This window comes from Rhinolophus sinicus, linkage group LG06 (assembly GCF_036562045.2).
Source record: "Rhinolophus sinicus isolate RSC01 linkage group LG06, ASM3656204v1, whole genome shotgun sequence".
Classification (NCBI taxonomy): Eukaryota; Metazoa; Chordata; class Mammalia; order Chiroptera; family Rhinolophidae; genus Rhinolophus; species Rhinolophus sinicus.
The window spans coordinates 15,058,019-15,179,914 of record NC_133756.1 but is presented as its reverse complement, the minus strand read 5'-3'; the positions used below and the strand labels follow the sequence as shown (position 1 = coordinate 15,179,914).

General features: G+C 44.8%; 5 protein-coding genes and 1 pseudogene across 10 annotated transcripts; 3 read left to right on the top strand and 3 right to left on the bottom strand.

Annotated features, from left to right (window-relative positions):
* Positions 1–2,610: 2,610 nt before the first annotated feature.
* TMEM125 (transmembrane protein 125) lies at positions 2,611–6,809 on the bottom strand. Of its 3 annotated transcripts, none has more exons than XM_019751103.2 (4): positions 6,670–6,809; positions 5,754–5,960; positions 4,284–4,442; positions 2,611–4,034 (listed from the first exon to the last, which is right to left on the bottom strand). In XM_019751103.2, exon 4 carries the CDS (start codon positions 3,888–3,890, stop codon positions 3,240–3,242), a length of 651 nt encoding a protein of 216 aa, XP_019606662.2. In that variant the 5' UTR covers positions 3,891–4,034; positions 4,284–4,442; positions 5,754–5,960; positions 6,670–6,809; the 3' UTR covers positions 2,611–3,239. The 3 variants fall into 3 exon arrangements, with proteins under 3 accessions (XP_019606662.2, XP_019606661.2, XP_074190658.1); XM_019751102.2 differs by lacking the exon at positions 6,670–6,809 and adding an exon at positions 6,537–6,663; XM_074334557.1 differs by lacking the exon at positions 6,670–6,809 and having other exon boundaries at positions 5,754–6,439.
* A 5,389-nt stretch (positions 6,810–12,198) lies between these two features.
* CFAP57 (cilia and flagella associated protein 57) lies at positions 12,199–71,514 on the bottom strand. 3 transcript variants are annotated; one of them, XM_074334551.1, is made up of 23 exons: positions 71,411–71,510; positions 71,018–71,193; positions 69,820–70,136; positions 68,111–68,397; positions 66,140–66,347; positions 62,616–62,768; positions 59,476–59,615; positions 58,542–58,707; positions 56,483–56,596; positions 54,004–54,216; positions 52,365–52,538; positions 48,434–48,595; positions 44,359–44,514; positions 42,918–43,011; positions 42,092–42,282; positions 38,700–38,873; positions 37,556–37,714; positions 35,099–35,242; positions 30,932–31,048; positions 29,493–29,627; positions 29,268–29,411; positions 21,536–21,668; positions 12,199–12,569 (listed from the first exon to the last, which is right to left on the bottom strand). In XM_074334551.1, exons 2-23 carry the CDS (start codon positions 71,172–71,174, stop codon positions 12,388–12,390), a joined length of 3,720 nt encoding a protein of 1,239 aa, XP_074190652.1. In that variant the 5' UTR covers positions 71,175–71,193; positions 71,411–71,510; the 3' UTR covers positions 12,199–12,387. The 3 variants fall into 3 exon arrangements, with proteins under 3 accessions (XP_074190652.1, XP_074190653.1, XP_074190654.1); XM_074334552.1 differs by lacking the exon at positions 69,820–70,136 and having other exon boundaries at positions 71,411–71,514; XM_074334553.1 differs by lacking the exons at positions 12,199–12,569; positions 21,536–21,668; positions 29,268–29,411; ... (6 more) ...; positions 42,918–43,011; positions 44,359–44,514 and adding an exon at positions 46,856–47,199.
* Positions 57,276–58,069, top strand: LOC109457890 (protein yippee-like 5). Its single transcript, XM_019751104.2, is given in 1 exon segment — positions 57,276–58,069. A coding segment is annotated over 1 exon segment (366 nt). The 5' UTR covers positions 57,276–57,348; the 3' UTR covers positions 57,715–58,069.
* Positions 71,509–79,785, top strand: EBNA1BP2 (EBNA1 binding protein 2). Its single transcript, XM_019751100.2, has 9 exons — positions 71,509–71,810; positions 71,894–71,977; positions 72,298–72,467; positions 72,998–73,121; positions 74,289–74,378; positions 76,025–76,100; positions 76,329–76,422; positions 78,033–78,195; positions 78,340–79,785. The coding sequence occupies exons 1-9, from the start codon at positions 71,745–71,747 to the stop codon at positions 78,388–78,390; spliced, it is 918 nt and encodes a 305-aa protein (XP_019606659.1). The 5' UTR covers positions 71,509–71,744; the 3' UTR covers positions 78,391–79,785.
* Positions 79,786–81,288: 1,503 nt separating this feature from the next.
* CFAP144 (cilia and flagella associated protein 144) lies at positions 81,289–89,045 on the bottom strand. Of its 2 annotated transcripts, XM_019751039.2 has the most exons (4): positions 88,766–89,042; positions 87,739–87,798; positions 85,700–85,803; positions 81,289–82,844 (listed from the first exon to the last, which is right to left on the bottom strand). In XM_019751039.2, exons 1-4 carry the CDS (start codon positions 88,893–88,895, stop codon positions 82,734–82,736), a joined length of 405 nt encoding a protein of 134 aa, XP_019606598.2. In that variant the 5' UTR covers positions 88,896–89,042; the 3' UTR covers positions 81,289–82,733. The 2 variants fall into 2 exon arrangements, with proteins under 2 accessions (XP_019606598.2, XP_074190659.1); XM_074334558.1 differs by lacking the exon at positions 87,739–87,798 and having other exon boundaries at positions 88,766–89,045.
* A 170-nt stretch (positions 89,046–89,215) lies between these two features.
* On the top strand, positions 89,216–91,114 carry LOC109457845 (spermine synthase; annotated as a pseudogene).
* The last annotated feature ends 30,782 nt before the right edge of the window (positions 91,115–121,896 follow it).

The window sequence follows — 121,896 nt, the reverse complement described above, 5'->3', positions numbered from 1 at the left end:
AGGCAGATGGGTGGATTCGTCCATGGGGGGGGGGGGTTGCTGGAAGAGTGGGACCAAGGGGGCAGGTGGCTAAGGAGTTGAGTACTCTGTCAAAGAGTGGGTGACATGATGGGTCACAGAATCTTAATCAGAAGGGAGATGAAAACAGGAAGAGGAAGTAAGAGAGGAGGGAGTAGCTTTAGAGAGATACGTGTTTCCCCGAAAATAAGACCTAACCAGAAAATAAGCCCTAGTACCATTTTTCAGGATGACACCCCCTGAACATAAGCCCTAATGCGTCTTTTGGAGCAAAACTTAATATAAGACCCGGTCTTATTTTTGGGGAAACACGGTAGCAGAGGGGCTGGTTGACAGCTGGCTGCAATGTGGACCAAAATGGGGTTTAGTGATATGTTTTAAGCAAATAAGCTGGAGGTGGGAGGTTGTGGGTGGGATTTAGTGATTGAGGAAGCAGTAACATTTTGGTTCTGCCCGTGCCTTGGCTCAGCTCTTACCTTTCCAACACATGTTTCAGTTGGGTGTGTAGATGCCAACTTTCCACTGCTCTTTGGAATAGGCCCTCTGGGGGCGTGAACTCTATGCTTCATCTGGCTTCCTTCCCAGGAGAGCCTGGCATGCGCCTTGCCTGCAGTAGCTGCTCACCCAGACGTTTGTGCCATGTAACCCTTTCCCTCCCCATTTCCTAGGCCTCTGTGTTTCTGTTTTCCTTTAGTTTCTTAAAATAAATATTGTGGAAGACTCTAACCCCGTCTCAGCTGAAAAGAAACAGGATTTCTCAGCATATTACAAGATGGAGAAGTGTTCTACGGTCCCCTAATGGCCCAGGAGTTGGTGATAATGATAGCTCCCTCTTGGGAACCCAGGAAGAGTGGCAATTTCTGGGCAGACAGTGTGGGGACTCAGGAGATTCAGGGCCAACAGTGGACAGTGGTCTAACTTCCTTACCCTTCCCAATTAGAGGTGGGCCGCTCCTTGATCCTAGCACACATATTGCCATCCAACCAAGCCAGAGACCTACATCCATCCCAAAAATCACCTACTGTGTGTCGGGCCCATGTTAGGAACTAAGGACATATAGGTGAGAAGACCCAAACCCTGCTAGGAGGAGCTCAACACCTGATTAAAGAGACACACAGAGAAAGAATTTGTAGGCTGGTATCTACAATTGAGAGTTTGGGGCTAGAAAAGGGGGCGACTTGGTAGTTTAGGGGGAAGAGGGCCAGGGAAGACTCCCAGAGAAGGTGGCTCCCTAGAGAACGGAGTCTTAAAGGATATGAAGGCAAGGAGAGAACACATGGAGGCTGGGAGAAGTGAGGATAAAGTGAAGTCATGACACTAGTTCAGTGTGTCTGGCTCACTGGGTGCTTTGAGGGGAGAGCGAGGCCAAATCATGTTAGAAAGTCTGCCCATTAGCCTGCAAGAGGTGGCAGGCCATGGAAGGATCTTAAGGTAAGTTTGCATTTTTCATTTGAGGACTGTCACTGGGGCTCAAGTGTATGTGCTGGGGGTGGGGGAGGTGGATGGAAGAGGAGAAAAGAGCGAAGGAGGGAGAACAGCAGAGAGGTTGCTAGTGAGTGTAGAGGTACGATTACCTCACGAATGTCTATAGAGGAAGTCCTCAGGCGTTGATGTGTGTGTCGGACGCTGGGTGAGGAGAGAGTGAGGGCGCCGTCTGGGACCAGGCTGAGGCTTCTAACCTGGATGTTGGGTGAAAGGTGAGATGGAGGGGCTAGTTCAAGATAGAGATGAAAGTGGTTCTGTTTGGAATATGTGGAGTCTGAGGTGCCCCTTGGAATACCTGGTACTCCTGGACACGCTCTATTCTTTCTGCTCATGTGGCTCCCTCCCTGGGTGGGCAATACCCTTCCTCTCAGCCGTCAGATCAGTGTTTTCTCTAGACTGCCTTGATCTTGGCAGCTGAAAGCAATTGTTCTCTTGGTGGAACCTCTGTAGCTCTACGTTTAACACCTCATAGGAGACGGGTCTGGGTGCTTCCCTGCCTCTCTATCCTCCGAGGGGCTTCACGGAATCTGTGAAGCAGGGAGTGATGAAATGGTAACCAACGCTCGGGTGCTCTTCCAGTGGAACTTTATTCCTGCCACCCAGGAAGTGTTCCTGCACCAAAGAAGGGAAGAGCCCTTCCAGGGTGGACCCCAAAGAAGAAATGACTCTTACCACCCAAGAGGGTTTCAAACTCCCTTCCCATACCCAGGAACCCAGAGGCAGGCCAGCCAGTGCTGTGACTACACAGCCAGGATGTTCTGGTTTCAGAGGTGGGGTAGGGAGTTGCAGCCTCCAGAGAAATTAGATGATAAACTCCAATACTTAAGCCTTCATCTTGAACCAGCACATGAGCAAATGCCAAGGACTCAACCTCCCAGCTTCCTTCCCTGGGACCAGAAACTCACCACCTTCCCGAAGCTGAGCGCCATCCCTCCCCCCGCCCCACAAGATTCACAATACTTAAGAGGAGAAACCACAGGCCTGACTGAGGACACCTTCACGGCACCTTTTGTCAGCCTTAGACAGGCACAGCATTCACTTTGGAAAGGGTAGGTGTGAGGAGGGGAAGCGTCTCTAGGTGAGATGGGGATATAAAGACAATAACAATAACAGCAGCAGCCAAGTTTAATGCTCATCTTTCATGTGACCAGTCCTTCTATACATGATGTCATTTACTCCTCACAATCAATGTCCATGACCATGACTCTCAAGGAACTGAGGCTCAAAGAGGTTAAGTCACTTGCCCAAGTTCCCCAGCTGGTAAGCGGTAGAGAGAGGAGTCCAATCCAGGCCTGTATATTCTGGAGCCTGTGTTCTCTCCACTGCGCCACCAGTGAGTCTTCTCAATGAAGCCTTGCCGATGCAGTTTCTGAGCTGGACCGCAGCCACTCCTGGGGAAATCCTTGACAGACGTTAGAGGACAGGTTGGCTTTGAGGGGTGCTGAGAATAGGGGCCACGCCTCTCCAGGGATCTCAGACACCTCTCTGCCGAGAGACTCCAGCTATAGACAGGCAGATTCTGACATTTCCATGGACACAACACTCACCTCCCCATGGTGTGGCTGTGTGGGTACCCTAGGCTCTCAGCACACAATCCCACAGAAGGGCTGGACAGTCCTGGGGACACATACACACTCACTGTCCCCTTTGCACGTGCACACACTCACACACACACACTCAGCCCCAGCACAGTTCTGTGGAGGCTGAGACAGGCCGTGGGAAGGGCTCTGGCTGGCTCAGATGAGGCTGGCGATACTGGATGTGGTTTCATGACGCCGGCCAGCAGACAACCGGCCTGAAATGCTGAAGATGCTGCCAGTGTCACTGTGGGTGGAGGGCGCGGCTGCGCGGATAAGGGGGCAGTGTCCACTCACGCCAACCTGATACAGCAGCAAGGCCAGCAGCAAGAGTGAGCCGGAGGCAGCCAAGGCGATGCCCACGGACAGCATGACAGCCAGTGGCCGGGCAGGCGCAGGGGCGGCGGCCAAGCCAGCCAGCGTCAGGCCGGTGACCAGCAGCACCAGGCCACTGAGCAGCACCACCAGGGCGTCGGCACCGCCGCCGCTGCGCAGCAGGGCCACGTGGTGGGGCTGGCGTACACAGTTCATGTCCTGCACAGCTGAGCTCATCAGCTGCTTAATCAGAACCAGCAGGGCCAGCAGGCATAGCGCGGTGCCCACTGCCAGCCGCCACTCTCCCGAGCGGCTGCTGGTGGAGGCGAGCAGTGCCACACCACCTGCCCCACAGCCCGCCACGAGGCCCACGGCCACGGCAAAGCAGAGTGCCGAGCGCCGAGGCTGCTGGGACCACCACAACTCCACCTGTTCTGCAAGCGCATCCGGAGGCAGCCCCTGGCCAGGCGGGGCTCGAGCCTGTCCTTCAGACATGGCTGGGTCGGGCACGAGTCAGGACAGAGGGCAGCACCAGGAGTTAGAGGGTGCAGGTCATGGCCTACAGCCCCCACCCCCTGCTTGGCAGCTAGAGGCCCAGAGTCCTATTCCTCTCACAATCCAGGGTAAGGTCACCACCATCTGCAGGGGAGAATCACCGTTGTTACCTGCCCTGCCCACCTGCCCCACCATGGTCTCTCCTGAGGGCTGTGGGGATGATCCCTTGGAATCCTCCCATGTCCCCTGGAATATCCTCCCGCTCCCCCGCACTCATGAAAGCCCCCTCCCCAGCAACGCCCCTTGGGAATGCCTCTCCAATGATCCCAGTAGAGTTTGCCAACATAAAGCACCCCCACCCCTCCAGGAAACCCCCCTTGCCCAGCCCCTGACCTTTCTGGCTCCCTCAGTTGCCTGTCCCATCCCAGCTGGCTGATGGAGCTGGTGCCACGGTGGACAGTGGATGATGATGACGAAGAGCCAGAGATAAAGCCTCATTCACGATCCAACTCACATGCTTCAGCTGTCACTGCTGGCTCCTAGGGGGGAGGGCTATGGGCAGGGAGGGGGCTATGACTTAACCCTTCTGGAACCAGCAGCCTGACCCTGAATCTTCTTCTCTCTTAGGGCTGTGGCTCCTTCTCTATGGTTTAGAGTCTGACCCCAACACCCTCCCTCCCCTACCATCCCATCAAATCTCACAGCCGCAGCTGCTGGTTCCCAAATACCTCTCTCTCTCAAACCCAGATCTCCCTCCCAAGCTCCAGACCCATAAGACGATTGTCACCATGATGTCCCTTAGTCATCTCTGATGCAACAGGTCCAACCCCAGCCCATCACCTTACCCAAACCTGCTCTTCCTCATGTTCCTCATTTATGCACGTCCTGGGGAGGACACCTCTAAACATTTCTCCATCCTGTTCCCTGCCCTCATACCCACTGATTCCAACTCTTCACCTCCCGCCCCCACCTCCTCACAGATCTTCCGTCCCCTAACTCTTCTCCCTTTCACCACCCCCCCCACAATCTTCCTCCAAGATTTTTCAAAAGTGGTGCAAAGGGAAAGGAGGGCTCTGGATTTGAACCCCAGCCACAGGCCTTACCACCCATGGGGACCTGGGTGAGGGAGCTCACAGTGTTTACTCATTTAACATGTCCTTCCGAGCCTGTCAGCAGGACTCACACTGCGTAAAATGAAGCGGCCCAGATCCTTGCCCTCAAGGAGCCCTTTATAGCAGGCCCATCGGTGTGAATAATACTGGGTGTGGGTTAGTCAGAAGAGGGGTTTTGGGGAGGGTCAGGAAAGCCCCCATAAGTTCACCTCTCAGAGCCCTAGGCTCCTTATTTGAAAATTGAAGACAATAACCTTTCTCTTGGGGGCGGGGGCGAGTCATTTGATATCTCCGTTTCAGAATTCCAATGGGAATTTTGGGGCCTGAACAGATAGATGCCCAAAGCACGCTTTTTGAATAAAAGAACACAATGTTCTCCCCTCCAATTCAGGATAGGACTCCTGTTTTATACATAGGAAGCAGGTCCTGGATCATTCCAGGAATGTGACTACGTGGCTGTACATAGGTGACACCGCTGATGAGGTACCTGTCCTCCACAACCCCTCAGCAGGGGCTGCCCGCAACCAGGTGGGAGGGGCCCATGCAGATGCCCCCAAGGGAGGGGCTGTAGGAGGGGCCCTGAAGTCAGTCCCACATTCCCCAGGGCGATGACTTCACCGGGCTGAAAGTGCTTGCACAGGTGTTCTGGGACAGCGGGGCCAGGTTGGGGGTGAGGTGGAGGTTCTCCGGGGACGAGCCAGTGGGAGAACGAACGTGGGGGCGGTGAGGATGGGGGCTACGGGGCACTCACAAGAAGCCTGGAAATGCTGGATCCGATCTGAGCCGGGCAGGTGGGGCGCTCCAGCTTCGTTTCCGGGGAGGTGCTTCACCTGCCTAACCTGCACCCAGGTGAGCCTTGGAGCAGGGAGTGGGGGAAGGGGATCAACAGGTGTTTCCTAGGCAGGGCTTGAGCCGATTGGCTGACGTGGCACTGCTCCTTGTGCAGTCCAAGGCATTCCTGGGAAGGGAGGGGCTTCTGTCAGCTGCTGTTAGGGCTCAAACACAATTCTCAGACCTGGGCAGCAGGAGACGTGTCTGTCTGCCCCACCACCTGGCCTCTAACCCATCTCCTCAGCTCCAACACCATCTCAGCTTAGCTCCAGACCCAAATCTAACGTCCACCCAGCTGTAGTTTCAAACACCAACTAGAACTCCTAGCTCCAATCCCAGCCCCTACCCCGGTCTCAGCCCCAACCCTGAGTCTTGAATACCAATCTCAACCCCCAGCCTTATTTCTGAATCCAATTCCAATCTCAGCTCCAAGTTTCAAACCCAAATCTGGCTTGAAACCTCAGGTCAAATTCCTCACACTAACCCCAGCTCCAAATTCTGGAGTTAGGTCCTAGACCTTACCCTCACCCTCAGGGCCAACCTTACCTCCTGTCCCTGAATCCAGCCCTCATATCCCAAATCCAAGCTCAAGCCCAGCCTCAGCCCCCAAATCCAACACCAGCTGACCCCCAAACCCAGCCCCAGTCCCCTCATCCCTTGGCGCTTTCCCCTGAGCTGGAGCCCCCACAAGCCTCTTGCTCACTCTCCTTTACAGCCTCCAGTGCCTGACTGGCAGGCCTGCCCCACACAGCTGGCTCCTGCGGGGAGCAGCAGGATTTGAGTGCACAGGGAGGAGAGGCAAAGGCTCTTCGTGTGGGAAACTGGAGTTCCCTTACGTAAAATACTTGCAGAATAAACACTTCCGGATAAATGCCACTCCTTCACAGGACTCACAAGCTCCTGCGGTCCAAACCAGGCCAGCCAATTGCCACTGGCCCCTGCCCTCCAGGCAGAATGTGTGTACTTCAGTTCTGCATGCTCTGCTCTCTGCTCTGCCCTTCCGGTTGGTTGTTGAACTCAGAGTTCGCTCTGCCTGGGATATTTACCACCCTCAGCCTCAGTCTGGCCAATTTGAATTCTTCAACTGAGATGTTACTTCCTCCAGGCCACCCTCACTGACCTCCAGGCTGGGTTAGGTGCCTCTCTGGTGCACGCATGGCCCCTGTGCTTCCCCCACAACTTCTCTCATACTACATGTGCTGTAATTGTTCTTATTTACTTCCCAGGGGGTACAGGTTTAGTACCTGTACCATCATGCCCTCAGCAGCTAGCACTGTGCTTGGCACATGAGCAGTAATCAATAAATATGTTGAAAGAATGAATGTGTGAACTGACGAGTGTGTGGGTTTTGAGCAGGGAGATGAAGCTGGAAACACAAGTTTGGCTCAGGTTGCATAGGGCGTTGAATGCCATGGGAGGCATTGGGTCTCATTTGAGGTGCCTGTGGAGGGTCCCAGAGAATAACTGGGATATGGTCAGGGCTCTGCTTCTAACAGGTAAACCTGGCACCAGGCCCCACATGTACTCTGGATGAGCTAAGGGTTGCTGGTTGGAGGTTGTTGGAGGCTGTCACCCATCTCTTGGATTGAGCCCCTTCTAAGGCTTTTTGCTCTCTCTCCTTCTGATGTGTCTGAAAAAAACAAGGAAAGCAAAATAAAAGTTATCTTTCTAGCAGCTCACAAAGTAATTATGCTTGACCTGTCTTTGCTTCTCTTTGCTTTGTACTGTGGAGTTAACTGGGGGACCAGTCATAACTCTAGAGCAGTGCTGTCCAGTACAAATATAACTGAGCCACCTATGTAATTTAAAGTCTTCTAGTAGCTACAATAAAAAAGTGAAAAGAAACAGGTGACATCAATACATTTTTATCTAACCCCCAATAATTTTCATTTTAATATACCAATTATTAATGAGCTATTTCAGTCTTTCATTTTGTATGCAGTCTTGAAAATTCGCTGTGTAGCTTATACCTGCAGTGCATCTCAGTTCAGACTAGCCACATTTCAAATTGTCAATCGCCACGTGAGGCTGGCGGCTCCCTTACTGGACAGCGTAGCTCCAGGTAGTTCTTTCCCTCAAGGAACAGTTAGGGTAGGCTGTGGGTTTGCCACTGTGCAAAGCACTGTAAAGGTGTCCCCTTCCTTGGGAAGAGCAGGGGAACAGGCGACCTGGCAAGGCTTGCTGGCTGTGTAGTTCTCTTGCACATATCTGACATTTATTCTCCAGGTCCCAAGGAGGGGCCAGTCTCAGGCAGACCCATGGTCCAGCTGTCCCAGATAGAGCTGGAGCAGGGGAACTCATGAGATTTTCCTTCCCTTTTCCCTGGGGGGTTTGAAAGGAACTTTTTGTGTGGGGGGGATAAAGCCTAAAAGTTTCCACGGTTTAAACATTGATTGAGTGAGCCTTTGTTCTCGTTCTGGGTCTTATTAAATAACTTGGAGTTAAAGTGGACAGGCAGGGTTCTCACCAGGCTGTCAAGTTCTGTTCCCAAAGCAGGGGCTGTTGGGCAGCTCAGATGGGCCATAATAAAGACCAGGAGGAGAAGGTAGCAGCGGGCACAGAGCACAAGGTGTGGATTCTAACTGACCCATGAGGCAGCCATAGACTGGGAGTGTTGACCGAGAACAAGAAGCCCTGGGGCCTAGTCTCCCTGCTTCGGCCACATTCCCAACTCAGACTATTCTCAACCCACTAGCTGGACTGATCCCGTTATAAGGTAGGTCAGGTCATGTCACTGCTCTGCTTGAGTTCCTCCAGTGGCCCATCTTACCCAGAGAAACAGCCAAAGTCCTCCCAGGACCTCTAAGGCCGCCTTCATCCCTCCTTCGTTTGCTCTTGCTCAGAGCCTTTGCACTGCTGTTCCCTCTGCCTGGAATGCTTTTCTCTCACATGACTTCCTCACCTTCCTTCAGGAATGTGCTCAAACGTCACCTTCTCAGTGAGACCTTCCTGGCCATCCTGTTTAAAATTACCACCTTCTCCAATACTTCCCATCCCCCTGCCCTTATTTCTTTTATTCTCTTATGTTTCTCCTTAGCAATTATCACTGTTTAAAGCGCTATGTATTTTTCTTATCTGTCTGGAATATTGTCTGTCTATCCCCCTAAAATGTAAGCTTCATGAAGGGAGGGATTTGTGTCACGGTGTATCCCTAGCTCCTAGACTAGGACTGGCACATAATGGGTGCTTGATGAAAGCTTGTTGAATGAATGAATGAATGAATGAATGGTAGAAAGAACACTGGTTTGGGAGTCACATCTCTAGCTGTGTAACTTTAGGTAAACGGCTTAAACTCTATGTGTCTCAGTCCCTTCATTTGTAAAGTGGGGACAATAGTATTCAGTCTAAATGGTTGTGGGGGGGATTAAATAATGTAATTACCTCATCCAGCAAACATTTGCTGTTTTCCTTCTCTGGACCAGCTATTGTGCCAGGTGCTGGAGACACCCTGAAGGGCAGTCTGGGGAAAAACAGGCAGAAAGCACAGGTGCAACAGCAGAATCTCACAGTCCCAATTTAATACATTTACTACATTAGTGCACACAGTAGGTGCTTAGTAAGTACTGGTCTACACTCGCTGTCCCTGCCAAATCCCACCAGGTGACACATACTAGATCAGCTATAAATTTGTATCAAATTCTTATGCATGACTGGTCATCACAGGTAATCAGGACCGCTCGCCCTCTCTGCTGGCTGGTACACAGCAGAGTTACTTCCTTATAAATCTGCTCCCCAGCCCAGCTCAGCTCAGGGGAGTCTGACAGCCTCTCAGACACACTCAAAGCACAAGCAGGACCCCAAACTTCTGTGAAGGAGGAGGTGGCACCAGTGAGGTGAGAACCTCCCCATGGGATCAGATAGGCAAAGCAGAGGGAGGTCTCAGATGCAGTGGCCACCCAATCAGTGCCACCCAACAGGATGACGTAGGGACATGGAACGCAGAACATGGACAGGTGAACAAGATTGTACCTCTGGTCCCAGATTTGCTACCAAGAAGCTGTGACCACCCTTGTGCAGCTGAGCAAGCCCTGTTGGCCTGCTGGCTGTGGTGCCAGGCCCTGCTGGGGTGGGGCTCTCTTTGGTCTGGCCTTTCTCCTCCCCACCCTTATCAGCTGGACCGCAGCCAACTGCTGGCTTAGGTGAGCTTAGCTGGGAGGTGTCAACTGCTTTTATTTCCGGTTTAGACTTTCCAGGCGTCACACTCCTAAAACTGTCACCACTTGGACCAGTGTTCTGTTTGGGTGTCTCTCTGGTGCAGACCTCAGAGCGTGGGATGTGGAGGCCACTGGGCAGCTGGCCTGTAATCCTGGCCCCGCCAGTGTGACCCCGTGCCAGCGACTTCACTCCTCCTTGGCTTGGGTTCCCTCAACTGTAACCTAAGACCCATCTTGTAGGGGAAATGTGATATCTTGATTCTAAGGTATCTTTAAGTTGAAAAGTCTGTCAACTGAGTGTTGCTACATCCTAGCCACAGTGAATTAATTTCCCTCTGGCCCTGAGACAAAGAGCCCTTATTTCCTTGGCATGTTTCTTCTTCCCAGGTCCTTCTCCCTTCCTCTTTGCTTGGCTAACTTCTTCCAGTCCTAAAGTCAGAAGAATTCACCCCTCTGCATCTCCATGGCCACCATGTTGGTTCTAGCAGTTGTCTTCTCACGTGTGGTCAGCCAGGGTCCTCCTCCCTGGTCCCGCTGCCTCCACTATTGGGTCCCCTCAGTCAATCCTCCACCCAGATACCTCAGTGAACTTTAAAAACAGACACAGCCCTTGCCTCCATGGAACTGAGAGCCTTGTAGGAGAGGCAGCATCAGACCACTGACCGGATGTGTCACAGTGAGGGTTATGAAAGAAAACAATATGGCGAGTGTAATTTCGATGGGGTGGGGGAGGGATCAGGGACTGTGTTTCTGAGGAAGTGACACTTCAGCTACGATCTGAAGGATAAGTAGAAGTTCACTGAGTGAGGTGTTGGGGCAAGAGCATTTTAGGCACACAAACCAGTAGGTGGAAAGGCCTGGAGGCGGGCAAGAACTTGGCCTTCTACAGGAACTGAAAGAAGCTCAGTGTGTCCAGAGCTTGGGAAGTGGTAGGGAGTGGGTCTCAGTGGCTCAGCATTGCCTCTGTCCTGTGCCTCCAAGACCCTGCACCATCTGGCCCTGCTGACCTCCCCATTCGGACCTCAACCTCATCCAGAGTCAGTTTCTTCTGCAAAGGTAAAGCCAAGATGCTAGTTTGGAATGGAGAAGTCTGAGTGCCGGCAGAGCCCACCTACTCAGCGTGATAGTCTAGTGGGCTGTTGTCTTAGGGAATGAATCTCTCAGCGGGGGCCTGCATGTTTTCCTGCTCCCTGGGCCTGGTCTCTCAGTGGACAGAGGACATGCTGGGGTACACACTGGTCTGGAGGGGATAAGCTGGCCACTGTGACAGGGTGTGGGCTGGGGGTGGGGGTGGGGAATAGCTAAGGAGGGGCAGGCCCATGTATACTTTCCTTTGTGGCCTTGGCCCTGTGCCTTCCTTCTGCTAAGCCCAGCCCTCAGGAGAGCCTTGCCAACTGTGACAGCTATGTCTCACCTCTCATTGGGGAAACTAACCCAAGAGCAGTGGTCAGAGTTGGGGTATAGCAGACTGGGGGAGTTGGGGAGATGCCTTGGAGATGCCAGCTTTCCGACAGCCAGCAGGGACCAGCAGGGACTGGGGGCTTAAATATTTGTTATTTGGCTATTAGAAGAAGGGTGCTTGGCATCTGCAGGTGGGAGAATACAGGAACATCTGAGTATATTGCTTTGCTTTTTAGTGCATAAAACTATCTTTTCTGGTATGTGTAGCTGGGTCACCCAGTATGGGGCCCAGAGGAACAGGTGTCCCCTAGAAATGGAGGAGGGGGCAGGGCCCCATGGAACAAAGACGACAAGTGTAGAGCTAAGAGAAATAAAGGCAGAGCTCTGCTTATATCGTTCTAACAACAGGGTCAGCAGATGAGGGAGACTTGGGGGAACTCCAGTAACTTTGCCATGTTCAATTATTTTACGCTCATCTTCACACAGATATAAAAATCCTCAGAACACCTCGTGAGGTTTCATAAAGGAGAAGAAAACGTAGGAGGCTTTGTCTGGCCCTGATTTGGCTGGCAGAGAAGAAAGTCAGGTCAGAAGTGCAGGCAGTGATACTTAAAGTGGGAGCAGGCAGCCCATCCTTGAGTCCCAGAGAGGAAAGCGTGCAGTAGGAAGCCAGCTCCAAGTTGGGTGTGATTTCTGCAGGAATAAGCAGCGGTGGCTTTGCGTGAGCTGGAGCCCCTCCAGCCTTCAGCGTCCCCTCTTTCCCTCCCCCCCCTTCCTCAGCTCCCTGGCTAAGCAGAGAGTTGGACACAATTGTGGGCAAACATTTTTATTCTGATCACGTGCCAAATTCCCCAGGCCTGGAGAAAGGCTGGTGCGGTCAGTGCCGCGGGAACTGCAGCCCAGCGTCGGCCTCAGGACAGATGCACAGTGCTTCTTCTAGTGTGGCTGGAGACAGCTCACCAGAGGGGCTCACTTGGTCTGCATCTCAGAGTCCACTTTTTACTCGAGAGATGGAAGATTAATGCCGGCAATGGGGTGGAACCCTGGGACCTGCTCTTGTTCTTGGATCTGGTCTCTGAGACGCTGGATTTCTAGGCGTTGCATTTCAATGATTCTCCCAGTTTCTTCTTGCTCATTTAGTCTTCTGGTGGGAGCGATGCTGAGACTGTCCTTCCTGGGTGCTGTAAGGGACAGAGCAGGACTAATGTGGGCCTGTCACTGGGCTGCTGCAATGCTTTTTTGAAACCAGGTTATCCTCCCTTTTTCCCTCCCTGCCCCCCCAAATTTTTATTGACCACCTACTATGGAGTCGACAATCCCAGATGCTAGGGAAACAGAGATAAGCCATTGCACTCTCTAGCAGAGATGGAGAAATGAAGAGACACGCTTCAGAGTGACAAAGTCTGAGCATGACCTCAGCCCATGCCCTCTCCTGAGCCCCCCAGTCTGCCTGCCTTGAGGGCCCCCTCCAGTGCAGGCTGCTCATTCTCCCATTCCCCACACCTCAAGCAGGTGGCACTGTTCTGTTGACCTAGGTTGGCTTCCAAACTGCCAGTCTTTCTCCTAAGGTAAAACCCTTGCTCCTGTACAGACTGCCCCCTACCCCTCCTGGTGTGGCCACTCATTCACATTCCTTGAGGACATTCCTTGTGACTCTCAGTCATCCTGAGCGGCTGCCATCCTGAGCAATGCTAGTGTCCCCGAGGGTCCAGGGCTCATCCCATCACCTCGCCTCACAAAGCTGGGCTCTCAGCATCAGTGTCCTCGGGCTCCACGCCATGTCGACACCCACTCCTGTGGCTTCCCCTCCCTCATCCCAATCAGGACACTGCATCTTTGAAATCTTTCACTCTTGTACTCCATTCTCCCATCACAACCTAACTGCCTTGTGCTCAAGACACTTGTTCTCTGACAGAATTTAGACCTCTTCCCAAACAACTCCATTTTTAACCTACCAAATGGATTCCTTTTAGATTCACTCCCTTTTCGGTCTGGTTAGACCCAGTTAGAAACAATGAGTTTCTCGCACCATTTTCTTGCAGCACCCTCGGAGTTCTAGATGCCCTATCCGTCTACCCCCACATGCCCTGCACAGCCCAAACCTGAGATTATCCAACCATCTGGGGATTCCACTTTTATATCTGACCTGATGCAGGCTACTGAAAAGGTAACATGTGAGATTGAAATTCTTGGTTTCCAATTCCAGGTGGTGTTTATGTCTATACTGTATTTCCCTGAAAATAATACCTAGCTAGACCATCAGCAATAATGCATCTTTTGGAGCAAAAATTAATATAAGACCCGGTCTTACATAAGACCGGATATAATATAACATAACATAACATAACATAACATAACATAACATAACATAACATAACATAACATAACATAACATAACGTAATATAATCGCAGGTCTTATATTCATTTTTGCTCCAAAAGACGCATTAGAGCTGATGGTCCAGCTAAGTCTTATTTTCGGGGAAACACAGTAGTCAGCAAACTCACTCATTCTCCACAGCAGCACTTCCCAACTTCAATCCCTACCTCCTCTCCCTGACTCAATTGTGGTAAAATATGTACAACATAAAATTTACTATCTTAGCCATCTTAATTGTACAGTTTAGCGGTGTTATAGTACATTCACATTGTTGTGCAACCAATCTCCAGAACTCTTCTTATTTTGGAAAACTGAAACTCTATTCATTAAACAACAACTGCCCCTTTCCCTCTTCCTCAGCCCCTGACAACCAACATTCTACTTTCTGTCTCTATGTATTTCACTACTCTAGGTACCTCAGGTAAGTGGAATCATACAGTACTTGTCTTTCTGTTACCGGCTTATTTCACTTAGCATGATGTCCTCAAGGTTCAACTGTGTTGTATCATACGTCAAAATTTCCTTTTTAAGGCTGAATAATATTCTACTGTATGTATACACCACATTTTGTTTATCCATTCATCTGTTGATGGACATTTGGGTGCTTACACCTTTGGCTACTGTGAATAATGCTGCTCTGAACATGGGTGTACAACTAATCTCTCTGGGACCCTAATTTCAATTCTTTTGGGTATACACACAGAAGTAGAATTTCTGATTTATATGGTAATTCTATTTTTAATATTTTTAGGAATTGCCATAGAGTTTTTCATAGTGGCTATGCCATTTTACATTCCCACCAATAGTACATTAGGTTTCCAATTTCTCCAGATCCTTGCCACCACTTGCCATTTTTTAATTTTTTAATTTTTTGGTTTTGTTTTTGTTTAGTTTATTTTGATAGCCATGCTTATTAATGGGTATGAGGTGATATCTCGTTGTGGTTTTGATTTGCATTTCCCTAATGGTTAGTAACGTTGAGCATCTTTTCATGTGCTTGTTGGTCATTTGTATATCTTCTTTGGAGAAAGGTTTATTCAAGTCCTTTGTCCATTTTTTAATCTCTTTTTTTTGGTTGAGTTGTAGAAGTTATTTATATATTCTAGATATCAATCCTTTATCAGATATACGGTTTGTAAATATTTTTCTTCGATTTTGTGGGTTGTCTTTTCACTCTTGTTGATAGTGTTCTTTGATGCACAAAAGTTTTAAATTTTGATATTTTTTCTTTTTGTTGCCTGTGCTTTTGATGTTATATCTAAGAAATCATTGCGAAATCCCATGTCATAAGCTTTCCCCCTATATTTTCTTCTACAAGTTTTATAATTGCAGCTCTTACATTTAGGTCTTTGGTCCATTTCGAGTTAATATTTGTATATGATATAAGGTAAGGGTCCAACTTTATTCTTTTGCATTATTGAGATCTTATTTTCCCAGCACCATTTGTTGAAAAGATTGTCTTTTCCCCATTGAACAGTCTTGGCATCTATGTCGAAAATCATATGACCATATATGTGAGGGTTTATTTTTAGGCTCTCTATTCTATTCCATTGATCTATCATGTTGGTACAAAAGTAATTGCTGTTTAAAGGGTTAAAAATAAATGCAAAAACCACAATTACTTTTGCACCAATCTAATACCGTGTTTCCCTGAAAATAAGAGCTAGCCGGACAATCAGCTCTAATGCGTCTTTTGGAGCAAAAATTAATATAAGACCCAGTACTATATATTATATTATATTATATTATATTATATTATATTATATTATATTATATTATATTATATTATATTATATTATATTATATTATATTATATTATATTAATATTATAGACTCGGTCTTATATTAATTTTTGCTCCAAAAGACAATTTTGAGCTGATTGTCCGGCTAGGTCTTATTTTCAGGGAAACGTGGTATATGTCTGTTTTTATGCCAGTATCACACTATTTTGATTACTGTAGCTTTGCAGTAAGTTTTGAAATCAGTGTGAGTGTGAGATGTCCAACTTTGTTCCTTTTCAAGATTGTTTTGGCTATTTGAGGTAACTTGAGATTTGATATGAATTTCAGGATGGATTTTCTATTTCTGCTGAAAAACATCTTTGAGCTTTTGAAAGGTATTACACTGAACTGGTAGATTGCTTTAGGGAGTACTGACATCTTAACAATATTAAGTCTTCCAATTCATGAACATGAAATGTTTTTCCATTTATTGGTGTCTTCTTTAATTTCGTTCAGCATTGTTTTATACTTTTCAGTGTAAATGTCTTTTGCCTCCTTGGTTAAGTTTATTCCTAAGTATTTCATTCTTTTTGATGCTATTGTAAATGAAATTGTTTTATTTTTTCCAGTGGTACGAACAAATTAGTTTCATTTTTTATATTTCCTTCCACATTTAAGTCCATGACCCACTTTGTGTTCATTTTTAAAAATATTTTATTAAAATATAGCTAATATACAATATTATATTAGTTTCAGGTGTACATCCTAGTTATTCATCCATTCAGGGACATCCAGGTTGACTTCGTAACTTGGCTTATGTAAATAAAGCTGCGATAAACATATGGATAAGCATGTCCCCTTGAAGTAACATGTTGGATTTGTTCGGATAAATACTCAGAAGTGGAATTACTAGGTCCTTCTTTGTCTTTTGTTATAGTCTTTTTTCAAAAGTCTATTTCGTCTGGTACAAATATTGCTACCCCAGATTTTTGTTTGTTTCCATTTTCATGAAATATCTTTTTCCATCCTTTTACTTTCAGTCTGTGCGTGTCTTTTGATCTGAAGTGTGTCTCTTGTAGGCATCATGTATAAGGGTCTTGTTTTCTCATCCATTCAGCCCCCTATCTTTTGACTGGAGCATTTAATCCATTTCCATTGAAAGTAATTGATGATAAGTAGTTATTGCCATTTTATTATTCATATTTTTAATTTTTATTTATTTCCCCCCTTCTTCTGCCTCCCCCCCACTCTGGTTCAAGCTGTTGTTTCTCAGTCTAGTTGCATAGGACACAGCTCCCTGGCCAATGCTGGTATTATGAGCCTTGCGTTCCCCCAGTTGAGGCAGTCGGTTGCCAGTTGTTGGTCGGACGCTCACAGCAGCTCACGGCAGCTCTCGCTGGCTGCCAGCCACTCATGATGGCTACCAGCCGCGCATGGCAGCCCACAGCAGCACACAGCATTCCACGACAGCTCACACCAACCTCCGGCTGCTCATGGCAACCCAGCTCCAAGGAGAGCTGTTGTTCACAATCTTAGCTATAGAAGGCGCAGCTCACTGGCCCATGTGGGAATCGAACTGGCGACCTTGGTGTTAGGAGCACGGCGCTCCAACCACCTGAGCCACCCAGCCAACCCTATTTTCATTTTTCATCTTAAAGAAGTCCTGCTAAGATTCCTTGTAATACTGGTTTGTTGGTGATGAGCTCCTTTAGCTTTTTCTTGTATGGGAAGCTCTTTATCTGTCCTTCGATTCTAAATGCTTTGCTGGGTAGAGTAATCTTGGTGTAGGTCCTTGCATCGCTTTGAATATTTCCTGCCAATCCCTTCTGGCCTGCAAAGTTTCTGTTGAGAAGTCAGCTGACAATCCCATGGGGGCTCCCTTGTAACTAACTGCTTTTCTCTTGCTGCTTTTAAGATTCTGTCTGTCTTTAACCTTTGGAATTTTAATTATGTGTCTTGGTGTGGGCATCTTTGGGTTCATCTTGTTTGGGACTCTGTGCTGACTGGGCTTGTATATCTATTTCCTTTGCCAGGTTAGGGAAGTTTTCTGTCATTATTTCTTCAACTAGATTTTCAATTCCTTGCTCTCTCTCTTCTTCTGGTACCCCCATAATGTGAATGTTGGTACATTTGATGTTGTCCCAGAGGCCCCTTAAACTCTTCTCAATTTTTTGAATTTTTTTTTTCATTTTGCTATTCTTATTGGGTGTTTGCTGCTTGTCTGGGTTCTGTGAAACTTTGAGAGACCCTATGAAAGTCTGTAGCATGAGCTAAGAAAGGTGGTTTGTACAAAAAAACCAGTGGAAGTGGCTTGGGTGTGTCCAAAAGTTGGGTGGGGCGGGGCCTCGAATCACCAGGGCGTGGCCAACACACAGCAGAGGCTCAGATATGGCAGCCACCTGTGTCTGCATGCTGGGAAGACAGAGAGCCCAACAAAGAAACGATGGCCTCCGCCAGTTCTTCCGTCCAGGAGGAAGCTGCCCCTCCAGCCCCTGTCTCAAGCCAGACAACTCAGTTCCCCACCATATGTCCCTGCTGCCCCAGTGCTGGAGCTCAGAGTAAGTCCTTGCACGGTCCTTTTAATAGAAGCGCTGGGACTCCAGCTGCTCTCTGTCTTACTCAGTCACAATCTCCGCTGGTTTTTACAAGCAGAAATTATGGGGACTTCTCTCCCTGGCACTGGAACCCTGGGCTGGGGTGGGGCTGGGACCTCTAGCTCTTGGGGGTGGGGGCAACCTCCACAGCCGAGATATCCCTCCTCATTTTTAATGGCCACATGCAGGTGCGGGACCAGTACATTTAATGCCTCTGCCCCTCCTAGCAGCCTCGAGGTGGCTTTTGCTGCATGTCCTTCGTTGTGGGGCTTTGGCGATTCAGCAAGATTTTAGGTGATTTTCGGTTGTTTTGTAGTTTAGTTGTAATTTTGATGTGGTCATGACAGAAGGTAAGCACAGCATTTACTTATTTCGCCATCTTGACCGGAACTCCCCTGGAATTGTTTTCTTAATTTCCTTTTTGCATTGTCCTTGTTAGTGCATTAAAAATGCAGCTGATTTTTGTGTGTTGTCTTTGTATTTTGTAATTGGAATTTTTGATCATTTGCATGAAACCTACTCCAATCCTCTTTGGAAGTTTGGAGGACTTTTTTTTTCTTTGTACTCTGGTGTTCTGAAATTTCATGATGATGGTCCTGGTGAAGGTCTATTTTTAACCATTGTATTGGATATTAGGTAGATCTTCTTAAAGATTTTTCCCTTTTGTTTTGAGCCCCACCTTTACCCCCACTTCCAGAGATGTTGGCTTTTGCTAATTCCTGAGCCTTTTGAGGGTTCTGTGATGTGCATTAGGTTTCCTCTAGTATTCCCACTTCTGGTTTAGGAGTCAGGTTTTTTGGGCCTATGAAGTCAGTTACCACTCATGTTTCCATTTTCCAGCTTTCAAAATTTTGTCTCTTGTTTCTTTCTTTGATCTTGTGGTTTCTTTATGTTATTGTAGTAGGTTTTCAATTAGCTAGAAGTTCTAATGATAGGCTTTTTAAAAAAAAATTTTATTGGGGAATACTAGAGAACAGTGTGTTTCTCCAGGGCCCATCAACTCCAAGTCATTGTCCTTCGATCTAGTTGTGGAGGGCGCAGCTCAGTTCCAAGTCCAGTCGCCGTTTTCAATCTTAGTTGTGGGGGGGTGCAGCCTACCATCCCATGTGGGAATTGAACTGGCAACCTTGATGTTGAGAGCTCGTGCTCTAACCAATGGAGCCATGCGGCCATCCCTCCGGCAGCTCAGCGGAAGCTCATTGCCTTCAATCTAGTTGTGGAGGGTGCAGCTCACCGGCCCCTGTGGGAATCGAACTGGTGACCTTGGTGTTGGGAGCACAACGCTCCAACTACCTGAGCAATCCGGCCGTTCTGATATGGTTTTAATAATTGAAAACAAGCAGGTGTGTCTATTAGACCTGTTAGTTAATTATGTGAATGAAAACTGAATAATAAATGTTACTAAAACAAGTGATGGTTTGAGAATCGCAACCTGTCCTGTTTGGATAAAGAGTTCTTAAAAACCAACTGAACTGGTCAATTCATTAAACAACTTGAGGATGTATATTTTGAGCTAACTTGCCTTGGCAGGCCCATGTTCAAAATCAGAGGTCAGATTTAAGTTCTTCATGATCAAGGCAGACAATTGGTAGGACCCATCCTTAACTGTTATGAACAAAATCTTCCAGAAGAAAAACTATATGATATGATGTTTGGTTTGTTTCAAAATAATCCATGATGGGTGTAGGAGGAAATAACTGGGGGTGGGGATACAGATGAAACAAGAATGACAGAAATAGATACTTGTTGAAGTTGGGGAATGGATTCATTAGACTTTTCTAGTTTTGTGTTTGTCTAAAAATTTCCATGATACCGTGTTTCCCCAAAAATAAGACCTAGCCATACCATCAGCTCTAATGCATCTTTTGGAGCAAAAATTTATATAAGACCCAGTCTTATAAGATACCAGGTCTTATGTTAATTTTTGTTCCAAAAGACACATTAGAGCTAATGGTCCAGCTAGGTCTTATTTTCGGGGAAACATGGTAGTAATAAGAAGAACCTGGATATATCTCAACTGATTATTTGGTAGGATGCTTGGGCATCTTTGAAATATTTTTTAAAGAGAAGTTTTGCAAATGTTCATAGACACATCTATGCTTCACCTTCAACCGAAGATGTTTTCACCTCCAAGAAGTCAAGTATCTTGGTCTTTATAATACAGGCTGTGCTCTTATGTCGGGTCTTTAGACCTTCCGGTACTACTCAGAGGGTTTACTGTTGTCTCAAGTTCTGTTTAACTCCAATGAAAAGGGCACATGAGAAAACAAAATTATTTATATACATACATAATTTTGTAATAGTTTAAGCCTTACAAGAAGTTATGAAAATAGTAGAGTTCCTGTGTATCCTACAGCCACTTTCTCCTCAATGATAATATCTTATATAACCATAGTACATGAGGAAACTGATATTTGAAAAACTCAGTCCACAGTCACGAGATGTTTCATTCATCAAGTGTCTAACCTTTATTCCTGAATGTAAACCACCAGAAAACAATATACTTGAACCACTTTGGCTTAATTTTCCATAGAAATGCATTTTACTCTTGGTATTTATTGACTGTCCAGATAAAAAATGGACACCTGAAGAATCTTTTTTTTATTGTCTGAAAACCTACAGTTATAGACTGTTAATTATGTTATTCAGTATCCTTTTCATAAGCATCCACATGATAAATTTTTCATGGAATTTAGTGCCAGGGAAAGGTTTTTTTTCTCCAGGAAAAACAAACAAACAAACAAACAAACAAACAAACACCTTCCTTTTTCCATAAATGAGAACTATACACATGATCATATTTCTTTGTTTCCCTTTTGCCTTGGCGGTCAGTAAGTCAGTGATAATTGGAATAACTAACTAACTTACTATTTCTAATGTTATTCTTTCCCCTCTCCCTTTAAATAGCTTTTGATCTTTTTTTTTCTGCCTTTAATTGTACAGGTTTACAATCCTTTATCCATAATTCTAAAAGGCAAAAAGCTCTAAAAATGAAAAACATTTGTAAATGATGAGTTTAGGGTGAATACTCATATGTTTCATGACAGAAATATTCATGTGTTTGATTTCAGGGCACTGCCCCAGACCCCTCTAGGGCTGTCATGTATTAGGTTGGTGCAAAAGTAATTGCGGGTTTTGCAATTTTTAACCTTTTAAACTGCAATTACTTTTGCACCAACATAATAATATACAGTATACAGTATTCTTTAAGATCTGAAAGATTCTGAATTCTGACACTGGAGCTAACTGCAAGGATTTTGTTTGAATGTGGCAGGCTCCTCACAGGAGAGCAGGAGTGTGGCATGGAGAGGCTCCCAGAAGGCCATGGGGTATATGTGATCTGATACAGGAGGACACTTAGGAGAGGCCTTGGAAGCCAAAGGGAGACCTGCCTGTGGCTGCCATTGGTCCCTTTGTTCCAATGCCCATCCCCCTTGGCCCTTGGTGACATTACCTGTCTCTGGGGCCTCTGGTGGTCGGACTTTCTTCATCAGTTTCAGAGCTGCTTCAAGATCATAGACTTGGGAACGGGTGAGTTTCAGTTCTCTGCGGAGCTCATTAATCTCCTTGATAAGGGAGACATTTTCCTGCAGTAAAAAAGGGAAGCGAGTGAGTACGGATGGATGAGTGATTAGTGGGCGTGGTACTTCCCCTGGCCAGGGGCTGAGGGTGTGGGGAATAAATGGGGGTGTTCCTGGACCAAGATGAATTCTCTGATTCTTCTATTGGAACATGAATCTTCATCCTAGCTCATGGAGCAGCCTCTCACGGTACCAGCGAGCTTACCTTCAGGTGGACTCTGGCAACATAAGATACACACTGTGCTCACTCTTCCCATCTATCCAGGCTCTTCCCAACATCAACAGCAACAACACTTTTCTAAGGATTTGATATGAATTTAATGCATTGAAATAGCATAATAACCCTATCATTAGATCTATTACAATCACAATCTTACAGAAGAGGAAACTGATGCACAGAGAGGTCATGTAACTTGCCCAGATTACATAGATAGCAAGTGACAGAGCCAGGATTCTGACTCTGACAGTCTGGTTCTGGAGCTCTGAGCTCTTAAATACTGTTCTGTGCTTTATTCATTTTCTTCCATTCATTGTTGAACCTACATTTATAGGGTATCTGCCATGTCCCCGAGATGCACACAGAAATAAGACATGGTTTCTGCCCCCAACAGCACTCTGTTTGGTGAGGAACACAGAGAAGTAAATGGATAATTAACATTTGCTACATCCATTGGAAGTTCACTTCTCTTGTTTGTGTTTGACAATATCATCCATCCATCCGTCCACCTCCCATCCAATATTAATTGAGTACTAATTATGTGCTGCCCTGAGGTATATAGACAGTGAGACCTGGCCTCTGCTTTTCAGTAGTTTAGGGTGCAATGGGGGATCTGGGCACAGTTTAGCATGGTGGCCACCTTGCTGTGATGCGGGAGTAGGGCACAGAGGAAAGGCACTTAGCTCTTCCTGAATGACCAGGGTTGTTTCTTGGAATTGACCCTTAGGCTGAGGCTTGAAGGAGTTGCCAAAGAGAAGGTCAGGGGATCCCAGATGACTGGAGCAGCAGGACGAAAGCACAGAAGTATGACATGGCTGGTGTGAGGGGGGCACTTGCAGTAGTTCTGTATCACTGGAATGCTAAGTGAGAGAGGGCAGTAGAGAGGATTGAGGGTGAAGAGCCTGCTGGAGGCCAGGTGGTGGGGACCCTGCACCCTGGGACTAAACACTCTCTCCTCTCTTCCCTCCCACACCTCAAATCACTGCTCTCATTTTCACACTCAGCATGAGGGCACCAAGGGTGGCTCCATGGAGGTGTCCCCATCACTGTGGGTTGAGAGAGACACTGGCCATTTTGCTCTTAGCAGCCTCAGGACTTGGCTTGTCTACAGCAGCGCCTCTCATACTCCTATGACTGTGCAAACAAATCACCTGAGGGTCTTATTAAATGTGGCATCGGACCTGGTAGGTCTGGAGCCGGTCCCAAGATTGTGCATCTCTAACCACCTCCCAAAAGATGCTACTGCTGGTCTGTGAGCCAGGCCATCTGTGGGTAGCTAGGCCTTGAGGGTCTGCGTACCGAATGAGGCGAATGCAAGCCAAATCTATGTAAAACGGACCTGTGCCAGGAACAAACTGTGCTTTCACTAGGGACATTCTCTCCAGAATGGTGAGTGTGAAGTCAGAGCCCAGAGAACAGGATGATCCCAAGCACTGTTCTGAGTCCTGAAAAGCACGTCTTGGTTATGGGGACAGGCCTATGGAGCCCAAGAGGGAGAGGGGCTGAGTAGGAGACATCCATCATATCCTTTCCCTTCAGAGCCTCTTTATCTAAGCATGTCATATATACCTTCAGATTTTCAGTGTGTCACTTAATTTTAGTATTCGTCATTCTTCTCTCTTGGATAAAATGCCCAGTCGTTGCCAATCCCTCATTCTCAGGCTAAGCTCTGTGCTGTTTCTGTATAAAGTCAGCAGGTTTTCTGCATCTGATCTTTTACCCTTTTAACCCATCCAGGTGTGGGTGACGAATCTCCCACATTTCCTTTCCAGATGCTCTCCTATAAAACTCTGCCAGTTTCCTCTCCTGGAACTTCTCCATGCAGACTTTATATCATGACACAATCAATTAAATTCGTATTTATTGGGTTCTACGACCTTGGACTCGGCCTTGCCTGGAAGAGATGCTCCATAAATATTTGCGGAATGAATAGCAAATGAGTAACTAGTGCAGTGGATACCACGTTAAATAAGGCGAGATTCTTACTAATGAGGAAATTACAAACCAGGGGGTAAAGCTCAGGCAGGGGAGACCAGCCAGAAAGGAAGCTCCGGGGAGCCGTAGGGACCTCATGGGGACCTGTGCTGAGAGTCTCTCTCCAGTCCTCTTAGTTGGCGTCACTCAGCTTTACTGTCCTGCCTCATTCAATGCAGTAACAGTAATCAGAATAAAAATTACAGGCTGAAAGGACCATTTCCCCAGTCCTCTTCATAAACATCTTGAGTTACTACTTCTTCTTGGTCATCTCCATCCATTTTGTCACTGAATTCTGTCAATTTTGTGTCTGAACTGAATCTCATACCCACCCTTCCTGTGATTCGTAACCAGCTCTCAGCATCTCTCTCCTCTGCTACCGTAAGGGCCCCAAGGGGAGCCCCCATCCTAGTTTCTCCCTGCCCCTCCATTCTTGACAACCCTGTCACCCTAACTGGGACTTCTGGCTCCTGGTACCTTTTGGTGTGAATGCCTGTTTCTGAGCCCACTGTCAGCTTTGGACATCTCCATGATGCTGGCCACCTGAATGGACCTCCAGGTCATGGCTCAGTCCGTATCAGAGTGTGATTGAAACTTATGACTCAATGCAGCCCGATTCCCCTGTCCTGTTCATTCATTCTATTCATTCATTCATTCATTCATTCATTCATTCATAAAAATCACATAAGAACCAGTTGCTGAAAGCTGGTTACACACTGGTCATTGTGCCAGACAGAGGAGCACAGTCCAGTCAAGCTCGGATCCAATGCCAAAAGATGCCATGAGAGTCTGAAGAAGGGAGCTCACCCTGTGTGAGGAGGGCTCCCTGGGGAGGCAGGGGACGGGGAAGGGTGTTTCAGGCCCAGAGCCAGAGGGAACAAGCAGGAGTTGAGGCATTAAATGCTTGATGATGATGATGACGATGATGATAAGAAATCATAACTCCAAGGGCTGAGTGGGTCCCTGCACCGTATCAAACATTTTGCATGTATTTACCTCATTTCGTCCCCAGCACCCCCTTATGAGGAAGGTATTATTAGAATCATTTTCATATGAGGGAACTGAGGCAGTGCATAAATGGAAGAGCTGGGATTCGAATCTGGTTGTGTCTGCATCCAAGTGCCTGGTTCCTCTGTGACTGCAGCCTCCCAGAACCAACTTTCCCAACTCCATTCCATCACCTCCCATAGTCTGATGGCCATGGAAGCCCCCAAAAGTACAAGCTGGGCTCCCTGAAGTGTACTTTGCAGGGTGGTCCATGTTCTGAGGAGTCTAGAGATCACAATGGGCTCAACTGTACAGGCCCCCCTCAGGGAGATATTGTGGTTTGGTTCCACACCACAACAAAGCGAGTATCACAATAAAGCAAGTCACATTTTTTTGGTTTCCCAGTGCAAATAAAAATATGTTTATACTATACTGTAGTCTAAATGTACAATAGCAGTATGTCTAAAAAGGTAATGTACACACCTTAACTAAAAATTACTTTATTGCTAAAAAATGCTAACCATGATCTGAACTGTTGGAAAAATGGCGCTGACTGACTTGCTTGATGCAAGGTTGCCAAAAACCCTCAATTTGTAAAAAACACAGTATCTGCGAAGTGCAATAAAGCGAGGCGCAATAAAACAAGGTATGCTTGTATGTGCTTTGGGTAGCTTTGTGAATTTAAAAGGGGAATGCAACAGGTTTGCTGAGCTTTCTGTTCCTGATACCTCCTTGGTCAGGATGGTCTACAAAAGCCCCTCCCCCTCCAGAGCCCCACTCAGCTTCTCTGCAGCCAGGAAAATCTGACCTGGGGTCCCATCAAGTGTCAAGTCGTGGGGTATGTAGGAGAGAGACTGGCTGAGGAGGCTAAGGTCCATTTTATACAGAAAGTAGTCTACATAAAGGGGCTATGCTGAGCTGTCCAGGATTGCCTTTGGTTGAGATCAATGCCAGAGAGCCACAGATGGGAACTGACTGGCAGATCTTTCAGACCCAACCCCTACCTTGGGCCCAGAAGAGAAGCAATGCCTATAGCACCCCCTACTGGCCTTCTCTGAGTTGACATCTTTAAGAATATGGCTGCTTTTAAGAATATGGCAGTGTGGAAAGAGTCTGCACCTGATTTATTCCGTGAACTTCGAAGTACTGCATTGGTGGCATCTTTCTGGAACCCACAGTTGGTGGGCTCACCATCTGCCTAATTGCACAAGTGAGCCATTTCTCCGCTTCTTTTTCAACCCTCTTCTCATGTCTAACCTGACATTTCTATTAATGATTTCTCTTCTGAAATGTCTTTTGACATCACCAGTTTCCCCCTGCCAAGCCCCTTCGCATCTCCCTTTAACCTGGCAGTCATCTTCTAATGGGTTTTCCTGCCACCTGCCTTCCACCTGCCAACTGAGTTAACCTTTTCAGAACAGATAACACCCCTACCTACTTAAGAAACCTTGGATGGCACCTGCTTGTAAGATAAGCTTTATGCTTTTTGGTGTGGCATGGAAAGCCCTTTCAAATGTGACCCTAAGCTACCCTTTATTCCTGCCCCCATGCTGTGCAATAAAGTTAAGGGCTCTGGACTCCTGGGTCCCCAAACACCTGAAGGCCTCATTCTTCTCTGCCTGTTCACAGGTTGTACCTCCTTCCCAGAAGGCTCTTCCCCCATTTGTTCCCAGTGTACACTCTACTCACCCTTCAAGGACCAGCTCAAGTGCCACTTGCCCTCACTGAAGCCCGCCCCTACTACGAGCTCACAACACTGGATACTGTGGGTGGCGCCGTGCTTATTTGTACCTCACTCAGGGTCCCTTTGATGAGTTCTCTGAGGGTAGGTATGCTGTCACACTCATCTTGGAATCCTCCGTGGCTGGCACAGAGCTTTCCCTCAAAAATGTATACTGAATGAGCAAAGTACGTGTCCTAGATAATTTGTATTCCACTGCAACTCTTGTTTTCGTATCTGCAAGTGGCTGGAGAATAAGTGGGGGGGGGCCCACCTTCCTGTCTGAGCATCCAGATGAGACAGTGATCTCATTCTCTGTATTTTCTAATGAGTTTCTCTCAGTTGCCTTGTCTGCCCTGGCCTTCCCTGGCCTGTTTGGACTGAAGTGCCAGGGCCTTGGAACCTGTAGACACAGCTCCTTCCCAATGCATACCAAGGCACCGGGCGCCCCGGGCCACAGCTGGGGGGCCCTGGTGTCAGTGTGGTCCCCTGTCCCATGCCCCCAGCCCACAGGCACCCCTCCCTGGTCTGTGCTGTGGTGGCCTTCCAGGCTCTCCCACTGGATTTCCACCTTGGTTCTTGAACAGGTCTTTTGCTTGGTGGCGGGGAAGGGAAATAACATTTTTTGAGCACCTGTGTTATACCTGGCCAGTGCCTAATGCTTTATGTTAGTTGTCTTAGTTGTGTTCAAACCTTGCATTAACTCGTTATAGCTGGTGTTTTCTTCCCCATTTTATAGATAAGGAAGGTGACTCCTAAAGGTAAGGAATTTACTCAAGGTCTCCCCACAAGCGTGGCTGAGGCAGGATAAACTGGGTCTGCACAGCGACAGTGCCAGCTCACTTTGTGCTTGCCCTGACACCTTCCTTGCCTGTCCCTGGCCCGGCCCTCTCCTTCAACTTAAGATCAAAGAAAGAAACAATTTGTATGATCCAAAACAGTGGTTTTAAAAGTTTTTCTTTTTCTTTTAATCATCCAAACAAAACATTACACAGAGCCCACTGTAATAAGCAAGGAGTCTCCCTGGTTGAGGGGTGGGGACCCAGAGCCCTGCCTCCTGGGTCCCCTCTTGCTCCCTGCAGTTGTCTGGGGCATTTTATGGGTCCATTGGGCTTCATAACACGTGGGTTTACAATGCTGCTCGAGAAAACCCTCTTCCAGGGATTTCCCTTCTGTAGGGCTGCCTGGGTCTCCTCTGCTCCCTCCATCCTGACTTGTACCCTGGCCCAGCAGGAGTGGGCACACAGCTTCCGGGGCGTCATGCCTGCCCAGAGCAGCCTCATGCGATGCTTGCACCCTCTGGCTAGCCTGTGGTCTTCACTTTCTTTCTTCTTCCTTCTTCTCCTAGGCCTGACATTTGACTTGGGTGTCTGCTTGGCATGGACAGAGGCCCCCTGCCCCTGGAGGGTGTCTCCGGCCTGTGCTCTCATGGCCAGGCACACATAAGAGCTCAGCAATGTCACCAGCCGACAACCGCTCCAGCAGCCACACTGGTCCCACTGCCCAGCACACTGCACCCCAGAGCCTGGGGAGCAGGCCATGCTTGGGGGTACTTGTGACCCTTACAATAGCTGTTTCTCAGCTGTTTGTGCCTAAGGGTTCCCAGTGCCAATGGATCCACTCTCTTTCTGGGCCTCTGAAACTGCTTTCATGGCCCCGGAGGAGGGCGGTGGTTTGATGGTTGGGCTGCTTTTAAGCAGAAGCTGGTTATAAGATGGCATGGCCCTGGCCTGAACTGCAGTGGGCTCTGCCCAGCTGTGGATGGGCTGGCCAAGCTGTGAACTGGTTTGTTTCAATCCAACTGCTGCTCATCTCCACTCCAGTATTTTAATTATGACATTAAAGAAACATTAAGTGTAAAAAGGTGCGTGCCTTGTAAATGAGGTTCTGATGTTCTCTTTTGAGATTAATTGCTTCAGACAATACTGACACCCAAACAGAAATCTGGCAGAAGATGCCCGACTGGCAGTCTTGATAATACGCTTAAGTGGAGGTAGCAGTAATGGGGTCAGGCTCTCTGAACAGCCCTACAGAGGATCCTGGGAGGGGGCTGTGGAGAGCTCATTAAATTAGAGTGAGGCCAACTCTTAGGGTGGGTATAGTGAGCTCTGTCCCCAAGAGATAAGGGTTGGGACCTGAGGCACCAGAGAAGTCAGATGAGGTGGGTGGAGGCCGGGGTGGTCAGAGGAGAGGACTTGGCCAGCAAGTACCACGTGGTACCAGCATCAGAATAAAAAGCAGCAGAACGAAGTAGGGTGAAATAAGAGTTGGAAACAGAGGAAAGGAGGAGAGAGTGACTCAGGAAAGCTAAAGTCTTGTGGATGAAGGTTCAGAGGGGGCAAAGGTCAATAGGAATGCGGAAGGGCACCGAAGTGCTTTGGGTAAAGAAGGGGCAAAACAAACAAACAAACAAAAGAAACAGGTGCCTGGTCAAGCATTTGGGGGGAGAAATGAATGGGCATTGGTGGGGCAGGGGTGGGCATGGAAATGCCTAGAAAACCTTCTTGGCAGGGTTCTGGGCCATGGTCACTGCCAGGATGAGCTCGGGGAGGTCAGAGGAGAGAAGTCAAAGAGAATGTTTTAGGGAAAGCTAGTGGGTAACCCTGGACACTTGGGGAGCCCTGAGTATGGGTGGTCTCCAAGAGGCCATGAACAGGCTCTCTCCTCTGTGATGGCTCAGTCCCCAAGGGAGCTGACAGGGACCTACTTGCATGACGCGGACGTAATCGGTGCGGTGCAGCTCACTCTCCTTGACGACCTTCTTCTTCAGAGTGGCCAGGTTCCTCTCCAGGTGCTCCCGCTGACGGGTGTACTCCTGCTGCAGGTCTGTGTTCAGCCCTGTGATCTCCACCTGATGGGGCAGAGGGGGTTCTCAGTGAGCAAGGGGAGACCCCGAGAGAAAGGGAGGGCTGGCGAGGGAGGTAGAGCTCACCATGTCTGCCCGCTGCACGTACTTCTCAAAGAGACCTCGGACCTTGTCCTTCAGCGGCTGGGGTTCCTGGATATATGCCACGCAGTTGTGAAGGTCTGTCTTAAACCGTTTGACCAGTGCCTCCAAGGCCCGCTCCTGCAAGCAGAGGTGCTTACTTTTGGCACTGAAGGGATACTCCAGGGGTGGGGGCTGCAGGCTAATGACTGAAGAAAGGGACAAGAGACACCTCATTGGAGACTTACAGTTGCCCGCCAGGGGCCCCACTGGGCACAGAGACCTAGATGGGCACACAGCCTAGAGGTGAGGGCACTGAAACTCTTGTGCACCTGGCCCAAACAGTGTCATCTTTCAGAGGTCACACAGACTGATTCCTTTATTGGCTCTGGGTTCCTTTCAGGATCACAAGCCTTAAAAGGTGAAAGGAAGCACAGTGGTCACCATTCCTTTCTGCGCCAAGATGGAGAGTATCAATTCTCTCCTGCAGGGCTTCCATGCTCCCTTATTAGCTCACTCAGGGGTTATCCTTCCTTGGGGGCTGCTGTGAGTGGGTAGGAGAAAAAAAAATGACAAAATTGTGCAGATTGGTTCATCTACAAACTTGGGTTAGATCCTCCCTTTTCCATCAGACTTTCTCTGATACCCATCTTCCCCTCCCCTAGACCAAGCAAGTCTTGCCTTTCTCTTGGATCCATAGCCCTTTATTTATATTCCGTAATTTTCCACCGTGCATTATACATTGTTATGCACACGCCACAAATCACTATCGACCTCTTCAGTCTGTGAAGGGCAGGATCTGTCAGTTCACGTTTGTAGTTCTGCAGCTTCTAGTATTACCTAGTAGAGCCAATGCTTAATGTGGGGGATGGAAAAATTCAATGTGATCCAACCACCACAACAGGGTGCCCTGTGCCAGCGGGTGAGGGTGCAGCCAAGTCCTGGCCCAGGACCAGAAGACCTGGTTCCCAGTACTGGCTCTGTATGTGTTAACTAGCCACGGGTGCTGGGTGAAGTTTCTTCACCTCCTAATCATTCTGGCCCTGCTTTCCTTCCTTCTTACACAGAGAGACCAGAAGAGGCGATTTCTGAGGGGCTCCTAGCCTCAGAATTGATTTGCTAGTCAAGGTTTTTAACCACTGATTCCAAACGACCTCGCTGAGTCGGCTCTTTCCCAGGACAAACAAGCCAATGCTGCGAGCATTCCCATGAGACTGGCTTCCCACCCCTTGGTCACTTTACCCAAAGTCATTTTATAGTCTCAGAGGGCTCCAGTCATGTACATTTGCATGGGCCTGAAATCTGGCAGGCAGTGAGCACGTAAAGGATGTGAGTCAAAATGGGACTATGTCTTAGCAGTGGGCTGACTGTCTCCGAGAAGCCAGCTGCCAGTGGCAGACAGGTGTCAGGTCCTGAATCCAAGAACTGCCAGGTGCTGAAAATACCTTCTGTATCTCTTTGCGCATCTCCTGATCGGTGGATCTTAATTTCTGCCACAATTCTGTGATGTTTAGTTCCAGCTGCGTGTTCTGCTTATGGAAACGCTCCAGTTCAGCTTCCATCTGTAGAAAGTAAGGGACAGAGTCAAGACTGAAAGAGCCAGAGAATGAAAATTAGGTTTGAGGACTGAAGTCTTTCAGTGGGAAGGCCTCCCCGCCACCCCCCCCGCCACCCCGATATCAGGCATTTTGTTTCTGGTTCCCACCTGTCCTCTGGAACAAAACCTTTCTTCTTACTCCTTGCCATCCCCAAAGCCTCCACTCTTGTGGCTGATATGTTGACCGGGATCAGGTGTTTCTATAGCCAGGCTATGACTTTTTCCCTCTCAGGTGCCCTGTTCCTGCAGCCACGCTGATCACGTTGTTTTTAAAAACTCCTTATAAATAGGTAACTGTCATGTGCTGGCGTCTCCACCCTAACTGGAGGCAGGGTCCTGCAGTAGAAGTACCTTCCTTGCCTACTTTGTGAAGTTGTGTGAATTGTGACCCGCTGGGGCCACAAGTCATCAGAGTTGATTCCAAAGCAGCAACGTTTGAGGGCCTGGCATGTAGGCATCCCCCGTCAAAGGCATCAAACAGGAAAGAGGAAGCGGAGAAGGAACCTTGACCTCATCATTCTATTGCAAAAGTCTTAAAAAGAACAACTGAGGGGAGAGTATCCCATCTTCAAAAGAAAAAGAAGAAACCATGAGTAATTTTAGAAAGATTTTTTTATGCATTGTCGCATTTGTATTAACCAAAGATGTGACTCACAGCTGGGACTTCTGATTAGGAGGAGGCCAGTTGTGGGTGAGCTCTCAGTTGATCTAATACCTCCCAAAAGAAAGGAATGATGTTTGATTTTCACACTAAATCTGGTGGATACTAGTATTTCTGTTAATAGAGAGGTTCACTGCTTTTCTGGGGGTGAGACAGTTCACTGGTTTATTTTTTCATGGCTGGATGGAGTAGTCCCTCTAGTCGATTCCTGGCCCTTTGCTCAGATTTCAGGCTCCTGGCCACCTTCTGGGGTGGCAGGAGGTCCTATTGAGCCACGTTCATGTTCGGACATGAAGGGGCAGCTCTTAGAAGAATGTTATCATTATTGAAAGCACCCTGTATAGACATAAAGGCAGACTCAGTAAGTATTCACATGAATGAATGCACGGCAAGCGTACAAGGCAAGGGGAACAACAGTGAAGGAAGGGGGAGGGTATGAAACAACCTGCCTTCTGGAAGAAGGATGATAAGGTAAATATACAATGTTGGCAGAGCCACCTTGCAGAGGACACACAGGTAAAGCAAGTGTGGGCATCTGCACAGGTAAAGCTAGAATACGCCCATTACAATGGGCATAAGGATACAGAACTCATTAAGAGGGAGTTTCTATCTTCAAGAAGCCTCAGGTCTAGAGGGATAGGAGGGAAGGAAAACAGAAGTTAAGGTGGAACAGGATAAACACTGTCTGCGGTCAAGGTAGAAAGGAACCTGTTTCTCTCCTTTACATACACAGAAATCAGAAGAATTGCCAGGTCTTCTATAATTGCAAGTCACCTGGAATAGATACCATTTCTGAACTAGAAGCTATACGATTGCATAAAAAAAAAAAAAAGTGAAATATGTCAAATTTGAGTAGCTGGCTGAGCAGCCAGGCGACAAGCTTAGTATTTGGGGACAAGCGCCCTTTTCCTGAAGTGGAAATCCCATCCACTTTTCTCTGTTACTCATCCTACTCAGTGACTCAAAGGGGGTGAGGAGGAGCGCAGGGGACAGGCATTTTGCCTTCCAGGGGACATCTGGCAACAACTGGAGACATTTTTGGTTGTCACATCTTGAGAGGAGGTTTTACTACTGGCATCTAGTGGGTAGAGGCCAGGGATGCCGCTAAATATCCTACTACAATGCACGGGACAGCGGCCCCATAACAAAGAATTATCCACCTCAGAAACCCTGCACTGGGTGAATTAAAGAATGTAAAGTAAAATGATAGGGTTCTGGGAACTCCTCCTCTAGGAAGGAGACAATCATGCCTCATCAAAGAGAAGCTGGAAAAGTGCATGTGAGGGGAGGTACCTGAATCAGGAAAGCATTACGTTTTCCTTCATAGGGGTCTCTACCAATGAGCCCAAATGTGTCTCTGACCTCCCCCTCCCAGAGGAAAGCCCCAAGGTCAGAGGCCCCTTGGGAAGGAGTCAGGCTGAGCTATCAGCCCTGGCAGCAGCTGGCACCAGGGTGGGGGTAGGAGGGGCCCTGTTGGAATCACTCCCAAGGTGTGGGCATATCTCCTGCTGAGAATCAATGCCATGGTTGGCCCAGTTACTGATGGGGAATGAATACGCTCTTAGGTATGTGGGGGTGGAAAGTAACCGACTCAATCTGAAATCCACTTGACAAATATGTGAAATGAGGAGGGAGAAATGGGGCAGTGATTTCCAGGGGCCTGCAGCGTGTTGATTTCCAGGCAGGTGGGCCCTCTGCTCGCTCTCTCATATTCTCAGGCTGCCATTTCTGGGCCCTGAAGTCACTCAAGAATGGCAGGAGGTCCATTAAGGTAGACAGGAGCTCCACAGGAGGCAGCTCTGTGGTCAGCTGGGGGCAGCCTTCCTTAGCTCAGAGGCCAGGGAGAGTCATTGCCACAAGGACATGCTCTCTCTGGACCCCTCCTAGCCCTGGATTGATTCCCACCACCTGACTTCTTTCCTGGGCCTCCTAGAGAAAAGAAAAGGCTTTGCTTTTCTCCACTATAGCTTTTGTGTATTCAATTCTAGTTGGGCCATCAATGCTCTTTGACACCCTTTTACCTGTTATCCTTGCTCAGCACAATTACAGAGAATGGAGAGGGAGCAGGAGGCTATTTTGGAAAGGGTGGTCAGGGAAGCCCTCCTTGAAGAGGTGACCTATGAGCTGAGACCTTGAAAGATGCAAAGAAGCCAGTCATGTGAAGATCTGGGCAAAGGAAGCAGCATTGCGAAGGTCTGGAGATGGGAAAAGCTTGGCTTATCCGTGGAACTGTCAGGAAGCCTGTGGGCCGGAGCAGGGAAGGGAGCCTTGAGAGGCAGGGAGAGGCTGGATTATGCAGGGCCTCTTAGGCCAGGGTAGAGATTTTGGATTTTCTTCTAAGTGGGACGGGACACCACGGGGGCTTCACTGTGGCCTCTCTGTGGAGAGCAGCCTGGTGGCTGGAGTCAAGTCCAGGCCAAAGACGACAGACGCTTGGACCGGGATGAAGGCAGTAGAGGAAAAGAGCGTTGGATTTGAGATATCTTTTGGAAATTGATCAGATAGGTATTGGTGATGATGTGGATATAGGAGTTAAGTGAAGGGAAGAATCAAAAAGACTTCTACATTTCTACCTTAAGCACATGGGTGGATCGTGGTACCATTTACTGAGAAACGGGAAGCTGGAGGAGAGGGAAATCAGGAATTCAAGTTTAGATCAATCACAGACCCCACTGTCCACTGCTGTCTGCCCAGTGAGGAGAGGCTGACAGGTAAACACTTGGCATAAGGAAATGCAATGTGTATGGGGCAGAGGGGCCAAGGAGGACACTTGTACCTCACTGGACTCTCAGAAGCCCTTATCCCATTGCTGTTGCTTCTAATCTTTCTCCTCTTTACCTTCATCCTGTTTGCTTCCCAGAACACACACTTAATTATGCCACTCTTCTGCTCAAGGGCCTTTGATGACTTCCCACTCTTTATCATATGAAGTACAAACACCACGGCTTGCATATGGCCCCAACCAACATTTCCAGTTTGAGAAAAAACATTGAATAGGAGGGGTGTCCTTTCTGGTGCGACAGGCTGGTGGCTGAGTAGACATCGCCCCCTGGCGGCCAAAGGCGCAAAAGCCGTGGTTTCCTTCCCTTTGAGGTCCAGAGCACGCACGCTGAGGTGCTTGTCCGGCTGGAGCCCACCCCAAAGATACGGCAAGCCAGATGCCAAAGCCTTTTGCTTTTGCACAACTGAACCCCCGGTTGGGCCTTCTCTGTGGCATCCTCTGCGGAGTGGAGGCTGCACACACCTTGGGCGCAGAGGGGCTGTGAGGAGGTTTCATTACCCCCAGGCCAGCCAGGAATAACCCAGGAGGAAGCAGCTGGTCGGAGAGGGCAGGGTGTGGCAGTGACTTCTCACCTCCTGAATCTGTTCCTTCATCACCTTGATCTCATTCTCTCGAGGTTCTATTTGTTTCTTCAGCTCCTTTATTTTGTAGTCGAGCACAAACTTGAATTTCTCTAGTTCTTGGTTTTTCTTTTTCAGGTCATAAATTCTCTTCTCCTGCAGTTGAGGAGAGAAGTGAGAGCTGTCAGGAAGCCCAGATATATGGGATCCCTCGTAGGAGGCCACAGCCGGCTCTCCTCGCTGGGGACACACTAGGAGGTGGCACTGACTCCTCGGCTTCTGTGCCAGGACTACATGCATTCACTCACTCATTCATACACAGGTTGTGGCTGTTTTCCAAAGCTGGCCTCGACATCATTTCTCATCCCTCGTGGTTTTGTACAATGCGACCTTATGCTTCTCCATCAGGAGGTAGGATCTGACTCCCTCCCCTTGCATCTGGCCGGGCTCATGGTTTGAATGTAATGCAAAGAATGCAGCTCACATGATGTGTGGCTTCCCAGGCTAGCTCAGAAAAGGCCAAGCAGCTGCCACCTGGTCCTCTGGGGGAGGCTATGTAAGTAGTCCCACTACACGGAGACCTCCAGGCTGGAGAACACGTTAGGTCCTCTGGTGGGCAGCCCTAGCTGATGCCAGCCTCCCAGCCATCCCTGCCAAGGGGCTGGGCATGTGAATGAAGGAGTCCCCTGGATGCTGACCTTCCAGCCCCCCGCTGTGTGAGTCACCCCTGACTGTGGCCCTGCTGGGCCCATCAGGGACAAAGACAAGCCCTCCTCTCATACCGTCCAAATTCCAGACCCATAGAATCTGTGAGCATAATAAGACAGTTGTTTTTTCACCACTAAGTTTTGGGGTAATCTGTTGCCAGGCAACAGTAATTAGAATATAGGTCTAGCCATCCATCAAACATATACCGAATAAAGACCTTTCACCAAGGCCTGAGATCCCAAATATAAATATGACACAGTCCCTGCCCTTAAGGAGAAAACACTAGCTAGGAAAGCAGATGTGTCAACAAATGTACCCTACACTGTGAGAGGTGTCGTAGAAGAGGCAGGCATGGAAGCTGTAGTGTGTACTGAGGGTGCTGAGGACAACTTGCAGGAGGAAGTGAGAAATGAGGCTGGAGGGGAGGAAGGGAGGAAGGCAAGGGTCTTGAATGTTGGGTTAAAGGTTCAGAATTTATCCAGGAGACCAGGAGTTGGCAAACTACAGTCCTCAGGTCAAATCTGACCTGTTGCCTGTTTTCGTAAAATTTTATTGGAACATAGCCAAGCCCATTCATTTGTGTATTATCTATGGCTGATTTTACACTGCAACGGCAGAGTTGAATAATTCTCACAAAGATCATTCTGCCTGTAAAGATTAAAATATGTACTACCCAGCTCCTTACAGAAGAAAGTTTGCTGACCCCATAGGCAATGGGGAGCTACAAAGGGATTCTAAGTAGAGAATGACACAATTAAAGGGTATGGTGGCAGCGAGCAGGGGTGGAGGTAGAGAGAAAGGTCTTTAGACTGCTCAGGAGGCTGTTGCAATTTTCTAGGTCAGGAGGTCTTAACTTCCTTCTTGTCAAAACACAGCCCTTCGAGAATCTGAAGACAGCTTTGGGCCCTCCCTTAAAAAAGTGCCCAGCTACATACATAAATTCTTACATGCAGAAATTACTTGCGGGTACTATCTCATCTCATCCTTATCAGATCCCCTGAAGCCCCATTTCACAGGTGAGAAAACAAAGGCTTAGAGAAGTTGCCCAAGGTCCTGAGGCCAGGAAAAGGAAGAGCCTGTGCTAGAACCTAGTTAACTACATAGCACTGAAGCCCACCTTCTCAACCGCTGGAGAAATCTGCCCAATTAAGGCAGTAATGGTACAGGGAATGGAGAAGAGGGCACGAAGCCTGGATTTGCTCAGGAGGATGGCATGAAATTTTGGCTACTGAGGTGGTATGCCTCACAAAATGTGATCTAGCTGTCTTCTAAGTGTTTTGTGAGAGAGGCAGCCTAAAAAGTGATAACCAGCCTCTCGGTGGCCAGCAGTTATGGGGCCAACACGGGGGAGTTCCTCTGTGACCAGGGGGCACCACGTGGGCAATGGGGACCGTCACCCTAGGATACCTGGAGCAGTCAAGAGCAGAGACCTTGTAGTCAGCTGATGAAGGTTCTTACCCCAAGTCTGTCCCCTATAAACGGTATGACTTTCAGCAAGCTACTTAACCACCTGGAACTCAGTTTCCTGTGCTATACATACAACTGGGCTGCTCATGGCCCCTGGGGTTGCTGGGAGAATTGAATGTGATGTGATTACAGCAATTAGCCAAGCACACAGTAGACACTTCACTGGCTCTTCATTCCCCATCAAGTTAAAGAAATGTGTTCCAAGAAGCCAAGGCCCCTCTCTCTCGGGCTTTGTCCTCATTGCCTGGGTCCATCTAGGCTGCAGTTGAGGGAGGACAGAAGATGGGCCTTCACCTTATCTTGAATCGTCTCATCTCTTTCCTGGATCTCCCGCTTGAGGCCTAGGATGTCCTTCTCCAGGGACTTAATGACTCCTTGCAGCTTCAGCTGCTCTCCCTTCAGGACTTCAATGTCATTGGCTCGCTCTTCAATCTCCTTCTGCAGACTGCTGAACTAAAGATATAAATGGCAACGACAAAGATCACACACGGTCTTTGAACTCGTCTCCATTCCTCCCAACTGTCTATAAATTTAAAGAGCTCCCCGTCCGATTTTGGGACAGTCAGGAATTTCCCAGGCCAAGTGGATGATGTAGTATTCTGTCTGGTAAGGTCCGGTCTCAACCCCTTATGTGAGGACGGACTGTCTGCATCAAGAGGCTCTGGAGACCAGTTCCCCGACTGGATCCAGTTTTTTCCATGGAAACACTGACCTTGAAAGGTTGGAATCCATGCCCATCAAGGTCAAAGAGATTGAACCCTAACTGATGAGCCGTCTTAGCCAGGTCCAAGAAAGGAAGACATGACTGTCCCCTGGACTGACTAGTAGTGTGATTTCTAATAGGAAGGAATGTGAGTTTACTTTGAACTTGGCTTCTCTATTGCTAAACTGTGTGGGAAAAACTGTAGAAATTCTACAAGGATCTACAAATGGAATCCCTTCTCATCCCAACCATCAGTGACTAAGAACATTGTAAATTAAGCATCCTACACCCCCCACGGATTCTGAACAGGAGCCACGCAGGACTCCCTCGACCAAGAGCCTGAGGGCACCACGAGGGGAGGACTATATCACCTGCAGAAGACCTCATTGCCATTTATATCGGGGTTGAGCTCTGAAATCTTTGACTAAATCCTACTTGCCAATGAATGAAAGTTCAGAGAGTGTCCGTCACTGTCACAGCGAGCCTCACTATCCCTGGAAAGAGGAGGGAAGCTCCGACGGTTACGCCTTCATAGGATGCAGTAAGGCTCTGTCTGCCTGACGGTGCAGAAAGAACCCTCACACCAGTCAGTGCTCCTTTCCTAACCTGCTTGCTGGAGACGAGGACCTTCGGGCACGACTCTGCCAGGTCAGCCGCCTGTCCACCCGCCCCACGCTTTCTCTGCAATGCTGCCCTGGCCTGCCCCAGCCTCTCCGGGAAGGGCCCGACCCGTACCTTCTTCCTCATGATGCCGGTTTCTCCTTTGAGCCGCAGGTTTGACTCCTTTTCATCCCGAAGCTTTTTCTCATACTTGGTTTTGATATCTTGGATTTCTCGGTCTTCGTCTTCTTCAATCTGTTTCTTGGTTTCTTCAAACTCGCGCAGCTGCTGCCTGACGTCTTCCTGTGCCTGGCGCAGAGAGAGGGAGGGAATGTGTGCTGGGGGAGAAGGGGCACATGACGCGTTTGTGCTACGAGGGCCTGGGACAAGATGAGCATATGGGAACTGTCATGGGGAATGAGGGACTGAGTGTATTACAGAAATGGAAACCAAGGCCATGGGTCCCTTGACTTTCCCACTTTCTTCCTGTCTGTCCTTCTACCTTCCCTTCTTTTCCTACCAGGTTACGCCTCAGGCTCCATCACTTCAACCACTATCTTATCTTGTTCCACCTCTGGTCTTCACATGTGACACCCAGGTTTCCTCTACTTTTCCTTCACTGAATGTGTGACACTTGTAATTTTATATTTATTTGTGAAATTAGTTGATTGTCTTTCCCATAAGATGTAAGTTCCTCGAGGGCAGAAGCCCTAATTAATTATCAGGCCCACCATTGAGTTCCCAGTGTACAACACACCAGCCTGGGTATGGGAACTCCTGCCTGGACTGCAGTCTCAGTCTCCTAACCAATCTCCTGTCTCCAGTCATGCATCCGTCCAGTCTGTTCCCACTCTCTAGTCAAGGGGGATCCTCTAAATCACACACCTGATCATGCCACCCCCAGCTTGAAAGCATTCCATGGCTCACCCTATCCTCAGGATAGAGTCCAGACTCTTGAGCTGGGTCTACAAGGCTCTGTGTGAGTCAGCACCAGCCTAGCTCTCTAGCCTCAGCCATTATTCCCACCCCACTCTCTTGCCAGAGCAAACTAACTTCAGTTCTCCAAATGTGCATGTTCCTCAACGGCTGGGCTGGGCACATGCCGTCCCTCTGTTTTCAGCCCTCTTCCTGCTGCTCTCTCCTTCAGCTCTTGGCTCAGCTACCATTTCCTGTGAGAAGCCTGCCATTCCCCAGCACTTTGTTATAATTGCCTGACAGATTCCTCCACTGGAATGGAAGCTCCTCCGTGGCAGGACCACATCTCTCTGCTGACCACGAGGAACACCCACCACAGACAGTATCTGGTACATAATTGGTGCTGGATGAGTAAAAGCCTAGAGAGCCCCGATGCTGGAAAAACTGCCTGGCGGAGATTGCAAGCGACTAGGACATGACTCCTCTTTGCTACTGCCACCAAGTGGTGGAAAGTTTAGATTCTATCAGAATCAATTGCTTTCCTCCACATGTACCAGCCCCGGACTGTGTGTTTTGGGGATTAAGAGAGACAAGATGATTTTAAGCCAGGGCTCAATGGCCTCCTGAGAAAGGCTTCTCTCTTCACCCATCACATGTCACCAGACCCCTGCTAGACACAAGCCTGGCAGGGTTGGCTCTGTCTGCAGCCTGGAGTCACACACAGCCCCCTGCTCTTGATTTGGTAGATGTTGCTAAAAAATAGAATTAGTAAGATGGCATGCCAGGTGGCAGCTCCCTAGGAAAGTTCTGAGTTGAAATTTTATTGACTCAGAAGAAGAAATGCACTGTGATCACTGTGGGAGGTCCTGCGAGGGAGGCCTCTTGCCCTTTTGGGAGGATTCAATGTCCCTAAAGGCGGAGCTCAGTGAACACAGGGTATCACCTTGTAAGCCATGTGTGAGCAAGGGGCCTGGGGCCCTGAGAACACACAAAAGAGGGCTGCTTAGCTCTGTGTACGGGGAGAGGGCTTAGGGAAAAATTCCTCGAGGAGCTGGCTCTTGTCCTGTCTGTAGGGTGAGCACAAGTGGCCAGGAGAAGGGAAAGGGGCCCTGGGAAGAGAAATCACCCTGAGCAGAGGCCAGAGGCTGTGTGGGAAACTCCCAGATGCTCCATATTGTTGGATGGGAGGGAGCTGGACAGGGACAGCAGGAAATGGGGTTGGGGAGGTGGGCAGATCCAAGCCCTAGCAGCTTGTGCAGGCTGTGTTACGGAACAGTCACAGGACTGAACCAGGTGGTGCTCAGGTGTGGGTGGAATTCCCTCAGTGTCGGCTTCCAGCTGTGTCAGCGCTCAGCCCGGTCTGAGGCGCCTGCCTCAGGAAGCCTCCACCCCTACTTCTCACCACGTCGATCTCCCACTGCCCGGCCACATTCTCAGTTCACCCAAGATTTCCGGATGCTGACTCAGTCTTCCTTGCTATAACTGAGGGTGGTTATAGAGGTTCCTGTGATGTCTCCTTTACTGACTCCTCTCTGGCCTGGACCCAGTGGTTGGTCATTGGCCGACCTTTATTTTCTGTGGCATCACTCAATAAACCCCATCTACAAATGAGGGCCGCCGTGCCTTCCTCGCTCACGCACCTGCTCACTGTGCCACGCTATGGAAAAGCACACAGCCGGGTGGATTAATGCCGCCAGAACTCATGCCTCACACCTGAGCTGGGCTCTCAGCCACACACCTGCCCGTGCTCTGCTTGCTCACTGTCTTTTTCATTCCCTTCAAAAATTACTCCACACCTCCACGCCTTTCCTGCACCCTCACTACCAGCACACCATCTGCCCAACTGTCAGGCTGAACAGGAGGCCGTCTGGCCTCTCAATTCTCTCTTCGTCTTGGGAAACGAGGTATTTCGGAAACAAATTGCTTGAACATTCTATCGCATTGCCCTGCCTGGGTGCCCTTCCCTCCTGGATTTCCCGTCTCCTGTTCATTCTGACTTGTATTCCTCCTGGATCGACCACCCAGGCCAGGGCAGCACCTTTGTCTGCATCCCCCGTTATCCTGTGCACACCTTTATGTACTGACCTATGTGACTGCCTCTCTCCCCGGACTGAGAACCAAGTCCTGTGTTTTAGTTCTCTCGGTCACCCAGCACTCAGGCTGGCAAACCTGACGTAAGACACGATCTGTGTTGATGAAATCAGTGAAGGAATGACTTCACCTTGTAAGACAGAAGAAGTTACTAAGGGGTTTCAGGCAACCACCTTCCCTATTGTTCAGGGCCCTTGTTCCTCTCCAGCTTCTACAGGCTTCTTTTAGAAAGGTCTCCCCAGTTCTTAAGGCTTGAAGATAAAGACAGAACAGGTGTGAACTGAACTTAGTCTATCCAAGGAATTTCAGTCTCAAATCTGAGCACCTTCTACCTCAGTGAGTCCTCAGTGGTCTACAGGAAAACAAATGTATAAATTCAGGACCGGATGACACACATACTGAAAGGAAGTTGGGGAAGGAAAAGAAAGTCAAGTGAGGCTTCCCACAGCTCTTCGGGCTGTTCCCAGGTCAGGCCTGCAGGACGGCCCCATGGAAGGGGGTACAGTCAGCTTCATGTGTACCTCTTCCAGAAGGGTGGTTTTCTCCTGCAGTTTGGCCTCATAAAACTCGGTCAGCTCCTCCAGGGCCTGGCTCTTGGTCTCATCATTATCCCGAAGCTGTTTTTCATACTCCTCCTGCATCCTCTGGGACTTGAGCTGCAATTCCTGGTACTTCTCATATTCTAGAAGCAACTTTTGGTTGTTGCAACATTCTGGAGAGAAGCAAGGAAGGTATTTAAGGTGGGACAGTAGCACCAACCTCAGGGACACCTAAGATCCCTGGGTGTTTTCCCACCCCCTTCCAGCACTAGCTAGAACATCTGCCTCCAAAGCCAAGATCCAAATGCTGGTCCATCTTCCTCACCTGCCTCTAACTCCATCATCTCATCAGGCAGCCAAACTCCTTCCCCTTTGCTGTCTAGGTAGAAAGGTTTCCATGAAAGTGCAGATGGAGTGTTTGGGGGTTCAGGGCCAAGAAGAATGTCCTGAGTGTGCAAATTAGGCGGTAGTACCCTCGTTTTACAGAAGAGTAAACTGAGGCCTGGGGAGGTTAGGTGACTTCCTAGGGCTCCCAGCAGGTATGTGGTGAGTCTGGGACCCAAGGCAGTCTCTCAGGCGAGAGCTCAACTTGCACTTTTCTGGATCTCCTATTGCTTGTGTTTAATCTATGTTTAATGAATGAGTAAATACATAAGAGTAAAAACCACGGTGAGTTCCAGGGGACACGTGTAGCCTGTTTATAGACAAAGCTGCATCACCAGGGACTTCTGCTGGGTCTGGGGGACTCTCAGACTTCTGCCCTTAACCAACCAGCCTCTGCCCACGTGGCCTGTACTTGTGGACTCACCCAGGTCCTGCAGTTCACGGGTTTGCTTGTCTAGGAGATCATCCATGCATTCACGATGAAATATATCCTGCTTTTCTTTTTCTGTTTTTAAAATCTAAAACACAAGGTCAAATGTTCTCATTTCTACACCTCTGCTGAAGGCACTACTGGGGCAAGAACACATTTTACAAGTGACATCTGCCTTTACTCACAAACATTTTGTACCAAGCACTGTTCTGTGAACAACAACCAAGCTATCACTTTATTTACATTAATGTTCTGCTCTGAAAGTGCTATACTTCCTTCTATTAAGTGGGTCTTGTCAATGATGAATTCAGTTTTGGACATGTAGCAAATGCATTTTCGGTGGAAAAAGTAAGGATTCGGTGGAATCCTCTGTTGTCAGCACATTGCTGTCACCTAATCCTTGGGTATGTTAATGTGTCAGCTTCTCTGAAAGTGTTTTCTTTAACGGAGTGGGAAAGCTCCTTGCAGTCAGGGGAGGTGCCATTTCTGGGACCTAACTTTGTGCTTAGCTTACGGAATGCACCAAATCAAAGTTTGTTGACTAAATGAATGAAATAATAAAATTAACAGTCATGGTTTTGTTTTGTTTTGTTTTTTCCAGCCAAACTATGACCCATGGAGATAACATAAAAGAGCACATATCCCTTGAGCAATAAATAGGGGGTTTGAATGATGGGCCAGACAGATTTGTGAGGAATAAAGAAATTATTCTGGGAGAGTGCTGGACCACATCTAACTACGGGAAGACCATTTAGATTAATTTTATTTAACCTACTGACAATCCAGAGATCAATATTCTAGCTCTTTTCTTTCTATACTTAGTTTTTCTTGCGAACTTTTCATTTTATTTTTAAGTAAGTTTCTGTTGACCATAAAGGTAATATATTCTCATTGTAGAGAATTTGGAAATTACAGAAAAGTATAAAGAACAAAATTTAAATTATCCTCAAATTTAAATTATCCAGAGATAATCACAGTTAGCTACCATGTTTCCCTGAAAATAAGACCTAGCTGGACAATCAGCTCTAATGCGTCTTTTGGAGCAAAAATTAATATAAGACCCAGTATTATATTAAATTATGTTATATTATATTATACCCAGTCTTATAGTAAAATAAGACTGGGTCTTACATTAATTTTTGCTCTAAAAATCACATTAGAGCTGATTGTCCGGCTAGGTCTTATTTTCAGGGAAACATGGTATTTTCTTAAAAACCGTTCTATGCGTATTCATTTAACTAATTATAATAATACTATTCACAGTTTTGTATTCTGTTTTTTTTCATTTAGCACTTGTTTTAATTTCTGATGTTATCAACTATGCTTTAAAATCATACATTATCACATATCTTACTATATGAGCATATCCCAGTCACATCTTGAGTAAATAGGAAATCTTTTATTATTTGGTGTTGGTTTAGTCTCTCAAACAGACCTGGTTTTTCGTCTTCAAGGACTCCATTTCCTGGATGAACTTGTCTGTCAGCTCCTTCATCTTCTCAGAATAGTTCATATCCTTTAACCGCAGTTGATACTCGTTCTCCATTTTTAACTCTTCCACACGAGTCTTCAGCTCCAACATGACCTGAGCCTTTGAGAGGACACAGAATCAAGGACATTCACAGTGTGATGAATTCGACCATTTACACCTGTGGCCTCGAGCTCTCGAGACCTGCAGCTCTGTTTAGCCTCCAACTCATATGTCTCAACTAGAACTTACCGTCTTTCCCCCACAAAACCCAAACTAAAAACTAGAAGACATGAGCTTCTTCCTCTACCCCTACAAATATATTCAGTAAGCCCTACTGTGTGCTGGGCATTATGTTAATAATGCTCCCATTTCCTTCAAACATGCGTGAATGTCACCTGCTCAGTGAGGTCTGCCTGGGTCACACTATTTAATCCTGTTACCCTCTCCTTCCCGTTCCCAGCACTCAGGACCCCTCCTCCCCAACTCCCTACTCTTCCCTACTTTTTATTACTTCCTTGGGTCTTGGCACTTTCTAACATATACTTTATTATTTTGTTTTCTGTCTTTTGTTTTCTTTTCCTACTAGAATTGAAGCACCAAGAAGGCTGAGATCTTTGTTGGGTTTGTATGCTGATATATCCCAAGTACCTAGAACAGTGCCCAACACAGCACACACTTGAAAAATATTTGTTGAACCATGATTCCCGCCCCCATGGAATTTACAGATTGAGGCAGCCAAACAAACATAGCACTACGAATTGATACACGCCCACAGCTGGGCGGTTCCCAGGACTGTCTGTTTGTCCCTCCGGCCCATCTGTCCACTGTTAATTAGTTTAGGTCCTAACTCTTCCCACCTTGCTCGTTCCTAGGTCTAGTGTCTTCTTCCTCCAATCCATTGTATTCATCATTGCCACAGTTCTAAAAATACTGCAAGACACACACCCCTCATTTTTTTGATGACACACCCCTCATGTTGATGACAGAGCAGGTGAGAACACAGGTGTTTTCTTCTTGCTCACCTATGAATACACTGTGCATCCTCATTTGTCTTTTCTGGTCTGTCTCCCCTATAGCCCATGGACGACTAGAAAATAATGAAGGTGTTATGTTTGTTTCTGCATTCCTGGCCAGCAGGCTAGCATGAACCTGGCACACAGGAAATAGCGAAATGAGAGATGAACACAAATTGCATATGCAAAGGCAAGAAGGTAAGAGCGAGGATACCAGGTCTGGCCACTGCGTGTGCTTTGTTGCAGGTGGGAAGCAGAGGGTGAGGGAAGAGACTGAGACTAGGTCAGGCCATCAGAGTCCCTGTTGGCCATGCTAAGGAGTTTGCATTTTACCCTAGAGGGCCTCCGAAGGTCCTCAGTTAACCCGATTAAGCTGACTTTGGCTTTAGAAAAACCTCTCTGATGGTAGCATGGAGCTAGATTAGAAGAGGACTGAGGGCAGGGGTGCTACAGTCCAGGTGTGGGATGGGAAGGGCTTGACCGGACGTGGGGTAGAGGGAGCAGAGAGGAATGGACAGACTCAAGACAGATTATACAGAACATGGTACCTGACTGGGCGTGGGGTGAAGGTGAGAGAAATGGGGTGAAGACTGTTTCTCCCGCTAGATGGTTCCCTGTGGGTGCACTTGGCTTGCCCTGCTCCCCTGCTTTATCCCAGGAGACTGGCACAGGCACAGCAGCAACGTCAGCACTAAATACAAATTTATCAAGTGAAACTATGACCCCAACTAATGGAATACATTTATGGGTGGGATGAGCTTGTGTTTGACCTGTTATGTTTGAAGTACTTGTTCATCGTCCTTCCTCAGTCCCTTCTCCACACTGTCGCAGAGAAGTCTCTCTAAGACGTGAATCTATCGAGTCATTCCCTAAGTTAAGTCTCTCAGTGGGTTCTTAGGAACAATCTCCAAAGTCTAAAACATGGTTTAAAAGGCCCTGCACAATCTCTCTCCAGCTTCATCTCCAACTCCTCTCTCCACACAACCTCTCTTTCCAGCCTCACCTAGCCAGGAGCATGCCTCTCTTAGTCCTCAGTGTGGAACATCCTTTCCCATTTGTTTTGGAAGGTTCCATCCAAGGCTCACTTCCTCTGGCACCACCTGGCCTGGGTCAGAGTCCTTTCCCCTGTGCCCCCACAGCATCGTTCCTTCATAACACCCATCACACGCTTAATTCCCGTTTTCATTTCACCTATACTTCCTCCCAAGCTATCAGCTACAGGCCTTCTATGTCTTTCATTTCTGTGATCCCAGACCTTAGTACAGTGTCTGGTACATAGCAGACCCCTCTGTAAATAATAGTTAGACGAATGAATAAATGAATGACCAAATGAATGGGTAAATCACGGCCTGAGAGACAGTTACATAGAACATCATAGACTATAAAGAAAAAAAGAGAGCTGGGAATTCTGGGGAAGGTGACTTTTTTTATTTTTATTTTTTTTATTTATTGGGGTGACAACTGTTAGTAAAATTACATAGTTTTCAGGTGTACAATTCTATATTACATCATCTATAAATCCCATTGTGTGTTCACTGAACGTGACTTTTAAAAGACAGGTGGAGGAAGAGCCAGGCCCGAACAGTCAGAGAGGCTCACAGGGAATAAATAAGAAGAGTGAGGTAGTGGGACACCCAGAAAGACAGGAGTTTTAGGAGTGAGCAGTACACACACTAGTCATTTCCACCTTGGCAGCAGTTCTGTCAGGCCTGGCTGGGGGCTGGGGTCAGGCCAGATCCCTCAGGCCTTTGGTGCAGCCTGGTGTCTCCTATCTGGTCTTTTCCTCTACCCTCTGGGAGGAAGAGAGAAGGAAAAAGAGAAGGAAGAGGAGACATTCGCCTGTATGCAGTAGGTCAGACCCCAACTCTCAAAGGCTCTCCCTCCCCATTTCCTTCTACGTTGCCTTTCCTTCAGGAAGTTCCAGGGAGCTGCAGGAGGGATCTTGGGAAATGCCAGGGACCGGTCACCCTGCTTTGGGGCCATTCTGGCACTGATGTTCCGAGGGTTTTACTTGTCTCTACCCTCACTTGACTGTGAGTTTCCTTGATCACAGGAGCCATGACTGTCTTTTCACACAGGCATCCCTAGTGCCTAGCAAAAAGCAGGTATTCAATAAATGCACTTTGGATCCTGGATGAACAGCAATGAGTGCATAGCTGTGTCGTCCTCTGTAAGCCTCGTGAGTTTACCATCCATTCGTCTTCTCCCTTCAGGAGTGGAGCACACAGCTATGCACTCAGAGCTCTCTCAAAACACATCTGCATGGAATGTTTCCTGCATAAATAGGAGGGAAGGCCCTTTGGGATGGTGGTTAAGAGAGTGGGCTCTGGATTAAATCTAGATCAGAACTCTGGTCCTGCTACTTACTAGCTCAGTGACTTTGAACATGTCACTCAATTTCTCTAAAACCATGTCTTAAAACACGGGGAGAATAATAGTAACTTCTTCATAGAGATGTTGTGAGATTTAAATGAGAAAGTACTTACAATCAGCACAGTGCCTGGTTTGTGGCAAACCTAAAAATTGTTGGTTATTACTACTTTTATTGTTTTATTATTGAGGAATGGGTTTCAGAAATGCTCTATAAATACCTCTTCTTTGTTTAAAGAAGGCTCCATATACTAGCAGTTGTTAAGTTTTACAGCTACAACTGGGATATTTAGTTTGTCAGTTAATGAGTTAATTTTGTAAATATTTATCGATTGTCTTCCATGTGCCATAAATTGTTGGTCATACAAGAGAATTGCATGTCATGGTTCCCGCCTTCAAAGAGTAGGAAGAAGAAAGCTAGTTCCTGGGCTAAAAGTAGAGCACAGCTTAAGATGACCACGTGGCAGGCAGGGTGCAGTGGAAACAGAGCAAGTGGCAAGGAAGAGGGGGCATGGCGGTGTGGGCAGAGAAGGTGCAGGAGACAGCTGGGCGCTGGGGGCAGCCAGGCTGCAGCGCACCTCGAATGCTGGCCCAGGAGCGTGGATGCAGTCTAGTAAGAAATTTCTATGTCCCTCTTCATTAGATCTGATTCTTACCTTCTCTTCCAAGTCTATTTTCGTAACAAGCACCTCTTCGGCAAAGCCCACTTCTCTCTCTCGCTTAATTCCCCGACCTTCCCTATCATAGACCTTCCAGGTGTACAGGCAGCCATCCTGGGCGACTGTCAGCAAGTGCTGGTCATCAAAGGTGAGCAACATCTGAGGAGAAAAAGATCATGGACAGGAGGCTTTCTGAGGCCCTGGGTGACCAGGATTGAGCTCACTATTGTACAAGCCTCCTGGGGAGGAAGACTTGGTCATGGGTAAGAATGAGACAGGAGCCCTCACAGGCCTTAGGTAATGAATAAAAATAGCGAGACTATGGTATCTCAAGAGTCAATTATCACCTAAACTATACAAAGGACTCTCAGAACTCCATTCCCAACTCGGATGCCTTTTATTTCTTTCTCTTGCCTGATTGCTCTGGCGAGGACTTCCAACACTGTGTTGAAAAGCAGTGGTGATAGGGGACAGCCCTGTCGTGTTCCTGAACATAGAGCCAAGGTCTTAGTTTTTCACCATTAACAATGATATTAGCTGAGGGTTTGTCATATATGGCCTTTATTATGTTAAGGCATTTTCCTTCTCTATCCATTTTATTAAGTGTTTTAACCATACATGGATGTTGTATCTTGTCAAGCGCTTTTTCTAGGACTCTCACAACTCAAGAGTAAAAAACTCAAACAGTTCAACTGGAAGGTAGGCAAAATATATGAAGATATTTCACAGAAGACAAGATACAGATGGCAAATAGAGACATGAAAAGATGTTCAACATTATTAGCTGTTAGGGAACTGCAAATCAAGACCATGCATTCATCTTCCAGCTGCTGAGTGTTGGTTGATCACAGCTCTCCATCCTCCACAGGCATTCCCTGGACTGAAAGGAGTCCACAAGCTAGCCCCTGCCCCTCCCCAAGGGTACAAAAGGTCTTCCCTGGGTGTAATAAGATGAGCACACATTTGTAAACTGTCCTCACTACACATCTATTAGAACAGCTAAAATAAAAAAAGTGACAATACCAAACATTGGCAGTGATGTGGAGAAACTGGCTTGCTCATGCAGTGCTGGTGGGAATGGAAAATAGCTTGGCAGTTTTTAAAAAAATGAAACAAACACACACTCACCATATGATCCAGCAATTGTCCTCCTGGGCATTTATCCCAGAGAAATGCAAACTTAGGTCCACAAAAGCCTGCACTTGATTGTTCATAGCAGCTTTACACTTGTAATAGCCAACAACTGGGAGAAAATAAAAATATCCTAAACAAACTATGGTATATCCTTACCATAGAACGTGACTCGGCAGTTCAAAGGAATAAACTATTGATACACAAAATAATTTGGCTGGATCTCAAGGGCATTATGCTGAGTGAAAAAATCCACTCTCAAAAGGTCACATACTGCATGATTCCATTTATATAAAACTCCCAAGATGATAAGATTATAGAAATGGAAAACAAATGAGGGGCTGCCAAGGACGGGATGGGGGAGGGTATGACTATAAAAGGGCAGCGTGAGGGAGTTCTTTGTCATAACGGCATAGTTCTGTATCTTGATTGCTGTGGTGGTTACACAAATCTATGCATGTGATGAAGTAACATACATAGAACCACACACACACATTGTACCAATGTCAATTTTCTGGTTTGATATCGTACTATAGTTACAGTAGATGTAATTATTGGGGGAGGGTACATAGGACCTCAATGCTATCTTTAAAATTTCTTGTGTATCTGTGATTATTTCAAAATAAAAGGTGAAAACAAAAGAAACAACTATGAAAAATGTCTTTTTACTATCAGCAGTATTTGTCAAGAGTCTTAAAAACAGCAATGCTCTTTCCCTCAGGAATTGTATCTCCATCTAGGAATTTAGCCTTAGGAAGTAATCAGAGATTCCCATGGAAATCTGTAGACTAGGACATGTATTAGAGTTCATAAGATAATTTAAATGACCAGTTATATGAGAAGAGTTAAACACGTTACAGTCCATCACAGGATAGAATATTTGTGTAGCTACTAAAATCATGCTTTTGAGGAGCATTTAATTACATGGCAAAATGTTTACAATAGCATTAAGTAAAAACAAACAAACCAGGCTACAAAAGAGTGTACATACAGCATAATCTCAAACACACACACCATATATATATATGTATGTATATACAGAGAGAGCCAAAAAAATGTTTACACATGTTAAGATAATATCTCTTAAAATGTGTATATATTTTTTTGGCACCCCGGTATATGTATATACATACATACAAATGTATGTATATGTGTGTGTGCATGCGTGTGTATATATATATATATACATATATATATGAAAATGCACCAAAATATTATTATTATGAGGACTTTTATTTCTAAAATAAACATGCATTGCTTTTATGATCAGAAAAATAAACACCTTATCCACAAAACTTAGTAGATCTGAAGGGAAGGGTGGGGGATATGTTGTAGTAATTTACTTTGGACCCAAGACCCAGGCTCAGTACAGGCATGTTCCAGTTTATAATGAAAAACCCTTTCTCAATAAAGATAGCGTCTACAGGTAAGCCAATATAGAGTGTGGGACATAATTAAAAACCTCAAGAGTTGGTATTGTTCAATCCGGAATATGAGAAGGGAGGAAGCGAGAAGAGATACACATTTTTCCACTGTTTGTTGTCACACAATAGCCTAGCCGATTGCCCTCCCCCCGTGTCTTTCCTTGTGGAAAGTCTGTGAGACTGTGCATCTCTAGGACTGTATATTTCTCTCTATTTAGTCTCCAAAAGAGGGTTTGCAGCCAATGACGAGTAAAATTCCCCACGGGGAGGGGGGAACGACTCACGGCAGGTGGAACCCCTTGGAGACCCCCATGAGCTGCATTAGAAAGATTTGGGAAGGGGCCTTGTCTCCCCTTCCCCCTGCCTGGGAAAAGCCGCTGCTGACTCTGGCTTTCCCCTCTCACCTAATTGTGAGAAGAGTCTTCAGAGCGATAAGATTAAACTCTCTGCTCATCTCTGTGAAACAATTTCTATATGTGATATATGTCCCTCAAGGGAGTCACATATCTCACCTCAAGGACTTTCTGCTTTGGCTTTTTAAAGATCAAAATAATTGGTTTGGGTTATTTCTAAAACGTGATAAATGAGTCTCACAGACCGTGCCAAAAAAACACTGCTACTCTCTTGTATACTTATCAGTAAAATCCTCCAGTTGGCTCAAATCTGGGCTCCAGTCTTTCATGACTGTGAGACCCCTGGCCTTCTGAGATTTAAACTGCATTAAGTCTCTGTTTGTTTCTTTCTTAAAACTTAACCCAAAGCCGCCCCTTCTCGCACCCTCACTGCCCGTGTTGCACTGGATGAGACATCTGTTCTTCAGGATTCCATGTAAACATATAGACAGTACGTTTTCAGAAGGGAGAATGAAGGGACAATTTACAAAGGTGTGCTCATCTTATTACCCCGGGAAGACCTTTTGTGCCCTCGGGAAGGGGCAGGGGCTCATCTCTTGGACTATGACTCCTTTCAGTCCAGGGCACTTCTGTAGGAGACGGAGAGCTGTGAGCAGCCAACACTCAGCAGCTGGCAGACAAATGAATGCATTGGCCGGGGAGAGAAGATCTGGGTGAGGAGCCTATAGCATTTCTCAAATGGCCCGTTATTACCCATAATATTATGGTGAACAACCTTGTACATAAATATTTAGGTGTATCTCTGACTATTTCTTCGGATAAATTCCTGGGAAGAGTTTAAGCAAAGAATATTAATAGCCCATAAATGTTTACTGAATGGATGGCTGTATGAACAAATAAGAAGAGAGAAAAGACGTTGAGAAGTTGATGGGATGAAGAAGGTATGTGGAGGGCAGGATCAAACGGATCTATCGAGAGCTAGTTCAGGGACGGAGCCGCTGACGAGAGGGACCCCTCTCACCTTGGTGATAGGACCAGCATGAGCCTGGTACTCATTGAATTCTTTCTGCAAAGGCAGAGGGTACTTCATCGCACGAATGGTTCCCAACGAGGTGCCCACAAACATCATACGCCCAGAGTGTGAGATGACGACAGCTGTGTAGACAGCGTCAAATGCTGACGTCTCTCGAAGGACCTGGAACACAAGACAGCTCCGTTCAGTTGGAGGGGCTGAGCTGTGTTCTCAGTGTCCCTAAGTCATTCTCTTCCTCTCCTCAAACAGCAATATTAGAGCAAGTTCTGTATTTTAAAAAATGTGTTTCCTGTTGCTTATAGCCTTTGGCATAGTTCCTACATAGCACAGAAAAGGCAAAAGCTAAATACTTCTTGGCGGCTTGATGGATGAATAAACAGTTGTTCATCTATAGGAATTAATAACACTAATAAAAGGAAACCTTCAAAAAGCTCCTACTAGGTGCAAAGCACCATTCTATGGCTTTCACGTGTTGTATCTCATTTAATTCTCACAGAAACCTTTTGAGGGAGCTACTTTTATCCTTATTTTAAAGATGATGAAACAGTCACAGAGATGGTAGGTAACTTGCCTCAACCCAGCCACCTTGTAAGTGGGAGTCAGGCTCTAGAGGATTTGCTCTTGGCTGTTACAGAAACATGCATCTCAAACTCAGGATGGAATGTGGACCATAAACATATTCAGCAAACATTAATTACTACCCATTATAGAAACAAAACTATCCTTTCAGGGTACTCATTCATTCCTTCATGCATTAATTCTCTCGTCCACTCATCCACCCACCCATGCATCTGCCTGCCCACCAAACATCAACTGAATGTTTGCAGTGGGCCCTGCAGTGTGTGTCAGCCAGAAGGGACATCAAGAGGAGAGCACCGTGGCCTTGCCCTAAAGGAGTTTGGTTCTGGTGCAGCACTGTGCAAACCACCACAAAATTAGGACGACGCTACTCGGGGTCACAATGGAGAGGCCCCCTACTCTAAGCTGTGTTCCAGTCAGGGGGACACATGCCTCAGGTCCGTTTGCTGCTGTGGTATCGCTGCACTTCCCCAGGGACCAGCACCAGGAGAGTGACAAGCACCAAAGCAAAGCGAGAGACGCCAATGGTCAGCTGCTGCTGAGCTGCCGGAGAAGGACACAGCCGCGTGTGTAAGAAGTGTCCTTACTGAGCTCTTCTGTCTTCCCACAACTATTTGGAGCCAAATGTTGTAATGCTGCAATTTCAGAGTTTGGGGATTTCAAATGAATATGGTGGCAAGCCTAGGTGATAGCAGTAACTATAGTTCTGGTTTTTAGGCCAGGAAAGTAAGTGGAAATCAAGGGTAAGAGTGCCGTTTAGAGATGCTGCTGACCTCCATGCCTGGAGGGTGGAGAGAAATTGTAGACAGCAAGCAAAATGGAAATGGAAAAGGGCTCTACAATTAAACCCAGTCAGGCAAGGTGCTGGGCAGGAAATTCCAGAAGCAATAATAACCGAGCTGACCGGAAAGGAATGGGGAGCCAGGTGTTATCCCATGAAGAAGGGACACTGTTGTCACAGGCCCTCTGCCCACCACACTTTCTACTGTAAACATGGGGGCTGTCTCCTGCAGATCCAGGGGCAGGGCAGGGGCAGGGGCAGACTCACCGAAGAATCTGCAATCTCCTTGAGGGTACAGTCGGATCCAACAGCAAAGATAATTTTGGAATCAGGGGAGATGGTAACACAGTTGTAGCTGCAGGACTTGAGCACACATTCCGTCTCTCTCTTTCCTGAGGACAGATTCCATTCATATACAGCACCATCTGTGCCACAGGAAATCAGTTTGCTGTCATCTGCATTCCACGCAAGGGAACGAATCTATAGGGGAGAAGACAATCCCAGTGAAGAGCACGCATATGTATGTATGTATACACATACACACACACACACATCGTCACATGGCAAAGGAGAATGAACTCCTCACGTGTTTCACTAGACTCTTTTCCTGGTACGTAGCTTTTAGTAAGCACAAAATATAGCTTCTTGAGGATGTGGGTCCAAAAGATGGGTCTCCCTCTCGCCGCCAGCTCTCAGTCTTTGGCTATGGTTTCATCCTGGGAAGGGCAGACTGCTAGTGTTTTTTATCCCTACTCAGCTCTATTCCAGGCAGGCACGGGCAAGAGGACCTGGTCTCCTTTCCCCCAGCCAGTTCCCGCTCGTTGGTGGCAGCTCTACTCCAAGTGCAGGAGTCCAAGAACATGGTGCCCTGACTGTCCCTGCCCCAGCTTCTCTTAGAGTGGAGGTTCCTTGCCATGAGGGGACAGCTGAGAAGACCAGGGGCTTCTACCCCTCCTCCATCTGCAAGTGCCACTCATAGAGTGGGGGTGTTACTCCTGGAAAAGGAGGTCCCTCCTCCAGCTCTAGTGCAGAGGAGCACGGGTTCTGCCCAGGGGAAAGTCAGGCCATAAAGCAAGAGCTCTACACTGGGCTTGACGGGACTGACTTATTTGGAACAGGGCTTGAGGTGCTTTCATCTGTGTTTCCACAGTCACCTGAAGACCAAGCCCGCTGCGGAAGCTGAGGAAACTCAGCATCACTCAACGATGCTTGTGTTTACATAACACTTCCTCTCAGGCCCTGTTCTTTGTGAAAGTCAATGGTCATTTCTCGTCTTTACAGGACCTCTCTCTGATATTAATGCCACTGACCACTTTATCCTTTTGGAAACTAGTTCCCTGGCCTCTCTGATTCATGTCCCTCATTCTTTTTGTATCTTCATTTGCAGTCTTTCTTGTCCTTTACTATTCCTTTAAATGTTGGTCCCCTGAGATACTTCTCCGATTAGGCCCCTGGTGATCTAATCTATGTCTCTGACTTCCTCTACCACCTAATCCCTTGGATCTTAATTTTCAGCCTTGACTTCTTTCCCAATCTCCACACTCACATATCACACTTCCCGGACACATCAAACATAACATGTCCAAACGGAACTTAGTGTCTTCCTTCTCTCCGTCCCTGCTACAAAAGCCATGACGTAGTCCCTAACTCAGCTTTCATCCTCACTTCCTAGGTCTCCATCACTCCAACTTCCATTTCCTTTAAGTCATTGTCAATACTTTTCGGAGAATTACCTTTCTGATCCCATTACTTCCTTTCTTAACTCCTCAATTGTTTCTGCTCACCTACAGACTAACGTCCACTTCCTTGGCCTGGCATACACATTCTGTGGCTCAGCCAACCTCTCCAGCTTTTTCTCCTACCACTCTTCAAATGTGCCCAATGTTCCAGTTATATCATCCACAATCTACCATCCTATTTTATACTCCCTTCCAGTCATCTGTAACGTGTCCTTCTACCCAGAATGCCTTTCTTTTTCAATTGTTTTTTTCTCTCCAAATTCACCTGCTGACTTGTTCTTCCTTTCAATCTTTGGCCCCTCCCTTTTCTTCATGCCCCATATCCACTCTACCATTAGGAACTATTGGTTTTACTTCCTAAGTATCTTTTGAATCCATCCACTTCTTCCTATCCATACCACCTCCATCCTGGTCCAAAATATTGTCTTCTATCATGTAGATATCCACAATAGTCTTACCATTTCTATCTACCCTCATCCCTTTCAATACAGTCTTCATTCTGCAGCCAAAATAATCTTTTTTAAATGCAAATCTGGTCATACCATTCCCTGCCCTGAAAGTCTTCAATGATTTTGAGGAACAAAAAGGATAAAGTACAAAATCCTTTAAAGTCCTACAACGTTCCATGCACTTGAACCCCTGCTAACCCCTTCAATCTCAGCTCACCCCACGTTTCATCCTGATACCTATGTTCCAGCCCCACAGACACTTCAGTTCCTCTGACACCCCATACAATCTCCCACCTCAGGGTCTTTGCATCCCTGTCGGCAATGATTTTCCCCAAGAGCTCTGTCTGGCTAATTCCTACCCATTCCTTTAGGACCAAGCCTTTGTGACCACCCCAATCTCCTGCATTATGCCAATTCCTTCATTATTTCCTCTCATAACATCTCATGTTTTTCTTTCATTGAATTTATTGCGATTAGGAATTACATTTGTGCATTTGTTTTATTGTTTCTTTCCCCAAGTAGACAGTGACCTCCCCTGGACACTGTTCACTCACTTACCTTCCCTGTGTGTCCTTTCAGGTTTGAGATGTTCTCTAGGCTTGTGGTGGTAAAAATGTGAATCACATTTCCATTGACTGCAGCAAACAGGTGACCTCCATTGCTAAAAGCACACTACAAAGAAATACAGCCAGGGAGTAAGAATGAAAGAAAGGTCTCATTGAAGGCTCTAGTTAAGAGCCCCTTTTTTTCACAGAGTTCAGGCTGACACTATGTGTGGAAGTGGGAATCAGGGGAAGGTACCAATAGAATGAGAATTGGCTGACATTTTCAGGCGAAGGTACAAACAGAATGAGATTTGGCTGACATTTTCAGACTCTTTCACTATTCCTGTAGCTCACACTGGCCAGGTTGATAGCATTGCCATGTGTGCTTAAGCTTGAAGCTGCTTGGATTATAGAGTAGAACACTCATTTGTCTGTAGAAGAAGTTTCCGAGTGGGGAAGCGATTCCTGGAATCATTGTCTTGTTTCTGCAAGTCCTCTTGGGGAAAGCTGATGGGCTGCTTTATTGCCTCTCCCTGTTGCTTATTTTCCCTGGCTCCTCCCAGTCGCCCACCTTGCCTTCCCAACTGTGACTCTGATTCTAAGGTAACTTTTCAATACTTTTGTATCACTCCACAATCACACAGAGGACTTATCACAGGTGGGGCCTCACAAGGCTTTCAGCTCAGTGAAATATTTTGGTGAGAATAAAAAGGTGATAGAACCATATACTCAATAAGTTTGGTGGAAGAATTGATTTTTTTTCCTTTTTCTTTTCTTAAAAAACAACAACACTGGCTTCATCCCAGCTGAGGATCCAAGAACCACAGGCTGCCATGGACCTCACAGCCGCTAGGGGTTTTTAGAACTTCAACTACAAAAATGGGCAGAATTTTCCTTGATCATATTGGTGGTAGCCATCTGTTTTCTTGTGCAAACTGTGATACGATTTTGACCAACCACTCAGAACTCATCTCTACTCGGTTCACAGGAGCCACTGGCAGAGCATTTCTTTTTAACAAGGTAGTTAACCTGCAGTACAGTGAAGTTCAAGACCGGGTCATGCTCACTGGCCGCCACATGGTTTGAGACGTGAGCTGCAAAAACTGCAACAGCAAACTGGGATGGATCTATGAGTTTGCCACTGAAGACAGCCAGCGTTATAAAGAAGGCCGTGTGATCCTGGGACGCGCTCTGGTCCGGGAGAGTGAGGGGTTTGAGGAGCATGTGCCATCTGATAACTCTTGAAGAATAAGAGATAATGCCATCTTTTCCCAGGTCTCCTTCACTGAAAACAAAAATCTACTTACATACACTCTCACCTTAGCATCAGAGTCGGATTCATGAACTGCGGAACAAGAGGTTGTGAGCATCTAAGATGGAAACTTTCTTTCTTTTTTAAAATTTTCTATTTTCCATCCAACAGCAGTGTGTAGAGAGAATATTATGCAGATGCCGTTAATTTTTTCCCCCTATGTTTACATCGTGAGGCAGAATAGTATATCTGCAGCTACATGGTGGCTATGTGAGGAAAAAAATCTGGGCTATTAGAGTGAAAAAGTGTGTTTTATGTATATTTTGAAGGGAAAATGTGTCAAGAGCATGGTTTTTGAACTTACTTGGGCTTCATTTTAAAACTTTTTTTTTAAGCCCAGTTATTTCATTTGATTTGTTGGCCTCAGAGAAGAGATCCGAATTTGTGACCAGAGCTAAAGGTTCAGTGTCAGTATGGCTTGTGCTGGCCATTGTGCCATGTTCTTGTTGGAGATGAACTGTAGCACCAGAGCTCATTCTTCCTTGTCAGCCTTGACCCAGAGATGTCACCATTCCTAGTTATGTCACCACATAATTGGTGTTGATTGGAAACATCCTGAAATGGGGCAGAACTGCTTGGTTGTCTTTTCCATGTAACTTAAGCATAGTAATATAAATAAAGTAATAGTTGGGAAAAAAAATAAAACAACACTAAAGTTCTCTGAGACACATTTTGGTCCGACCTCCCCATAGTGTGTTAGTTCTTGATATTTCAACCCTGGCTTTCCAAGACACTGGACTTTATCTGCAGCAGTTCTTACCTCTCTGCATCCTCTGACAGAGTATTCTTTGAAAGGACGTATGTCATCAATGAGTAGATTCATAAGGCGCAGTTTGTCAGCAAACCCAACCACAATGAAGTGTCCAGATGGGTGGAGGCCAATTGCATACGCCTCTTCTTGGTATTCCTTGTATAGTTCCAGAGCGCTGTGAAAAAGATCAATTATTGAATTATAAGTCTAGCCTGCTAAACCCCTCAAGCCCTCCACCATATGTGTTACATATTTTTATCATAGCATTTGAGATACTTTATTGCTTGCAATGATTGCTTCCTCTCTTTTCTAGATTTTGCTTATTTGAGGATAGTGTCCAGCAATGAGTATAGCAAGTAGGGAGAATGATCTGGGGTTGTCTCTTGATGTTGAATGCACAGCTCCACTTAGCTCCCCAAATCAGAAGGACTGCACTTTTTTTTTTTCCAGCAGCCCCAGCAGAACAAAGAAAATACAGGGTGGGGCCAATCTAGGTTGGAGATTTTCAGGGTCACTATGCCAGGAAGATAAACTCACTAGGGAATTGAGGGGAGTTGGGGCAGTGATGAGGAGAAAGAGGTGGAATAAATGGTCTGGCGAGCTCCATGAGGCCAAAAACAGATCGAGTGTGAGTGAACGGAGAGGAAAGCTGGAAGGACGTCGGAGGTCATGGAAGAAGGGGAGATTCTGGAGTGTTAGTCTATGTCCCTAGAGTCTAGGACAGTGTCTGGCACATAGTAAGCATTTAATAAAGCACAAAGTAATTTTTAGCCCATGCAAAAGTGAAAAGAGGAGGTAGGATGACTGACTTGATTAAAAAAAATTTTTTCCAACTAAAAGCTTCTAAGTAATTAAAATTTAAAACTCTCTTAAAATAATTCACATCAAAAATTTAACAACCAAACTCCTGCCTATTACAGTATCAAAGGCTTTCATTCCTTACTTTGATTCGTAATTCCAAATGCGAATGGATCGATCCAGAGAACAGGTGGCAATGAAGGGTTTGCGGATGCAAGTAGCTAGACCAGTGATGGATGCTGAGTGTAATGGATACATCAGGTATTCAAAGTGGGCAGGCTCCCCCTGGAGAAATCATACAGAATGAGATCCGGCAAAGTAAGCAAAGGCTGGCTATGCAGTTCAGCTCTCATCACCCATGCACATTAATTAGCCTGGGTGCACAAAATCAGGCTGTGAACAAATTGTTTTAATGTTATGCATATTGTTCTACGCCACTATTATTTAAAAACATTATTTCAATGGCAATAAAGTATTTTATTCCACAAATATACCAGTGTCATGCAGGGAGTCACGCGGGGTCTCTTCTGGGGTCTCTAGTCCCGCTCCCCATGTAAGAACACAGGATGTGGTGAGGCCAAAAAGGAACACCCACAGAGCCATAGATGGGGGAGCCATACCACTATATTCTCACTGACGTCTGGGTTGGAGACACAGGAAGCAAGAGCCACATGCTCTGCAACCTGCCGTCCACTTCTCTCTGCCAACCAACCTCACTTGCTAGCTGCAATCCGCTGTGCTAACTACAATCCGCGCTTGCTAGCTCAGCTCCCATCTTCTTGCTAGCCCCCATTTTCTGCTAGCTTAGCCACAGCAGTTATATTAGTGGCCAATGGCTCACTGGTTACAGCTGACGGCCAACTAGCCACAGCTGATGGCCATCCAATCACAGTTGATGGCCATTTACTACCTGAACCAGCACCCTTTAGCGTGAGGCCGAGAGCCTGGAAACTGCACTCCTGGCTCTGTCCCCACAACCAGAATTTAAGTTAGCCATTCCTCTACTGTGGGAACATTTAAGTGGTCTCCAATTTTTGTTACTTAGGAACAACTAAATAACTAGACTAAAATCCTTGCAGGTGAGTCCGTGTGCCTCTCTGATTATTTCCTTAGATACTGTAGTTAGGTGCAGACATTAAGCTTCCTGATTGCAGTGTAGGTGGCTGACATTCAGCTATTGATTGTCGAGGTATCCATTTCAAGACACTCATCTTGAATGAACATATTGCAGTTGTATGGCACAGCTACCAGCAAAACAACCAGATAAGGAATTAGGACCTGCGAAGGTCCCTCTTCCCCAAACACTGGATAACCTAGATAACCGCTGGCTCGAGTGAGCCTGCTTCTCCTGTGCCCTAATTCCCGCTCTTATGCTGTAAATTAGCCAACAAAGAGTGAACCCATGAAACCCTAGACACCTCACCCTTGGGCCCTAATAAAGGCAAAGCCCTAGGTCTATGTTCTCTCTACCTGTGACCTCACTGTGTGACCCCTGGGCATGCATACCAGGTACCCTCCAGGACCTGTGAATAATAAATCTTGTTCCTCAATGTTCCCTGATGGTTTTTGCTAAAGTGCATCTGCAATTATATTAAAAAGCACAAAGGCCAGTCCAGCCACAACCCTGGCCTTTGTGGGGGAAATGTACAGTGACTTAGGCTTTCCTAGCTGATAGCATCACTGTCCATTGGCTGGGACTGATACGTACAACAGATATATTTCTAGAAGTGGAATACAGGGGAAAATGGAATGAATGATTTTAAGGATCTTGATAAGTACTGCCAAATTTCTCCCCAGGGAGACTATATTACTCTACCACCAGCAGCAACGACTTGGGTGAAGATTTTAAATTAAAATGTATCCTATTACACTGGTTGTGTAGGTTCCAGATATCTGTCACCAGAGCCATTATACCTGGGACACATGAATGAGGAGTGGTGATTGAGAAATTGTATGTGCTGCACATATTCTGGGTCGGCACACTAAGTCAAAACAAAGGCTGAGATGGGAATTCTCCCAAATTGTGGCCCTCCCCACTTAGAAACTGATCTGCATCACTCTATGCTCCTCTACTATCTCAGAAAAAGAGGTGCTGTACTGGGGTGGGGGGCAGGCACAGATTATTTCTGTGATTCTCCATCCATTACCCCTTCTTTTTCCAATATCTTCGACCTCCCTGCCTCTGTTAGCATATTCCTATTAGCGGCTTTTTTTTTTTTCTTTCCTGAAGGATGAGCAAGAAGCAATGTGGGGAAGAGGGGAAGGAAGAATGTCTCAGGCAGAGGGGCCACGGTGTGCAGTGGCCTTTTGATGAAAGGAAACATGCAGACTCGTGGTGGTTGGAAAGGCCAGTCCTATTAGACGGACTGATGGGCTGAGGCTGGGCAGGGAGCCAGGGCCAGACCATGCTCAGCCCTGGGCAGCTGATCTGGCTCTTCTCAGAGCACGGGGAGGCCACTGAAGGATAGCTGCTGTGATGGCGGTGGTGGCGGAGGATGTTTATCTCGCAATGACCAGGTCTGGAATATATCTCAGGGGCAGGAGGGCAGAGTGTACATGGAGACAGGCAGGAGACAGTTACAGCCGAGGAGAGAGAGTGGAAATGCTCCCCTCCACAGAAGATCCAAATCCTCTGGTCAAGTTCTCTCCTCCTCTTGCAGCCTTCCTTCTCAGAGGCCCTGCACACCTGGATGGAGAGAGGCTCTGTGCAATGAGCTCACCCTCTAGACAGAGAAAGCAAACTGAAGATCCAGCCATCACATTAGTCCTTTTTGAGTCCATGTGAATCAGTTCTCCCCAGGTGAAAGGATAAAAATATAGTTTCTAAATCTGCACGTTAAAAACAGCCCTGGATTCACGGTGACTCCAAGTACAGGCCTGAAAGGCCCCACCTGAGAACATCAGCAGGCAGCATAATCTCCTTTACTCAACCCTTAACTCCAGTTAAGAGGCCACTTCTTATGGAAACAACCTGTGTCCATGGATGGATGAATGAATAAATAAGATGTGAGACACACACACACACACACACACACACACACACACACACACACACACACACACACACACACACTGGCCTATAACCTTTTAAGATAAAAACCTCTTTTATCTTAATTGAAAACAAGCAATTCTCTCTTCTGCTTTGTCTCTGCACCTCATTCTATGAGGCCAGGATTACCCTGATACCAAAAGCAGACAAAAGCATCAGGAAAAGAACTACAGACCAATTCTGTTATGAATATAGAAGGAAAAAGCCTGGAAGGAAGTATCGCTGGGGAGACCCACCTTGCTGATCTCCGTCAGGGACATGGTGATGCTGTAGAGCTGGTTCTTACTGGTGGTGGCGATCAGGGTTTCCTCGGAGGGGCTGAAGCACATGCAGACGATGTCCTGTCTGTCAGACTGACTCGGGTCATTGCTCTGTGGGTCCATGGGAATCTGCCCAAGATGCAAGATCGCTATCAGTGATGTCCCCACATTGGCAGTGGGTCCTTGGGCTTTCAGAGTTCTCTCGGATACTTTGAGCTTACAGACTCCCAGACTAGCATGTTTCCAGCATCTGCCGCAGAGGTGGAAAAGGGAGGGCTTGAGTTGCCCATGTTTCTGTGGGCTTTGTATTCACCTTTAAGCAAGTAGTGACTGAATAATAAGGCAGTGGCATTTGTGAAAATGATCAATCTATGGACCTCAATTTGAGATCTCCTCTGAAAACAATCGTTAATCTAAATCCCACTGTCGCCCACCTGTCAGAAGCCCAGTGTGGACACCCGCCTGCACCAAGTACACCAGTGTGCACTTCAGGGCAGGAGAGGGGAAGGTGACAGCCCTTCTTCTACGTGGGGTGGATGACAGGGCAGAGAGAATAGAAGGGTCACACAGCTCTTGCCAGCAGTCTCTGAGAGGGCCTGGAGTTCCCAAGTAGACATTATAAAATTAGATTTCCTTTTCCCTGTTACTGTTTTTCTTCTATTAACAACCAAACTTTCTGAAAGGTTCTCCTGCACATACCATCTCTACTTCCTTATCACCCACTCAGTTATTCATTCCCTATAATTTGATAAATAAATTTTCCTTCCGCTGAATCATTTACTGTAACTGTCCTCATGCACATTAGACATCTCCTTATGACCAAAGTCAGGTGGCTCTGCTCAGCCCTCAGCTTCTTGACTTTTCTAGAGCCTAAGCAGTGATGGTGGCACCCACCTCCCTGGGATCCAGGACACTGAGCTCTCGTGTTTCCCGTCCTCTCCCCGGAATTCTATCTTCTTACATACCCCTTCACCCTTCTTCACGTAGTCACCTTCCCCTGCTCCACCAGGACAGCGAGGGCTCTGGGAAGCCGTCCCTGACCTGCCCTGGGCTGGGTGGGCCCTGAGAGTCCCTCGGTGCGCCCACAGCACCCCATAGTTCCTTCTGCTGTCATATGTGTCACGCTGCATAAAGTAGACTGGGAGCCCATGTGCTTGGAACAGTGCCTGCATGTAGCAGATGCTCAGTGAACAAATGGGTGTTGCCTTGCTGCCCTCGTCCAGAGACGGTGGGGTCCTTGAGGGAAGCAGCCCGGTCCGATGCATCTCAGGCACTGAGCATGGGGCTGGCCCACGGTAGGTGCGTAACAAGCACTTGTTGAATGAGTGACTGAATGACCACTACTTCTCAGAGTCTGTCCTCTGCTGGGTTCTCGTCCTGTCTCAGTCTCTAAATTTGGAAATGCTAAGTTTTGTCTTCTGTACTTTTTTTCTCTTTATTTTATCTCTCAGTGATTTTACCTATCATGGGGGTTTCAATGAAAACAAGAGTAGTGAAAGTAATTACAATGACAAATACCTAAAATAGTAAAAATAAAGCATCCACTATGTGCCAGACAGAAGCTAAGCACAGTGTGTGTGTGTGTACATATCGATCTCACTCCCAAACTCTAAACCACATTTCCAACTGCTTCACTTCATACCGGTGGTCAAGTCCACTTCCTCAGAGGGGCCTCTTGCTTCCTGCCCTTTTCCTGGCTCTATATTCCTCGCAGCATTGATCCCTATCCGACAATCTGTTCATATAAGTCTGTTTGCTTGTTGGCTGAGCTCTAAGTACAGACAGGCTCTTAGTGTGTTTGCTTCCCTACTGTGTCCCCCCAGCCCCTAGCACAGAGCCTGGTACATAGTAAACACTCAAGAAGTATTTGTTAAATGAATAAACAAATAAGAGAATGAATTGCTTTATAGGTAAACTCATAATGCTTCTCCATGGTCCCCACCCACCTTGCTCTTACCCCTAATTTTCCTTCTCTGGCATCTTTTTCAGGCATCCAGTCTCAAAGCCAAGGCAACCCTTCTGGCAATTCCTTCTCTCTGACCTCCCAAGTCTACTCCTACAGACTTGACCTTCGCAAAGCCTCTTTCCCTTCCCACTTTCCCTGCTACTCACTGCCATGACCCTAGACCTCATTACGTGGCTTCAGTAACAAAAACAGCCTCTTAACTGATTCCTAACCACAGCCATGTAACTACTATCATTTATTGAGCACCAAGTACTGTGTGCAGTGATTTACACAGATATTGTCTCATCCTTTTGATAACCACAAGGGATGGGCTGTTTTCTCAATAAAGACACACAGGTTTTGCTAGATTCAGTCACTCAATCTTAAGTCACGCAGCCAATAAGCAGCAGAGTCCAGTCTCACTCATCCAATGTGTTTTGAACCACTTCATATCCAATGAATTATCCCATTATCAAAGGCAGAGTATTGTTCTTAAGCATACACTTCCCCACTCAGAAACACGTTGCCTGCTGTAGGGACCTGGCCGATAGGCAGAGAAGCAAGCAGGCAGTCAAGGTCTCCTGGCTCCATGGGAACACTGCTTATCAGAGAGCCAGTTCTGTAAGCTGGACAGCAGTCAAGGTCTCCCAGTTTCTTGGGATGCTGTGTGCAAGGCCTGCCAGATGATTTCTCCCATGGAATGCTCTTTGTTTTCTGTATCTACATAACCTTGCTTCTTCTCTGCCTGGGTGTGGATCACTACCTCACCGGCAGGCTGCCATGGGAGACTCTCCCCGATCAGTGAGTCTCAATAAACCTATGTCTCGCACTCAGCCACCTGGTGTGTTCTTTGGGCTTGCAACTTCCGACACAAATCTTGGAACAACTTTGACTCAGTCCTAAGACCTGCTGAATTACAAACACACTCCTCAGGTTGGCATTTGATATGTTTCACCAGCCTTAGCGCCCATCTTTTTCCTTCAAGTGACTAGTCCCTTTCCACTGAAGAACAGAACGTCACCCAAATACAATACCTGCTCCTGGTGCCTTTACTTAATTTGTGCCTTCCATCCGGAATTCCTAATTTGTTTCTTCCTGTCAAATGTCATCATCCTCTAAGGCGTTTCCTCAAAGATTACCATTGAACACCCAGAAGCCTTCCTGGTTCTTCCCCAACCAGATATGGTCTCTCTCCATAACAGTGTGTATTAGTATTTTCCATTTACTGAATGCTTGCTATGGGCTGGGCAGAATGCTAGACATTAAATATCAATTTGTATCATAACAATACAATTTGCATGGGAACACTAAGCTTCAAAGAGAAAAACAGAATTTGCCAAAGTTCTCTCGCAGGATTCAAATCCAGATCCCCTTAATTCTAAGTTGAGATCTCCCAATTCTGTTCAACCCATCCTGAAACTTGCCCCAGGACAAATGGCTCAAGTTTCCATGTCTGCTCAGTCCTCTCTTCCTCATCAAACTCCTTGTCAGTGCTCTGTAGCTGGAGGACAAATGCCAGTAGGACCCCAGTTTTTCTTCCTCCTCCCCTCCTTACCCGGATTTCCTTGCTCTCATGGTAAAAATCCTTGTCTTCCATCTTCTCAAACAGGAGAACTCTCCCTGGCCCAGCAGAACAAGCAAATCCCTTTGAATAGGCTGCCACGGCAAACACCTGGGGCAAGGTCAGCTGGCTGTGGCTGCTGGTCATCATGATCTGTTCATAGGAAGGGATCGGGGAAGTCATTGTTGGAAACTCGATCAAGCTAGAAAAAGAAAATAGCATAGAAGGTTTAGAGACAACCCTAAGGGGATGAAATCTGCTAAGGATGAGGAAGATCGGCTGTCCTTTCTCCCCTAGTGTGAGCCCCTTTCCCATAACCAAAATGCTACCCCTTGTCTGGGATGCTACACAAACTCCAAAGAAAAACTGGAAAGAAAGACACATTTACTTGGTAGTCTCACCACCCGGTGTGGTCACTATTATTATTATTATCATCGTCATTTTGTTGTTTACAAAAAAGTGGTTCAGAGAGATTGAGTTTTCTAAGATTACACAATCAGTAAGTGGAAGAGCTAAGATTTGAATCCAGATGCCCATTCCCTTCCTCTTTCCCTCCTTCCTCCCTTCATTCATTCATTTATTCAATCAATCCTTCATTCATATAACAATATTTATTGGCATTATACTGTGTTAACAACTCTGTGAAACAACGGTAAATAAGATGGCCATAGTTCCTGCCCTCAGAAGCTTATAGTCTCGGGGGAATGCGATAAGGATTGCTAGGGGGCAGCTGAGTAGGATGGGAGCAGTCAGTCGGCAGGTAGCCAGGGTGTTCTGAGGACAGTTATAGAAGAGGTGCCCCTATGTGAGATGAGCAGAGGCTGAGAGCTCCCAGCTGAGACCTGAAGGACGAGCAGTAACATGTCAGGTGTGTCTGGGGAGTGGGATAGGGGTTGGGCGGCAGGGCAATTACACACGACCGAGCCCAGAAGCAAGAGCACGCATGAGGCAAGTGTAGTCGACAGAGGCCAGAGCTCATGCTCCAGACGTATAAGAAGGGTCAGAGCAGCAGGGACATGTGGAGTCTGGCCTTTATTGTTGGAGCCCTGGGTCCACTGAAGGATTGTGAACACAGAAAACTGGAGTGCATGGAAACTTCTTAAGAAGCACTTAACCAAATCATGACAGAAAAGGAGATGTCATTGGCATGCGGGATGGTGAGAATGGGTGGAACGAAAGTTACTGAGAAAGGAGGATGTACAGTCTGCCACTGTGGCTGAGGGCTTAGGCTCTCAAGTCAGACAGATCTAGGTAGGAATCCTGACTCTGCCTCTTAACAGTGCTGTGATCTTGGGGAGCTAGTTAACCTCTTTAAGCCTTAGTTTCCGTGTCTATAAAATGGGCACAATAATAATATGTGCTATATAAGGTAAGACTCAAGTGAGAATATATATAAAGTGCTCGAGGCAGTGCCTAGTACATACAATGGTACATTCCAATATGTGTGAGGTAGATTATTGGTTGTAGTAGAGGCAAAATTCACAGCTCCCTCCTGAGCCCTTTAGTCCACATGCTTCTGTCAGATTTACTGACATTTCTTTGCATGTCTTTGTTGGTTTATTGCCTCCTACCAAATTGTAAGGTCCTGATCGATCTGTGTGCCCAGCACCTAGCAAGATGCCTTGCACACTGCAAAGGCTCAGTGGACATTTATTTAGTTGACTCAGTAAATTAGGCAGCCTTTAGAAAACACAGTTTTGAAAATTTGCAGTTTTGAAGACCAGTCATACTAAAATGCTTATAAAATGAAAGTAGGTATAAAATAAAAGAAAAACTGTATCTAGGCTATGGTCATACTGTCAAATGTGTGCTTGAATACAGAAGAACAGTAGAAAGGCAGAGAAAACAATGAAGAGTTGATTTTTAAGGTAGAGAGGTTATGAGTGATTTTTAGAGCGTTGTTTTTGGTGTAATGCTGTTAGTACAATGAGCATATTTTTGTAAGAGCCCAGAGGGCGCCATTACCTCTCTGATTCCTGGACCTTCTCCAGGTTCCTCATCTCGCTGGCATGCTCCCTGAGCATTATACTTGTCTCCCAGCGTTGATCTCCAGATTCAAAGAGGAAGAGCTTGCCTGTGTCAGTGCCAACGACAACCCTGTCATCAGACACCCAGGTATGGGCTAGGTAGTTTTGGGGTTCTCCCCTCTGAAAGTTGGTTTGCTTCAGGGTTCCCTCAGTAAAACGGAGCAGTTTAAACATCCCATTTCCAGTGACACAAACCTGTGTATTATCCTGGGGACTAAAGCTCACCTGTAGAATGTGAAAGAATAAAAGACGAAGACTTATAAAACTAATCTTGATGGAATTATTTCCCATTTTGCTCATTAATATTTATTTCAGGTAGCTCAGAGTATCCTTTAAACATCACTAAATCATATCATTTTGATACCATATTTGATAAGAGTACAGATCTATATCCATTATGTTTTTGGGGACAAGAGTCTTATATTAGGAAACCTACAAAAGTCATTTTACAAGGGCCAAAGAGCAAAATGAGCAGGTCTTGACAATGGCCAAACTAAGTACCCCCCGCCCAAAAAACAACAACAAAGGAATGAAGGTTCAGCAGGAAACACAGAAACAAGTGAGTCTGGCAGGTTTATGTGCCCCATCCAGGGGTAGTGAGCCAATGTCAGGGACTGCCACGTGGTCTCTGACCAACTGAGCTTCCTTTACCTGCATCACAACATAAAGGACAGTCAACCTGTCACCCCACTAGACAGTGAGCCACTTGAGGGGCTGTGGCCTTTTCTTTTCTGTGTCCCAGTGCTGCGTTCACAGAGGACATCCAATAAATGTGAACTGAACCTACTGGAGTGGAGGTGCTCTCTACTCTGAATGGGGATGCCGCACAGGCCTCACGGTGGCCTGGGGGAAACTATCTTCTGGTTTTACCTGCCTTTAGCTGATTCTGTGAGCACCGAGCAGCCTTCTGATTACTAATTTCACCTCTTAAGTTCTCTACTACCAGGGAGGAAATACACTGGATAAACTATGTGAGTGCTCTGGTCCTGATGTACTGGTTTACACACCGGTCTCTTGTGAGAATAACTGAGTCCATGCCGACACACTGACTAGTTAGTATCTCTGAACGTGAACTCCAGGGAGTTCCTGAAAACTTGTAAAACTGAGTATTTGGTCCGAGACTGTGTTGACTGCACCAAGGTAAAACCTCCTTGGGACTCGCGGCCGAGGCAGGCAACCAGCTTCCTAAGAGGTGCTCTTCATTTTGCCTTCATACCACGATAGAAAACTCTGCTCCCCACATAACTGCAATTTTAGTAACAGCTTCCTAAAGATGTACTGCTTCACATCACATCCCTGAAATCTTCCCACTGCCCAGCAATGCTGCTGAAAAGAGGTCAGGACCAGGAAGAGAGAGCGAGTTTGATCAGTCCACCTCTGGGCCTGACTTGTGACCAGAAAGCAGTTCTGGGCCAGAGTAAAGGAGACAGGCACTGCTACTCACTACTCTGTGATTTGAACCTCTTGGAGCTTCATCTGTAAAATAGGTATAATAATTATGCATACCATATATGGTTGTTGTGAGACTAAATTTAAAAATGCATGTTCAGAAATCAGCACTGCTCCTGGTACATAGAAAATATTCAATAAAAGACAGCGCTTACTATTGTTTCTAATTTGCACCACACTTGTTATGCGGGGAGGTACCTGATAGACACCATTGTTCTGAGAGTCGATTCTAACAATGGCCATTACTTTCTGTTTTTCCCACAGCCAATAGACAAGGTTCGACTCTGGAGGTGATGTCTGAGTCAACAGGTATTTGGAGTCTGGAGAAAAGGCCATGCAAGTAAATCTCTGAACTGGGAAGTCAAAATTATTAAGGATTTTGCGCTTCCGGACAGGGATGGATGACAGTTCATAAATGGTGATGACAGGTTTTTCTTGCACCATCTCTGAGACAGCGAGGTATCGCCTATTGGGACTGATGCACAAGGCCAACATGCCTTGACTCTTCTCTGAGCCTGAAAACAGAGGTAAAGGGGAGAATAAGGGTAGATGAAGCTTTCACCAAGATTCAACGTGAAGCAGCCACAGTGGTAGGCACGGCTGACGCAATAGGAGAAAAGTGCAGAAACAGGTCATTGTCAGTCCACCAGCCCCTTGGTACAACTATATCTGGGGTATTATGAAAATGACTAGGATGGGTACCTCCCTGAGGTGAAGCTTGGAGGAGAAGTCAGGGAATGATTCCTGGAGGCAGACAATGTGGGATAGGGAGGGGAGTGGGGCAGGTGGCAGGAAGAGAGAAGGTATGAATGTGAGAAAGTAGGATATTACCAGAGCATCACATGTGAGCCAGGAATGACCAAAAATGGGTCTAGAGGGATGGAATAGGATCAGATCATAGAGGCCTTTATGCCCTGAGCAGGCAGCACTCAATACTCTCTGTCTACTTTCAAGGCTGAAATGCTAACCACTGGATTCCTCAGCCTCCCTTGCAAATAGGTGATCTATGTGACATTCTGGCCATGAGATAGATGTAGAAGTTTGCTGACTGGCTTTATGGTAAAGCTTGTGCTTTCTTGAAAACCAGGGATGGATGCACTCTATCCCCCTTTTCCTGGAATACAGAGGTGACATGTGGAAATCCAGCAGTCATCGTGCAACCTTGAAGTAACAAGCATGAGAATGAAAGCCATGGTCCTCTAGACAGCAGTGCCTGAGGCAAAGATTAAAGTGCAAATACTTTATTTGTGAAATGCAATCAGGGCCACATTATGACTTTTGTGGGCCTTAGGTACTTTAGCTTTCAGGGACACCTTCCTCTATTAAAAATGTTAAAAATTATATTTGCCACATAGGGTTAATGTACGAGTATGTGTCAGGATGGAAAGGGATTTACCTGGAATGAATTTTTGCCACTTCTGATCCATATTGTACCTCACACACTGATTTCCTGCAGGAAATATAATGATCTGCTCATCGAAGAAGAAGATATTGTTGACCACGTGGGATTGAAGACCAAAAACATGGTGCGACTGAGCTACCACGGTAGACATGGTCCCTGGCCAAAGAGATCTGTAAAGACCAAGCGCGCAGTTGAGCATGGAGAAGCGCATCGCCGCCCCGCCCCGCCCAGGACACGCCCCTCACCACGCCCCCAACCCTCCTCCACCGCCCACTCCAGCGCCCCTCACCCACTACCCCGCCGAGGCTCCGGATTCTCCCTTCCTTTGCACCCTCGCGCCTTCCTGCTCCTCCAGACATCCCCCCAACTCCCGGTACTCCCTCTCACCTTTCGCTTTTCCTCCCCGAGTTACCAGACCACACGTATATCCCGGGGTAGTACTACGGCTCTCAGGCAACCTCGCACTATGAGACGCCGGAGCGGTTCCTATAGCAACGGAAAACCGGAAGTGTGTCTGGGCCCGGAAGCGGAAGTCCAGATCAAGAAGTCCCGCAGCAGTAGTGAGCTGTTGGCTGTGGAGCAGCTCGGTTCCACGTGGAGCCGCGGCGTGAAGGTAGAGGACTGAAGGCCGGCGGCTGCGGCGAGAGGTGCCCGTTTCCAACCGCGCGGGCCTCGGCCTACTCCGCTTCCCCAGGTACGTGTTGGACGTGCGCGCTGCCAGATGGACACTCCTCCGCTCTCAGGTTCGGACTCAGATTCTGAGGATTCTCTTGTCACAGACAAAGAGGTAGGTGTCAGCCGAGCTCGCGTGGCTGGGCGCGGGGAGAGGTCCTTACTCCCCTGGTACCTATCGCCGATTCTGTCCTGCAGTTGCAGGATGCCTTTTCCCGAGGTCTCCTGAAGCCAGGCCTCAATGTCGTGCTAGAGGGGCCGAAGAAGGCAGTGAACGACGTGGTGAGCTCGGGCGCTTGGTGGAGGGGGTACTCGGACGTGAGATGAGCACAACGAAATGTGCTTGGGTGACTGAGTTCTTGTCCCAGAAAGGACACCGCTTGCGTGTTGTCAGGAGGGTCAATTACCTGTCGGGGTATTGGGGGATAGCACTTTGTCGGTTCGCCTAGCACCCTGGGCTTGAGAGAGACATATTCAGGGTTCCCTTCTTAGGAGCTCAGTGTCTGAATTTCTTAGAATGGCCTGCAGCAGTGTTTGGCTGAATTCAAACGGGATCAGGAATGGGTTGAAAAGCTTGATGTCACCCTCTCTGAATTTCTTAGAATGGCCTGAAACAGTGTTTGGCTGAATTCAAACGGGATCTGGAATGGGTTGAAAGGCTTGATGTCACCCTCAGTCCAGTGCCAGAAATCAATGGACCTCAGTCACCACCTCAGGACAAGGATCAGAAAGCTGTTGATCCAGAAAATGACTTCCAGCGGGAGATGAGCTTGTATGTTTGTTTTCAAATGTGGGAGAAGCTGTGGGTCCCTATGCTAGAGAGGGAGGAGAGAAGGAAAGTGGGGAGCCCGGACTCCTCAGAAGTTATCACAAGGCTGGGGTCAGGGTGGGAGGCCTCTTTGGACTAAAAAGAACTAAAGTTTTTTGTACATTCAATTATTAGAACAAAATTTGCTTATGGAAGTTTCTTATATAGATATTTTTAGCGACTGCCTAATAAGTCATAATTGGCATTAGTTTTGTAAGTTAGTGGGTACTTTTAGAGTGGTTATTCTTTTAAACTATTAATTTACTTTCAGCAGTACTTCCCACCACCCTACCTTTTTAAAAGAGTGTACAGTTCAATTTTTCCTAGATACCAAGTTAATGAGGTTTTTATTTGTGTGTTTTTGTTTGTGTGTTTGTTCTTGCTGGTGGAGGTCAGATGTTGAGAATCTTTCTGACCTTGGATAACTCATGAGAAGCAGTGAGAAGGAATGTAAGGCCTCTTAGCTTATTTCACACTTTGTCCTACATCCTCAGCTACCGTCAGGCCCAGGCCGCAGTGCTTGCAGTATTACCCCGCCTCCATCAGCTCAAAGTCCCTACCAAGCGGCCCACTGATTATTTTGCAGAGATGGCCAAGTCTGATCAGCAGATGCAGAAGGTAAGAAACAGGGAAGGTTTTTTTCTGGAAAGCCGAGGTGGTGTTGTACTTAAGTATATTCAGCTGGCTTACCTCCTGTACTGTTTAAAAAACTAAGCCTAATAATAGGGAACTAGTTGTCAGAGGACAATTATCACCTCTGTTGTCTACTTCACACTCATGCCAATCACCACCAATTAGATAAATGTAAGGATGACTTTTTCCTAATTTAAACAATTAAGGGGGGGAGGCTGAAATAATATGTGGTGGACCTTCTTTAATAAATTTTTTTTTTAAAAGCGAAAAACGAAACAATTGAGAGGAAAAGAACTGGAAGTGTGGTCTCCAAGGTAAACATGGCCTTTTGCATTTCCTAGCTGCCATGATCATGGCATGTTGTATAGAAAAAACACAGTTCTTGTCCTGCCATTGCCAGTGGGCAGTGCTATAACTTGTAGACAATTCATTTTCTCTGGGCTTCAGTTTTCTCTTTGGTGAAATGAGGGAATAATGTATGGCTGAGATGTAGTATAATTTAAAGTTAGGTACAGCTTGGTCCTCGTTTAACTTTGGGAGGAAGAGAATTGCCAAAATCTAATCCAAGATGTATTGACATAGTTCCCTTGGGTCATAAGCTGGATTTTAGGGAGCTCTTGTCTTGGCGGTACTTAGGGAAGCTAATCTAGAGATGGGCCCAGACACATCTCTGTACATTCACACTGACAACTGTTCATCCTTTAACTGAAATGTGTATGTTTGATGGAAAAGGCTAGGTGCCTGATATCTGTTGGAGTTTTTAATGTGTACGTGGTATATTGGAGACGGGGACTGGGGCTGCATGCTTGTTTAACCTCAGTCTGCAGACAGTAGGGATGGGGAGAAGTTAGTTTCTCCTGGCAAAATTGCAAGCAGTTTTGTATAATGGAACAAAGAGCACAGTGGGAATGGGAAGTTTGCTTGCAGGTTCTAGCTCCACCGCTGATACATTTGGGATCTTGGACAAAGTGCTCAGCCTTTGGGCCTCATTAGCCTCAGGTGTAAAATACAGGACTTGGAATAGGTGATTGTCGAGATTCCTTTGAGCTCCACAGTTTGCAGAACTGGGAATATCTGTTTTCTGCTCCAGTGTACCCTAACTAGTGGTCATCCCAGATTCAATTAACAAGCTGACAACATTTTGTGTTTTAGATTCGACAGAAACTGCAGGCTAAACAGGCCGCCATGGAGAAGTCTGAAAAGGCTAAGCAACTGCGAGCACTTAGGAAATACGGAAAGAAGGTGAGAAGGAAAGTGTGCGGGGGACAGGATGAGGCCGAGTGTGTTTGTCAGGCCAAATGCCGTGGTCTGATTTGTTCCATGCCTTGTATGTGTTCAGTCATGTGCTTATTATTTCATAGTGGAGTGTGTGTGCTAGTATTCATGAACTCAATCTTTTCTTGATGCCAATGTATCACCAGGAATCGTATGTTAACTGCAGGAGAGTCAGTCACCTCTTGGGGCTTCAGTTTGCACATCTATTCAGTGAAGAGTTGGGTCCAGATCAGAGGTTTCCAAACCTAATCTCACAGCAGAATCACCCGGGGAAATTTTTCAAAACAGATTTCTAGGCTTCAGAAGAATCTCTGGGAATCCGTGCATGTTTTCTTCCCTTCCCCCAAAGGCTTCTCAGATGATTCCAATATGCATACTGTTGAGAATCACTGGCCTAGCTGATTGTAAAGTCCTTAAAGGAATCATGTTATTGCCTGTCATCCAATCTGAGAAAAAAATGGCACCTATGTGTTAGAACTATGACTGAGTTCTAATGTAAAATCAGAGCAGCATACCATGAAACTTCGTGGTTTTTCTTCCTTATTTCATGGTCACCTAAGAAGGAAGATGACAGGAATTAAAGTTAGGGTTGTGGGAAGAACTGTTTGTGAGGAGGATCAGCATGGGTGTTGAGACTTTGTCACATTTTGGACGTAAACATTGTGAGCCTGCATGCTGAGGTGCTTCCTCATGTGGAGTAACTTCACTGATGGACATAGCGGAGGATGAATAGACAGAATCCTATCCTCTGCACACAGGCAGCTGTGGACTTACTGGATTGATCTGGTTGTGTGACTGAGATCAACTCAAAGGCATGGCAGTTGGATTCACAACTTGAGTAAAACAGATCCATTCAGTCAGGTCTATGAGCTCACTGTTTCTAATCTGAGGAAACCTCAGGGCAGTGGCTCTCAGCTAGGGGTGATTTGGTTTCCCAGGGAAATTTGGCAATGTCTGGAAACATTTTTGGTTGCCACATTTTGGTGGGGAGTGTGCGCCTGGCATCTAGTGAGCAGGGGGCAGAGAGGCTGCTAAATATCCTACAATGCACAGGACAGGCTGTCCACCCCTCAACAGAGAGCCATCCTGTTTAAACTGTCAGTAGTGTGGAGACTGAGGAACACTGACCTAGAGGAAAAGCGTCTCCTTTTGTCCTTAAAGCCTTTTTGTTTTTCAGGGAGATTGTTTTTTTCTGTTAGTGTTTTCATGCCTAGTAACTGTAGGTTAGATATTTAATCTGCCCAAATAAAATTAATGGGGAGAATTGGATGTGCACTTAAGCATAATTTGCTACAGTTTTGTAGGCAGGATTGTGTAATGGAGGAAGAGTGCAGACTGCCTGAGTGTGAATCTCAACTCTGCACTTTCCCGCTGTGTGACTTGGGCAAGTTACTTAACCTCTCTGTTTGTTTTCGTGGGTTGGTGATAAGAATTTTTATGTCACTGGATTGTTGAAAAGCTAAACTGAGAATGTACTTAGAGCCTTAGCACAATTTGGGCACACAGTACATGTTCAGCGATGGTGGTGTTATCACAGTGTTGTTACTGGGAGAATGTATACATTTGCAGTGATGGTTTGGAATGGCTGTGACCGTCCTGTGTCCATGTCCCAGGTGCAAACAGAGGTACTTCAGAAGAGGCAGCGGGAGAAAACACACATGATGAATGCCATTAAGAAATACCAGAAAGGTCAGTATGTCTCTCCTGAAGATGTAGGGGAGCAGGCTGCCTGCTAATTCTAACACCTCATGCCCTGGAGCCTGGATTGATGTGGAACTATTGGGCTGAAGGTTTGGGAACAGGATGGGGAGCAGGATGTGCGTCTTCCAATCAGTTCAGTAAACAACAATCTTCTTTTGATGTTTAAGCTTTTTATAAAATGTGATGGTGCTGATCAAAGTACTTCTTCACTCGCAGGCTTCTCTGATAAACTGGATTTCCTTGACGGAGATCAGAAACCTTTGGCACGGGGCTCGAAGGAAGGAGCTAAAGGCCAGCAGACGAAGAAGGGGTATTAAGTGTTTGATTTTGTTTTGTTTTGTGGTGTGTCCTGGGCCTGCAGTTCACAAGTATGGCAGGGACTGCCACGACGAGTGGCCTCAGAATGGAGAGAGTATAGCTGCTGCCTGTGGCCAAGACTTACAGGCGTCTGTGATGGGTGTCTTTAGCCATATCAGTCTTTGAAGATTGAAGGAAGGTGATTTAAGGAGTCGACACATTTTAAGTGAGTGCTTAGTCAAAGTGAATTCCTTACCTCACAGTGTGATGTTTAAGATTGCAGACCTCGGGTTCAGATCTGGACTCAGGCAGTCACTGGTAAGGTAGTTTTGAGCAAGTTACTTTACCTTTTTCAATGTTAATTTCTTCATCTATGAAAATAAGAAAATAGTATGTGCCTCATAGTATTACGAAGATTCAAAGGGATAATGTTGACTATTATAATTGTGCTTTTTAGTTCACCTTTATGCATTCCTGGACACCAGGCCTGTAATAACCATTTCTGTGTAATGTATGTAGTAAATGTTATGATGAGTCGTTTAGGGAGTAGTAGGATACGCATTGTAGAAATGTCTGACATGGTCCGGGGAGCAGGGTCTGGGGTTGGCTTCCTGGAGAAGGGACCCACCTGAGCTTAGCCTGAAGGATGAGTAAGAATTAACTAGGAGAATAGGAGAGACACAAGTTTTGGGAAGAAGGAAGAACATAAATGAGCAAAAGCTTAGAGATAAGAACAGTAGGTTTGTATGTGAGGAACAGCAAGCATTTGGTGTCACTGGGAATACAGTGTGAGGCAAGGAGTGGTAAGGGATTTGGAGGGGGATCTGGGCCCAGTCACAGCGGCAAACTGCCTAGTTGAGAAGCTTGGGCTTTATCCAGTAGACAGTGGGAAGACACTGATGGGCTTTACCCAAAATAATGAGCAGGTCATATTCATATTGCAGTGGTTCTTGTGTAGATGATAGACTTGAGGGAGGCAGAGAAATTGATTAGGGGACTATTAGAAAAGTACATATAAGCATTGATGATGACCTGAAAGTAGTCATGGAAGTAGAGAACAGAAAATGGATTGAACGAATATTCAAGAGGTTAAGTTAGCAGGACTCGGTAATTGAATTGGGTGTAGAGAGAAAGAAATAAGAGTCAAGGCTGACTCCCAGGTTTCTAGTCCAGTGGCTAGGGCATGTCTGTAGGAAGTGAAACCAGACTAGGGAGGGAGACGACATGTGATTTTTGGAATGCTGAATTTGAGATTCCTGTGGGATGGCCAGTTTTAAGATTTATTACATTTGAATATTAAATGCATGTATATATCCCTGAAAGGACTAGAAATAACTGTGGATGATTTAGGAAGGTTTAGTTAAAATAGGAAGCTTTCCAAAGATAACTGGTGAGCCACAAATTGTATGTGGATCCTTTCCTGGTTCTTGCTTTGTTTTCCTGCTCTAGTGGTTAAAACTATAAATAGATGAGCTTGCCTGGGGAATTTGTTAAGTAGGAATGTAGGGCCAAGGGTCACAGTGGTATCTACTTACAGACAGAATACTTCAGGGTATTGTTGGGCCGTGAGATTCATCAGAATTTGCAATGCTCTGGGTAACCCGTAAGACTGCTTTTTTCCAGTCCCAATGCCAAACGACGCTATAAAAACCAGAAGTTTGGTTTTGGTGGAAAGAAGAAAGGCTCCAAGTGGAACACTCGTGACAGCTATGATGATGTATCCAGCTTCCGGGCCAAGACAGCTCATGGCAAGGGCCTCAAGAGGCCTGGCAAGAAAGGATCAAATGTGAGTCCCAGAGGCAGGTGACGGGCTGATCAGCCTCCTCTCCCACCCACACCTGCCCACTCTCTTTCTTTCCCTTTGTATCCTGACCCTGGGGCAGAAGGCCATGCTGCTATGTGACCACATGTGGTATTTCTTTTTCTGTAGAAGAGACCTGGAAAACGGACAAGAGAGAAAATGAAGAGTAGAGCACGCTAGCAACATCTTTGTATGCACAGAACCAAGAAAAAGGAAGGAAGAATTGGGATTTCACAATACAATTGGATCCCTTAGGTTGGTTTCTTTTTGTAAAAAAAAAAAAAAAAAAAGAATCATTCAATAAACTAAAAAAATGATCAAAGAAACATATACCCTTGGGTGAAAATTCAGTTAAGACAGATTTAGAAGTTACTTTTACATATTAAATAATACTTCTATTTATTGATAATAATTTAGACATTGAGTCTAAATTCCCTTCCTTTTATGGTAGATGAAGATTTAACACCCTCATCAATTCCTCTTCCCCATCCTGCCAGTTAATATCACGACTTTGGGTAAATCAGTAACCAGTGTTATATCATCATGATTGTTTAAATACTAATCACTGGAGAGCTACATGAACTATGATAATACTTCCTGTTTAATACAATTTTTGGTTTTTCTTTGAGTTAATTGTTACCTTATGTTTTTCTGTATAAAATTTTCCTTCTATATCGTTAGATGGTTCATCATTTTATCCATCTTAAAATTTTTCTGCTATAACCAAGGGCTGTCATACAAATGTCACCCTGTCTCTTTTCTATACCTTCTAGGTTGGCTCCACTGTTTGGTTGGTGCAAAGGTAATTGTGGTGTTTGCAATTTTTAACCTAAACCACAATTACTTTTGCACCAACCTAATATTTCCTGGATCCCGTATTTTTCTGTCTTAGCTTATGCCAGCCTTTGCTCTACACCGTTTTTTAGTATCTCCCTAAAAATGGGAAGATGAGAGGTGAATTTTTCGTCTCTTTGCATTTCTGCAGTTGCCTTTAATCTGGCTGCTATGAATTTCCCGAGAATGTTGCAGGCATGCTTCTTTGTCTTAGCCAGCCTCCTATGTTGCCAGTGAGAGGCTTCTCTCTGGAAGCTTTTCTTCTCTCCGTGATCTGACCTTCCATGATGTGCTTGGTGTGCTCCCATGTTCGTTCTTTGATTAGGGTATTTGGAAAGATTCAAGCTCTTTGGTTCTGGGAAGATTAATTTGATAACTTCCCCCCTATTTGTTCTAATTCTAGAATTTCTGTTAGTTAAATGTTGAACCTCTTCTGATGATCTTCTAAGTTTGTGTTTGTATTTAAGTTACACTTTGGGCAAAAGACTTCTTTGATTCTTTTTTCTAATCATTTTATTGAATATATATTTTAGCTTTCATTTTTCACTTTGTGTCCCGAAGTTTTTTCTTCTCTAATTGTTCCTTATTCAGATGATTTTAAGTTCCCTGGTGGTCTAGTGACTGGCATTTGGCGCTTTCAGATCGTTTTACTCGTATTCTATAGATGCCGTCCCCACTCATGTCTCTCAGAATGTGAATTATAGTTTTGGTTTTTAAAAAAGGTTTATTGTGTTCCCTTCATTCTGTTACCTCGTGATTCCTCAAACTCCATCGTATATGCATTTTGGTCTCCCTTTTTAATATAGACTTTCTAGTACAAAAGAATGAATTTAGCTTTTGTAAACTAATTTCGGTTAAGAAAATTCGGAGTAAAGAAGTTGTGTTTTCAGAAGACCAATGATTTCCCCTTGACCTATTTTTGACAATCTGTACAATGACTGGGGCAAAGCATAGAAATTCAAATAAGGAGCCTCAGGATCAGTTAGAAACTTTGAATTATGTTTGGAAGATATTGAGAGTTTTCAGACAGTAGAACACAGGTTAACAGCAGTTCACACTGTAAGGCCAAAAGTAAGTTATTAATGCTAAGTACTTTTAAAAGGTTTGAAAACCATGTCCCTTCCTTCCTTCCTTATTTTGGTATAGCAAAGGTTTACAAATGGAGTCACTTTCCTTAATTGCAGAGGTATAGTCCATAGAACTCAATTATATCACTTCTACCATTTCAGTCTTCAAATGAAGTATAGGGTGCAGGCATTGTTATCCCGCATGTCCATGCATTGAAAGGTAACAGCCTAGCAGTTCCCTGTCCCCAGTACCAGCTGTCCGTGCTTTGCTTTGTTCCAATATGCGTGTGTCTCAGTTTTCAAGTGCAGTTAAGTAAGAGCAGTTTCTCAACAACACTGTTCATAAGTAGAAACTTTACTGCTTGCTCTTTAGTCCTCAGATCACTAAGTAAATTGAAGAGGCATAATGATTTCAAAGTCTGACGGTGATTGATCACTGCACATCTGGTACTCGAATCTAGACTTCGAAAGGAGTAAGACAATTTGCCAAGGCATAGAAACGATGCTTGCTCCATGTCATGTACAAGAAATAGCAAGCAAGTACTGTTTCGTTTTTTGTTTTTTGTTTTACAAATAAAACACTTGATTCTCAAAGTTTTTAATGTTTTAATCTAAATAAATAATAGTGTTACTATTTTTCATTTTCTTAAGCATTTAACAGTAAGGTGTTTAATCATTTGACTAAGTTTTAAAAATTCATCATGAGTGTATTTTGAGGAGAGCATAAAGAGTGGATTATGTGATATGCGGAGAGCTGAGTCTATGAGCTAGTGTAAATTAGACAATAGGTTAGGTTCCTGGTCGTCTTTCATCCCAAAGTTAGCTCTGATGGAGGGCATTGTACCCTGCTTCTCTGTTCCTTTAAATAGAGCAACCCGATTTTTTCCACTTTCATCTCCTTCCCAACAGCACCAAAAAAAAAAGGCTTACTTTGTACACTCAACTTATCTAAAAAATATATACAGTCAGTCTTCACTTTGCAATGTAGTGTAGGACCATGAAAATGACTTGCTTGGTAAAACTATGCAAAGTAATCTTAACACATTTTGACAAATTTAAAGGTATGGGAGGGGTGTGGGGCATAGACTTCCGTGCCCGCTTTGGACACACCACCCTCCCACTACCTCATTGTGTTCACCACCCTGGAAGCTCTCCAAACCCTGTGGGTTAGGGGTTTTTATGGAGGACTCAAGTATATCTGCAGGATTGATTAAATCATGGCCATTGGTGATTAACTTGATCTTCAGCCCCTCGTCTCTCCCCAGAGATTGGGGGGTGGGACTGAAAGTTCCGAGTATCTAATGAAGGCTTCGTCTTTTGGGGAACAGCCCCATCCTGAGGCTATCTAGAGGCTGCCAAGAGTCACCTCGTTAGTACAAAAGATGCTCCTGTCACCACTATCACTTAGGAAAATGCAAATGATGCAGGAGCTCTGTGTCAGGAACAGGACAAAGAGTAAGTATCTTTCTGTGACATCACAGGTCACCCTCTGGTCTTTGGCCATGAATCCTTATGGCAAAAGGATTATAATAGTTCAGAGATAGGTACATTTCTAGATTCCCATGTAGTCATTAATGATGAGTCCATCATCTTGTACCAAACTATCTCTTAGGGCTCAGCCACTCAGGTTTGTAGGCTTCCATTCGATCTTGTCAGGTTCCAGAAGCAAGATGATCGCAGCAGAATATGGCTTCACCCTTTCAGACATAACTCAGGAACAGCCATGTGGAAAGATACTGGAGGGGGGCGTGGTGCGTGGAGCTTTTTATGCCCACCCTGGGCATGCAGCGCTCTCCCAACAGCTCCATGTGTTCACCATCCTGGAAGTTTCCTGGCTCTCTTTTTATAGAACCTTCAAATGGTACTTTGTCCAGATGTTTTTTTAGAGCTGGTTTTTTTTTGTGTGTGTGTGTGTGTTTTTTCCAGACAGGAGTCCATCAGCTTCAAACCCAGGGTGAAAATACAATGTAGGTGTAGGTTAAGGGTTCAGGCTTCCCTTCCCAGATTTTTATTGGTTGTTTTCAGCCTCACACCTCATTCCTTAGTGTCCCTGTGTTTTATTTAGTGTTCTTGAGCCCCAGGCTTTTCCCATTTCTCTAAGAATAGCCCTCCAATGCAGCAGTATTACATGCCTGGCTGCTGGTAAGTATGGAGTGGGACACCGTGGAGACTGTCTACCAATGTCCATTTTCAGTTCCCTGCTTCCCGCCCCTCTGTCCCTGGGAGGACTGGGGCATGGGCTCCATGCTCAGAGGTATCCCATTCAGCTTGCATTTTGTGGCTTCCTCTGCCCTCTTCCATCAGCTTTCCACTTTTAAGTATGCCTTCAGTTTTCTTGGTTGCTAATGGTTTTCTCCCAATCTCTCTGTTTTGGGTTCATACCTTTTGTATCCCCTTATTATCCCTTACTGAGGTCTGGGAAGGCAAAGGAGAGATTGTTTGCAGTTTGCCCTCTTACTGGAATTCTCCCACTAGTTTATGTGATTGAGGATTTGAACCAGTGGAGTTGGACAGGACGGAGAAATGTAAGACTCGGGATAGGAGAAGTTTGGGCTTTAAAGTATCTTTACTGAGCAGTTCTCACTTCGGGCATTAAAGACGGGTTGACCTCACTGCTGGAAACTACTTGTGGCGATCATCTTCTCCCAAGCTCCACATTTTAGCCTTGTACAGAGTGATGTCTTGATAGACCCTGTAGTGGTTCAGCCTGTGGTCATCGCGTGCTGGGTCGACCTAGAGAGGAGAGTGTAAGCGTCAGAAAGCAGCCTTTGGGGAAGGGGGAGGCCCTGGGTTTGAAGTCAGATGGACCTGGGCTTGAATCAGGCCCGATCTGCTGATGTGTGACCCCTGGTGCTTTTCCTTGCTAACCCTGTTTGTGAAATGAAGAGGACAGCATTGACATCAAAAGAGTCATAGGACTGAATGACAATAACCTATGCAAAGTTGCTGCCCGCCCCTGTCCTCTGCCTAAGTTGGAGGCCTATGGACTCTTTCCCCACTGGAATGTAAGGTCCAGGAGGGCAGGTGCTGTGTCTGTTTATGTCACTGCTTAGCTCCAGCACCTAGAACAGTGCCCAGCACACACTAGGTACTCAAGTACATATTTGTTGAAGGAAGGAAGGAAGGAAGAAAGGTGTTGAAGTAGTTACACAGAGAACTGAGTAAGAGTGAGCAGTCTGACACATAAACCTTAGAGAAGCAATTAAAGGACACACGTTCAGCACATTTTATTAGACCAGAGGCTGAGCTGTATTCATAGTGTGTGGTTTCCCCAGTGTCTCAGTATTGGGGTTGGGGGTTCTCTGCCTGTTTGGGGTGAGGTACTGCCAGGGGCAGGGATCCTAAGTTAAGTTGGTGCTGAGCAAGCCTCTTCAGCCCCCAACCACATCACTGAAACTCCTGTGTATTTACCTTTTAGGGTGATTGTATAACACCTGGATATAACGTTCTTTTGCTTATACTTGAATCTGCCACCAGCGCCATCTGATGGCATTGTCCCCAGTTATAGTGATGAACAGGCTTGGTGTCTGCAGACCCTTTATAACTCCATAGTGATGACTGATCTGGCGGCCACGCAGTGAGTTATCTGCAAGGCCTAGGAGGGTCTGAGCAGGGCGGGGCTGGTCCTTCCTGTCACGGCGTGGTAAGCCTGCCATGAATTGTGCCGGTCAAAGATGCGACATTTCCACATGCACACCTGTACTCATGGCAGTCAGGCCATTTTTAAAACAATGAAGACTAGTGAGTTAAATTATTTGTGCTTCATAATACTTTTCTGAGTTGCTAAATCACTAACTTGGATGATGTTTATCTTCACCTTCACCTACCTTTCTTCACACCTCTCCTCTCCTCCAGCGACATGCACACAATTTCCCTGTGAGCATTTCTCGCTTCCCCGGCTGTCTAACCCGCCCTCTCCCTCTTGGACTCAGTTATCCTTGTGTAAATGGCAGGGCTTCCGCTGGAACCCTCACCCTGTCTCCTGCAGTCTCATCTCTCCGTGGTGGTACCTCACGTTTGAAGAGGAGCTGTTGCAAATGAGCAGCTATTAGAGCTCCTCCTCACGGGGAAACCTGGCTCACTGAGCCACTTACGCCCATCGGCGTGCAGTACCCCTGTGCAGAGCCACACGCCCGACTAAAGTTGTGTAAGTGGGCGAGAGGGTCAGGTCTCCATAGCAGACATAAGGGAAGGACAGGGTATTGGGAGTTTGTGGGAAGGGAGCACCTAGTGGACAAAGAACTGGGATCAAGCTAAGGGGCCAGGAGCAGCACGTGATGGTTGTCGGTGGGGCCATGTCCCCTTTCTATTCTTCCTCATGACATCATAGTAGCCCACGTTTATTGAGCACTTACTATGTGCTAGGTACTATCCTAGTAGGTTATGTACATTGTCTCAGCTAATCCTCACCACAAACCTTCAGGTGTCCAAATTATTATCCCCATTTTAAGGTAAGTAAATGGAGGTTGAGAGATTTAGGTCACACAGCAGAAAGTGGTAGAGCAGGGATTTAAACTCACGCTGTCTGGCTCCAGAGTCACCCTGTTACCTTGAAACACTGAGGTACACAGTGTTATAGAAGGATGGGGGCAGTGCCCAACTCTGCCTGGTGGGCAGAAGTCACTTAATGGGACTTTCTGGAAGAGGTGACTCCTGAGCAATCTCGAAGGATGAGTAGGAGTCCCTGAGGCATATGTTCTAGGGGTCAGGAAGCGGCGACAGGAGCCGTCCATGTGGAGATAGATACAGGGGATGCAAGAGTCTGGTGCCTGCAAGGCAATGATGGGAGTTCTGATACAGCTGAGGAACAGTTTCCAAATTCACATCACCCACAGAACATGCAGATAGACTACGAGCCAAGTGTTAAAAAAAACAACATAACAACTTAGGGGAAATAGAAGTTTTGTAACTCTTGATGTTGAAGGTTTTCCTAAGAATGGTACAAAACCCAGAAACCATAATGGAAAATGGTGGCACAATGACTAATTAAAAATGAAAACCTATGTGGTGAAAGACATAAACAGAGTTAAAAGACAAGAGCAGCAGGAAGTTCTTCAAGTTGTCTATTCAGAAGTCTGCATTTCTTAGTAACAGAAGCCCTATATCATCTAGGGTGATGACATACCAAAGGGTCCATTTCCCAGGCTCCTTGCAGCTCCTGCTGGCCTTCCCATCAAATGAGGTGAGTATTGTTACTACTATTCTCAGTTTCCAGGTAAGTGAGATATTAAGTGTCTTGCTCAAGACCACACTACTGGTAGAGCAAACAAGGCAGGCTGGCATCAGCATCAGTCACCTTTGTTAATCAACACTTACATGGTACTATGTGCCACACACTGTTCTAGTCACCTTTTAAATTCTACCTCATTTACTCCTCATAACAACCTTATGAAATACGTACTGTAAGAGCTCCATTTTACACCGAGGAAACTGAGTCATAAAAGAGCTGAGTCACTTACCCAACATCACACAGCTAGTACCGTAAGTGGTAGGCAGAGGTCAAACCCAGGCAGTCTGGTCCATACCCTGCTCTCTCAGCCCCCACCTCTACTGCCTCTGTGCTTCCTAAGTAAAGGAGCCGCACTTACCAAGGGATCTGCATTCCATCCAATTTCTTGGCTCTCAGTCTGTGTCTCTGGGTATTTCTTCCTTGGTCCCTGGGCAGCATGGTGAATAAGATTCAGAAACCTGTCTGGAAGACCAGGCATGTATTATGAAATCCGGCTTTGGGGACCCTGAATAGTTCTGTGCTTTTAACTCTGGCCACATCCTTCCTTAGAGGCAGAGCACCCGGCCTCAGAGGCTTACTTAGGCCTCACAACATGGGTCTGCTTCCTCCTCATCTTTCAACACATATTTGGTGAGCCAAACTCTGTGCCTGACACTGTCCTGGGGCCTAAAGGTAGAGCAGGTAAGACAGACACGGTCCCTGTTCTCCTGGAGCTCCTGGTCTAGGTGGAGGGACAGGGGACACAGCATATGTTATACAAGCAAATGGGGAGACTGTGACGCGAGCTGTGAAGAAGGGAGTGGGCACAGGGGCATTCAGAGGCCGGCTGGCTGCTTCAGACAAGGTGGTGAGGCCGCTTCTCCAGATGCCAAGCAGGAGCCAGCCTGGGAAAGAGGCAGAGAAGCACAGCACAGGCGGCGAGAACAAAGGCCCTGAGGCCTAAGCGAGTGTGGCCAGGAGAGGAGGAGGAGGCTGTAAAGTGAGGTCAAATCCTTCTGTATAGACAGAAGTCTGGCTGCCAACACCAGGTGTATTTGTAACTCCACAGCTTAAGGACTGAAAACATTTTCAGTTTCTCCACTATCAGTTCTCAATTTGTGAGAGGCCATTTGACAGTGGGAAGACCTGGGCTTTGTAATTGGACATTTCTGGACCTTCCACTCCCAGCTTGTCAGGTGGCTTAACTTTTCTGGGCCTCACTTGCTCGTATTTTCCTGTAAAATGGGAGAAAAATATCCACCTCAGGAAGATGACTGAGAATGGAATAAGAGAGTGAAAGGGGGCCTGACATCCAGCCGAGCTCATCCTTAACAAAAGGGAGCTAGTAATAAATTACTGCCTGGCTTTCAAGACTTCATCATCTGTCATTTTCCTTTTTTCTGCAAGTCCCCAGCTCCTATCCTTTAGCTAGGCTGGTGTCTTCACTACAGATAAGGACCTTACTTTCTTTGGTTGTGCTCTCTCGATTAGTCTACTCACGTGTCTGTGCACTGTGCCGACCGATCCTGTGTGCTCTCCCCACGCCACACCCCTTCCCCATCCTCTGATACGTCCCACATCCTTCCTCTATCATAGTCTAGTCTAAGAAGGTAGAGGGGAAGGAGAGAAGCTTGCCAGGAAGGATTACGCTTTCCATCAAACCTCTCTTCCCTCATTCTCGCACGTGATCCCCACCCCCTGTGTATTTCATACAAGCCAAATTAGTGACAGTTCTAGGGCCATGGTCTCTCTCATTCCTGTGCCTTTCCATGTACCTTGGAATTTCCTTCCACAGTTCTATACCTGACATACTCCTCCTCATCCTGTTACCAACTCCTTTAAGAAGACCTCCCAGAACTCAATACCTGATTTAGGCACCTGTTTTCTATGCTGTTGCCATCTCAGTCCCAGGCTTCACTAAGGTATGAGATCCCTCACCCCACATAGCGACTATCACATAGTAATAATGCAAATGACATTAATAACATTTCATGTTCACCAGCACCACATACTGTCCTAAGCACTTGCATTATTTTGTTTAGTCGCACAACAACCCTAAGTGATAAGCTCAGAGAGGTCTAAAGTACTTGCCCAAAGTGTCACAGTTGTGAGTGGCAGAACCAGGATTTGAATTCAGTATGACTCCAGAACATGTGCTTGTAACAGCTAAATGTTTGATGGATGAATAAATGGAAAGTTAAGGCCATTAGGAACATTTTTGTTGGCTTGTGAGTTAATAAACTGGCAGTATGGTGGCATATGTCAGTCTCTTGTGAGCTTGGTTAGTATGAGTCCAGTTCTCAGATGATCGAAGCAGAGGACTGATGTTTGCCCCAAGGTAACTACCCTGCCAGTTCTCTCCAGCCAGTTGCCTCTATGTGCTCTACCTCAGTGGTATTCTCAAACCCCCGGACTTACCATCTGCAGGTTCCTCCAGGTTATCATGCCAAGACATGGGCTTTCTGGTAATTATGTGAACTGGAGAAAAACAGCATCACGGGTTCACGTTAAAACAGTATCTCCCTACCTTCTCTAAGACCCATCTTAGGCCAGAAGTCATTTAGTATTTTCTCAGTGTCTGTCACATGTGCTAGGCACTAGGGAATAAGGCCTTCAAGGACCTCACAGTCTAGAGTAGCACTGTCCAGTTCATTGGCCATCAACCACATGTGGCTACTTGAACTTGATTAAAGTTTAATACAATTAAAAATTAATTCCTCAGACACACTAGCCACATTTCAAGTGCTCAATAGCCACACGTGGCTAATGGCTACCATTTTGAGCAACACAGATATAGTACATTTTCATCATTGCAGAATGTTCTCTTGGACAGCGCTGGCCTACTGAAATATATACAAGGGAGCCAAAGAATGTCAGATAGCTCCATTTGAGCCTTGATGGTATTCAGGAGGAGCTGCTGTTACAAGACCAGAGGAAAGTGCTGAAGGAATGTGCAGTGAAGAGTGAGTGAAGGGTAGGGCCATTTGACCAGGGGGACACTGCGGGCCCTGAGTCTACTACCCCTGAACTTTCCAAAGCTCTAAGACAATATTAGAAGCCTGAAAAAACCCCAAACTTTAGCTTATGAAAAACAAACCAAAACAGAAACAAAACATAAAACCCTGCTAAATATAATTATTTCAAAAGCAAAATGATAAAAAGCCTTCCAACTTTTTTTATAACAAAAGTATTTTAATTGTGACCTGGGTGTATTTGAATATATCTAATATATTTGATGTGATGTGCGGCGAGAACCTCCCCCGGCTTGCCGCTGCCCCCTCCTCTGCAAACAGTCGGAGTTCCTGAAGTCTAGGAAGTGGGGCTAGGTCAGAAAAGGCATCTCCAGTGCTCTGCCCCAACCCCGCCTCCCCGTCCAGCACCCTGGATGGTTCCTCCTTCTCCGAACGCCCCCTCTCCCCTTCCTACACCCCGCGGAGCCCCTCACCCTTGCGCAGGGGATTCACGTGATACTGCGTGTAGAGTTTCTGGGTTCGTAGCTCTTTGAGGTACAATTCCCGCAAGATCTCGTCCTTTTGGACCTCATCTTGCATCTCCTCCTTTTGGCGTCTGGCCATGTCCTTGGCCCTGTTGGATCCGGCCGGGCTTTCTCTCACAGTCCTCTCTACACTTGCAGAGTTGGGGGCCAAGGGCCGTCTCCAGGCAACGGAGTCCTGGCGGTCTCCAGGCAACAGCGTCCTACGTTACCCTCTTCCCTCGGACCTCACTGCAGCCCGCCCATACCCCACTTCCAGAATCGTATTCCATGCCCCTCCCCCTTGGGGCGCTGGACTCACCTTCCGCATCTTCTCAGGACAGCGTGGTTACTATGCCCGCCCCTGGATACGGTCAGAAAAGTCCTCGGGCCCAGTGGCCAACCCAGGCAGTAATGGACTTGATTGAACCTCACCTTGGCCAGTCATTTCCTGAAAAAGATTTTGGAAAGAGTCAGAAACCTCTCGCACTTTAGGCATTCACGGCCACCACAGCCTGCCCCACCCAGCGGCCCCTTGGTCTCTCGCGGCTGCTTTCCCAGGCCAGGCCCTGCTTCACTATGGCCGCAGCACAGAACAGCACGCTGGACTTCATGCTGGGTGCCCAATCTGATGTTGAGACCATTCTAAAAGGCCAGCGGTCCATTTTCCAGGAGCAGGGGATGACGGACCATGGCTGTTTAGTGACCTACATCAGCAAAAATGGCAGCTTGGCCAACTTGAGGATTTACCCACATGGATTGGTATTACTGGACCTTCAGAGTTATCGTGGTGACGCACAAGCCAACGCTGACAGACTTTTGACCAAAATGGAAGAAAGAATGAAAGAATTGAGTCAGGACAGCTCTGGTTGGTGATTACCACTCATAGTTTGAGGATGGGCCATTGACAGATTCTAGCCCACTGCTGATGGCCTTCTGGTTGAGTACGACAGCTGAAGTGTTATATGATGAAGATTCACCGTATCAGAACATTAAAATTCTATGTACGAAGCAGTATGGACATATTCTCATCTTGAAGGGGTTGTTAATCTTGTGGGGAGTGATTGGGCCTATACCCAGGCCATCATGGGCAATGGGAGAATTACACTGGCAAAGATGTACTGATTGTGGGAGGCAAAGATGGGGGACATAGTATGTGAAATAGTCAAACTGAAACCAAAGATGGCCACTGTGCTAGAGATTGACCAAATGGTGATTGATGGATGTAAGAAATACATGAGAAAAACTTATGATGACCTATTTTTGACAATCTGTACAATATTAGTGAATGGGACAAAGTATAGGAATTCAAATAAGAAGCCTCAGGATCAGTTAGAAACTTTGAATTAGGTTTGGAAGATATTGAGAGTTTTAAGAAAGCAGAACACAGGTTCTTGGACGAGGTCTTGGACAATCTTACAGGAGGCTGCTATCAGGTTCTCATAGAAAACCGTGCTCCAGTGCTGAAGAGGTACGCCAAAGCAGGTAGAGAGTTTGATTATGTGATTAATGATTTGACAGCTGTTCCAATCTCCACATCTCCGGAAGAAGATTCCACATGGGAGTTTCTCAGACTGAATCTTGACCTCTCAATGAGAGTACTGAAGCAGGATGGGAAATATTTTACACAGGGGAACTGTGCCAGTTTGACGGAAGCCCTTTCACTCTATGAAGAGCAGCTCAGGTGCCTATATTGTCCTGTGGAATTCTGCAAGGAAGTGGTCTGCGTCCATCCATATTTGCAGTTGTGGGTATTTTACACTGGAAAAAAGCTCAGCCTTGAAGATCATGCCCTCACCCTGCGTGCTGCAGCTAGGCTTCCTGACCATTCACATGACACTGAAATGAGTCAGGCAGTTATTATTGTTAATTTTTAAAAGCATATGGAAAATGTATATTTTGATGAGCTAGGATGCTATTTTTTTTTGAAAGTCAGCTGAAGGATAGTGAGACAGCACAGAGTAGGCTGCTAAATGCGCTAAAACCCGAGAATGTGATTTTATTACTTTTTTTCTGTGTGGGCTTTTCTTGTTTTTGTTTTGTTGGACTTTGAATTTGATTGTTGGAGGAATGAACATCATTGTTTTGTTCTGAAGGGAAGTTTTTGATGGTGTTTCTTTTTCCCCAAATCGACTTAGATATTAAAATCTGGTGCTTATAAGAAAAAAATTTAAAAAGAGTGAATCAGCAATGCTTTGATTAAAATTACAAGGGAGAAAAAAAATGAAACAAACCCCTTTCCCACTTTAAAGCAGAAGCCCAGAATCAAAATCCTCTGTATCTGTCTTACAAAACAGCAGAGGTTTCACATCTAAGAAGACATTCTGGCCCATATCACCCCTGTGATAATATAGACAGAATAACCCTTTCCTAATCTAAGTAATTGGGGGGGCTTTATAATTTATTTTTAAAATTTTTAATTGTGGTAAAATACCCATAAAAATTTACCATCTGGACCATTCTTAAGTACACAGTTCCATAGTGTTAAATGTGTGCACATTTTGTGAGACCAATCTCCAGAACTTTTTCATACCCATTAAATAACAAGTCCCCATTTTCCCCTACCCCAGCTCCTGGCAACCATTTTATTTTTTCTTTCTATGAATTCGATTACTCTAGATACCTTATATAATATAGCTTATTTTTAAAAAGAACCCAAAGTAGGCCTAGCATAAAGAAAGGAGCCATCCTGGTTTTAGTAAACACCTAACCACTGACTCCACGGCCTGTGCTCTTCCCCACTATGTCCGTCCGTCCTTCATTCATACGCACACTCAGTCATTCATGACCCAGTGTGTTTCCAGGATGTTTTTAAGTCTGTGGTGACATGGTGTTGAACATACCAGTTGTGTGAGCCCGGCAAGTGACTTCATGTCTCCTTGGTCTTGAAGGCTCCCACATTGTCTGTCTGGGGAACACACACCCAGTGTTTATGATGAGTTCACATGTAATCTTTCAAAAACCTTTCTGGATTCTGTGGCCCCTACTCCAGTTTTTCTTTGTGCTGTGCTCTACCCCAAATCTATAATTACTAGAATAGTTTACTAGACTAATGTATCTACATCTAATTTTCTTGAGTACAAGAAATACATCTGGTCCATCTCTGTATTACTGGTACGTGGCACAATATGGATAGATGTAGGTGTTTGGTAAATGCTGGCTGATTTTACATGTGATCAGTTGGCACTGTGATTTTCTTCTACATCATTACATAAACCCTTACAACATTCAGAAACACAAACAGATTTTATCACACACTGAACTGAGCTGGGGAAGTGCCTTTGTTGCTTGTCATTGTGAACCATGGGTCCGTTTTCCTAGCAAGGTTCAAATAGCCTCCTGAAGTTGTCACTACCCTCCGAAGACTGAGGAATCATCATTCTGCTAAGGAGCTACACTATTAGCTTTGGGACAACTAGCAAGACTGTATTTGTTCCAGCCAAACTGACATTTTTTTCAGCCTGGGCTCAGTGGCCCAGCAGCCCTCCCTCCACACAGGGCTAGGGTCAGGCCAAGTCTCAGAAGGAAGTTGGGCTGGAATCACTGTGGCTTCCTCTTCTCTCCACATTCTTATGTTTCCCAGGAGCCCCGATATGGACTCTAAACACATCATAGTCCAGCCCAGCCCAGGCCAGCCAGCCCAGTGATTCTCTAGGGCTGCTTCTGTTACCTTGGGTAATTCCAGGCCATCAGTGTGCTTCTAAACTCGGAGACTATGTATTGAGAAATACCGAAGAGCTGAAAAACATGATAGTCCAGGTGCTCCAGTTTCTCATCCAGTGTCTGAGGTTTTAGATTTTTCTTGAAATTTGTAGGTTACATCTCAATTAAGATCAGATGCAGAGACCCAGATAACAGGGAAATCAACTAGAAAATATAATAGAAAATAAAATACCGTTCACATTAGCAACCAACTGAACTGTTTAGGAATTAACCTAACAAGGAATGCATGAAACTTTTATGAGGAAGATAATTACTACTATTTTATAACATGCCAATTATCTTAATAAATAAGCAGATATGCATTGCTGGCATGACAACTCTGCAGTAATTAGAACCACAAACTAGATGTACTACAGCAATATGGACAGACCTGTAAAAATTATGTTGAGGCTAAAGTTTATAATACAATACTATTAATTAAAACTACGAACAGACCAACTCTATATAGTACAAGACCAATTGTACGTGGTATAGAGTTAATGTCTATTTGGATAAGAAGAACGGGGAGGCAAAATATAGGGTGGGAAAAAAAACACACGACTTCTAGGCTGAGTCTGTCCTAGGAGGCCCGAGACAAGGTAAGTCACAGCCCACCCCACCCCCTAAGGGACCCAAAGCCTAGTGAGCGTCAGGACCAAGGTCAGCTAGAATCCCTGTCTACACAGTTAGGCACACCAGTCCTCTCTCCCAGTGCAGATAATCTGAAAAAGATTTCCTATGACTCTGTAATAAGCCATAATTTTTCCCCTGGCAGATTTGCCACCTTTGTCATAATAACTTTGCTGCCATAGTGCCCTCTGTTTTTGCTGGAGGGCAGGGGCAAGTAGGTTAATTCTGTGTTCACTGCACATGAACCAGCCAACTTTTCTAGGCCAGGCACTGCAGCTGGTGCTGAGGGTACCACTGAACAAGATAAGCAGTGTCCTGCCCTCATGGAGTTTGCAGCCTATAAACAGGTGTTCATTAAAAGCGTATATGTGGGCATCACTCTCCGGGGGAGGGACTGAAACACTCCCACCAGAAATACCAGGGACCACCCTCATGAGCCATGAGTAGGGCAGGCAGCAAGACCCTCCTGGAGGCAGAAAATGGATCTTGAACAAATTTGAGGCTTCAGAGGCTGTAGCTCCAGCTCAAGCCACCTGAGTCAGAGTACCCAGTGCCTTTCAGGTCTCTGGCCCAACACCTGTCTGCCTTCTGCCTGAGTCCATTCCCTCCATTATGGCCACCAAAAGTGCTTGTTCTTCAGTGCATGGTGTCTGGAGCCTCCAAAATATTTACTGGATGAATTGATTAAAACACATCTGCTCCTATGGGGGGGAAAAAGCACAAGACTTTTAGCTACGATAGAGTAACTGGGACTGGGCTTGACCTCCTGCTGCAAACAGCTGGACAAAAAATACATGAAACAACTGTTTTCAGACATCGGATAACAAGCAGCAGTGGCCTGTGGTTTCTTGAGAGAAGGGAAACAAGGGAGATAATCCCTTCAATTGCCCTAAATTTATACTTGGAGACACTTTCTGAAATAAGGAAATGGGAACCCAAGCTGAGTGTGGTAACATTGTGTGGTTGGGGAGACACAGATTGAGGAAGTGTGAGGCAGCTGAGAATTTGTGGTGCAATAAACGAAAGGAGCAGGAAGAAGAAAAGAGGAGAAAGGAAATTTATAGCTTTAAATACTGGTATTAGATCCAAAGTACAGTATTGATGGACTAGGCTTCTACCTCAGGAAGCTAGAAAAAGGACAAACTTTAATAAAAATTATAAGTAGAAAGAATCAAGAGTAGAAATCAATCACATGAAAAATAAGCAAGCAATAGATAAAATTAATAAAGCCAAACCTGGTTTGCTGAACATATCAACAACATGGATAAACTTCTAGCTAGACTAATCAAGAAAAAAGAGAGAGACAGAGACAGAGACAGGGAGAACAGAACCAATGTAATGAATAAAAGTGGGGCATTGCTGCACATTATACAGACGTTAAGCAGGTGATAAGGAAATGTTAAAATGACTTTTGTCAATAAATTTGACAATCTAGACAAAATGATAATTTCTGTGAAGATATAAAATTCCAGAACTGACAAAAAAGGGGAAATCTGCAATGCTTTATATCCATTTAAAAGTTGAATTTTTGATCGAAAAATATTCTCCAATATATAACCTCCAGGCCCTGATGGCTCTTCTGGTTACTCTGTCAAACAGATAGTGAAGAAAATACCAATCTTAACACAAATTCTTTCAGAAAACAAGTGGAGGGAACATTTCCCAACTCATTTTATGAGGTCAGCATTACATTGATGCTAAAATCTGACAAATTATTACAAAAAGGAAAACTAAAAATAAGTATCCTTCATGAACACAGATGCAAAAATTCTTAAGTATTTAGAAAATAATACTTAAGAATATAAGTACTTAAGTATATAAATAGAGTAATACATCATGACGAAATGAGGTTTGTCAAAGAGATGCATGGTTGGTTTAATGTTTGGCAATATCAGTTCACCATTAGTAACGAATAATAGAGAAAAGCCATATTATCCTCTCTACATTTTGCAGATGGGGAAGGATGGAAAAAGGGGAGAGCTGCTGGGTTCTTCAGGGGAGACCCTTGCATCTTCCCCCTGACATGGCAACTTATCAGAACTCACAGTTCCAAGTTAGGGGGTCTTGTTAAGCACTCACATTTAAAACACAAAACAAAATCTTTTTATGGTGAAATATCACACATATACAGAAAAGAGCTTTCCTCCAAACTGTATAGTTCACACTGATTTATCACACTGTACATATTTTTTTCATCACACAAGCCAAGATAGAACACTGACCGCACTCTAGAAGCCTCTCTCATGCCCCTTCCCAAACATTGCCTCCTCCTTTGTCCTCAAAGGTACTCAGTATTCTAACACCAAAATTATCCTTTAACTGTTATTTCACTTTCTATAAATGGCATCAATAGTATGCATGCTTTTGTGTTTGACTTCTTTTCCTCAACATTATGTTTGTGAAATTCATCTGTGTCAACAAAATAAAGAGGCAACCAACCTAATGGGAGAAGATTTTTTGCAAACAATGCCTCCGATAAGAGGCTAATTCTAAAATATATAAGGAACTCATATAACTCAACAACAACAACAAAAACAAACAATCCAATTAAAAAATGGGCAGAGGACTTGAATAGACAGTTCTCCAAAGAGGACATGCAAATGGCCAATAGACGTGAAAAAATGCTCAACATCACCAATCATCAGAGAAATGCAAATAAAAACCACAATGATCTATCACCTCACCCCAGCCAGAATGGCTATCATCAAGACAAATAATAACAAGTGTTGGAGAGGCTATGGAGAAAAAGGAACCTCATGCACTGCTGGTGGGAATGCAGATTGGTGCAGCTGCTATGGAAGGCAGCGTGGAGGTTCCTCAAAAAAATAAAAATCAAATTACCATATGACCCAGCAATCCTTCTATTTGGTATCTACCCAAAAAATCTGAAAATATTTATCCATAAAGATATATGTGCTCCGATGTTCACTGCAGCTTTATTTACAGTAGCCAAGAATGGAAACAACCAAAGTATCCTTCGATAGATGATTGGATAAAGAAGTTGTATATATACACAATGGAATACTATTTTGCCATAAGAAAATATGAAATAGTGCCATCTGTGACAACATGGATAGATCTTGAGATTATAATGCTAAGTGAAACAAGTCAGACAGAAGAAGCCAAGAATCATATGATTTCACTGATATGTGGTATGTAAAACTGACAATAACAAAAGAACAAGAAAAACTAATGAAGAAATGAAACTCATAGACACAGACAATAGTTTAGTGGTTACCAGAGGGTAAGGGGGGGGTGGTAGATGAGGGTAAAGGGGATCAAATATATGGTGATGGAAGGAGAACTGACTCAGTGGTGAACACACAATGTGATATACAGATGATGTATTACAGAATTGTACACCTGAATGAAATCTATGTAACTTTACTAACAATTGTCACCACAATAAACTTTAATAATAAAAAAAGAAAAGAAATTCATCTGTGCTGTTGCATAGAGCTGCAGTTTCATTACTTTTCATTACTGTGTAGTGTTCCCTTTTCTGACCAAACCACAATTGATTTATGCATTCTACTACTGATGGACACTGGGTTGTTTCAGGAAGGACTATTACAAATCACGCTGCATGAACATTTTTGTAGATGTCTCAGTGCACATGTGCAAACACTTGGCTGGATATATACTTAGGAGTGGAATTGCTGGCTTATAGGGAATGCCTATGGCTCACTGTTAGTAGATGATACCTAGCTGCTTTCCAAAGGGGTGCAGCTGATGGACTCTACCACTAGGGTTCTTGTTGCTTCACATTTTAGCCAACATGGCACATTGTCAGTCTGTTTAATTATAGCCATCTGGTGGGTATGTAGTGGCAACTCATTATGGTTTTAATATGCATTTTCCTATTGACTAGTAAGGTTGACCAGCTTTTATTTTGCATATTTATTGGTCATTTGGATAGCCTCTTTTGTGATACCTTCTCCAAACCTTTTTCTATTTTTGGATTGTTTGTATTTTTTGGACCAGTTTGTTGAAGTTCTTTATATATTGTTATTGGCCCTTTTAGAGTTGTATGTGCTGCAAATTTATTTTCCTGCTATGGCTTGTCTTTTTAGTATCTTAATGGTGTCTTTTGATAACTTAAAGGACACTTAAGAGTCCCTTTATAAATTTTAATTGTGATCAAATGTATCAGTCTTTCCCGTTATGGTTAGTGCATTCTAAATACCTATTAAGACATTTTTTCCTAACTTGATGTGTGAAGATGTTTTCTCATATTACCTCCTAAATCAGTGCTCTTTAAGAAAAAAATATGAAGAAAGCTACATATATATGTAATTTAAAATTTTCTGGTATCAACGTAAAAGAGCGAAAAGAAACAGATAAAATTAATATTTAAAATGTTTTCTTTAACCCAATATATCCAAATTATTATTTCAGCATTTCAATATAAAAATTGAGATTTTAAAAATAATATTTAAAATCCAGTGTTAATTTTACACTTAACAGCACAATAGCCATGCATGACGAAAGCCATTCTAGAAGATTTCTTGTTTTTACCCTTTCACATTTAGCTCTGTTTTACCTGAAATTTATTTTTAGAGTAGTGTGATCTAGAACTCTAGGTGGATATTTTTTTCGTATGCATATCCAATTGACAGAACTGATTTGTCAAAACGATAGTCCTATCCCCACTGTTTTATTATGCTACTTTTGTCTTAAAGCAAATGTCCACATATGTGTGAGTCTGTTTCTGGACTCTTTTTTATGCCATTTGTCTATTTGTCTATGCTTACACTATTACTACATTATGTTAGTTACTGTAATTTTTGTGAGAAGTCCTGATATTTAGTAGGGAAATTGTTTCTACCAGTTCTTTAGAGAGTCTCAGCTATTCTGGAACTTTCCCTTTCCATATAAATTATAATTAGCTTGTCAAGTTACCCTAAACTATACCTTAGAATTGTTACTGGATTGCACTGAATTTATGTATCAGTTTGAGAAGAGCGAGAGCACTTTAACATATATATGCTAATATCATCTGTTCTTCTTATGTTACCGTCTGGGTTGAAACTAGACATGTCCTTGCCTTTTAGACTCTGCTACCTGCCACATTCTGGGGTACAGGCAGCAGATTGAGAGAGAGGCTCAACCTTCAGAGCTGTGATGAGAACACAATGGAGGGCCCCCTCCCTCTTCCTGTGGGAGGCATTTCTCAAGGACAGAAAGTTCTAAAATGGCAAGGTTCTAGAATCCTAGGATGCAGAAAAAATGAAGTTTTAGAGGAACCAGACTTAAAAAAACCTTGAGTCTTTATTAATAGTAGGGCCTTGTGTCCTGTGTGTAAATTCTCAGGGGACACCCATGCTTCTACTCACTTTAACTCAAGATAGATTAATTGGATTTACCCTCCTAGAGATCAGATTAGATGCTTTCCATCCTTTGCTCTTCTCCACTTTCTCTGTCACCAGTGTTGCTGTTTGCTCTGTGGTCACAAACCGTGTGCCATGAAAAAGCCAATTACAAATATAGAGGATTATGCAGGGTGACTGACCAGGCAGGAGAGGAGAGGAACAGACTCTATAAAAGAACTTAAAGTTGTGTCTCACATCTGAAGAGGACTGATAAGATGAGGATGCAGGCAAAATACAGATAATAGTAACACAGATGACCAGGATCTGGTCATGGCTGAAAACACTGTCATGGAAAAGGGGGTCCTGTAAGTAGCTGAGCTTACCCTCCAAGCTGAGTGTTGGTAGGCCCTCATCTCGAATGCCCTATGTCCACAAGGTCAGGCTGCTGGCAATCCACAGTCCTGGAAGTTCTGAACCACAGCAGAACTGTCCCACTAGTAGGGAAACCTGTCCAGGATGATATCTGTGAATCACCAGATCTGGTTGAGGGTGGCTGGAGTATTGGTGAGGAACAGGGTCCAAGTGACTAGAAAGAGGGGCTAGGAGGAGGAGTAGGGGCAAGGAGTAGGGGCAAGGAGTCGGGACAACAGGAAAGAGGACCACGATGAAGAGGGCGGCAATGGGATGGTCTGGAAGGAACAGAGGAAGAGCTGGGTAGGGAAATCCTTAAGGTAGGGTAGAAAGAGTTGTCACTACTAGTCAGAGGGGGGAAACCGGTATGGCAGAAAGCTGAAAGAGGTGAGTGGTGCTGGGGAGCAGGCTTAGGGACAGAAGAGTGAGGAACCAGATCAGGGAGGTGGCTTAGAAAATGAGATCGTGGAGGAATAGGACAAGTTGGAGGCTGAAGTTGAAATGGGGAAATTCGAGGTAGCTTTCTTGCCATTTTTCCAAAATGTTACTGCTCAACTAATGAAAATAAGTACCAACATAAGTTCCGATGTTTCCAACAATCGTCTCACGTGCTACCCATAATCATGGGATTATGTCATCATCCCATGACATAATGCCCATTGTGAAACATACAGACCCCTCCCTTTGGGGCAAGTCAGTAGTCCCCACCAACCAGGGACATGGTCCCAGATTCTAGTTGAAGAGTGATCATGGGAAATAACAAAGAGCAGAAATGGGGCTGTAATATCAGTCCCTATTTCTTTTGATAACATGTAGTTAGTTATGCCCCTCAGTTGGCAAAGATTGATCAAAGAGCTAGGATTGAGTTATGGGGTTGGGATCTAGGAGAACGGATCTGAGGCAGGAGTGGGTCAAGTAGGAGAAGTCAGTATCCCCATGTATTTAACTTACTACATTTTTCAAAGGCCTTTCACATCGTTTATATCACTCCATTAATATGAGGCCATCAGAGAAGAGATCTGATGTCCACTTTGCCAATAAGGCTACTGAAGCCAGAGCAGGCAGTATATAGGAAAACAGTGCATGACAAAGCAGGTGAGACGAGAACGTGGGCCAAAACTCAGAGAGTAGGGGGCATATGAGAGGGAGCAGAAAATGTCACAGAGTACTGACAGTCAACACGACCCCCTCCCATTTTTGGACAGGATCTTGTTAGGGGTACTTTAGAGCAGTACTTACAGTATGGCTTTTTTTCTAGGTCCTGTGGTTCCTTGGTTGGTTGCCTGCCCCTGATGTGAAACCAGAAACATGGGGCCAAAGCTGATAGAATGGCTGCCCACTCCTGTCGAGTGGATAGATTTGAACTTTCTTACTCACTACTTTTGATACCTAACTCTATGTCATATGATTTAGGAGTCTACCGCACACTCCCTCTTTCCTTTGTGTCTTGTCTTTTGTCTGTGAGTAATGTTAAAGTTGCCTGAATAATTTTGGAGACAAGTTCATCATTCCTGACTAAATAGCTTTGTAACCTAAGAATAAAACTATATTTTATTAGCATAATGATTAATATCTATCTCTAACAGCCAATAAAATCTCCATTAAAGTTTCAAAGTCACTCCAGATTGTCTATACCAGCAGATCTAGCTCAAACCGATGCTACATATTAAACTGCTGCAGACTGGTTCGAAAGGATTAGACCATTGCAAATTACTCCAGGTAACTGTAAACTGAGTCAAATAATTTTAAATTGGTCCAAACTTTCCCTTTCTACAATTATTATCTGAACTTTAAAGTTGAGGCTACTACTGATAGGGTAGATGGAGAGATAGAAATGAACAGGAGAAGGAGAGACCCAGCCCCGGTTAGAAAGCCTCTTGCTGCCGCTCCTACTTGGGTCAAGACCCCTTGCAGCTGCCCTCACGTAGGGCCAATGCCTTATTAACCCAGTAGGATTCCAGGCTTACACATACCCCTAAATCAAAGGGATGTGTTGTTAGAAGCCAGAGAAGGGAGGAGCACATCCCGCTTATCAGAATATACATCCTGCTCATCAGGACCATTTTAGTGAGCTTCTCAAACAAATCCTAAAAAGAAAAAATGGACAGAAACTGCCATGAGAACTAAAAGGGAGGCCTGGGCACCTCAGCAGGAGAGGAAGAGATAAAGTGAAGGGAGAGGGAGAGGCAATTCTACCCATAGAATTAAAAACCTTCATACAATGTAAGGAGAGGCCTTTTCCCCGCTTGGGATTGGTCCGCTCCACAGCTGGGAGTGTATCTGCCTTTACTAATAAGCTTCTTACTACCCTATACCTGCACAAAACGCTGTCTCTCAACTGAATACTTTCCCTCAAGAAGACAAAGAGCCAAGGAATATTATCACAACCCAGTACCACTATCTCTTTTTCAGGTAGAGACAGGCTCAGAGAAGCACTATAGAATAGAAAGGAAAACAGTGAAGGATTTGGAATCAGCCTAGCACTATCACTACGAATACCTACTTAACCTCTCTAAACCTCATCCCTCAAAGGGGTAAAATAATAGTACTTATTTACTTATTTGGCAGAATTATTATGAAGACTAAGATACAGAATGTAAACTATTTAGTCCAATGCCAACTCAATATATGATGCACTCAATAAATATTTGCTCTTATTACCCATTTCATTAGTCAGGATAGGATAGGCTATACTGGGGTAAAATATAACCCCTGAATATCACTGACGTAACACAACAAATCTTTGTTTCTTGCTTATCCCAGGCCAAGAGGAGCCAGAGCGCTTTCCTTGGCAGGTGCCCTGCAATGGTGACTTGGGGATCTGGGCTGCTTCCCTCTTGCAAGTCTGCCTTCTCAGAGGTTTTCAGTAACCAATCACACAAATGGAAGAATGCAAGAAAAATTCATAAAACTCTGTCCGATTGTCCCAAACTAACCACAAGAAGCCTGGATAATGTCCAGGAAGAGGAATCTATGGGATGAATACATAGCATTGTCACCTCCCTACTTCTATCCTGAGGGGGCCATCAGGGTTACTCCTTGGGCAAGGGTTATGGTCCAGTCAATAGGATGCTGCCTCCTATTCAATTCTAGGCAATTGTTTTAATGTGGAAATGTGAGCCCATTGCTGCCCACTCACCTGGTTTTTCAAGAGAAGCCAGAGAGAGACAGAGAGAGAGAGAGAGAGAGAGAGAGAGAGCTGCCCAGATTACATTGAATCCATGGGTTGAAAACCAGGTACCACCTCTGCTCCAGTCCCACTCCTTCTTAGATAAACAAGGAAGATAAAGCCCAAAGGGAGAAAGGAATTGGCAAAAAACACAGCCAACCCAGACTGGGCTCTTTGCCCTGAAACATAGTTACAGCAAGTCTACCAGTCTACCATTTTTCTGACTCTTGTTCCCAGGCTTTGTGGTCTTACTAGGAGAAGAGGCTTCCTTGTGAAGAGCTGTGGGTGAAAAACCTGGCCCAGTAGAGCTGTGGGTGCAGACACAACCAGCAATGAGCCCCAGGGACATTTTTCAGGGTCAGGCCCCCACCTTGGGCCTCCCTCACCTTGCCATATGTTTATTGCTGACTTGCATATCCTTTTTTATGAAGTGCCAATTCTGGATTGCTTATGTTACTGACTTGTAGGAGTTCTGCAGATATTCTACATAAGTGAGTGCTCTCTGAAGACTTTGTGTATGTTAGAAATGTCTTAAGGGCTTGATGTTGAGGTTCTCTAATTGCTTTGACCCCAGGGGAAACAAACCCTGGGAAACGGGGTGGAGTGGGTGGTGGGAGAGGCACAACACCCAACCTTTAATCTTTCCAAAAGTCACCTTCACTGCTCTCTCTCCCTGCAAGGCTGCTGAAAGAATCTGGTGGTTGTCAGCTATCTGGTTATGACACAGACACCTGAGGTATTCTGAGTCCCTCAGAAAAGTGGCAGATCACAACACTCAGAGGAGTTAGGCTGGTTCCATTGATCTTATCCCTCAAAACCTCAAGATGGTGTGCCAGTTTGATCCCTTGGGCCCTCTGATGCTCACATTTCCTCAGAGAAGATTCAGGCATGGTCTTTCTGTCTCCACTTTCTCTATTACATTCTGACTTTGGATCTAAGGTAACACCTATTAGAGAAGGAGATGGAGCCCCTTTTCCACCCTGCCCACTTGTGTTGCTCCATCTTCCAAGAGCTGCAACAGTCTGGTTGCCTGGGAGACATGGAGCAAGGGAGTTTGGGGATGCACAGGGAGTCTGGCAGGCTGGTCCAGGTGTGGTGCTACATACAGAGTGCCTGGGGCACCACATCTCCCACTCCCCCCCACACACACACATACTTGTTGGCCTTGGGGTAGGGGCAGGTGAGCTGGTGGTGAGGTTGCTCTGGGAAGGCCCCAGGAAAGCCATCCTGGCAAATAGGACTGTGCAGACAGAGCTGACTTCATCTTAAAAAGCTGACTCCATTTTAAAGCTAAACTACCTGAACCCTTGTCCCACTCCCACTTTCCCCTATGGATGGACTCTGGAATATGCGCAAAAGCTTTGGGTTAATTGCAAACTACCATTAATCCTTCCCTTCCTCTGGGCAAGGTGCTCTAAATGTTTAACTCACCCTGGCACCAGAGCCCCGATATCCCCCTGCATTCCTTTAGGATTACATAGGTCCATTTCTTAGGAACGCATAAAACAGGTGGTCTGGGGGGTGAACAGTGCAGGAATCCATTGTCTGCTACTCAGACATGGCTTTCTGTAAGTAAATTCCCTATTAAAACCCTATAAAGTGACAAGCTGGACTTGTCTGCATTATTCTTTGGCTTATCTGCTCGTTTGGTATTTGGGGACTGCTTTGCATATATGGCCTCTTCAGGAAACAAGGACCTTCAGAAAATAGGAAGCAACAACTGAGAGATCTCCAAGGAGAAATAGACAAATCCATAATTACAGTCAAAGATATCAATACTCTTCTCTCAATAATTAATGACACAAAAAAATTCACAGGGGTATTGCAGACTTCAAGAACATTATCAAACAACTGGACCTAATTGACATTTATAGGACGCTCCATTCAAAAACAGCAAAATAAACATTTCTTTCAAGTATTTAGAGAACATTTGACAAATATAGTCTATATTCTGAGCTATAAAACAACTCTTCATAAATTGAAAAGTATTCAAGTCATACAGAGTATATTCTCTGACCATAATGAAATTAAATTAGGAATCAGTAACAAAAATTTCTAGGAAATCTACAAATATTTGCAAACCAAATAACATACTTCTAAATAACCATGGGTCAAAGAAGAAATCGACATGGAAAATTAGAAAGTATTTTGAACTGAATTAAAATAAAAACACAACATATCATTTGTGAGATGTAGCACCAAATACATATATTAGAAAAGAAGAAAGATCTGAAATCAATGACCTCAGCTTCCACAATAAGAAATGAGGAAAAAACAGATTAAACTAAAAATAAAACTTCCTTTTACTTAGAAGAAATGAAATAATAGAGTGGAAAGCAATGATGCAAAAAATGGTAAAACAGAAAATCAATTAATAGTTCTTAAGGAAATCAACACTCACTGAAGAAGAAATGTATTCAAATCTTTTATTTATTAAATAAATTGAATTTTTAGTTAGATACATTCTCACAAAGAAAGCTCCAGCCCAGACAGCTTAACTTGTGAATTCTATCAAATATTTAAGGAGAAAGTAATACAAATTCTACACAAACTCTTCCAGAATAATGAAGAGAATACTTTCCAACTTGATCTATGAGGCAATCATTACCCTGATTTCAAAACCAGACAAAGACATTACAAGAAAAGAAAACTATAGATGAATGTTCCTTATGAACATAGATGCAAAAGCTCGAAACAAAATTTTAACAAATCAAATCCAACAATTTAATAAAAGAATAATACATCATGACCAAGTGGGATTTACTATAGGAGTGCAAGGTTGATTTGACATTATAAAATAATCACTGTATTTCATCATATTAACAAACTAAAAACCATATGATCATCTCAATAGATGCAGAAAAAGCCCTGACAAAATCCAACACCCATTTACCATAAAAATATTCAGCTAAGGAGGAATAGAAGGGACTTCCTTAACCTGTTAAAGAGCGTCTATGAAAATTACAGCTAACATATTTAACAGTGAAAGGCATGAATGATTTTGTAGTGATAATAGGGGTAATGATAATACTGATGATGACGGTGGTGAGATGATGAGCTGGGTGATAATATTCAGAATAATAATGCAACAGGGAAAGGATGTATTTTGGGGGTGATGATGAATGAAAGTGATGATGAGATTACTAACAGGGTGATGAGGTTATGATGATGTAATGTATCATGAAAATAACAGTGATAGTGGTGGTGAAAGTGAAGGTGCTTTGGGTATGTGCTTAGTAGCTAGTGTACACACTTGGGATAAAGTTAGGTAAAAGTTAAAGCAAGTTTCTTCAGACGCCTCCGAGGGACATTGAGTCACTTCTGATCTTCCTGCTTAGCTGCTGACGTTGGCCCAGCTGTCTAATAAGCTGAAGTTCTTAATGATGTTACTTCCAAGTTCTTAAGCACTGAATTTAACAAGCCTCCCAGGACGTCTCACTTCAGAGCAATTCAACTGTGGCATAATTGGGCCACCACCAAGAAGGAGGACTCCTGGGGTAGAGGGACCCTGATGGCTCCCAGGAACTGGGGGATAAATTTGGAAACTCACAGCAGCGGGGAAAAGAGTAACTTAATTGGGATTAGAAGAGTGTAGCTCTCTATATAACTGACATTTCTTATATCCTCCTGGGAAGTATCAAACTAATACAGAGCTTATGGAGAATTCTCAGTAGCTCAAAGTCTGGGGCCTATGACTGTTCTTGGCAGGCTACATACGCAATCCTAAGACAGGCCCTGAATTCAGGTGACATACGCTGCCTGAGAAGTTTTTCTCTACCTTGAACTAGCCTTGATACGCAAGTCAGTTACTAAAGATCAAAGCTATTAGGAGCCTTGAAGGTGAAAGTGATAGCCTGGTTACATCAGGAACTCTTAAAGTGCTTTCATTCCTATTATTTATCATTTCTTTTATTTCCAGGTAAACATTAATGCACTCATTACAAACATTCAAACAGTACAGATAAGTAAAAATCCCCTTGGACCCTCTCTTCAATACTCGTCTGCACACCACACCAGTGGTTAAGTCTGGGTACAGATTTTGAAAAATATATGCTTAAACATTGCATACCTATGAACATATAGAAATATAATTTTGTTCTCTTTTTACTAAGGTGGAAAGATATAATGATATCACATAATATAATAATGATATTAATGACATTATTTTTACTGCTGGGACAAAAGGTATATATACTTAAAAAAAAATTTCAGCTCTATTGAGGTATAATTGACATATAAAATGATAAGCTATTTAAAGTGTACATCATGGTGATTTGATATACATATGCATTGTGGAAGGATTCCCCCCACCTAGTTAGTTAACATTTATCACCTCACGTATTTATCTTTTGTGTTTTGTGACAACATTTAGGGTCCAGTGCCTTAGCAAATTTTAATTCTGCAATGCTCTTTTATGAACTATAGTCATCGTGTTTTACGTCAGCTCCTCAGACCTTATTCATCTTATAGTTAACATTTTGTACCCTTTTACTAACCTCTCCCTATTTCCCCGACTCCCTGACCCTGGCAATCACTTTTCTACCCTGTTTCTATGATTTTGACATTTTTCTTTTCTTTCTGTTTTTTTTAGATCCCACATATAAGTGATACCATACAGTATTTGTCTTATTTCACTTAACATAATGCCTTCAAGGTCGATCCATGTTGCTGCAAATGGTAGGATTTCCCTTTTTCTCCTGGTTGAATAATATTCCATCATAAATGCATCACATCTTCTTTGTCCACTGAAGTGTTGATGGACATTTAATTTGTTTCCATCTTGGCTATCATGAGTAGTGCTGCATTGAACATAGTAGTACAGATATCTTTTCAATATCCTATTTTCAGTTCCTTTGGTTATATACCAGAAGTGGAATTGTTGAATTATATGGTAGTTTTATTTTTTTTAATTTATGAGAAATCTCCATACTGTTTTCCATATTTGTATTTCCACCAATTTATATTCTCACCAACAGTGCACCAGGGTTCCCTTTCCCTCACATCCTTGTCAATACTTGTTATCTCTTTTTCTTTTTGATTAGAGCCATCCTAACAGGTGTGAGGTAATACCTCATTACAGTTTTGATTTTCATTTCCCTGATGATTTGTGACGTTGAGCAGCTTTTCATATATACTTGTTAGCCATTTGTATATCTTCTTTGGAAAAATGTCTATTCAGACCCTTTACCCCTGTTTTGATGGGTTATTATTATTATTATTGCTATTGTGATATATGGGTTCCTTACAAATGTTAGACATTAACCCCTGCTTAAATATAGAGTTTGTAATATTTTCTATGTAGAATCTATACCTGCCATTTTGTTACTTGTTTTCCTCATAGATTATAGATTTCTTGTTCTATTCCTCCATTACTGCCTTCTTTTGTGTTAAACAGATATTTTTTAAATTTACCAATGTAATTCCCTTGTCACTTATTTTCCGATTGTTTTTCAGTAATTTTCTCAGTGGTTCCCCTGGGGATTACAATTAATATCTGAGTTTATAACCATCTAATCTATTGAAGCTAAATTTCAATAGTGAACAAAAACTTTGCTGTTACCTTCATTCCCTCCCTACACATTTGTGCTCTTATTGCCATTTTAATTGCATCTTTTATTATTGTGTGCCCATCAACACAGCTTTGTAATTATTATTTTATGCAATTGTCTTCTAAATCAGGAGAAAATAATTCTAACAAAAAGTACATATACTGACTCTTATATTTACCTATGTAATTATCTCAACCAGTACTATTTTTTACTTCATGCAGGCTTGATTTACTGCCTAATGTCTTTTCATTTCAATCTGATGGACGCTCATTAGTATTTCTTACAGGATAGGTTTGCTAACAACAAATTCTCTCAGTTTTTGTTTATTTGGAAATGCATTAGTTTCTTTTTCATTTTTGAAGAATAGTTTTACTTGACATAGAATTCTTGGTTGAAAGTCTTTTTCTTTCAGCATCTTAAATTTGTCATCCCATTGGCTCTGGCCTCTGTGGTTTTGATGACAGCTCATATGTGATCCCTTGTATATGATGAGTCACTTCTCTTCTTTAAAAGTTATGTCTTTGATTTTTTACAGTTTGATTATGATGTAGTTTTATTTTTTCTAATCTCTTTTAAGTTTATTCTACCTGGGGTTCATTAAACTCCTAAGATGTGTAGAATAATGTTTTTTATCAGATTTGGGAAGTTTGGGGCCATTTTTTCTTCAAATATTATTTCTGCCTCTTTCTGATAATCCTAGGATTCTCATTAAATGTATGTTGGTAAACTTGTGGTGTTCCATAGATTTCTGAGGCTCTGTCCATTTTTCGTCTTCTTTTTTTTTTTTTTTTTTTTTTTCCTGTTCCTCGGACTGTTTAATCTCAGTTGACCCATCTTCAAGTTTGCTGATTTTTTTTGTTCTGCCTGCTTAAATATGCTACTGAACCCCTCTAGTGCATTTTTCATTTCAGTTATTGTACCTTTATACTGTAGAATTTTTATTTGGTTCTTTTTTATAATTGGTTTTCCTACTGATATTTTCTACTTGGTGATACATTATTTTTATACTTGCCTTTAGTTATTTTGGCATAGTTTCCCTTAGTTCTTTGAACATATTTAATATAGCCGATTTAAAATCCTTGTTTAGTAAGCTCAAGATCTAGGCCTCCTCAGGGACAGTTTCTATTGATGTTATTTTCCCCTCTGTTTCCATGTCACAGTTTGTTTTCATGTCACATTTTTGCTGTTTTTGAAAACTGGATATAGCATAATGTGGAAACTCTGAAAATAAGATTCTTCTTGCTCCCAAGGGTTTGTTAATGTTTGTTTTGTAATTTTTCTGAGCTAATTCTGAAAAGTCTGTATTCTTTGTCATGTATCATGGGCTCCTGATACTCTCTGCTCCGTTAGCTTAGTGGCCTGACAAGGATTGAACAGAGATTTCCTTAAACTCTTGGAACCAAAAAGTTTCCCAATCTTTGCTGAGGGACACTATGTGCATGTGGGGCAGGCCTTGAACTCTGCAAGCAATTGACTACTCTGCCTTAGCTCTTCCTTTCTGATTGTTCAGGACCTCAAGGACCATCCAAGGTGAGAGCTTAGGACCTTTTCAGGTTTTTGCTGAGCGTGCCTATAGCCATGGGCACGCGCACAGCCCTACGCATGTCGGAGCTTTCCAAAGTCTCAATAGACATCTCATTCCCTAACTTTTTCTTTTAAGCTTTTTGACTATGTTGTTGTTTGTCCCAATTGTTTGCCATTACTTCAGGAAGTTGTGAAGTTAACCAATTGCTTTTCACCATTTTCAACATATATCCCTGGAGAAAAGGCTTTTTGTACCAGGAAAGGTCCAAGTCAGTTCAAATAAAGATAGCCGTGCAAGTGGTGTCTTCCAGGGAAAAAACAGAAAGGTCAAATAATGACAATTATCTATACAATATTCTAACATTAATACTACAGATTAAATATATAGCCTTAGTTAAATCAATTTAGTGCTTACATCCATAGTTTCTCCATTTAGCTCTTATTTTGGCCAAAGTTCATGCTTCGGTTATTTATTCAGCAAAGGATCATGGAAACTGTATTTCCTGAATTCTTGCATATAAAAATGTTTGTTACCCATGTATCAGAAAACAAGTTTGGCTAGATATAATATTCTTGGGTCACATGTTTTATTCCCATTTGAAAACTATGGATAAGAATCATTCCAATGTCCCCTGCTTTCTGCCAAGAAATGATGTTGTGAAAAAGCCTGAGGCAAGTCTAATATTTTTCCTTATAGGAGTTTTTTCTTTGGATCTTCCAAAGGAGATTTTATTTATCATTGAAGCATAGTGTACTTATTAGGCTATGCCTCTTTGTTGATCTTCTATATCAGTTTTTACTAGCATATTGTATTGGGTTACCTTTCAGTTTGTAGAGTCAAAGCTAATTTTTCTTTTTAAAATTTTCTTGCATTATATATTAAATTTTAATTGCTGTTACATATATTCAATTTAATCTTCAAAGATGCAAATTGATTGTATATGTTGGTTTTTATTTGTGTTACATATTTATCATTTCTCTATAATCCTTTCAAATTCTTGGTTAATTTTCATTTCAATTACTTACTTTTCTTGTTCTGATTTCTTTGTCCCTAAATGTGGTGTTAGCAATATCTGGCCTACATTTTGCTGCATGCGGTATGGCCTCATTTCTGTGGTCATCTTATTTTTCTCTTTCACTTCTTTCCAGAGTTATACCAGCTCGTATCTTATTTCTTTCTTTTTTTTTTCTTTCAGTATCTTATTTCTTGATGTTGTAATATCATGTATTCAATGAACTCTTGAATCTCTCTTTTTTTTGAGCTCTTCAGTTGTTTCATTAAGCACTTTGAATTTTATGGCCAATAAGTGCTATATTTAAACTATAGTGACTAAGCATGCTGTGTGACCTGTATAAATCCCTTAAGAGTAGGAGCCATGTCTCATTTTTTTTGATCTTCAGAGAACGGACACTCTGGTCAGGCTAATAAGAGAAACCTCTTTAAGCCAATGTTTATTCATTCACAAATAAAAAGGTTTCTTCTCAGGTAGAGTGAACCTGTTCAAATAACATATGATGAAAGGAGGACATGAATCCAGGACGCTGACCCCCCACCCCCACCCCCCAGACAGGCCTCTTTCCATGCTAGAATGCCACAGAAAACCAAAGCAGACCCATTTTGAAGTTTGTAGGTAGGTATACAACTACAGGGGCGATATCTGAACTCACGCTCCTATAGTTCTGGCTTTCTCCACCTCAGCATCACTGGTATAGTGGGCTGGATAATTCATTATTGTGGGGAGATGTACCCTGCATTGTTGGATATTTAACAACATCTCTGGCTTCTACTCATTAGAGGCCAATAGTATTGTCTCTTCCCCCAGTTGTGACAACCCAGTTTTGGGTTATCTCTTTCCGGGTAGCATTATATTTAGGATTTCTTATCCAGTTCCCTCCACACACCAGCCATCAAAGTGATATTTCAGAAATTCAAACCATGTTCTTTCCTTACATTAAATGATCTAAAAGCTCCATATTGCCCAGGATAGAGTCCTAGATTCGTATCATGGTTTAGGGAGTCTTTTTGAACCTCGTCCTGCTTCCCTCTTCAACTTCTTTCCTAATTCCAACTCAGATGCACACTTTCAGGTCAATCCACCAAAGTATTTTCCGTTCCCCAGACATGTTGTGTACTTTGACGTCACTTAGACTTTATTTGCCTGTCTCTAAAATTCTCATTCCTTTCCATATAGAATATTTTATTGCATGCTAAAGGCCCAATGTAAATGTCATTCTCTTGGGCAAACTTAGCTGCTACTCATTCAGAGCCCTTGCATTTGGTGCAAACCTCATAGAATGCCCTAAAGACATTGATTTGTAAGTCCTTATTTACAAGGAAAAAATTCCTCTTGTCTCTAAATTCTCTTTCTCCAGCACAATGCCTGGCCCAGAGGAGACACGTGAAATGTGTGTTTGAAGATAGAAAATGGAGGTGCCCAAGGAACTAAAGCAATTCTGTGTGCTTAAATAACTCCGTATGCTTAGAGACAGAAGTCATGCAGATGTGTTAGGCGGGGGACTGAAGCTGGATACTCAGAGGGATGAACTCCTTGGAGCCCTCACAGGTCACCCAGGAATCCCAAGAAGAGTGATAGAGAGTGAGGGTAACAGGAGGAGAGAAAGGGGCAAGTACTCACGGCTGCTTTCCTGGGAGAGGTGAACCTGAAATTCGGGGACACTTGAAGACATAAGGGGAGAGGATCTTCAGGTGAGGAACATAGAAGTTACAAAATGGGGGAGAATAGTAACTTTATGGATCACCTACTATAAGCCAGGCACAGTCCTTAAAACTTTATACTTATTAACTCATTTTATCTTCACTAAGACCCTATTGAGCAAGTTCTATTTTACTGAGAAAAGGCCTGGAGAACCAGAGAGGTTTTGGGAATTTGCCCAAAGTCACATTGCTGGTTATTCTGTGACACCAGGGATTCAACCATGCAGTCTGGCATTAACTCAAAGAAAACATGGAGCATGGGAGGGCATGGACAAGCAGAAGACAGGCCTGACCAGAGCAAGGAGGCCCTTTGGGGAGCAGTTAGGCCTTGGGCTGGGAGGCTCAGGGGGTCTGGTTGTACACAGTCTTGAGCAGTTGAAGTTCAGACTTGATGTTCAGACTTTGGGGAATTCACATATGCAGGGAGCTTATTAAGAAATCATTGGATTTGCCTTCCTGGGAGTCAGGGCCCCAGGAGCACAGTTTCAAAGGAGAGCTCCTCAGACTCCTGACCCGTCCCTCACACAGAGCCCACTAGCAGGTTAGAGTGGCAGGGATGGGGGCAGGGCCCTGAAGCTCAGAGTCTTCTCATCTGAGGTATCCCTTCTTCTGCCTACCTTGGCTCTCTCTGCTGTTGACAAGCCCTCACATCTGTGTCACTTCATGCCTGTTCTTTCTCTGTCCTTTGCTTCTCTGTCCACCTCTTCTTCCTGTCTCTCTAACTTCCTTTATTTTACTTCACTGTGTCCAACTGCCCTTCTTTCCTTCTCTGTCTTTATCTGACTTAGTGTGTGAATCTCCCTCAACACATCTGGCCATGAGTTGCCAATGAAGACAAACATAGGGAGGAGGGGCTGTTGTTGGGGAGGCTGAGGCAGTTGGGCTCTCCCATGTCCATATGCTCGTCAGTGGGCCCTGGGAAATGGGCAAGACGAAGGGAGGGCAGATGGAAGGGGGAAGGTTGATAGGGCAGCACTAGGATATGGGAGAGGAGAGGAGTTGCAAGGAGATCTCAGGGGAGGCAGGGATTTGGGGGACCACCCTGAAATTGGGAGTTGCTCAAAGGATCCCTTATTGAGGAGGGGGAGCAAGGCAGATGCATCCCACCAAGATGCCTGCAGTCTAGTGATGCTCCCTGTTGGTCACCAGGGATGGTGGGGTGGAGTTTGCTTTTGGAGCCAGGTCACCTATCCCCTGTTCCTATTTCCTCTGCTTCTTCCCTTGTAAGCACTCCTGCTGTTTCCCTCAGATGTTCTGCACCGTGTTATGGATACTTGAGACAACAGAGATGACAGCAAACATGCTGAAGACTGCTCCTAGCAAATGCCACAGGACTGAGTAGGTAGGACTGGAGAATGGGAGTCACAAGTGAGAGGTTGCAGCAATGCTCCGGGCATTCAAGCATTGGGAACAGGCGAAGTTAGATAATAAGGAAGACAGAGAAGATGGAAAAGTCATGACTCTGCAGGTGGAATGGAGCTCAGCAGTCCTCCCGCCTTACCTCTCTCTGAGTCCAGGTTAATCCCAACGCATCCCTAACGTGTCATCAGCTGGATTCAGCCTGACCCTCGTTGCACTGGGAGCTCATTGCTTCTGAAGGCAGTCCTTTCTGTCGATGAGTAACTCTGAGTGTCAGCACATTTTTTCTAGTCACTCTGAAGCTTATCACCATAGTAAAATTTACACTTAAATTTCTACAGAGAAAACATCACCAGTTACTTAGATTTATTTTATTTTATTTTTACCATATCCCAATGTATCTTTTTTATATGCTGCAAATTGTCCACACACCCATCTAAGGCATAGGTGTAAATTCTACATTCCAAATGTGACTGCCCTACTGGAAAGGATAGGTGTCAATCACCTCTCCTTGTCCTGCCAACACAGTTTCTAGGATGGAGTCTAAGATTGGCATCCCTGCTTTAATAATTTAATAAATATTGTGTTCCTACCGTGTGCCAGGCACAATGATTGACACTGGAGAAATAGTGGTAAACAAAACAAAGTCCTTGCTTTAAACAATCTGCTTGAGCGTGAAAGACAGTAATCAGAGATGCAAAGGATGTGAAAGAACTTACCCTGAAGATAACTTTGTAAAAGAGCATAAGGACTGGATATGGTGGCAAAGGTCCTTAGGCGAAGGTATAGTTGATGGGCTAGAAGGGATTACAGTGTGGTTTTTGTGGAGTGAGCAAACGGGACAGTAAAGGAAGATGAGATCTGAGAGCTACATAACGCAGTGAAAATTAAGCGTTCAGTTTTGGACATGATAAGCTTAGTGCCTTTGAAATATCCAAAGACAGAGTTCCAATGGGCAGTTGGATACATGGAGTTCAGGAGAAGGGTCTGGGCAAGAGATGTAAACATAGAAAAGTATTTAGGCCAGGAGACTGGCTGGTTTCGGACTGTTTTTCTTGTGAGATGGTTTTGTATGAATTTTGATTCTGTTGCTCATTATATTATTATAGATCATTTTCCACATTGAGTATAAGGGATGTTAAAAAAAAACACACAAAACCTCGGAGTTGTCCAACAGATTTGATACACATATACTTCAAAATTTCTAATGCATGCTGACATTTCAAATAGTCTGTGTCCACACTAATCTTCACCTCTTTTCCATCAACCACAGTGGAAGGGCGTCCCTTCTCTGATTTCAGCCCAATCCCTCCATTTGTAGCCTGAATCCCACCCTTTCTTGTTTCATCGAAACCCTGCTCCATGATTTAGTCTGTCACATTCCTACAATTTTATCCTTCTCATTTAATCAACAATTTCCTTTACCATATAAGCAAGCCAGAATTCTTATTTCATAAAAAGATTTCCATCACCATTTAGGTCCTGATGCATACCTCCTTTGGGGTTGGTGCAGGTGTCTCAGAATTCCAGGGTACACTTGCTTCTTTTAACATACTACACACAGATGTCTGCTGAAACTATTCTCCCAAAGCCTCTTTATTGCTAAATTGGTAGTCACTTTTTGGTCTTTGTCTTGATGTCTGTACACATTTGATCACAAAGACTACCCTCTCCTTGCAGACCTTGCCTCTCCTTGGGTTTCTGTGTCACATGTCATCTATCTTTGGCCTTTCAATACAACTTTCTTTGGAGTCTCTCCTTGAAGTCAGCCCTTAAATGTTGCAGCCTTAATTGAAATAAGTCAGACAGAAAAAGTCAAGAAGCATATGACTTCACTGATATGTGAGATATAAAACTGAAAGCAACAAAGGAACAAGACAAACAAATAAAGAAACAAAAACTCATTGACACGGACAATAGTTCAAAGGTAAGGGGGAAGGGAGAATAGTAGAAGAGGGTAAAGGGGGTCAAATATATGGCGATGGAAAGAACTGACTCTGGGTGGTGAACACACAATGTGATATATAGATGATGTAATACAGAATTGTACAATTGAAGCCTATGTAATTTTACTATCCATTGTCATCCCAATAAATTTTAATTAAAAAAATGCTGCAGCCTTTCTGAGTCTGCTTTCAGCTCTCTTGTCCCTCTGCCTTTCTCTCTGGGTGATCTCATTCCTTCCAATGGCTTCAGTTCCTACAGAAGTGCCCATGACACTCAGATTCCTATCCTTAAATCTTTCTCTTCAGCTCTTGACCCATCAACCCAATAAATACTAGGAGTCCTAAAACTAGACTCTTCAACTCCTTTCCCAAACTTCCCACTCCCAGATTTCTTATCTCAGTAAATGGCACCATCACTCATCCATTTACTCAAAGCCGGAATTCATCCTCGATGCCTCTTTCTGTCTCACCACTCCCTCATCACTCACCTAGATCCACAGATCCCACCTCCTAACGACTTTTGTCTAACACCTATCTTTCATATTAATGATCACTGCCTTAGTTCTCTTTCATCCTTTCCTTCCTGAATTATTGCAGTCACTGGCATCCTCCTCCTCTAATTTAGTCTCCACACGGCAGCCAGAGTGATTGTTTCCAGATATAAACCTGATATCGTGTCTATTAATGGATTCTTATCTTTCTCTGTTAAAATCCACCCTCTTTAGCTGGTTCTGCAGGGCGTGAGAGGTCTTCCATGGTCTGTGCTTGCCTACGTCTCCAGCCCCATATCTCATCACTGTCTGGTTTAGCTCACGCTCCATGACTTCACACATGATGCTGCTTCTGCATCGCAGATCCTTCTCTGCACTTCCCTTGTAGTGAGCATCTACCCACTCTTCAAAGACCAGCTTGACTTTTACTTCCTGCAGAATGCCTTCCGTAATTCTTCAGATTGAATTAGGCTTGCTACAGCTAGCTGCCTGCAATAAAAAGGGGGAAGTATGACACATTTCTTCATCCCATAATTTGTCAGTTCCTCATCCCAGTTCCCTGCGGCTTCAGTCACTGCTGGACTTGTAATAAGAGAAAGATAGGGTGAGGGGTAAGAAAGACTAAGTTGATTGGTACTGTCTTTCTTTTTTTTTTTTTTTTGAAAACTTTGTTACACATTTTTAATTTTTTTATTCAATTTACTTTATTTATTTATTAAATTTATTGGGGCAACATTGGTTAGTAAAATTATATAGGTTTCAAGTGTACAATTCTATAATACATCATCTACACATCGGGGTAAAATATATAGTGATGGAAGGAGAACTGACTCTGGGTGGTGAACACATCTTTTATTTATTTCTTTTTCTTTTCTTTTCTAAAAAATATTTGTATTAAAAATATAACTAACATACACTATTATATTAGTTTCAGGGGTACAACATAGTTATTCAACACTTACATACCTAAAGAAGTGATCACCATGATAAGTCCAGCAACTATCTGACACCACATGATGCTATCACAATATTACTGACTAGATTCCCCATGCTGTACATTACACCCCCATGACTTACTTGTTTTATACCTGGAAATTTGGGCCTCTTTTTCCCCTTCCCCTTCCCTCCTTTTTAAATTTATCAATTACAGTTGACACTAATATTATTTTATACTAATTTCAGGTGCATAGTGGTTAGATATATATATAATTTAAGAAGCGATCCCCCTGACTAGTTTAGTACCCACCTGGCACTATACATAGTTATTACCATATCATTGACTATATTCCCGATGCTTTACTTTACATCCCCATGACTATTTTGTAACTACGAATTTCTACTTCTTAATCCCTTCACCTTTTTCACCCTGCCCCCAACCATCTTCCATCTATCATTCCAAAAAATCTAATACACATCTGACACCATAAATAGTTATTACAATATTATTAACTATATTCCTTAGGCTATACCGTACATCTCCATGACTAACAACCAATTTGTACTTAATCCTTTCCCCTTCTTTCAGCCACATCCCCAACCTCCCTCCCATCTGGCAACCATCAAAATGTTTTCTGTATCTATTAGTTTGTTTCTGTTTCATATGTTAATTTTGTTCTTAGATTCCACAGATAAGCAAAATCACATTGCATCTGTCTTTCTCTGTCTGGTATGCTCCGCTCAACACAACACCCTCCAGGTCCATCCCTGCTGCCACAGACGGCAAGAACCCATTCCCTTTCATGGCTGAGCAATATTTCATTGTATATATGTACCACATCCTTTTTATCCATTCTTCCATTGACAGACTCCCAGGCTGCCTCCACATCTTGGCCATTGGAAACAATGCTGCAATGAACAAATGGATGCACATGTCCCCTTGAAATAACGTTTTGGGTTTCTTTGGATAAATACCCTCAAGTGGGATTCCTGGGTCCTTTTTTGTCTCTTCTAAACAAATCGCCTTTGTTTTAAAGTTTAGTTTGTCTAGTATAAGTATTGCTACCCCAGATTTTTTTTTCCATTTTCATGAAATAGGTTTTCCATCCCTTTACTTTCTGTCTGTGTGTGTATTTCAATCTGAAGTGAGTCTTTTGTAGGCAGCATATATAAGGGTTTTATTTTCTTATCCATTCAGCCTTCCTATGTCTTTTGATTAGAGCATTTGATCCATTTACATTGAAAGTAATTGTTGATAGATATGTAGCTAATGTCATTTTATTATTCAGAATTGTTTTTTTCTGTCTTTAAAGAGTCTCTCTAAGATTTCTGGTAATACTGGTTTGGCGGTGATGAACTCCTTTAGCTTTTTCTTGTCTGGGAAGCTCTATCTGTCCTTTAATTTTAAATGATAGCCTTGCTGGGTAGGGTAGTCTTGGTTGTAAGTCCTTGCTTTTCATCAGGTTGAATATTTTGTGCCAATCCCTTCTGGCCTGCAAAGTTTCTGTTGAGAAGTCAACTGACAGCCTTATGGGAGCTCCCTTATAAGTTACTAGTTGTCTTTCTCTTGTTGCTTTTAGGATTCTCTCTTTGTCTTTAACAATTGCCATTTTAATTATCATATGTCTAGGTGTGGGCCTGTTTGAGTTCATTCTGTATGGGACTCTGCACTTCCTGGACTTGTATGTCTATTTCCTTCACCAGGTTAGGAAAGTTTTCAGTCATTATTTCTACAAATAGGTTCTCAGTCTTTTGCTTTCTCTCTTCTCCTTTTGATACCCCTATGATGCAAATATTGTTGCACTTGATCTTGTCCCAGAAGTCTCTTAAACTGTCCTCATTTTTTTTTCTGGATTCTTTTTCCTTTTTGCTGTTCCAGTTGGGTAGTTAATGCTACTTTGTCTTCCAAATCGCCAATTCGATCCTCTGCTTCATCTGGTGATTCCTTCTAGTGCATTCCTTTTTTTTTTTTTTAATTGGGGAAGGGGAGCAGTACTTTATTGGGGAACAGTGTGTACTTCCAGGACTTCTTTCCAAGTCAAGTTGTTGTCCTTTCAGTCTTAGTTGTGGAGGGCGCAGCTCAGCTCCAGGTCCAGTTGCCGTTGCTAGTTGCAGGGGGTGCTGCCCACCATCCCTTGAGGGAGTCGAGGAGTTGAACTGGCAACCTTGTGGTTGAGAGCCCACTGGCCCATGTGGGAATCGAACCAGCAGCCTTCAGAGTTAGGAGCATGGAGCTCTAACCGCCTGAGCCACCGGGCTGGCCCACTTCTAGTGCATTCTTCATCTCAGTTATTGTATAATGTTCACTTCTGACTGATTATTTTTTATGGCTTTTATTTCCTTTTTTATGTTTGCAATCTCTTTGTTGATGTTCTCACTAAGTTCCTTGAGCATCCTTATAACCATTGTTTTGAACTCTGTCTCTGATAGGTTGCTTGCCTCCATTTCATTTAGTTCTTTTTCTAGATTTTTCTCCTGTTCTTTCATTTGGGATGTGTTTCTTTGTTTCTTCATTTTGGCCGCCTCTCTGTTTGTTTGTATGTATTGGGTAACTCTGGTATGTCTCCCAGTCTTGGATGGGTGACCTTACGTAGTCCGTGTCCTGTGGGGTCCAGGGGCACAGTCTTCCTAGTCACCTGAGCCGGGTGCTCCAGGAGTGTCCCTTGTGTAGGTTGTATGTACTTTCCTGTTATAGTTGAGACTTGATTGCTATTGGCACATTAGTGAGTGGGATTGACCCTCAGGCTGACTGGCCATGTCCACAGCTTATGGGCTGCTGTGTGGGAGGCTTACTCCACTGAGTGGGATTTGCCCCAGTAGTCTCTGGTGCCTGTTGAGACCACTCTTTCTGTGTGCCACTTGTGCGGCTAATTGGGCAGTGCTCTGCTGTGGTCTGAAGCCAACCTCCAAGTATGTTGCTTCTGGGGTCTCTTGGGAGGGGATCTGGTGCAGGCCCAGGTCATCCACTGCCTGTGACTGGCCAGGAGCTACCTGGGAGGAGCTACAAAGTGACCTGCAATTGTTCACTGTCTGTGCTAAACCTGGAGGCACGTGGGTGAAGCCACGCTGCAAACTGAGGATGGTTGCTACCAGTACCAGACCTAGGGTAACTCTGCAAAAAGCCAGGACACCCAGAGGCCTGCTGCCACCTACTGGCTCCCTTAAGGTTCAGCCACTGATAAAGCCTCATGCAGTACACGAGTTAAGTGAGGCAGGACCTCAGGGAGTCACTAAAGTGGGAAGAGCTGTGGTCACCAGGTTAAAGTAGACTCTGGTTTGGTGCCAGTGCTGAGCGTGGAGTGACTTGGCCAAAGTCTCAGAGCACACCAAGACCAGTCATTACCCACCTGGGGCTCGTGAACTCCAATAGTTTCCCAAGAAAGAGTGCAGTGTGGGAGGTGCTGGCTGCTCATGGAGAAAGTGCCTCCAGCAGTGCTCAGGTTGTTTGGAGCAGGGCCCCAGCTGAGTCAACAGGGCGGAGCCAATCAGATGGAGCCAATCACCAGGCCAATCAGATTCACATTTGGCCTGTGGGGGCGGGCTCAACATAGGAAAGATGGCGCCCGCCTGCCAGCTGCACAGGAAGAGGTCCCCTCACTGGTGAAGTGCTGACTGTCCTCCAGTCCTCCTCCTGAAGCCGCACTCCTCAGTCTGTTCCGGTATGTCTCTGAGGCCCCCTGAGTTGCCATCTCTCCGCTGGAGCCCAAGGTGAGTGCCTGTAAACAAGTGAGTCTGTACGTGGGCTGTTTAAGAGGACGTCTGGGTTTCCCACAGCCTTCCATTTCACCCGAATGGTCAGAATCCCCACTTTTCTTCACAGCCAGATGTTGTGGGAGCTCCTCTTCCCAGCATCAGTAATCTGGGCTGGGGAGCCTGGTGTGGTGGGCTGGGTCTCACTCCTCCTGGGGTGAAATTTTATGGCCTTCTGACTCTCAACACCACAGGGAGGTTTGGGGCCCATTCTGCGTCTCTGCCCCTCCTACCAGTCTCAACATGGCTTCTTCTTTATACGTATTTTTGGTCATAGGACTTCTGTTCAGCTAGACTTCAGATGGTTCTCCAGGTTGATTGTTCTATAATTTAGGTGTAATTTTAATGTGTTCATGGAAGGATGCAGGCATAGTGTTTATCTACTCCACCATCTTGGATCTCTACCTCATTGATATTTTAATTTGCATTTCTTTAGTGCCTACTATGTTGGGATTTTCTCATATGTTTACTGACAATTTAGATTTCTTTTTTATGAACTGTTCATGTCTGCTGCCAGTTTTCTGGGGTGTTCATATTTTTCTTACCGATTTGTAAGCATTCTTTCTAAGTTAATGATATTATCCATGTGTCTGTAAGTATGTTGAAATTATATGCCCTGTTTTATCTGCCTTTTACTTTTGCTTCATTATTTATACAACACTATGACTCCTGGACAGTGGGGTAGGGTTATACCTTTGAGGACAATGTGAACCTATGCCCTTGGCAGGGACCCTGGCGAACATGGACTCATGGAGAACACAGGCATTCATGTTAAATAATTCTGGCCAGCTCTAGTTATTTTTTGCAAGGAGTTTCGTAGGTATGTGCATCAGCAGGGGTCTGGGAAGAAGAACCCGATGGGGCTGCTTATGGGAGATGTCCCTAAAAACATCACAGGCATGGTGTTGTTGGGTGATGGAGTTTCTGCAGCGGCAACCAGAAGCAAAAGCCAGTAAATATGGTTGCTGCTCAGTAATGTGACCCTGCAGATGGGGGAAACTTGGGGAAAAAACAAGTTACATTTGTAAAGATTCTGTGAGGAATAAGCAGAGTTTTGGGAAAAGTCCCTCTAAACAAGAGGAAACAGAGCAAAAATCTCCACGTGATTTTTTAACCTTTCTCTGGACTCCCTAAAGTTTGCATCTGAGGGAAACATTATGCCCACTCTCCTCTCTCTAATTTCCCTCATTCTTAAGTGGACAGGGTCCCTCTTCTTTGAGATGACCCAAGACAGGCTGTAGTTTTCCAAAATGAACTTTGTTAGAAACAAGGAGAAAGGGAAAGCAAGAGGTATAAAAATACAAATGAACAGAAACAAATGGTCATAAAAGTGTTTTTCACCTTTCTAAGATACTTTCAACCGACCTCAGATGTTCTAACTGGCACAATTTGTAGATGGGTAGATATAGGTTCATTTCCTCGTTCTCAAGTTTCTTTCTCACCCTAAGATTGCACACTTTTCAGTTTCTGAATTTTTACTTATTCTACTCCTTCCATTCTCTTTATTCTCTAGGGCTCCAGTTACTTCCACAGTTCAGGAGGGTCCTAGCTCATTATTGGTTGATAGTTCATCCCTGAGTAATAAATTTTAAAAATTAAAACTTAACAT

Coding starts and splice junctions, on each gene's coding strand:
- TMEM125 (XM_019751103.2), bottom strand. CDS start 3,890: ATGTCTGAAGGACAGGCTCGAGCCCCGCCTGGCCAGGGGCTGCCTCCG.
- CFAP57 (XM_074334551.1), bottom strand. CDS start 71,174: ATGTCTACCGTGGTAGCTCAGTCGCACCATGTTTTTGGTCTTCAATCC. Junction 58,708..59,475: donor ATTTGGAATTACGAATCAAA/GTAAGGAATGAA, acceptor TCTTTTTCACAG/CGCTCTGGAACTATACAAGG. Junction 44,515..48,433: donor AAATAGACTTGGAAGAGAAG/GTAAGAATCAGA, acceptor GTCCTCTCAAAG/GCTCAGGTCATGTTGGAGCT.
- EBNA1BP2 (XM_019751100.2), top strand. CDS start 71,745: ATGGACACTCCTCCGCTCTCAGGTTCGGACTCAGATTCTGAGGATTCT. Junction 71,978..72,297: donor AGAAGGCAGTGAACGACGTG/GTGAGCTCGGGC, acceptor TGAATTTCTTAG/AATGGCCTGAAACAGTGTTT. Junction 73,122..74,288: donor CTGATCAGCAGATGCAGAAG/GTAAGAAACAGG, acceptor TTTGTGTTTTAG/ATTCGACAGAAACTGCAGGC.
- CFAP144 (XM_019751039.2), bottom strand. CDS start 88,895: ATGGCCAGACGCCAAAAGGAGGAGATGCAAGATGAGGTCCAAAAGGAC. Junction 87,799..88,765: donor CGTGAATCCCCTGCGCAAGG/GTGAGGGGCTCC, acceptor GTTTTTCTCCAG/TTCACATAATTACCAGAAAG. Junction 85,804..87,738: donor CCTGGAGGAACCTGCAGATG/GTAAGTCCGGGG, acceptor CTGGTCTTCCAG/ACAGGTTTCTGAATCTTATT.